The sequence below is a fragment of the Tetrao urogallus genome (assembly GCF_951394365.1).
Source record: "Tetrao urogallus genome assembly, chromosome: 1".
NCBI classification, from domain to species: Eukaryota; Metazoa; Chordata; class Aves; order Galliformes; family Phasianidae; genus Tetrao; species Tetrao urogallus.
In genome coordinates this window covers 118953006-119066018 of record NC_136813.1, presented here as the reverse complement: position 1 = coordinate 119066018, position 113013 = coordinate 118953006, and the positions used below count along the sequence as shown (strand labels likewise).

Below are 113013 nucleotides of genomic sequence, written 5' to 3'. Positions count from 1 at the left end.
CAGCAGTGCGCTCTTGCAGCTCAGAAGGCCAATGGTATCCTGGGCTCCATCAGAAGAGGGGTGGCCAGCAGGGACAGGTGATTGTCCCTCTCTACTCTTCCCCCATGAGACTCCATCTGGAGTATTCTGTCCAGATCAGGGGATACAGGAAAGACATGGAGCTGTTGGAGAGGGTCCAGAGGAGAGCCACAAAGATTATCAGAGGGGTGGAGCACTTCACTTATTCCCTACAAAGACAGGCTTGAGGGAGCTGGGCTTGTTCAGTCTGCAGAAGAGAAGGCTGCAAGGAGATCTTATTGCACCCTTCCAGTATTTAAAAGGGGATTATAAAAAGGAGGGGAATCAATTTTTTACTTGGGAAGATAGTGATAGAACGAGGCAGATTGGTTTTAACCTCAAGAAAGGAAGGCATAGATTGGATATCAGGGAGAAGTTCTTCACAGAGAATGGTTAGGTGCTGGAACAAGAGAGGCTGCGGATGCTCCATCCTTGGAGGTGTTCAAGACACAGTTGGATGGGGCTGTGGGCAACCTGGTCTAGTACAAGATCTGGAGGTTGGTGGCTCTGCCTGTGACAGAGGGATTGGAACTTGATGATCCTTGGGGTCCCTTCCAATCCAAGCTGTTCTATGATTCTGCGATCTTCAAGTTGAGGCACAAGTTTCCCTTTGGTTCCATAAATGACTTAATTTCATCTCACAAATCACAAAATCACATGTTAGAATCACAAAGTTTAGAGTGAGGGCAGAGAAAGCATACAGTTGAAGTAGGGCTGCCAAAAATAGTAAGCATTCTAATATTTGCTTCTGAGGAGCCTGTGAAAGGAGGAATATAGTTCCAGGACCATATAGACCCAGGACCATAGTTCCACACAGGGCTAAGACTGAGAGAAAAATGCGTTACAAATGCTACATTTGTCATGTGGTTGGAAAGGAATTGCTGAAGAAAAGTGATGGCTGCAGAAAAAAAATATTTTCTCAGTAATACTTGTGAAAAGTAAGGTCCTTTGGACTATGGTTGGATTATGGTTGAGTACACCACTGAAATTGGAGTGGGGCTGGAAAGAGCCTGCCAAAGGAATGTCAGGACTGCAGAAGAATTCTCTCATAATATGGAGTCTGTGGAGTTAGGTTAGAGTTGAAAGTCACACCTCTACTGTGATATAGGCTGGTTTAGCAATAGGGGAGAGTATATTAATTCAAGGACCAATATATTAGTTTAACAAAAGGAATCCATGAGCCTTAGTTGTAAAACTTTCAATTTCAATTCTGCTTGGTGTGTGAACAACCTTGTTTTCTTTTCTCAATCTCTGTGAACAGTCTTATCTTCCTCAACAATTTTGCTTCACAAGAAGCTCTGGAGTCATAATAAACTACTTTTATCTTTTGCACCCAACAGGTGCAAAGGGATGTCTTCCTCAGATTTCACATAAACTGTTTTGGAAGTTGCCTGTTCTAGCCTAACAAGCAATGGAAATTTGCCAAATTGGGGGAAAACAGCTAAAGGTCAGCCATAAGCGATGACGCTGATGATGGAAAAATAAAGTAAGTGGGCATATGATCACCCAAGACACTACTGAGTGGGATATTAGCATATATAAATGAGTTCTTGGAAAAGAATGAATATGTATGCCAATATACTTTATATGTATGTCTCAACTGTTTAAATGTAGAACCTGAACTCTGTGCTTGTTTGTCAAGTTGCCTGATACATATCATGAGGAATAAAGGAATACCACTTTCTAACACCACACTAGAGTTAGAGTTTTTTTTCCTGGATTTTGGATGACAACTGTGACTGAAATAGGATTACCAAAACAAAAGCATCAGCTACAAATAAAATTTCTCTCAGGAAAAATAATTTTCTGGCACAAGTGAGGTCCTGTAAGAACCTACAGGTTATGGTAAATGATGACAATCAGAGAAAAGCACAAAAGCATATTACAGTGGTACTGAAAAGGGCCAGCCAATGAAGGAAGACTGAGGATCTTGAAAAAGAGGGTCTTAACCTATAAGATACTTAAAGTTTAAGAGAATATAGAGCGCTGCATGTGCAGTGGGAAAAGTAAGGCACTGAAAAAGGTAATGCAGTCTGTAATTAAAATCCATCTATTTGAGTCATGGATTGGAGTCTTTGGACTATGGGTCAGTTTGGATTCTGGTTAGGGCTGAGAGGCTACAGCTAGAGTGGGGTTGGGAAGGGGCTGCTAAAAACAAGTGAAAGCTGCAAAGACATTTTTTCTCTGAAGACTGTTGTCACTAGTGGAATGAATGTAATCACAGTATCATTGTCTCGCTCAATACAGATAACCTCTTGCTTTAGTCTTCTTCCTATTATCTTAAAATGTTTTGTACCTCTTGTCTCTTTTTCCCTCAGAATGTGCACTTTCCAATGACAATCTTTTCTCTGCTTGTCTAGGCATACTCTTGCCTCCAGAGCTCACACTCCCAACATACTTTTCAACTTCAAATTCCATTTATCCTCCTCTTAGCATATATGGCTTCCATACCCATTCCTCTTCTCTCTGTCAAAGTTTTAGTTTTCTCACTCTGACTGACTCTCCAATTCTAGGCCCCACAACTCTCACTTCACATACTTTCCCCAACCCTAGCTTATAGTAAAACTTCCAGCTCCAGCCTTCTTCCACTTGATTTGAAGTAGGGCACAACGTAATTTGTTACTTGTTTTTAGAAATAGCTGATATGAAAAAAGTAGAAATACCATATATTTTAGTAGCATATTTTAAAAATATAGTTGTTGAATTGCTGTATTATGTGATTAATTCTTGCATTACTGTAATAGCTTTTAGATGTTGCAAACAGTGTGGATGTAACATTATAGACTAGAAAGCATGCTGTAAGGTTCTTCTGTTTTAATAAGAGACCCTTGGCAAAAGAAACACAATAATGAAAGCAGAGACCTCCACACAAGGCCAAATTGTGTCACTCTGGGATTAGGTTGGGATGCAACAGGCAGGCATCAAGTACTCCTCACTATCCTCCTTACCTTCTGCACCCCAGTATACATCACTAAAGGGCAGGTTAACACCCCAGTAAACAAACAAACAAACAAATAAACAAACGGGTTGCCAAACTTATCTCTATCCAAGGATGAGCAGATGTCCAGAAATAATGGCTGAGTGCAGAGTGAACAAATGCCACTATTTTGGTGCGTCGATGAAAAAAGTTCATCTAGAGGACAAGCAAGGAAGATCACTGGATGAAGTACAAGACTGTTGGCTGGACTGTCATGATGCTAAAAGGACAATAGATGGTAGAAGATACCATGGAATAGAAGACCGGAAACCTCATGAATCACTGTCTGAGCATGTATATGTTAATTGTCTCATGTGTAATTCATGAATATGTACCATCTGTGGAAATATAATGAACTCTGATCATGTGATGAACATGTAATCTTTGAAGTGCTTATGTTGGAAATATCCCCAGCGCTTTCTGGTGCCACTGATAAAGAATACCTGACTTAGCAGTAACAAAACTTTGCTGTTAAGTTTCTACACGTCTATTTCTTTGATTCACACTCAACTCACAAACTAAACAGTATGGAAGTTCCAGTTTCCTTCGAATCGCAATCCTTTGGATTGCAAGACACAATACTTTCAGAGTTCATATGCTACTAGCTTCCATTCACTCAACACTAGATACTCTGAACTATCCACTCCCTCTTTGTTCCTAAGTGGCTTCAAATTCTAGTCCTATCCTTCTGACTTAATACATCTCCATATCTGTGCACATATTCTCTGGCTTTAGCCCTTTATCTCAGCCACATCCTTCTTCTGTCCTGCCCAAATGGCTCACTGTTTACCAACCCATTCAAGCAACTCCTGTGGAATCTCAGCGACATTTAAGTAGGAATGGATCTCTGTGAGTCATCTTTTAGGTATTTTTTTAGTGATAAAGAGGGTGGGAAAGAAATGAGCTCCAAGAAGCACCTTTTAAAATATCCTTTATTTGTGTACCATCCTATTAGAAAAACTTTTATATAAAGGCAAAAAAGGTATTGCATAGAAGAAACACTGGTGCAAACATCACCTGGTGGGAATGGTATGTTGTTTGTGTCTTTGTGTCTACTATCTACTGCACAACAGACGGCTGGCTAGTCTGCAGGCAAACATCTCCATGTTTCCCCACGTAGGCTACAGGATGAAGCTGTTCAACCCTATAAAAGTAAGTTACATCAGAATGTGTGCCCTATTCCATGCTGCTCCCAAAAAATATCAGCTAGGAAAATACCCTTTTCTTTCTTGTCTTCTCTATACTTGACCAACATACTGCCCAAAAAAGACCATGAGGAGCAATTCTGCTGTCTTCTGCTTGCACTTCTGTGTATGTTTGTAGTCCATGTATATTAATAGTAATGGAGACAGTGGGGAGGGACACAGGAGAGTTGTAAAAGGGTTGGCATAACTTGACCATAGTCCAAGAACTCAATGCACAGAATACACAACTAATCTGTTATCATTGATAAATTTATGCCATTGTTGGTAACATCTCACATGCTATGTGCAGAGAGTGTGCTCTTTTCAGTTCTCTCCACCTGCAATTCCTATACCTATAACTAAAAACCTTGGTACCACCAAGAGGGAACATAATTCACTGCTTCCACAGTTTTCAAGCAGTTTTCCCAATATGTCTCTGCTAAGCGCTGATGCAGCTTCCAAACATAAAGCACAGTGAGACAGCAGATACACTACAATCTGAAGAAATATTCAAAGAAACAGCATTTTCACACACTTGAACTCTGCTTTCAAGAAAACACGATGCAGAGAGGTATGTATCGATACAAATCAATATTTGTGTATACTAAATATATCTTTACTGAATTATCACTTTTTTAAATTTAAAAACATGCTAAAAATTTGCAGCTAAATAACTAAAATGATGTTTGGGGAAAACGCAGAGAAAGCCACCCATCAGCATAAGCAAGAAAAGTGCATATATACACGAGACCAAACAGTTACGAGACAGTGCTTTCCATGACAAACTTACTGATGCAGCCTCACAGTTTCCAAGCTGTTTCTGTTGCCTAGAAAATGGCATTACTTTTCTTCTCCTTTCAGGATGTCTGTCTTCTCCCACATCAGTGTGTCAGCTAGAGACACAAACCAGCCCTGCTCTCGACTACCTTACTGTAGAGTGGCTTCACAGAGATGAATACACAAAGCTTGTGTAACTACCTCAATTAATATTGTGTTTAGAATGATAAAAGTAATCTTCAGATTAAGATCTATTGTATTTACTATTAGATTGTGAAATGGAATGAAGCATTCTAAAAAAAGTTTAGATGGAAGGCAAAATAGTCAAATCTGCAACTATGCATTTCTTCTCTGTTTTACTGATGAACTTTAAATTTTTTTTTTTTTTACTTTCCTATTATTTTCACTATTTTTTTTTTATTTTTTTATTTTTTTTTGTATAAAAGCTGTATGTAGATTGAAATTTAAGTTGTAGCACGTACCACTGTGCAACCCAAGAGGACAGATGTGATGTGATGCATCTTATTCTTCTCAAACCCCAAAGAAAATTAAAAAAAGCAAAGCACCTCTGACCAAAGGGAGAATGTAATAGAGTCATTAGATGAAAATTGTTCTGTCTTTCTTGTAGAAATAGCAACACATTTTAGTAATTTTGTATACGGTATTTTGTATATGGTCTTACATGTAGCAGCAAGTATACTGGGCATCAGAGCCCCTTCTTTGATGAGCAACATCTCCAATGAGGCTCAGATGTTCTTGGTCCCAATTTTTGTTAGAAATGGAATTAAAACTGGATTCAGTTACTGTGCTTCCCTTCTACTCCTTCCCTGGATTTCAAAGGCAATGCAAATTAAATAGCTGAGCCCATACAGTGTTCTTCAGTAGGCAACAAGAGATTTATGAAACTTCAGACATCATGCTGATGTGGACAAGGGCCATTCTTTAAGATTAGTAACGGCCCTTATCACTGTAATACCCAAAATACAAATTCATCTCTCTTGTCCCATGCATTCACACTCTTTCCATCATACTGATCTCAAAGGAACATCAAAAAGTGAGAGAGTCCACACAAAATGCTATTGCTGTCTGATTTACAAATGCAAACAGAACCTACTAGGAAGATAAAACAGGGTACTCATACTTTCCAGATAGGAAGCGGCCCAATTGTTATTTCAGCTCATCATGAAAAGATTGGCTGAATTATACAACGAAACCAACGTATTTTCAGAGTTTAAAACATAAATATTCAGACTGGACATTAGGAGAAATGTATTTACCACAGGAGTAGTTTGACATGGCACGGCTCTGAATGGGATACCACAGAGGCATAAAATCTCCATCCTTAGCAGTTTCTGTTATTCAGTCTAATAACATCATAGTGAATTCCATCTCACATAGATCACAGCTCTCTTTTGAGAGTGACACTGGATGAGGTAACTTACAAAGATCCCCTCTAACTGCCAGTTAATATAAGCTGAATTAATATAAAGTAGAATTCCTTTCAGAGCTTAGTTAAGCCCTGACTGGAGCTAAAACACAACATGCTCTAATGGCCTTTTCTTCTTCCTTCACAAAACTGTAAAACTTAGGAGAGATTTCTTTTAAAAAAAAAAAAAAAAGTAAATGGAATTGTCTTGCAATAAAATGGCATTCAAACTAGAATTTTTGTTCAAATTTTGTAGTCAGAATATGGCTAAAAAATATGCATCGCATCTCAGTGAACTCTTGATCACATCACTGGGTAGATCTGGCAATCTCCCAGCATGAACCAGTTCTGTGCTGAAGGTGTGACAGTGCATAGTCTCTCTCAGTTTCTTTTGGAAATTGCCCCTTTTCTGAATCTGCTCTTCTTTAATCAAATTCATGTTCCTCTCTGTCCAGAGACATCTTTTCCAGCTCAGAGAGATAGCTGTCATCTCTTTGATGGAACCACTTCACTGAAAGGCATAGCATGACAAAATTGTAACAAAATTGCTACCCCTCTTTCTAATATCCCGCAGCACACCATGCTTTATGCAAATTTTTTGAAACAGACAATACAGTCTGTGAAACCTGCTGCCAAGTGACCAGCAGGCCAGACTGCAACCTTTCTCCTTTATGCCAGGGAGAATTACTCACTTAGCCATTACTTTTAGATTTCAAAGTAGCATAACATCAAAACAGTCTAACAAGGAGCACCAATTACAGTGTCACAGTCTGCTTTGGCTGGGTAAAGACACTGAAATTTAGCGTCACAGGAGTATTAAGTAGGAGGTAGGAGGAGTGTTTCTCAAGTAGTGAACTTGAGAAACATTTTCTTTATCTGTCCTCCCCAACTGTCAACTTTGAAAAACATATCCTCAGGAGACTGCACAGTGGTTTCTACACTGATGTACAATAAATGTGTAAAAACAGATATACTATATAGAACCTCTAAATCAGGCTACTAAATTCTAAGCTATATTTATCATAATATTAATAATCATCATTATCATAACAAAAAAGTTCAGGTACAAGAAGCTCCAATTCATAGGACTCCCAGTTAGACTAGCTTTTAGAAGACTTCCAGTGAATTGAACATGAGGGTTGAAAACATAATGGAAGACTTTGAAGAATTCTCCCTTAATGTTTAACTTATATAACTTTTGCACATTTAGCATGTATTGGTAGAGCAAAACGTGTTCTTAAATCAAGGGAATAGTCTTGGAAACAGATGTATGATTTTGTTTAGAAAATCCATGTGTTCGGGAGCTTTTCCCCCTCTCTTTGGCAAATAAATGGCAAATGTGAAACAGAGAAAAATATGAATCAAACAACAAGTTGTGATAATATCTGTACAAGTAACAACAAAGTAGATCAGACAGTGGGACGGATTCACTCAGCAGGGCTTGGCTTGATACTCTTTGCAGTCTCTCCTTTTGTTCATTTTTACGATCAAACAGAAGGGCTGATGTGATAATGTTTCAGAGGCTTTAGGCATCATATTTTTTGCCAGTCCTGTGAATCTGCTGGAAGAGTGTCATGGAGAAGGCCATGCCAAGAATCTGAAGGAAAGCAAACAATGAAGGCTTCAGTACAAGAAGATGGCCAAAACTACAGTGTGTTCATGGTCCAACTTTAGTTTTAAAAGACATTCTAAACTAGTCAGCTTTCTCAGTCATCAGCACTGTCAGTAAACTAGGATGCATATTATAAAGGCACACAGCAATGCCTGAAGATGTATCATCTGTTAAAGCAGTGATAAAAGCAAAAAGGTCTCTCAGGGGTCTTGGTCACATGTGCAAAAAAAAAAAAAAAAAAAATCAGAAAAACATAATTGTGTCACTTTTTTATCCAAAATCTTGTGCTTGATTAACCAAAAACCTGTGACTGAAAACATCAGGTTCTGGCAATCTGTACGAAGTACAGCAGTCATACAGGAGTGCCCAAACAATATTACACTATGTTGATACATCTGCATTTCCTTTTTTATGCACATATTAACTTCCTCAGTTCAATACCCATTATTTAATTCATTCTGGCAATTTCCAGAACTTGCTTCCAAATTTAAAAAAGTACAGTGCTCTAAGAGACAAGGTAACAAACGGATACTAAACCTGGTAACCCCAGGCTCTGAAGTAAAAATGCAGATAAGTGAAACCCCACTATAGTATGTCTTCTTTGAGGGTCAGCATGATGACTGACCTGCATTCTATACAAAGATAAAGCCTCAAATAAGCTCATAGAATAAATCTGACATCTTTGAAAACATGATCAAACTCAAAGCAGTTGAGGACCACTTTTCATGTAACAGAAACAAGGATGTTCAGAGCAAGTAAAATCTGTGTTGACACACATCATACCAGCATTACCTGCATTATAAGGATACACATCCCAGTTGAGCCAAGGACATGCTTATTCTCATCAAACCAAGTCATAACTCTCTCATAACATCCCTGTAAGATGTAAATCGAATTCTCAAGGTTACAAGGTATTTCTTTCATATGCATTCCCTCTATTTTGTTCCTTCCCACCCCTCTCTAAGACTTGACCTTACCGTTTTCCACACTAATTCAGTGGAATTCCGTCCACAGTCTTGAGAGTTTTCTGTACAGCATCGGTCTGGGACAATGTTTTCTCCCAGTACTGGGTACCAATCCGTAAAGTCATTTACACCACAGCACTTCATCTATGGCAAAAGATTAATAAATTACCTTAACTATATGCAATTTGTGAAAGGTATACCACAGCAAACTTTCAGCTAGAATCATAGTGTCATAGAATGATTTGGGTTGGAAGGGACCCTTAAAGGTCATCTATTTCCGCATTTCCTGTGAAGTGCAAGGATATCTTTCACTGCTTGAAGCCCTATCCAAACTGACTTCGAACACTTCTAATGGCAAGTCACCCACTACTATTCTGGACAACTTCCTCCAGAAATTCTAGTGAAGAATTTCTTCTTTATATCCAACCTAAATCTACTGGCCATCAGTTTAAAACCATTACCTCTTGTTCTATCACTACATATCCTGGTAGTACAGTAGAAAAGTTCTTCTCAGTCATTCAAACAAGCTGACTTTATACACTGGAAGGCTGTAATAAAGTCTCCTTGATGCCTTCTCTGTTCCAGGCTTAAAAAAACCCTAATTCACTCAACTTTTCTTTGTAGGACAGAAGTTTCAGCCTCTGATCATTTTTTGTGGCCCTCCTTTGGATCTGATGTAACATATCCCTGCATTTCTTGAACTGGAGATGCAGAACTCCAGGCTGAGGTCTCGCAAGAGCAGAGAGAGAGAGAATAATCGCTTTCAACTTCTTGGCCATGCTTCTTTTGAAGCATCCAGGATACAACTAGTTTTCTGGGCTGCAAGTGCACATTGCCATCTTATTTCCAATTTTTCATCCATCAGTATCCCAAAGTCCTTCTTGGGAGGGCTGCACTCCATCAATTCATTAAAGTCAGTGCTGATATCAGGGATTGTCTCAACCTAAGTGCAGGACCTTGGCCTCATTGAACTTAAAGAGGTTCACAAGGGCCCAATCATCAAGCCTGCCAAAGTCCCTCTGGATGAAATCCCTTTCCTTTGAAGTGTTAGTTGCACCCCTCAGCTTGGTGTCATCCACAAACTTGTTGAGGGTGCATTCAATCCCACTGCCTATGTCAGTGATGAAGATGTACAGTAGTATTGGTCCCAGCAGAGATCTTTGAGAGGCACCACTCATTACTGCTTTCCGTTTGGATGTGGAGCCATTGACTATGACTCTTTGAATGCAGCCATCTAGCCAATTCCTTAGCCATCTAACAGCCCATCTATCAGACCCATAGCTTCCAATTTAGTTGTAAGAGTATTGTAGGGGAGTGTATCAAAGGCCTTACAGAAATCCAAGTTGATGACATCAGTAGCCCTTCCTTGTCCACCGATGCAATAACTCCTTCAGAGAAGGCCACTAGCTGCATCAGGCACGATTTGCCCTTGGTGAAGCCATGCTGGCTGTCTCTAACCACCTCCTTGCTTTCTGTATGTTTCAGTATAGCTTCCAAGAATATCTGTTTCAGGATCTCTCCCATAATCATACCAGGCACTGAGGTGGGGCTGACTACTTCTTTACATCCTCTAAACAACTGTTTTTCAAGGGCTTTTTTTGTGCCTAGTGATAACTAAAAGCAAATACTTTATGACATTAAAAAAAACCAATCCTATATCCAAGGTATGTTAGCATTTTTGTCCCAGAGACAAATGCCCAAATGCCAAAATGTGGTAATTTGCATTTGCCTGCAAGTCCTGTTCTATATATGAAGGCTTTGCTACTTTTCCTCTGTTACAGACTATACTTTCACATGACAAACACAGTTCTCAGATAGAGGTAAGCAGCTTTCATATTACAAAGTATTTCTTGATTCTGAGTTTCAGAGTACTTTCCGGATATTTGAGTGCAAGACCCGAAACAAAAGCCTGTATTAGCCATCTTTTAAATTGAAAAGAGATTCTACAGTTAACAGACTGTGGCAACCTTTGTAGCCAAATTGCTATTTTCTTCTAATGAGAAAATGAGTTACCTCTGCTTGAATGATATTCCATGCATTTTTCAGCCCAACGTTATTTTCTGAATTGTACAGCTTCATACCTTCCTTCAAATCCTTCTTTGCGCTCTCACTGACCTGCATCATACAAATACTGAATGTGAGTGCACTGCTATTTGTAGGAAAAGACCAAATTCTGCAGACCTGAATATGGAATATATTTCTTTTGTCACATCACAAAATTAACACAGGCAGAAAAATCTCTCTTATCTCCAATACTATCATAAGTTCTCTTCAAGCACCTGTCAAGGCAAGGTCTGTCTCACAGATTAATTACTCCTGGATTAATTTTCATGAGAATTTAAACAGTTTCCCATCTAGTAAGAGTCTATCATACAGTTATCTGATCCAAACTAACCAAAGTAATCAGCATAAGCTGAGGTTATGTTAACTTTGTCACAGACAGATGTTGGCAATATATCACAGCAGCCTCTCATGACAGTAACCTAGTTTAATTTGCTAATATCCTAAAACCGGAGTCTCCATCTCCCAAACTTAGTTGTTCCTTGCACAAGTTCAGGCTATAATTAATGGCCAATATGAAATCAATTGAGAAAGGCCATTATCATTGTTGGGACATGCTTGCAGGATTTAAAGTTTTCGAAAGTGTTCTTGCTTCAAAGGAGGAAGTTGGAATGCTTAGCAAGAGGTTTCATATGTCCTATTTGTCATATAAATTTCTGTCCAAGCCTGAAATTTTGAATGTAAGTAGGAATATATCTTGGCTCTGACAGCCAAATCCAATGAAGGTTTGGAAAAAGGCTAGGAAGCAGTTTGCAGTTTTGCCAACTCAGCTTGCCAACTCAGGAGTGAGCTGGCAGAACAGAAAGAGTTAGCCTATGTATAGATCCAGGCACTGAGGACAACTATTTTGTAAGATCTATTTTATTCCTCTTTCACATTTTATTCAAAAACAGTTCACCCCAACTCCCTGAAAGTGGCATACATCATCATGACACCCTGAGAAGAGATATAATATGGAAAGAGATCTGTTTCAAAATAAATCTGGATATGCTCATAGCATAAGGCTCTGTCCTATGTTTATCAGATCTCTCCAATTCCCTCAGGATTTTTTCAATCTTACTGAGCTGCTAAGCCAGTCAGTGTTACCTGCTTCTCTTAATCATTACCACATAGCAGGATACAATGGGCTTTATGAGAAGCTACTTCTTCATCTACTCCCCAGACTCTTTCCTTGCTCCTCTAGTTCTGTAGAAGGGTTGGCCCTAAGAAGATAACCAAATCCAAACCTCCCAGAACACAGATCCATAAGATTATCAGCTTTTTGCAGACACATCAAATAACTATGTTGATAGGTATCTTAACTTTTAGGATAAGAATAAACAGAAGGCTTTGGACCATGGTTTTTATTTCAGGGAGAAACATGTTTTCTCCTACTTGCTCTCCTTATAATTTCCTCCCTTCCTTTTCCCCCAGAAGCAGCTTGCAGAAAACAGCTAAGATCTCTGCCAAACTGAAAAGCAGAGAAAACCTTCACACTTTCATCTAACAAAAGCTAATTGAACCTGTTTTACTTGCTAGTAAAGATAATTAATCTGTGTTGTCATACTTGCTTACCTTGTCCATATAAACAAAGAACAAAATTAGTAATATCAGCTCTGCCAGGAGAATTATCAGCAAAACGATGAAAAACTAGAACAAAGAAAAACACTGTGAATATACACTTGCAAAACAGACAGTTATGAATTGGAGATCATAGGCCTTGTCCACCAAGCCCTTCCTCTACTGCTGAAAATATGCAATTGAATTCAAACTGTTCAAGTATGTTAATTGTTAATACTATCTTGTCACTAAAGTTCCTGTAGGTCTTACCATCAATGAGGAAGCACGCTGTTTAGTAATCTCTATATTTTAGATTTTGCTCTACTATCAGTTTCCAAGTTTCAGCTGTACACACAGTCATACAATCTACAGAACACATGTCACCTGTTACTACAGAGATAAATGTGTTGTGCCACAGGAATGATTCCCTTGTAGGTAGGCTTTAACTAGATCTGACTCCCTGTTTGAACAGTCAAGTGACTCAGCATTTCTATTTCTAACTGTCTGTAGTTGAAATCTCTCTCTGCAGGGGGCAGCCCAAGTATGAGCTTCAACGGCTTCTAATTGCTCTTCATATCCAGAAGCAACCTTCTAGCTACTAGTGGTATGCCACATAGCCATGGCATCCCCATATACACAGTGGGAGAAACGGAGGGTGATGTGCTGTACTTGAAAAGTCAGAAACACACAATAATTTGTATCAAAGACTTCTGAGAGCCTTATAAGAATAAAAACACTCTTAAAAAGAAAAGTAGTTTCTGTTGGTGTTGTAGTTCATGCGAATGAGCAATATAGACCCCATTACTATTCTCAATTTCCTTTCCCAGCTGTACAACATACCAAAAAAAATCAACAAAACAAAACAGCAGAGAGTGAGCAAGCGCATATTCGTCCTCCAGTTTAATTTTCTGAAGTGGTATAAGGAATACTGCTCATCTGCTCCCCAACAGCATATAAGGGAGACATTTACACATGAAACATGATCTTTAGTAATACAGAACCTGTGTTTCACAAACTTCAATTGAATTGGAACTTGTCTTCTTTGGAAGCCCTTCTCTCACCTTCAGAGTGGTGAGGATCATGATGAAACCTCCTGGGTTTATGCAAGAAGAGAGATCCACGGTGTGCTTTCTAAGAGGGGTTTTCAAACTCTGTGCTTCCTTGCTGGACAAATGCTGCCAATTACCAGATTATTATTTTTTTATATCTTTTTAAATGGTAATGCCAGGCAGTGACCCTGACTTCAGGTCAGATGCTTTCCACCAATCTCTGACACAGGTCTTATCTAAAGACAAAGTAGAAAATAGCCATGAGCAATTATGACTGGAATCCAAAAGCAGTTGTGCTTAAGATTTTCCAGTCAGTCCTTCTAACAAACATTTTCAGAAGGGCTATGTATTTGACCCTACACTTCATTCAGAGGTAACTGAATAATGTACTTTGGTATCTAATACATAAGAATGCACAGTAACTAGGATGCATTTGCTAAAGCACCAGTGATCTTACTGTGACCAAACCTGTGGGATGTCATACTGCAATCCTACGGAAGACAGGCAGTTAAGGGAAATGCTAGTGATCCACAGGACTGCTTTGCACTGGTGAAAATATTTTTTAATAAAATAATCACAAAGCAACAGTGTTCATAAAAATAAGCATTGATGTCTTACACTCAAAAGTAGGCACTTATTCTCCTTGATAGCACCTAGGCAGCCCAGAAAGCCGGTCACCATGATGACTGTACCAAAGGCAATGACTAGGTTGGCAGCTGAAAGTGATGGAAAGCTAGGAGAAAATGTAGCGAAGTTTCCTTGTGATACTGACAGCCAGATGCCCACGCCCAGGAGCCCACAGCCACATAACTGCAAAGAGATAAAATAAAGGTTTAATCATTGATTACTTCCTCTGCTCTCTGAAAGGAAGGAATTTCTCAAGCAAATTCCCAGTTACTGTTTTGTAGTAACATTCTCACTGACTTGGTGCAGAAACAAAATTAAATTAAATGTCTTTACCTAAACCTAGGCATGCAATTTACACTGATAAATCTAGTTAAAAGCCACTTAAAGGACTCTAGTTTTGAAGACTCAGCAGATGAAGTAGGGCTACCAATTTATCTCCCAGCAACACAACCCAGCGCAACTTTTCTGTAGAAAGGACAAAAACATTATTTGAAAGAATTCCACAACACATATATTTTTGCAACCACCTACAATTTCTCAGAGTATCCAGCCTCATAGTTCCTCATTCTGGCCAAGCAAAGAAGTCATGGAGGTAATTAAAACATTATCATTTCAATAAATATTTGTCATAATGTCCCAGTAGTCTGGATAAGTTTTTTCATGAGTTCTCATAGCATCACGGTTGTTTGCCAGTATTCAATAACAATCAGATTTATAGATTCATTATCTACAGGATCAACTTCCACTACTCTCTGCCAGTGGCAGAACCCAGAGGAAATGCAAAGTTAATAAAGCACAAAATTAACTTTTTTTCTTTTCTTCTCATCACTCTTAACAATATTTGGTTAAAGAAATAAAGTTCTCTACCATAGTCATATGGCAGGTCTCTTGAAGAATGGCCAAGAGTGATGTATATACTACAGTGGGACTGAAAGCTGGCTATTTTTTAATATTTGTTTAAAATGGCTGATACAGAACTTCCCATCTGATCTGTGATCACTGTGCAGTGAAATCAGTAGACAGTTAGCTGTGTTTTCATTAAACCTGCGATATTCTAAAGAGGAGTATTATAGTTCTGCGCCAAATCTACTTTTCAGAGAAACACAGAATGGCTTAGGTTGGTAGGGACTTTAAAAACCAATGAGCTCCAGTGCCCCTGCTGTGGACAAGGTTGCACCCCCTAGATCAGAGTGCCCAGGGCCCCATCAAGCACAGCCATGAACTCTCCCAGAGATGAGGCATCTGTGACTCCTCTGGACCATGTCTTCCAGTACCTCACCACTCTCTAAGTAAATAAGTTCTTCCTAATGTCAATCTAAATCTATCTTCTTTTAGTTTAAACCTTTTAATGATAAAAATATTTCTCCTCACATATGATAGTATTCAAAGTTGTTTGTTGTGAATCCTTATGATTCTGGATTTTTCTTTGCTGACTCAATTTGTCTTCATTCTGGCTTAAGAGATAAGTGAGCTTCTCTTCCTCTTCCCATATGCCCTTGTTGTCTTCCTGCTCTATTAGCTTTCTCTTTTCTTGATCTACACCTAGTTTACCTCCTTCTGCAAGCTATGAACAACTTACACTGCCAATCCTACTCTACCTGAGTCATTCCAATTCTAGCAGCCTGATCCACCTGCTCGTTGCTTTGATGTTCTTTTGTGGCATAATACTTGAGTATGTGAGAATCTACATGATGTACTTACACATCCAGGTTCTCTCCTCTGGCAGCTATATCTTTCTACAGTGTAGTGGCTCAGATAGGCTTGCCTCTGCACTGTTGCCACTGCAACTCTGCCAGTTGCTCTGCTTCTGTTGTTGCAAGCACATGGCATTTGTCAGCATTCGTAAGTCAATACACAGGTACAGCATTGACCACTTTTCTCATTCAGTGATATCTAAAGCTAGCTGGGTAGCCTTCACTTCTGCAAATTAGCTCAATTCACCAACAGTTTCTATGACTTGTCTTGTGGGTTTCATAAAACAGCTTTCTACCTCAGATGATTTCCACAATGTGATGGGACTGAACAGTGAGCAGTCTGGGCCAGCATCTAGTTTGAGTACCCTTATGTACAGGCACACAAATAACTAACTAATCATAAGTACATAGTTGCTTTACTTATGGTAATTTTGTAGCAACTTTCAATATATACTTGCCTTACTAGTAGTAATTAGTAGTAACATATACTACAGAAATTCATGGAAACAAAATCTCAATTTTTTTTTATTATGAAATACTATGAACCCACTCTTGTGGTATTCACATACCTGTGGATCAGATAACTCCCACAGATTGTGACTGTCACACAGTAGCATCACTATTTGAGGAAACCACTGTCAACCTGGATCATATGTACACAGTGAAAGAAAACTTGTATGTAAATACTATATGTAAGGAATATGAACCCCATTGCCCATTAGACTCATCTGGGTATAATGCAGTGAGCCTACTCTGAAGGACTCAGCGCTCCATGCCAACACTGAATCAATGTAATATTTCCTGTATGCAATTTTTTCAATGCAAAACAAAAACAACAAAAAACACCAAATACAAACAACAACAAAAAAAATCCCACAACTGTTATTCAGACTTAATTACTTCAGATTACTATTATTTTCTTTAGGAAGAAGCACTCTGCCACAGAAGAAGTCACGAAACCTGGATTCTTATAGATTTATAATTCATTATTAGATTCCCAACTTTTTGATCTGTTGTGAACTAATATTTGTTGATGCTTGTCCTATTTAAGGACACTTAGAACAACTTGCTTATGCATGGATTCTCAAATATCTGATAAAGTTGGAGTTTATTCTGCAGGCTACTTCCAAGGAAAGCACAGTCTATGCCCACTACTGAGTCACAGATTCAGTTTTATGTCTGTCTTTGTAAAGTTCATTAAAATGGAAGTTAAGTTCAGCTGAAAATAAACCCACAAGACTGTTAATGGAATTTCATTTATTGCACTGTGTACTGTACTCTGTAGGCATTCAACAGAGATATACTTTGAGCTAGCCTCTATATACAATGCATGTTAGCCTCAAAGGTCACCCGCCTGCAAAAGTAAACACACTAAGTTAATTGCTTTCTTTTCTTATCCCAGATGCAATTTGTTTGGTTTACTGACACATGCATGACTCGAAAGTTTAACAGATGTAAGAAATGAAATTAAATATTTCAAGTAAGGCCTAGAAATAGCTTTAATTTCCCTATATCTAACTTTTTTTTTTTTTTTTTTTTTTTTTAATCACAAATCAAGTAACCAAACACCTACTAAAAGAGCATCTGTAAGTAAGAGGTAGTATGTACAGATGCTCTTTCATTAATTTCAGAGTATACACACCTGTAATACCTCTGGATCATCTGTTATTAAGCTACCTGATACACTCACCCTAAAGTCTTAATAGAACTAGTTAAATGGCAACTACTGAGAAGAAAACCAACAAATTATGGCAATAGGCAATGATTTATGAATGCCTATTTTAAACATATTTTTCCATACAAAAGATTATCATTATCTTTCTTGGTCTTTCATCTAACATTTTTACAACAACAAAAAAAAAAACCCTGAAAATCTAATGTGAGGCTTCCCATGACTGACTCTTTACATTGAAAAGCACAACTGCAATACTAGATTGCTTCAATTTGTACTACAGTGGACTGCCTAAAATACTCACTACCCTATAGCTATTTAGAATTACATTCAAGAGTTTTTTAGCACCTTAACCAGGAGACCTCGGGTCAAATTGCAAATCAGTTAGAATTTCCCTGTCCTATAATTTCAGTTTTTCCTAAGAAACTCAGAATTTTTATCATCCTGGGCTGCTTTTGTAGAAAAACACATACACCTTCAGAAAATGACTGGTACGCCCAGAGGTGGTATTTATTTTGGGTACAAAGAAAGTAGACAACAGCATTCTATATACGACACACACAAAAAAAAGATAATTCACATATACAGTGTCACGGAGTTATCTCTAGATCTGTGTCCATGACAGGAAAACAGCAGGCTGAAAAAAAAACAGTCCGAAAAAAAAAAGAAAAAGGAGGGGGCACATATCAAAACAGGCTGGTTCAGCTAGTTCCGTGACTAATGAAGCAGGGGGACCCAAGGACCCACGCCCCAGAAAAGGGGAAAAGGGAAAAGGGGAAGGGTAGGGAGATGGGTCTAAAAAAAAAACAGTGGCAACAATCTGAGGAAAGTTATTTACTAAATTATATATCAAAATGCAAGATAACACAATATACAATATAATTGGAATTGAGGCTAATAAATCAAATAAAATGAGAAAGAAACAGAGAGTGTCCAAAACTAAAGGCCCTATTCTAACACTGAATGCGAGATGGCTAGGGAACACACAATAACAGATGAGCAAGAAGGGGGAAAAAAAAGGGGCATCTCATGACTTGTGAACAGCTTTTATCTTTCCTGCTGAATGAAAAATGGAAATGAAACAGTGAGTCTCTTGGGAGTTGTAGTTCTCTACTGAGAACTAGATACCTGGAAATACTGACAATGGAACTGGAGCTTTAGCTCTTTAACTGCCAGTGCACTCCATGATGTTATGATGTGGAATACTGATAACAAAAGTCATAAAACCATGACATTCCACCCCTTATCTCACATCACTACATCATGCTTAACATATATATATATATACACAAACAAACAATAATTAACATGCATTAAACACACACACACACACAAGTACACACGCACATATATATACATGCATGGAATTACTGACTGCAGTCCCACAACATTAAATTCCCCTGTGGTACACACTGAATATCCACATTTTTCTGCATCACCCACCAATTGTACCCAGGCCCCTGAACAAACACAATTCCACAGAGAGGTTTGCCCTTTCCAGAAGCTGGGAGGACCCAAATTGCTCTTCCCGACATGCGCTTTACATGTACTACAGGAACCTTATTTTCCTCTACAGTATGTAGGGAACTGGATTGGGCAGGACATTCGCGACTGATAGATCCTCAAGTGTTGACCAACCAGGTGGCTTCTGTCAAATGCTTCTCTCTGTGCTTAAATGTTCTTAAATGGGTGCGTTGCTTTCAATGTAGCTTTTAACAACTCACCGTATCGTTCAATTTTACCAGAAGTTGGTGCATGATAGGGGATATGATAAACCCATTCAGTGTCATGATCTTAGGCCTGAGTTTTTACAGGAGAATTTTTGTGATGAGATTATCTGACTTAAATTTTTCTGGAGTGCCATGTCACCATAGGACACATCCTACTTCAGAATTCATGCTGATCCAGACCTCTGATTGAAACCCATCATATATTTCACCTCCACAAAACAACATAACTCAGGCAGATCGATATAAAGAATATTGTATGGCTCTAGTGGGATGAGATTTTGCGTAAAAAAAACTAGCATAAACTGCATTTGGATTCTCCTATCCATCTTTTCATTTTCCCGTCAATCTGGATAATTCATACATATTATCCATTATGGGGAGTAAAGTCATTATTGTACTTGAGTACTATGACTTAGACTAAATGCAGTCAAAATCCTATTATTTATCAAATACAAGACCTCTCACCTTTAAGATTGAATAATAACACCTCTGTACCCCACAGAGGTATCTTCTTTCTCTAATTCCAATATCCTTTTGAGGAAAAAACCCTACAAATTTAAAGCACTAGCGTAATTAATCAGGGAAAAGTTAAGAAACAGAAAACACAGAATACAAAAAAAAAAAAAAGTCCATCTTATCAGCCCACACATTTCACTATTTTGTGCATATTTTTGTGCTTTTTCTACTTGCATGGCACATATGAGCACAGAAACTCCTGAGTTAAAACATCTCTATTTTAAGTTACACTAGTTATATTATGTTAACTGTCAACTATCTCCTCAGTGTGATCTGAGAAAAAAACCAAGTATATTCTGTAGTAGTAACTAACATTCTCATGTTACACAGATTACCAGCTGGTATTCTTGTATGGTTTTCTATCTATCCTGCATTTAAAATGGATTTTAACATCATGCAAGCAACACAGCTCTTCTCTGAGGAGACAGATGTACAGGGAACAGAATGCTCAATAGTTTGAATGTCTGTAAACTGAGGATCAAATAAAAATAAAAAAAAATAAAAATAAAGAAGCAGAGAACAAAGTATGTTAAAAAAAACCCTCACAGTTCTGCACTCTAGACACAAAGTCTAGTTTTGTTTAACACTGAACAGCATACGGATTTCAATAGTGAAAGCTGGAGAGAGATCTCACCACTGTCCCCAGCTGAGGTAAAGCTGAGCTGTTTTTACTAAAATCATAGAATCACCAAGGTTGGCAAACACCTCCAAAATCATTCACCTACCACTAATATTTTCCCACTAAATATCTAAATGTTTCTTGAACGCTTCCAGGGATGGTGATTCAACTACCCACTGGGCAGCCCATTCCAGAACCCGACCACTCTTTTAGGGAAGTTTTTTTCTAATGTCCAAAATGAATCTCCCCTGGCATAACTTGAGGCCATTCTCTGTAGTCCTATCATTAATTAGGCTGGAGCAGGGCACAAGTCCCATTTTGGCACAACATCCTTTCAGGTAGTTGTAGACAGTGATAAGGTCTTCTCTGAACCTTCTTTTCTCCAGACTAAGCCATTCCAGTTTGCTCAGCTGCTCCTCATTAAGATTTGCACTTCAGACTTTTTACTAGTAACGACCGCATGGTCGTTCATCTGAGGAAGGAATGAAAGACGAAAATGACCTTCTAAAAGTCTGTATCAAACAACTGGAAAATAAAATTACAGCTCTGATGGGGCAAACTGACTCATGTTCAAATGGAATCTCCCTTCTAAAATTGAGAAATATATCATAAGATGGTGAAAAGGATTTCAATCAGCAGGATCTTTGGATCCCTGACGAATCCAAAAAAAAAAAAAAAAAAGGAAAATCAAGGAGACTAAAGTTCCACTAGAGGATCTGGAAACTTCAGATCCTCCAGAAATTTAACCTAAACCTTCCCTGTCTCAGTTTAAAACCATTCCCCCTTGTCCTATTACTGTCCACCCTCATAAAAAATAATTCCCCCTCCTCTTCATATGTAAAACTTCAAGTACTGGAAGGTTACAATGAGGTCTCCCTGCAGCCTTCTCTTTTCCAAGTTAAACAAGCCCAGTTCCTTCAACCTTTCTAAATAGGAGAGCTGCTCCAGAACTCTGATCATCTTAGTGGCCCTCCTCTGGACCCGCTTCAAGAACTCCAAAATCTTCCTGTACTGGAAGCCCCAGGCCTGGACACAGTACTCCAGATGGGGTTTCACAAGAGCTGAGTAGAAGGGGACAATCACCTCCCTCTCCCTGCTGGCCACCCCTTTTTTCATGCAGCTCAGAACACAGTTGGCCTTCCAGGCCGCAATTGCACACTGCTGGCTCATGTCCAGCTACTCGTCCACCAGGATCCCCAAGTCCTTCTCCACGGGGCTGCTCTCAAGGAGATCTTTTCCCAGTTTTTTCAGTGAAAAAGCTCCCCCTAGGGAATCCGAGACCCTGGAGGTTAGTGAGAGGATCTGGGGAATGGAAGACCTCCCTTCTGTCAGGGAAGAGGTGGTCCGAGAGCGCCTAGGCAACACCAATGTTCACAAATCCATGGGACCCGATGGGATGCATCCACAGGAGCTGAGGGAGCTGGCAGAGGTGATTGCTGAACTGCTTTCGGTCATCTTTGAGAGGTCTTGGAGGATGGGGGAGGTGCCTGAAGACTGGAGGATAGCCAATGTCACTCCAGTCTTCAAAAAGGGCAAGAAGGAAGATCCGGGCAATTATAGGCCAGTCAGCGTCACCTCTGTCCCTGGAAAGGTGATGGAACAGCCTGTGCTGGATGTCATCTCCAGACAACTGGAAGAAAAGGAGGTTATCAGGAGTAGTCAGCACGGGTTCACCAGGGGGAGGTTGTGCTTGACCAATCTGGTAGCCTTCTATGATGTTGTCTCTGGCTGGGTGGATGGAGGGAGAGCAGTGGATGTAGTCTACCTTGATTTCAGCAAGGCATTTGATACTGTCCCCCATGACATCCTTATAACAAAGCTGAGGAAGTGTGGGATAGATGAGTGGACAGTGAGGTGGGTTGAAAACTGGCTGACTGGCAGCGCGCAGAGTGTCGTCGCTGGAGACCTGTAACCAGCGGTGTTCCTCCTCAGGGGTCGGTGCTGGGTCTGGTCTTGTTCAACATCTTCATCAATGAACTTGATGAATCTTGACCTTGAGTGGCCACCCTCAGCAAGTTTGCTGATGATACGAAGTTGGGAGGATTGGCTGACACGCCTGAAGGCCGTGCTGCCATTCAGCGAGACCTGGACAGGCTGGAGAGCTGGGCAGAAAAAACCGGATGAGGTTTAACAAAAGCAAGTGTAGAGTCTTGCATCTGGGGAGGAATAATTCCATGCACCAGTACAGGTTGGGGGATGAGCTGCTGGAGGGGAGCTCTGCGGAGAGGGACCTGGGAATTCCTGGTGGACGACAGGTTGGCCATGAGCCAGCAGTGTGCCCTTGTGGCCAAGAGGGCCAATGGCATCCTGGGATGCATTAAAAAGAGCGTGGCCAGCAGGTCGAGGGAGGTGATCCTTCCCCTCTACTTTGCCTGATAAGGCCTCATCTGGAGTACTGTGTCCAGTTCTGGGCTCCCCAGTACAAAAAAGACAGGGATCTCTTGCAAAGAGTCCAGCGGAGGGCCACAAAGATGGTGAAGGGCCTGGAGCATCTCCCCTATGAGGAAAGGCTGAGTGAACTGGGTCTGTTCAGCCTCGACAAAAGAAGACTCAGAGGGGACCTGATCCAGGTCTATAAGTATCTAAGGTGTGGGGGGCAGAATGGCAAGGACGGACTCTTTTCAGTGGTGAGTGGAGACAAGACAAGGGGAAACGACCGGAAACTGCAGCATAGGAAGTTCGGCACAAATGTGCGCAAGAACTTCTTTACAGTGAGCGTGACGGAGCACTGGAACAGGCTGCCCAGGGAGGTGGTGGAGTCTCCTTCTCTGGAGATGTTCAAGACCTGCCTGGATGCCTACCTGTGCGACCTGGTGTAGGGAACCTGCTTTGGCAGGGGGGTTGGACTCGATGATCTCTGGAGGTCCCTTCCAACCCCTACAATTCTGTGATTCTGTGAAATACCCAGGATTGCCCCAACCCAAGTGCAGCACCCTGCACTTGGTCTTATTGATCCTTTTTAGGTTTTCATGGGCCTACTTCTTGTCCCTCTGCATGGCTTCCCTTCCTTCCAGTGCATTGACTGCACCGCTCAGCTTGGTGTCATTTGCAAACTTGCTGAGGGAGCACTCAATGCCATCATCTATGTTATTGATGAAGATACTGAAGAGCACTGGTCCCACGACTGACTCCTGCGCAACACCGCTTGTAATCGGCCTCCACCCTAACACAGAACCACTAATCACAAACCTTTGGCTGCATCCAGCCAGCCAATTTCTAATCTACTGAGCAGTCCATCCTTTAAATCCATACCTCTCCAATTTAGAGAGAAGGGACCATGTAAAAGACTTTGTGGAAGTCCAGGTAGATGACATCCATGGCCCTTCCCCTGTCCACTGAGGCTGCCACTCCATCACAGAAGGCCATTGGATTGGTCATGCAAGTTCTGCCCTTGTTGAGGCCATGCTGGTTGTCTCAGATCACCTTTTCATCTCATATGTGCCTTAACATGGTAATGAGGAGGATCTGCTCCATGATCTCCCTAGGCACAGAGGTGAGGCTCACTGGTCTGTAGTTTCCCAGGTCTTCCTTTCTCCCTTTCTTAAAAATAGGATTAATGTTTCCCTTTTTTTCAGTCACCGTGGATTTTACCAACAGCCATGATTTTTCAAATATGATGGAGAGTGGCTCAGCAACCACATCAGCCATCTTTCTCAGAAGCATGGGACGCATATCATCTGGCCCCATAGACTTATATATATTCAGTTTCAAGAAGAGGTCTTGGACTTGTTCCACTGTGGGACAGAATCCGCTCCTCTCACCCACACCTAGAAGTTCAGGGTCCTGCATGCACTGTCCTCAAATCTGAAAGAATGAGAGCAATTTCCGTTTACACAGTTTAAAATAGAAATACAAACCTTGCCAGAATTATTTGAAAGTACTGGCAGATGGATTATTCCTGAATATGCATCATGTAATATTTGGCAGCTATCACGACCACTGAACAACTGACTTCTAGTGCAATGACATTATTAATTACTAATTAATAATAATTAATTATTATTAATAATCAGCCTAAAGGAGACTGAAAGGAGGCCTCAGGGCAGCTTACAGCTTCCTCACGAAGGGATCACAGGGTCAGGTGCTAATCAGACATAGGGTTTGATTTCTGCATGGTCCTGTGTAGATTGAGGAGTTGACTAAATGATCCCTGTGAGTTCCTTCCAATTCAGGATATTTTATGATTCTATGATACTATCACTACGCTCCTTGATGAAGAGCCCCTCTTCATTTTTTTCTGTGTTCTCCATTTAGCTATCAGAAGGCCACTGTAAAGTCTTCCCAGAGCCTTCTTTTCTCAAGACTAAACAAATCCAGCTCTCTCAATCTGTCCTCATAGGAGAAGTGATCCAGTGCTCTGATCATCTTTGTGGCCAAAACTACCCTAGAATTATTTCAGTCTTGGAAACATCATGGTGCTGCTAACTCCCTGCCCCAGCAAAAATACTGCAAAGTTGACACTATTTAGTCTTAGCTCTAATAGTATCTTGTTTTGTTTTACTCTTGAAATACTTCAGAAACCCATCCTAGAAGAACTCTGATTCCAGATGTATGGGGAAAAAGCATTTTTGAACAACATAAAATAGTCCTAAAATAGAAACTCTGTACCAGAGCAACAATATATTTACAGGGAGGAGAAGCATTAACACAAACTTGGTATTAATTGCTGTTGTTATGGTGTAATGTAGGTATGTCTGCTTTCAAATCTCAGAAGAAAAAGTTATATAAAAAGGCCTTGAATGAATGTACATTAAGATGGCATATTAAGGATTTCTTTAGAAGCCTCTTTTCTTTATGCAGATGACAAATTTAATAACCACAAAGAAAAACAGCCTTTACCATGCTGAAACTCTTTTCTTGCTCATACAAAAAGATCATATAACATGACTGTGTTTCTTCCTGGGAAAAAAAAAATCTGTTAATGGTGACTGCTGGTTTTCATAAAAGCTCCAAAAAAACAACTACAATTTTCTTTCTAAAATCTTTTTTTCTTGAGAGTCTCTATTTTTGAATATTCCCGACTGATAAAGCTACACTACATGGAATCAGGGAATTTCTGAATTATTCATCTTGCAGACTACATACAAGACTGCACAATGCAATTCCTCACTATCCACCAACAGATGCCCAGCCAGATCCTGAGCTATGGCAGCTTCCCCTTGCCAGCTCCCCACAGTTTTATAGTTTTCCATACATTATATGGTATGGACCATTCCTTTGGCCAATTTAGCTTAGCCTGGTTCTGCCCCCTCCCAGTTTTCTTCACTGGTAGGACAGAACAAGAAGCTAGAAAGTCCTTGACTCTGTGCAGAACTGCTTGGCAACAGTGGAAAAATCAGTGTGTTTTTCTCCCATAGGCAAAATATAGCATCATACCAGACACTACATACTAGCTGAAACCAGGAGACCTGGTCATGTTACAAACATGCTCAAGGATGGGGATTGTGAATATATGTAAGCACAAAACTGGAATTTTACCCAACCTGAAAGTGGAAATTCTTTTCCCAATATCCTCTCACAATTTTCCTTGTTTCAACCTGTGACTGTGGCCTTCTATCACTGCACATCTCCAAGAAGAGCCTGACTACGTGCATCCTTCCATGTAGTAGCTGATTACAGCAGTGAGATCATCTACTCCTCTTACAATTAACAAACCCAATTATCTCAAATGCTCCTTGTATGTCATACATTCAACACTCCCAAATGATTCTGATGGATTTTTCTAGATCTTGTTTCAGGATGTCTATCATGCCTTTCTTCCAATGAGGAGCACAAAACCAAATAAAACAGTCCAGGTAAAATACCAAATAAAATCTGTATGTTTCTTGATGTACCATCTTTAAAAAAATAAAAAATAAAGAAGTTATTATATGACATTGGCCTTAGTATCAATCCCTAAGAAATGGAAGTGTTAAACTCACTTTCAGAACATTTGAACAGCTGATTACAACTCTTAAGCCTAATAATCCAACAGTTATTCGTATATATATTCATATACCGTGAATATATATTCGTATATATTCATATACCGTGAATATCTTTCGCTTATTTAAGCCATATCTCAACTGTTTGGTTACAAAGTAACTGTGCAAACTGTGATAAAGAACATGCTTAACTCCAAGCCACTCACTCCTCTCCACTCTTTGGAGTAAAAGGGTTGCCTCGCTGTGGTAATTTATCAGTCTCTTAGGCCCTGGGTAAATGCGTGTTGGCTTTCCCTAGCCATTTTCTTGCCTTTCATACACCTGGAAATAGCTCCTATGATGATTTCCTCAGGCTTACTAGCCAATAGGTTTCTGGGTATTCTTCCTTGCTTTCTGGGGGGAGAAGGATTGTGCTAAATGCCTCTCCAAATAATCAGAAACCCTCCCAGATTAGTATCAGTATGACCTCTCAAAGATAACAGCAGCTTTACCACGGCTTTTTCAGCCACCTCAGTGCTTTTGGAGATTTCGGTGGATCCAGGGGCTTGCATACATCCAGTTTTCTTTTTGGCTTCCAGTGTAATCTTGGTCTACTGAGCTCACTGAGGGCACTGTTGTGGACAACCTTGGCTCCTGGTCTTCCCCTCTTTTAGAGCAGCCCTGCCCTTGCAGTTCTCCAACAGAAGGGTGCACATTCATTTCACCAGAAACTTTCATCTTCTCTGTGCCTTGTCTTCTCTCTAGACTTTGTTCACCATGCTCTGATGAACCTAGGCTGAAGTTTTCATAGCTAGGCTGAAAAGCCTCTTAGCAAAGATGCACTTCCCCAGCTTCTGTCTGGCATCCTGAGCCATTCCAGTTGCCAACAGTTTACGGGCCACTTTGGCCCGGTTCTTCGACTAATGAGGCAGAGGGACCCATGGACCCATGCCACAGGAAAAGAAAAAAGGGAAAAGGGGAAAGAGTAGGGAGATGGGCCCAAAAACAAAACTGTGGCAACAATCTGAGGAGGAAAGTTAATTTACTAGATAAGATATCAGAATGCAAGATAACACAATATAATATAATATTATTGGAATTGAGAGAGAGTGTGTCCAAAAACTGAAAGTCTTACTCTAATGCTGAAGGCGAGACAGCTAGGGAGCATACACATTGCAGAGATGAGTAGAAAGGAGATGTCTCATGACTTGTTGACAGTTTTATCTTTCCCTCTGAATGGAAAATGGAAATGAAAAGTCCTCTGGGGGTATGTAGTTCTTCTCTTCTCAGAACTAGGTGCCTGGAAAAACCAGCAGTCCAAGAAACTGAAGCATTAATTCTTTAACTCCCAGTGCATCTACATGATGTTATGATGTGGAATACCAATAACAAAAATCATAAAACCACGACATCAGTGTTTTTCATTTCTGATGGGGAAGTGTGGTCATAAAAACCAAAGCTCGGCCTGAAACACTGGCTGTGCAATATGTTAACCAGTAGGTTGGGTGCCTTCCTACCCAAGCCTTTCTGCTCCACTGGCAGGAACAAGTAAAATAGCACATTGGTTCCAGAGCCTTGTAGTCACTCTTCGTTATGTTCTCCCTTAACAGTATCACTGGTGCATACATTGATGACCAGCTAGGGGATATTATCTTTTAGTGCCTGCACTCTGTCACAGATCATGTGAGGTAACAAATAAGGCCTATCTACCCTGTAGAAGGATAAAGACTCATAGACAGGTGCTGGGTATACTCTGTTGTCCAAAGCTTGGATTCTGTCCTCCTTCGGAGGCTTTGCCTGGTCTAAACCTTGCATTATGCCAGGACAGTTGCTCCAGGCAACATCATCAAATGTGTACCTTGTGAACAAGGTACATTTCTGCACAGTTCCAAGGAGTTTCATGCTGTCTTGAGCAGAGCTTTTTGCCCCGTTTGCATCCTCATCTGTGCGAACTGCCACTCATGCTCTCCCTTTGCTCTGACCACTTTAAAGCCACACAAAAAAGACAACATAATTGCTGCAATGAAATCCAACCTAAATGTCATGGTAGAGGCTATATAGCAATTATGTCAGGCACATGGCATTCTTCGACTCAACTTGTAAACTGTCTCCTGACGTCACATGAACTAGTCAGTCCACAATTTGAGCTAGATGTGTTACCTTCTTTGACCTGTAATGTTAGAATAACTTTGAATTAGGATGGTATCTCATCTTCATTATCAATCTATAGGCATATTTAGTTCCTTGAACACTTAACCTATCCTCAAAAGTTGTATGTAAGTATGGCTGTGGATATACACACATAGCTGTGGATGTTATTTATTTATTTGGATGTCATGGTTTTGTGATTTTTTGGTTTTCGGTATTCCACATCATAACATCATGAGGGGCACTGGGACTTTAACTGTCAATGCTCAAGTCCTGGGTACCTGCCCAGAAGAGAAGAAGAACTACATTCCCCAGGGGACTTGGCGGTCAGGGAGAGGAGGTTTGACTCCTGGCAAGGTCACCTGATGTGCTCTTTCTCGCCTGCCCTTTCTCGTGGGCGCTGCTCGGTCTCCCTGCTCGGTCTCCCTGCTGCTCACCTGGACTGCGCATCTCACCTCAGCGTTGTGGTGAGGCCTATCCACCCTTTCGGACATTCTCTCTCTCATTATATTTGATTTATTAGCTTCAATTCTGATTATATTGTATTATAATATATATAGTATATATATATAGTATATATATAGTATATATATTATCTTGCTTCCGATAATATACTTAGTAAATTAGTTTGTTTCTCCTCAGATCGGTGCCGCTGTTTTTAATTATTTTGGGGTTCCCTGTTTCTTTTTTTCCAGAGGCGTGGATCTGCAGATCCCTCTGCCCTGCTTGTCACAGAACCGGGCCGAACCAGACCGTAAACCGTTGACAGTAAGTATGGCTGTGGATATACACACATAGCTGTGGATGTTATTTACTTGGATTTTAGCAAGGTATTTGATACTGTTTCCCACAGACTTCTTCCTGGGGAAGCTGGTTGCTCATGGCTTGGACACAGAAATTGTTCAGGAGGTTAAAAACAGGCAGGATGGTTGGGCACTAAGCGTGATTGTAAATGGAGTTAAATTCAGATGGCAGACAATCACAAGTGGATTTCTGCTGAGTCAGTACTTTAGCCAGTTTTTTAAAATATCTTCATCACTGATATATACGGAGGGATTGAGTGTACCCTCAGTAAGTTTACAGACAATACCAAGTTGGGCGAGAGCACTGATCTGCCTGAATGTAGGAAGGCGGTGCAGAGGGATCTGAATAATCTGTATCAATGGGGTGCATTCAACTGTATGGCATTCAACAGGGGGAAATGGCAGATGCCACACTTGGGTCAAAACAACTCCATGCAGCAATACAGACTTGGGGAAAAGTGGATGGAAAACCGCTCAGACGATAAGGACCTGGGGGTGTTGGTCAACATCTAGTTGAACATGAGCCAGCAGTGTGTCCAGGTATCCAAGAAGGCCAATGGTATCCTGGTTTTTATCAGAAATAGTGTGGCCAGCAGGACTAGGGAAGTGATTGTCTCTCTGTACTTGGTACTCCTGGACTGCACTTATTGTACTGTTTGGTGCTCCTTGCTACAAGAAGGATACTGAGTTGCTCAGACCTGTGAAGAGAAGACCAACAAAACTGATGAAGAGATTAGAAAACAAGATTTATCAAGAGTGGCTGAGGAAACTGGGGCTGATTTGTCTGGAGTAATAGAGGCTGAGGAGAAACCTCCTCACTCACCACAACTACCTGAAAGGAGGTTGTGGAAAGGAAGGTGCTGGTCTCTTTTCCCAGGTGAGAAGTGATACAGCAAAGGCCACAAGTTGCACCAGAGGAGGTTTAGACTGGCTATTAGGAAGAATTTCTTCAAAGAAGGAATGGTTAGGCATTGGAATGGACAGCTTGGGGAAATGGTGGAATCCCCAGCCCTGGAGGTATTTAAGAGACGTGTGCGTATGGCACTTACGGACATGGATTAGTGGTGAACTTTATGATCTTTCCAACCTAAATAATTCTACCATGGTTCTAGACCTGGTAGACCATGCAGCAAAGTACAGTCAACATCAATTTACTCCTCATTCCTTTCCCCTTATTCTCATTCAAGAAGAAAATTCAATATACTTTTCAGTACACTAGTCATAGTTCAGACAAGCTAACTCTAGAACTAAGCACACGGGTGTTACCAATGTCCTATATTCTGAAGAGGCAGCTGAAAACCTACATGACCTAGGCGAACTGTCCTATCTTGTGAAAGGAATTAGTAACTCAGGCAAACACACCAGTCAGAAGTCTGTTGATTCTGAACCTGCTGCTGAAAAATGCTTAAGAAGAATAACTTGATGAACCTTTTTTTAATGTTGTGCTTCTCTCAGTCAAAAAAAATTTTGAGCTATTTCCCAAAGCCATTTTAGATTTCTCCATACTGTGCACATACTAAACTACTTGCCACTGGATTTACAACCAAGTTTAAAATGAACCACCAGAGAGTCTTCTGTAACCTCTGCAAAAAGGTACTAACTAAAAATAACCCCTAAGAATTCAGAATGAACAGCTGATACTATATAAAACACTGAAGGAATATGGAGGTCAGAAAATAAGCAAGGCTTGTGTGCATAAGTGAAATGTTATGGGATCATTTACTTATGCATCAGTTGCTTTGTGTTTAACAAGAATTGGAATTGTCCAAGTATATTTATGAGGAGGCTCATAGATTAACTTCTGCTAAATTAAGCCCTTCTTAGTGACAAGAAAGCTGTACATGGTGACTTTTTTGCCAGAGCAAAAAATTTCAAAGGCTATTTCCTCCATAAATTCCAGAGAAGTCTCTAAGGCATGATGGCTTCTTAGTTGATCATCTAACATTCCTTGTGAGAATAAAAATAAAAAAGAAAAATTTAGAAAGCTTAAATATTCCCTTGACAAAAGTGGCAATGACTCCCACTTATGGTGATGCAGTCATTCACTGACTTTGAGAAAGGCTAAAAGCCTTAAGGAATACTCTTTTTAGGAAAAGAATACTGTCCATAAAAAATACAGACTGTAAATCACTTTCCAAACAGATTTAGGTTAAGATTCCAGATTAAGTTAAGCCTTAGCTAACCTAATCCAGAGATCAGATGGGTTTTGTGCAGAGAGAAGCTGATTGAATTTCACTTTAGAAACACACTACATTCAAATCCATTACTCTAAAACCTATTTTGGAACTAGTCTTTTTCATCTTGTTCTCATTGCAATATATGCATGTACGTGAAAAAAAGCTGTCATGTGCATTTGAAATGTACAGACCCGGAGAACAAGTTATACAGAAGACAGAGACTTCAAAATATTTCATTCACATCTATAATTATTTATCATAAAGACTAAGACAGTGACCCACTGTTTCCTGTGTAGCAATGAATTAAGAGGTAGAACATTTAGCTGTGACTACAATGGGAAAATAACACAGTAAAAGAAGTCTGAACATAAACTGTTTTCTTAAACAGAAAGTATAAAATTCTGGCTTCAGTAAAATCAGTAGCATAACTTCTGCTGACTTCAGCAGGGTCACAGAAAGGAGAGGAGGCCAGCCTTCCTCATTAGCTTCATACTAAAATTTCCATGCTGCAAAAGCATACAACAAAGAACTCAAAAAATCAGTGATGAAAGAGATGATAATAAGGGCAGGGAACCTAGCTTGTAACTGACAGGTAAGAGCTAACAGCAGGTTTCAAAGAATCCTATTGTCCCACTTCTGAACACAAAGCTAGGTCACTGGCATAGTCAGCCCCAGATGACTCTGCTAGATTTGAAAAGCAGCCTGAAATTTAAATGACTGCCAATCTGCTGGACACAGACTGAGTTCAGAAACTGCTTGAGAAAAAGTTGCAGATTGGCCATTACAGATTTCAACTTCGAAGATTTCAACTTTGAACACAGGAGTAAAGCTTCACAAGTTGAAAATACTAGGACAGCTCACAGAAACAAAACATTACCCGAAGGTTTAGATATTCATTTCGTAGTACTAGCAGTGCAGCCAGCAGAAGCAAGTGTTTAGATCTCAGTTTCTCTGATTAGCTTATCAATTCCCAAAAAAATGAAAGTGAATATTGAAGTTCATTTGGTTACTTGAAAAGATTCAACTGAGTAACTGCCTTTCTGAGTTACTCTAATGCAAACATTTGTGACACTAGCAACATTTTTTTCTAACTTGGATCATTCTGCACATCTCAGGTGATGAAATACAGCCTAGTGAATTACTAAGAATGTATATGAAATTCCAGTCTCATTTTAACACATCCCAAGATCTTGGTCTTATTTCTACTTAGTGTATTTCTGACATATACCAAAAAGTTACATATTATCATATTTCTAGTCCAACAAGTTAAAGCTGCACAAAATAAAAACAGCTAAAAACAGGCATTTCAAATACATAGTCAAAAGAGTGAAGAACACAGACTTACAGTAACACATGTGCTTGGCACTTAGAATTTCAAGACTTCTGAAGTATGAAGCATTGCCAAATAGTAGCTCATGTGTTAAGTGCATTGTCAGATGGCTACACTCTGGATAATATTAAATAATATCAGTGTATTCTTGTTCTGCAACAAGAATGTGGAAAGAATGACCTTCATACTGTCTAGCTGACAATTAGAGAAGGGGAATAGCTCTTTCATTCCAAAAGGGTAGCTGAAAGGATAGAAATGCCTATCTGATCTGAATTTGTTCCTTTAAGGACTTGCAGTATAATTAAAAGTTACTGTAAGTAATGTAGAAACCTATTCTGTACAGACACAAGGACTTTTAAAGAGGGCCCCACTCATATCAATAAGATCAGGATTCCCAGTGACAACATCTTGGCGGGGATGTAAGTTAGCTGGTTTTGAAGGTGCAGCATACTTCTCTCTCTGTGTTTGTTTTACTATGTTTAGTGATGGGAAAGAAAATAACTCAGGAAGACTTCACTTAAGTGAAGCAATCCTCCTATTTTATTACGTTGCTTCCAAATGTAAGAGGTGATGGTGGTATAGCAGCAGAGGTTGAAATCTCCCATCAGCATTCTACTACACATCAGTATTAAAGACTTTGCAGGAAAAAAAAAGCAGAACAGCTTCATAAATGCAACATGGCTTTCCATGTTGCTATCCATGTTACAGGCTGATGCAAGCCTTTTTTTCTAAGATGAACTTCATTTCTTGAAATACTGAGCATTCAGAAGTTCTGTTGAAGTCATAAGAAACTGAAGGTAAACCAGCACCACGATAAATCAGGTCTGAAATGTTAGTAAATATATGACTGTATGGGAACTGCTGAGTCACAGTCTGAACCTCTGATCACCTGAAGTGAGCAATGAGTCAGCCAGAGGAGCACAGGTGAAGGCAATTCACCTGAGCTGCCTGGCTCCACCCCTCCTAGACCTATTTAAGAGCTGGCTACCACTGGGGAAGGATCTTTTTTGGAGATTGCCTCTGCTGCTGTTTTGTGAGTGAGCCCAGGATAGGGGTAAGCCTTCTGTTTTTTCCATTTTGTTATAGTCTGCTTTGCCTAACTCTCTTGTTTATTTTGTGATTGTAACGTCCTAATATTCTCTGATTATACAATAGCCAACAGAATACAGTGACTCTCAAGACCTAGATTCTGTCTTCAACATGAATGGCCTGTTGAAAGGCCTTCAAGGAGTGTTTTCATTGCCTGTGACTCCATTTCTCCATTAATAAAATGGACCTAAAGTACATTTACCTATCTTGAGAAATGCTTTTAAATCTTCTGATTAAAGATCATTACAAAAATCAGTTGTGCACACCTTCTGATTCTGTGTTTGCACAAGGATCTAACTAGGACTCAAAGGTTCTGTATGAGTACAATGACAGTAATAATCAGGAAGAAATTTAATCAGGATTGTCATTGCTAATTGAACATCAAAACCATGATGTAAAAGAAAACCCCAACAATCAGAAATCTGGAAGTTCCAGTGTGTCAGAGCATTAAAAATGAAATAACTCTTTACAGACTTAGTCAATCCTCCTCTTACAGTAGCAAAGTTCTTTTAGGTGGTCTGTCATCCTTTCCAAGACTGCTTTTCAAAGGAATTGGGCTGGCTCCTCTCCAGGTTTTTATACGTAAATCAATGTATCATGATAGAGGGGAAAAAAAAAAAAAAATAGAAAACCACATGTTCATTGCTAAATAACGTGGACTGGATTCGAAATTGTGTCCTGCTATACAGTGTTTTATATCTCAGTCAGACAAGCAGTTTCGTTTATCTTGTGTCTCAGATGTAAAAAAAAAAAAAAAAACAAACAAAAAAAAAAACCACCAAACATTGTAGTGGTATTCCTGCAGTATTGTTTTTCTTGAATATGACTTCATTACATTCTCACTACTACCATATCTCAATCGGATAGTTCTACTTATAAAAACATTCTGCAGATAGCATCTAAGCAAGGCGCGTACTGTAATGGACTACCTGCACATGCATAATCAGAGCAGATTAAAGGGGAACACGAGTAAGAAGCATATGAATACTTTTTAATATCTAAATACTACCAGAAGCTGCAATATAGCTCCTTACTACTGATCTGCATTTCTTTTACTAGATGATATCTAGTAAAAATCTGCTTTTGCTATATTCTAGTCTGCTTACCGATTAAAGGTAAACTATTTGGTGGAGTTTATACCAATTAGCTTTTAAGAGCCAGTTCAAGAATCATACAATCATATATATCATTATAATCATACAATCGTATAATCATTCAGAATTTTTTTCCTTAATGTCATCCTTTTTTTCTACCTTAGTGTCATTCCTCCTTTTATGAAAGGATTAATTGCTTACTCTTCCGGGAAGCTACCCTCTTTACAATACAAGTACATTTAGAAGGGTTTTCGATATCTGTATCTAGAGCCCACTTGATATTTTGACAACACGAGCTGTTTCTCATAAGTTTTGGTTAGGCTAGTCACGACACTAAGGATAAAATAACTTCACCCTCAAAGGAGGTATTGCAGTTTTTATAGTTTGAAGGCCTCAAGTATCCCACCCAGGTTAGCTGTCTGTGCTTAAAGTTAGTTTTGATATGATACAGTTCCATGGCTTTGAATGAAACTATCACAAAAAGACCTGGGTAAAAACAAAACAAACCTGCTAGAAGCTTCTACCCCTTCTATCTGCATTTAATAATTGCATTTGATAATTGCATTTAAGTTCCAGCTCTTGACCATTGCCCTTGCCTGAATTACACAGCAGTTTGTCTGGTGATATATCTCACAAATTTGAACCCCAACCTGACCTGTCTTTCTGGCTTGACCTTGGACCTACCTCATAATTACAGATGTGTTTGGTGGTCACTTGACTGCTGGCTGAATCTGACTATCATTACCAGGCCCTTTTCACTCTCCCTGTTCAGCATTGCCACACTATCCCCTGCCAATAACATCACTGCTCCAGAATACTTCACTGCCACGTTTAGCTTCCAGCTTACCTCCCATTGTGAAACAACTTATTCTTACTGTGCTCTGATGAGCTTAAGTCCCACAAGAGTCCAAAGAGAGAAAAAGGCTCCAAATAACTTACAGTAAGCTCTGGGAGCTTCAGTTCTATCCATTCCTGAAATTGGGAATAGATATTAAATGCACTTTAATGCTCTTTAATATCTTCATCAGTGACATCAACAGTGGAATCAAGTACAAGTTTGTAGATGGCACCAAGCTGTGTGGTGTGGTCAACGTATCTGAGGGGCGGATGCCATGAATAGAGACCTAGGCAGGCTAGTGAAACCTGGAGAACCTCATGAGGTTCAACAAATCCAAGCACAAGATCCTGCATCAAGGTTGAGGTGACCCATGCTACCAATACAAGCTGGGGGATGAAAGGATTGAGAGCAGCCTTGCTGAAAAAGGATGTGGGGATACTGGTGAATGATAGGGTCAACATGAGCCAGCAATGTGCCCTTACAGCCCAAATTGCCAACCACCTCCACTGCATCAAAAGAAGCATGGTCAGCAGGTTAAGGGATGTGATCCTACCCCACTGTTCTGTGCTGGTGAGACCTCACCTGCATTACTGCATCCAGATGTGGAGTCCTCAGTACAGGAGAGACACCTGTTAGAGCTCGTCCAGAAGAGGGCTACAAAATGATCCAAGGGATGGAACACCTCCCTTATGATGATAGGCTGAAAGAGCTGAGGCTGTTCAGCCTGGAGAAGGCTCTGAGGTACATCTGAGAGCAGCCTTTAAGTACCTAAAGGGGGGGACTATAAGAAGGAAGGGGACAGACTCCTTAGCAGGATCTGCTATGATGAGACACAGGGAAATACTTTCAAAGTAAAAGAGGGGAGATTTAGATTGGATGTAAGGCAGAAGTTTTTTACAGTATGAGTGGTAAGGCACTGAAACAGGTTGCCTAGATACGGTGGTGGATGCCTCATCCATGGAGACATTCAAGATCAGGCTGGACCAGGCTCTGAGCAACCTGATATACCTGTAGATGCCCTTGTTCATTGCAGGGAAGTTGGAGTCAATGACCTTCAAGGGTCTCTTGCATCTTAAACGATTCTATGAGTCTGTTATATTTTTGAAGGTTATAACCATTACTAGTAACTTTGTAGTCCTGTGTAGCTAGTAACATTCACGTCTGAATGAAGTGACAGCATAAGAACCTAAAACATTTAGAGAAACATATGAATAAGCCCTTTTTTTCTTTCCTAGTTAATAAAGAAAAGGTGACACAAAAATATCAAAAGAACTGAAAAGCAAAAAAGAAAAAGGTCACTGAGACTGTGTTGTCTGCTCTTCCGGAGAAGGAGAGGGATCCTTAGAAAAACTATATTAAGTATTATATTTCATTGTACTTCAGTAGTAAAAATGAGCCATGCTTTCTCAAAAAAAGTATTCAAATTATATTTATTGCCTCATGTTCTACAAAGATCCTTCTTAATTGGTGTAATTTTAAAATATATATAAAAGACTATTTTGTAACTACAAGAAGACATCACAAGTCAAGTGTACGATATCCATGAAACACTGCTTAGGTGGTAGAATTCTACCCCAAATATAAAATTTTTCCTACTTATAGAATAGCAGTGTTCTAATATGACAATACATTAGTTATCAGCAAATTCTTCCTGTGTTAGATTCTATGCCAATGAAGCTGCAATACTGCTACTTGTAAGAAGGTAATAGAAACAGGCTTAATCTAGATAGCTCCTAAGAAAAACTGCCAGTGCTAAGAAACCAAGAGCCTTAACCTTATTAATACTACTAACACAAGACTTAATATCATAAATGACTGAAATACAGTAAAATTATCCCATAGAAGGTGTGCAGTTCCAGGTAGGATCAGAAACTACCACGACGTGAAGTGATGCCATACATACATAGCAATATGAAGACAAGGGGTAAAGTGTCAATAGTAATTATTATTCCAAGTTCAGTACCAAAACTTCTAGGATGCTACTGCAGAATTGCAGTAAGATCAAAAGTCCTCATTACTCCAGCAGCTTGCCTTTGACAAGTGGATGAAACTAGATGCATTCAAAGGGAGCCCAAAAAAGCTAAGCACCCCTATGAAAGTTCTGTCAAGTGACTGCTTAGAGACAAAGATTAGATTATGTTACATAGCAACTGAAACTTTCTTTTCACTGATATTTGATCAGTGCATATGCCTTATCAAACAGAAGCTCAAATTGTTTCTGAATCTCTGCTGTTGATATCATCTTGCAACAGTGAATTCCACAGCAAAAGTGTGCACTGCCAGAGCAACATTTTGAAAACTTTTAGAGCTGCAAGTGCTTTGCATATTTACTTGCCACATGCTGTGAAATAAGATGAAGAGATTGACTTCTCTCTAAAGTTTCATTATTTGCACTCTGTTATAGTGTTATTAATTCAACTCATTTCACTTAATTACTTACCTAATCCCTGAGAAAAACAGTACCTGTCTTCTTACGCTCTTCATACTTGCTGCAGCTCTTTGAAGCAAAGAGCAAAGCAGACTTTCTCCTTCAGTGCCAAAAATATTTCCAAAATGAAGAAGTATCACTCCTTTGTCTAGGAAATATGATTTTAATCCCCTCAGTCCCAGTACAGATAAAGCTCAAGCACTAAGACAGGACAGCACAAAGATGAACACATCACATCACTGTGACACATTCTTAGTCCAACATATGCAATTAAAACTGTAAAGGCATGTGTCTCTCTGCAATTTACTACTCCAAAGGAGTCAAAGATAATACTTTTGTTTTAGGCATAGATAAATGATCACTGCCATTTTTTAAAGGCCAGTAGCTTAGAAAACAAAACTGAAAAGCCAGTCACTAGGCTAATCCATGTAAAAATGGTATCACAGACAGTACTCTGCTCTTTTCCTGCAGAAAAACCGTTTGGCTTCATTTGCTGACGTACTCTACTGCTGATTCTCACTGAAACTACAGAGAACTTTTTCAATAATTGGATAGTTTTTTACAAAGGTCATGTGATCACCTCACTGCTGAAACTATATATCAAAGAAGGCAGCCGCTGTGAGAGCACAGTACTGCATCTATTTTCACATAGCATGTAACTTAGTAGAATTCTGTTCTATATTAAGTGGATGACATAAACTAGAGCAAAGAACCATGGAAGCTGAGTCTCCCTCTCTCCCTGCCGCCTTTCCCTCTCCTGCCTCCCAACTTGTCCGCTGCACAGCACCCCGAGGTAAAATGCCAGCAGAAGCTATGCTTGTGAGCAGCTATGTGGAATAAGCATGTTCTCTCGTGTCTTTTTTTGTCTTTTTCTCCAATAAGGAGAGGTTACTCAGTTAATAACTGAAACTGAATGTGCATAAATTAAATTCCCCGAAACCTTGGAGAGGCTAAAGTAAGAAATAAGCCTCTGAAGCAATACGTACTTCAAAGTGCCATACTCAAGAAAACTAACCTCTGTAAGAATTGTAACTGTCTGAGCTACAAACTTTTAAAAAGACTAAAACATATCTTTCTCAATCCTAAACTGGCGTAAGACAGAGAAGAATAAAAAAATCTGAGAAATTATAGTGAAAAAAAGAATGCAAAGCTCTCCAAGGGAGCAATGTACATTCATTCAACTTCAAATGACAATTATGTTCTTTTTTCCAAGAAAATTTTTTTGCTTTCTTGATTATATATTTAAAAAATTAAGTCATTTCATTATAAAGTAGGTTTAAAATTAGAATACTGCCAAGAAGCTTAGACTTAACATTCAAATTAGTAATGAAACTGACAGATTGAAGGAGAAAACAGAAATGTATTGAAGTAAAGTTCAATAAAGACAAAAGGGAAGTGATTCACAGTCATTATTCTTTTCTGATGCTCAAAGACAAAATTGGGATTAAGTGGCTTGGCAGCTGTTCCACATGGATTGGTCAGACTAGGCAGCACAATGAATACTGACTCTGGATGTCAAGATGATAACCTCCCCGAAATGGAAAGTGGCACACAGCACAGCAATCTCAGCTGATGGCATACACATTGAGAGTTTATTACTTACTTTAACAAAAAAAACCAAAAAAAAAAACCAAAAAAAAACCTATTAGAGAAGATTGTTTGCTAAAGGCAAATGCATGGCTAGTGTTTTTTCACTCTCTTCATTCACCCAAAGGTAGACAACTGCTGGTTTTAATGTATTATTCACTAACATAAATTGGAGTTGCAGGCTGGCAGCTTTGCTTCCCAAATGCTGTGCCTGGAAACATCAGCCAATCCTTTTGACCTTAAAAATTCCTAGAAAGGAAATCAATGGCAGCAGCACAGATAAACTTACACTTAGTTACTGTAGGTGTTTATATTGCTTTTCTCTGGCCTTCCCCAGCTACTTCTAAATTAGTCATACTTACACTCTAGTTTTGATGTTTTAACTTTCTTAACCAAATGTAAGAAAGTCTAGGAGGTTTTTGGAATGCGTAGAGGACAACTTCCTGATACAGCTGGTCAGAGAACCCACGAGAGGAACTGCCCCACTAGACCTACTGTTCACAAACAGGGAAGGTTTGGTGGGAGATGTGGAGGTTGGAGGCTGTCTTGGACAGAGTGACCATGAAATGATAGACTTCTCGATTCATGGTGGAGCCTGGAGGGGGAATAGTAAAATTGCTACCTTGGACTTCAGGAGGGCGGACTTTGAATTGTTCAAGGGACTAATAGGGGGAGTCCCCTGGCATTCAGTCTTAGAGAGTAAAAGGGTCCAAGAGAGCTGGTTGCTCTTCAAGAAGGAAGTCTTAAGAGCGCAGGAGCAGGCAGTCCCCCTGAGCTGCAAAATGAGCCGTCGGGGAAGAAGACCGGCGTGGATGAATAGGGAGCTATTCTTGAGGCTCCAGGAGAAAAAGAGAATCTACCACCTGTGGAAAGAGGGACAGGCAACTCAGAATGAATACAAGGGAGTCGTTAGGATGTGTAGAGGTGAAATCAGAAAGGCAAAAGCCCAGCTTGAATTTAACCTAGCCGCAGGGGTGAAAAGGAATAAGAAACTCTTTTATAAATACATTAAGAGTAAGAGGAGGACAAAGGAGAATATCCACTCTTTGCTGGATGAGGCTGGGAATGTGACCACTGAGGATAAGGAAAAGGCAGAGGTTCTGAATGCCTTCTTTACGTCTGTCTTTAAAAGTCAGACCAGTTATCCTCAGGACACTCCTCTCTCTGACCTGGTAATCTCGGCTGGGGAGCACACTAACCCCCCTGTGATTCTGAAAGAAACAGAGACCTATTGCTCCAACTGGACTGTCACAAGCCGATGGGGCCAGATGAGATCCACCCGAGAGTGCTGAGGGAACTGGCGGAGGTGATAGCCGAGCCACTTTCCATCTGCGCTCCTTGTTGACTGGTGAGGTCTCAGAAGACTGAAGGCTTGCCAATGTGACTCCCATTTACAAGAAAGGTCGTAAGGAGGATCTGGGGAACTACAGGCCTGTTAGCCTGACCTCGGAGCCAGGGAAGGTTATGGAGCAGATTGTCTTGAGGGAGACCATGCGGCATGTGCGGGGGGACCGGGGAGGGGATCAGACCTAGCCAGCATGGGTTCGTGAAGGGCAGGTCCTGTTTGACCAACCTCATCTCCTTCTATGATCTAGTGACCCATCTGGTGGAGGAGGGAAAGGCTGTTGATGTGGTCTACCTAGACTTCAGCAAAGCCTTTGACACTGTCTCCCACAGCATTCTCCTGCAGAAGCTGGCAGCCCGTGGCTTGGATGGGTACACTCTTTGCTGGGTAAGGAGCTGGCTGGAGGGCTGGGCACAGAGAGTGGTGGTGAATGGAGTCAAATCCAGCTGGCGACCGGTCGTGAGTGGTGTTCCCCAGGGGTCAGTGCTGGGGCCTGTCCTCTTCAATATCTTTATTGATGACCTGGACGAGGGCATTGAGTGCACCCTCAGTAAATTCGCAGATGACACCAAATTGGCTGGAAGTGTGGATCTGCCTGGGGGCAGCAAGGCCATGCAGAGGGATCTGGACAGGCGGGAGAGCTGGGCTGAAGCCAATGGGATGAGTTTCAACAAGGCCAAATGCCGGGTCCTGCACTTCGGCTACAACAACCCCAGGAGACGCTACAGGCTTGGGGCGGTGTGGCTGGAGGACTGCGTAGAGGAAATGGACCTGGGGGTATTGATTGATGCTCGGCTGAATATGAGCCGACAGTGTGCCCAGGTGGCCAAGAAGGCCAATGGCATCCTGGCTTGCATCAGAAACAGTGTTGCAAGCAGGAGCAGAGAAGTGATTGTTCCCCTATATTCAGCACTAGTGAGGCCGCACCTCGAGTACTGTGTCCAGTTTTGGGCCCCTCACTGCAAGAAAGACATTGAGGCCCTGGAACATGTTCAAAGGAGGGCAACAAAGCTGGTGAGGGGTCTGGAACACAGGCCATATGAGGAGAGGCTGAAGGAGCTGGGAATGTTCAGCCTGGAGAAGAGGAAGCTCAGGGGAGACCCCATTGCTCTCTATAACTTCCTGAAGGGAGGTTGTAGTGAGCTGGGGGTCGGCCTCTTCTCTCGTGTCATTAGTGATAGGACCAGAGGGAATGGTTTCAAGCTACGGCAGGAGAGATTCAGGCTGGACATTAGGAAGTATTACTTTTCAGAAAGGGTGGTCAGGCACTGGAATGGACTGCCAAGGGAGGTGGTGGAGTCACCGAGCCTGGGGGTGTTCAAGGAAAGGCTGGATGTTGTGTTGAGGGACATGGTTTAGTGGGAGCTATTGGGAATAGGTGAACGGTTGGACTGGATGATCTTTTAGGTCTTTTCCAACCTTGGTGATTCTATGATTCTAAAAGCTGTGGCATTAAAAACTCATTTTTTAAAATTTCTATTTCCTAAGGTAACTCTTGTTCTTTAAATTAAGCTAACTGTATGTTAGTGATAAGTAACGCCAGTTAATGTAGCTTTACAATAAGAGATCAAATTTAGAAATGATAGATAACATACACAGCTGACAGGTCTATTCAGAACTTGGAAGTCTTACTAAGAAGTGAAAAAGAAAACCTCATGTATCCATTAGCCAATATAAACAGAATTAGCAAGCTAGTCTGATCTGGGCCAGAAAAATTAAATTCAGGACACACTTTCTATCGTAGAAGTGATAAAAATGGTGACAGTAGCAATCAAAGAACTGGTAAACAGTATGTGTTGAAAACCTCCAGAGAGAGATATCACATTCGGTGATCTGAGGGCAAGGAATTCCATCATTCCATAAAACAGAGAAAGGAACTGAAGATAATTAGTTAAAAATTAAGCCTGAATGCTGAGCACGCTTCAAAGTGGAGTTGGGAGGACAGGACAGGGAGTACAAAGCAGATTTCACTCTTTCTATGAACACCCTGAACGAGTCATTCTTCTTAACTTTGTCATGCAATTGTCTTTCCCTTCCCAAAGTTCATTTACAATGGACAGCACTGACATTTTGCCAGACTTGTGGCTGCTCTGTCACCTGTGAAAAACTACAGGCTGACTCTGAAATTTCATCTCCTCTTCTTTTGGAAGAAGGCCACCTGCATGACTGCCCCACTTAATGGTCACAATTGGGACCTGGCAGGAAGAGCTGGAAAACACCCTATTGAAGCACTTCTTCATCTGAAGCTTCCTGTTCAGTTTATAATGCCACCTAACAACCAGAGTCCACACTGCATCCCATGCCCACAGTTCATCCCCAAGTAGTACATACACAAGCTAAGAAAGTGCATGAGTCTCCTGAAGACCTTTTTTCTTACAGGAAGTAAGACAAATACAGAAATCTTCATCCACCTGAATAAGAAATCAAGCAAGGAAGTAGAAAACCAGCATGGCTGAGCAAGGATTTGCAGGTCAGACAAAGGGAAAAGAAAGAAAAATATAAGCAGTGGAAGCAAGCATGAGTGGCATGGGAAGAATATAAGGATGTTGTCTAGATGTGCGGAGATGGGACCAGAAAAGCCAAAGGTGAATACTGAACTGAATTCGGAAAGGGATGTGAAAAGTAACAAGAAGGGATTCTTTAGGTATATGGGTCAGAAGAGATACTCAAAAGAGAGTGTAACCCTTCTAATAAAGAGAAAAATGGCTTCATCAGACACAGAGGTACTCAGTGAGTTCTTTGTCTTGGTCTTCATTGGCAATAATATACCCATGTACCACATGTACCACATCCTCAATTACTATGCAGTGGTCAGGGGAACAAAATTCTCCCCAGTGTAAAATAAGAGAAAGTCCAAGACCACCTCATGAGACTGAATGTGTATAAGCCTATGGAGATGAATGACGTAAATCCCAGGGTCCTGAAGAAAAAAACTGATGTGGTGGTCATTTTGGTAATGCTTGGCAGCCACATCAATTCTGAATAGTCATGGCCTGAGAAGTCCCTCGTGACTAGATGAAGGGAAACATCAACCCACTTTTTAAGAAAGAGAGAAAAGAAGATGCAAGGAAATACAGGCCAATGAGCTTCAAGACTCTGCTTGGGAAGACCATGGACAGAAGCTCTTTGAAGCTACGTTCAGGCACATGTATGATGAGGAGGTAATCCAAGAAAGCCAGACAGCTTCACTAAGGACAGATCATACCTCACCAATCTGATGATCTTCTGCAATGGAGTGACAAAGGAAAAGCAACTAATGTCATCTACTTGTGCAAGGTTTCTGACATGGTCTCATACCATATTCTTATCTCTAAGTTGGAGAGATATGGATATTAAGGGCGGACTGTTCAGCAAATAAATAATTGGTTGCATGGCCACAGTCAGTGGACTGTGGTCAATGGTTCTATGTCCAGGTGGAGGCTGGTGATGAGTGGTGTCCTCCAGGGGTCCATCTTTAGACCACTACTCTTCAACATTTTTATTAACAACCCAGATGGTGGGACTGAGTCTACCCTCAGCAAGGGTGCTGATGACAGTAAGCCTAGTGGTGCAGCTGACACAAAAGAAGGGAGGGATGCCAGCCAGAGGGACCTGGACAGGCTTGAGAAGTGGACTTAATGAGGTTCAAGAAGGCCAATTGCAAAGCCCCTTTACTGCCATGTGTTGTATAGCAATAAAACTTAATGGAATAGTGGTGGAAAGATTCAAACTCCATATCCCCAACATTAATCTCTGTTGTAGAAGCCCAGCACAACAAAACAGGAGGCATTACTTCTGGAGTAGCCCTCATATGCTATACAGTTAGTGTATATAAGCAACAGAATTTACTGGTATATATACATTTTTTTATTAAAACATAAAAAAGAGTGAGCAACAATAACATAAAACTAGTGGGATATTTGATGCTGTTTTTGTGAAACTAATGCATCAATGTCTAGTTCAAAGAAAGTACTTGAAATTCTCAATGAGTTCTTGAGATGTTAATCAAATATTTTTTTCACTGTTCCTGTCCTTCACTCTTGAAAATAGTGGTTCACAAACGTACAGACTGCTAAAAAGCAACTACACAAATAAAGCATTACTGTGAAGACAGGTCTTTTAGAAGTTTGGTAAAGGGGCATGATCAAATTTTTGATTTGAATATCTATCTGATTGTAACCTTATGTACTCCATTTGAAAATTTGCAGAGAGCAGCCCTGCTGAGAAGGACATAGGAGTTCTAGTGGATGAAAAACTGAACATGAGCCAGCAGCGTGCTGCTTCTCCTCTTCCTTGTGTGAGAACTGTTGACATCTCTTATTTCTGTGTACTAGGCAATAACCTTATGAAAAGTCAGGCAATTTCATTCTGTTATGTAGACTGGTTGAGTACTATGAGGAGAAAGAGGAATGAAGTAGAAGCAGTATGCTTGTGGTATAATACCCAAGAAGAAAAATCGTAAAAGTTGAGTGCCAAAGATGAGTATGAAGCAGAAGAAATAGGGTAGTAGGAATACTGCAGGAGAGAAACAGAAGTTTTATATGATTTGAAAGAAAAAAGAAAGGAAAAATATATGAAGAGAATTGGGAACAGGCTGAGAACATAGAATAAGAACATACTTCCCTTTCGCTTTGTTTCATGGGTGTTGGTTCTCCAAGAAAAAATACAGATATCAGACTTTTGGCTTGCATTTGATGTGCTTTTGCATTACATTTTCTACCTGGAAATTTCAAAGAGCATATCAGTTTTAACCTTCAAAATCTCAAATCTGTTTGTGACTGTTTTTCAGATGCAGCTCTTTGCAGTCTATCCACTAACACAGAGTGCGACTCACCTACCCCTCCTGCTTTGCCTGTCCTTACTTGTATTCTTCAATCACAGTATCCCAGCTGTGTGAATCGTCCCATCAGATATGACTTAGATTATAGCTTTCCAATTGCACCATGATCTCACCTCCTCAGCTTATTTCCCATGCTGCATGCTTTAGTATAGAGGCTCTTCAGCTGGGCTATCAGCCACATTAATTTCCTGGAGGAGCCCTCTTAAAATCCTTCGGGACAAATCCAAGATTTTCCCCTGCTGCTTACCATGGCAGCAGTGTTTCTCTGTAATTCTGTGGTACAACCTCCTTCCCCATCAAATCTAGTTAAAAGCTCTGGTGATGAGCCTAGCCAGCTTGCTGCCAAGGATATTCTTGCCCCTCATGGTCAGCTCCATCTCATCCAACATCAACATTCCTGGTCTACTGAAAGTGCATCTTAGATCATAGGTTAGATCTCTAAGATCATCTATTCCAATTGCTCACCTCTCACCAATATTTCCATATATTTGTCTCCAAAACCTCCAAGATTGGACTCCATAACCTCCCTGGACAGCCCATTCCAGTACCTGACCACTCTTTCAGAGAAGAGGTTTATCCTAACATCCAGCCTGAATCTCCCATGGCACAGCTTGAGGCCATTCCCTCTGGTCCTATCACTGACCCTCACATTGCTGCAATCTCCTTTCAGGTAGTTGTAAGAGAGTGATAACGTCTCTATTGAACCTCATCCTCTCCAGACTGAACAATCCTAGTTTACTCATCTGTTCCTCATAAGACTTGTGCTCCAGACCCCTCGCCAGCTTCACTGCCCTTCTTTGAACACACTCCACGGCCTTAATGTCTTTCTTGTACTGAGTGGCCCAAAAAGGAACAGTCTCAAGGTATGTCCTCACAAGGGCTGAGTAAAGAGAGATGATCACTTCCCAGCTCCTGCAGGCAACATTATTTCTGGTACCAGCCAGGATACCATTGGCGTTCTTGGCCACCTGGACACACTCACATTCGGCTGAGTGTTGACAAATACCCCAGGTTCTGTTTCCTCTACACAGTCTTCCAGGCTTTCTGACCCAAGCCAGTAACACTGCATGAGATTACTGTTATCAAAGTGCAGGACATGGCATTTGGTCTTCATAGAATCACAGAATGGCTTGGGTTGAAAGAGACCCCAATGATCATCAAGCTCCAACTCCCTGTTACTGGCAGGGCTGCCAACCTCTATATCTAATACTAGACCAGGCTGCCCAGAGCCCCATCCAACCTGGCTTGAACACCTCCAGGGACAGAGCATCCACAACCACTCTGGGCAGCCTGTTCCAGCACCTCACTACTCTCTCTGTAAAGAACCTCCCCCTTACATCCAACCTAAACCTTCCCTCCTTCAACTTAAAACCATTTCCCCTTGTCCTGCCATTATCTAACCTCGTAAAGAGTTGATCCTCCCTTTAGGTACTGGAAGGCTGCAATGAGGTCACCCTGCAGCCTTCTCTTTTCCAGGCTGAACAACCCCAACTCCCTCAGCCTGTCTTCGGATGGGTGATGCTCCAGCCCTCTGATCATCTTTGTGGCCCTCCTCTAGACCCCCTCTAACAGCTCCCTGTCTTTCTTGTACTGGGGGCCCCAGCTCTGAACACAGTACTCCAGATGGGGCCTCACGAGGGCAGAGTAGAAGTTTTGTTGAACTTCATTCCATTGGCCTCAGTCCAGTGATCCAGCCCATCCAGATCCCCCATCCCTTCCTACCCTCAAGCAGATCCCTCCGAAGATTCCCCCAAACTTGGTGTCATCTGCAAATTTACTGAGAGTGCACTCAATGCCCTCATCCAGGTCACCAATAAAGATATTAAACAGGGCACAATCCAATACCAACCCATGGGGAACACCACTCATCACCAGTCACCAGCTGGATTTCGTGGTCATCATTCACCACCACTCTCTGGGCCTGGCCATCCAGCCAGTTCTTTGCTGGTCTACTGAAAGGGTGTACCAGCAAAGGGTGTACCCGTCCAAGCCATGAAGCTGCCAGTTGCTCCAGAAGAATACTGCAAGACACAGTTTCAGAGGCTTTGCTGAACTTCAGGTAGGCTACGTCAACAGCCTTTCCCTCATCTACCTGGGGAGTCACTCAATTGCAGAAGGAGATCATGTTGGTCAAGCTGGACCAGCCTTTCGTGCACCCATGCTGGCTGGGCCTCATCCCCCAGTTGTCTCGCACATGCCATGTGATATCACTCAAGATGTTCAGCTCCATAACCTTTCCTGGCACCAAGGCTGATGGGCCTGCAGTTCTCCAGATCCTTCTTGTAGATGGGAGTCATGCTGGCAAGCCTCCAATCCTCCAGGAACTCTCTAGTTGACCAGGTATCATGGTTTTATGATTTTTGTTATAGGTATTCCACATCATAACATTATGTAGTGCACTGGAGTTAGAGAGTTAATGCTCCAGTTCCATGGACTGTCGATATTTTCAAATACTTGGTTTCAGAAAAGAAGAATTACATACCCCAGAGGACCTTGCATGGTTCTGTTTCCATTTTCTGTTCAGAGGAAAAGATAAAACTGTTTGCAGATCATGAAGAGGGCTCTCTCTCTTTTCCCTTTCTGCTTGTCTTAGCAGACATTTCACCTTCAGCATTAGACTAAGGCCTTCAGTTTTAGGACACTCTCTCTCTCTCATTTATTTGATTTATTAGCCTCAATTTCAAAAACATTGCATTATATTGTGTTATTTTGCATTCCGATATCTTATTTAGTAAATAAACTTTCCTCCTCAGATTGTAGCCACCGTTTTGTTTTTGGGCCCATCTCCCTATCCTTTCCCCTTTTTCCTTTTTCCCTTTCCCGTGGCATGGGTCTGTGGGACCCCCTGCCACATTAGTCACAGAACTGTGCTGAACCAGCCCCTAAACCATTGACACCAGGAATGCTGATAGATGATGGAAAGCAGCTAGGCAATCACATCTGCCACTCTCTCAGCACCCTCAGGTGGATCTCATCTGGCCCCATGGACTTGTGGCAGTCCAGGTGAAGTAGTAGGTCACTGTTTCTGCCTGCATTGTGGGGGGTTTATTCTGCTCTCCATCCCAGACTGGGATACCCAGAAGGCATTGAGAATTTCATCCTTTTCCTTCTCCTCAATGGTCATGTTCCCCTCCACATCCAGTAAAGGATGGAGATTCTCCTTTAGCCCTCCTCTTACAATAAGATCATGGAGGCCAAAGTCTTGGCTACTGCTAGATTCATTGATTTGACAGTTTAAACATGCTGACTACTTTCATTTCAGCCACAGATTCTCTTTTGATTTGACAATCAAGGAAAGGAGGAGAGATTGCTGTGTTGTGACTGAGAAGAGCTACAAAATACTGATATTTCTCAGCTCTACAAGACTACAAGACTCCAGACTCTTTCGCCATTTTGTCAGTGGTTTTTCTCTTTCAGTTGCTGAGCTCTGTGTCTTTTTCAGTGAACCTGAAATCATAGAATGGCTTAGGTTGGAAGGGACCCTAAAGATGAGCTTCCAAACCTCTGCTGTGGTCAGGGTTGCCACTCAATAGATCAGGTTGCCCAGAGTCCTATCCAACTTGGCCTGCCTACAGGAACAGGGCCTCCAGAACTTCTCTGGCAACTTGTTCCATTGCCAATGGATAGTCTGTGCAATAGCACTGATGGTTATGTTCACTCCTCACTCCTGAGCTCATTTCTGTATTTCATCTCTTCCTTGATGGCTTGAGGTGTCATGGGCTCAACAATCTCTAAATGATTGCAAATCCTTGCAAATCCTGATCTTCCTGAGTCACTCCAGTTCTAGCAGTTTGATCTCCCTGCTAGTTGTTCTGATGTTCTTCGGCTGTCTTTGACTTAAGTTTGTATTCAAGTTCCAGCATGTACAGCAATAAATATCTTCTCATGAATATGGTTCACACATTTGCAGGGGAAAAAACTATGAGAGTTGCTCTGAAAGTAATGCCTCCTATTTTACTATGTTGGCCCATGACATCAGAGACAGATGGTGGTATGGCAGTAAAGATAAGTAAACTTTCCCACCAATGTTCAGTTACAATTCATTGTCATGTGACAGACAGCAGCAGAGGGGCAATCTGAAAAGATGGCATCTGACATGGAAGTGCATACAAAGCAAAGGTGTGGAATTGAATTCTCCATGTGGAAATAATGGCAGCGAATGACATTCACTGATGCTTGCTGAATGCTTATGGAGACCAGAGAATGGATGCTGTGAGGTGGTGGATGGTGAGTTTCAGCATTGGCAAGAGAGCCAGCAATTCACCTCTGCTGGCACAGACTTTTTATGAGCATGACATGCAGGCTCTTGTCCATCCAGGGCAAAAATGACAAGCTAATGGTGGTGAAAAATAGAGTGTTACTGTTCTCCAGGGTTCTCTTAAATATTTTTATCAGTGACCTGGATATACGAATTGACTGCACATTAAATCTGGAGACAATAATAAATAGGTAGAAATTGCTGCTTCCCTTGAGGATAGAGAGGCTCTATAGACAGATCTTGATAGATCAGAGTGCTGGGCAGTCATCAACTGTATGACATTTAACAAGAGCAAAAGTCAGAATCTGCACCTGAAACAGTACAGATGTACAGAGATGGTAGACAAGTGGATTGAATGCAGTCCTAAGAGAGAGATCTAGGGGTTTTGGTTGATGGCAAGGTTAAAGCTCTGGTGGCCAAGTAGGCCAACTGTATCCATCCTGTGATGCATCGGGCACAGTATTGCTAGCAGGTTGAAGGAAGTGAATGTCCTTGCTCTTCTCTGCATTAATGTGACCTCACCTTGAGCACTGTGTGCAGGTTAGGGCATATTTTAAGGTTTGTTCAGATTAGAGAAGACTGAGGGGTGACTTCATTTCTGTCTACAACTTTCTCATGACAGAGAATGGAGAGGGAGATGCTGATCTTTTCTCTCTGGGGATAGGTTAGAAGTGTATGCACAATGCTCACAGAACTTCTGGTTTACCTCCTAGGTTGTCCTGCATGGAGTCAGGAACTAGATTTGATGATACCCATGGTTCTTTTCCAAATCAAGACATTCTATGATTTTATAGTTCTAACAAGTACATACAACATATCAAGAGAATGTCACAGTTAACAGAATAAGCAATATTGACAGGGCTGATGTGAGATACAAAAGCTGCTTTCTTGTAAACTTTAAAAACCAACTGGATAAGTTCCATGCCTAGAAAGATAAAGTGCCAGTAGGCTTAGAAAGACAGATTTAGATTTTTTTTTTAATAACCTTATTCTTTCAATTTTACAATTCTGTTTGACTGGTAAATGTCACCAGAGAATGCAATTTAATATAGGCATAACTGTCACAAGACATGCTAGATTGCTCTATGGACTGTCTTCTATAAATAACTGACACGACCTTGCAAAATTAAGGCTGCATGTAGAAGTCTCAGCTATGCAACTAATAGCTTGTTGCAGTGAGCTTTCATTCCATATGGCACACAAGCTTTCTTCACAGCAGTAATTTTTCTTCTCCAAAAATCCTAAAACATCAAATGTTTTGATGTTGTATTCACAATAATCTCCAGTGTTAAAATGGTTGTAATTTTAGAACATGGCGCAATTCCACTGAACTTTTAAATTTAAACTACAGACTTCTTTGTATAGAGCATATAGTTCATATAATTAGGGAGCAAAAGCAATATGAATCTACCATTCAGGAGCTTTTTCAGAATTCTTGTCTTGAATTACCAATTTTCATTAACTTAAAACCTCTAGAGTTTGACCCCTAACAATTCTGTGATTCTGCACCAAGATGGGTGTGTATGCCAGATCTATCTACTTCCTTATAATCAATGGAAAAGATTTAGATTTAAATAAGTATAGGGATAAGGCATGTTCAAATGAAACAAAAAGCTTGTATGCCTGAAATCACTAGGAATAAACTTACTGATCACATTCAAAATCTCCCACCACAAACAGCCTCCAGGAATTACGCTATTAAGCAAAAATATTTATAGCTTGGTTTTGATGGGCTTTTTACCTTTTTGGGACTATAAAGTACAGGTCTCATGTCTTGCTGTGTTCCTAGCTTGAAGAAACTATCAGGAAGCTGACTGATATAACTTGATTATTGAAAATTATCTAAATCAAAATCATAACCCTGCAAACCCAAAATTAAATGGTTTATGACAGTTGTCACTACTTGTCTGTCATGCACCAGAGAGTGTGTCACACCATGCTACAACATCAGCTGAGAACAAGTATCTTTCTTGTCTAAGCTGTTGTCTAGATAAATGCTTGTACACTTATAGTACATATATATGTACTTATAGCTTGTACTCATAAGTACATGTTTCCATGACAACTCTTGTACATATTACTTATTCCTCTTATTGATACCTGGCAGGAAATCACACATGAAACTCCACTGGCAACACTCCTTTAGTCTTTCCTATCAGAAATATGACACAAGAAACATATTCTCAAGGACTTAGTCTACCTTAAGCCTTGCCACATAAATTTTACATTACAGCTAAGAAGTAATCTCCGTTCACTCAACACCTTCCCCTTCCACTATGGATTTGTTAACTATCATTACTTATTATTTTTCTCCACCTGCAGAAGATCCATAAGTATCTTAAGAAAAAAGGAAACAGAATGTTCTCACTTGCTTGTACATGACACTTCCTCAAACATGCAAACTATGCAATCAAAAAGCCCTCTGATAAAAAATACTTTTGTTAAAAATATAAAATTACTTCATCAATTCACTGTTGAGAATTATAAAAATCAAACTGTACTTACTTACTTCGCTCATTACAGAAGAGTATACGTTCTCCATTATACTAAGAAATTTGCCATTAGTAACCAATCTGCCAGTCCTGAGGACAGTTTGAGAATATGTAGGTATACCAAATATAACCGACCATACTTGCCCATTTCATTTCAAAAATGTTCAAAAGTTTCAAAGTTTCAAAGTTTCAAAAATGGCTAACAGGAGAAATATGGGGCTAAACAGTAAAGTTATCACAGAATACAAAACACAACCTTGTAAGATGTCTCACCATGACTGAATGTTTTATACTTTGAAGCAAATTAGGCAGCAGATACCTGGGGACAGGCATCTGAAAAACAGGCTAAAGCAGCATTTCCATTCAAAACAAAATGATGTTGCAAGATGGCTAATCAGACAGTTTTCTGAGGTTTTCCATCACTCCTTCCACAGTAACAATCTAACAACCTATACTATAAAAAATATGTTCTAATTACCTTGGTAAAAGTTGTAATTTAACTGTAATTGCTTGTTTGTTCTAAGAATTGCTAACATCTTAAATTACAGGCATAATGCAATTACTCTTCACTAATTTTAAAAGCAGTCTGAGCTCAATAATATCTCCAATTTGTAAGCAAAACAGCAGCACTATAAATCAAACCGATAAATCACTATTTGAGCCAAACATGAGCAAATTAGCAGTGAATAAATACAAAGATATTTGGATTTCTGTAAGTTGCAACTGTGGACTTTAGTATTCATTATGTTTCATGTCACTCACATGGGAGGATAGGATGACTGCTGAATGGCGGTAATTTTTTCATCTTGTTCCTCACTATTAGTAAATATCCACAGAACTTAAGATGACTTTCATGTTCCTCCATCTGAAGTAAAGACACAGGAAAGCCACTTCCTTGGTGTTACAGTTTTCACATAGGGCCTTACAGTGGAAATGGCACTAAAATCTCCCACCACTATACCACTGAAATATGACATAAGGGCAAGATGTTGAATGAGTGCGTAATAATTACTTGACAGCAGATTTGGTAAGATTAATCTCTCTGTATAGTGTAACAAAATACAACAGAATACATCTATAGTGCACTGCCAGGCTAATAGTACTCAAGAAACACATTGTATTTAGTAGTTACTAGCTCAGGAGACTTCAAATGTTTTTTATGGTTAACAATGTTATGCCTACAGTAACATACATCTGAGAAACACAGAAGGAAGTAAAAAAAAACCAAAAAACAAAACACAACATAGATTAATCCATATTAGAGTCATTCAAATTAGAGTGAGCGTGTAAAGCACACAAATGATCTGCTTATTTTTATTCTTGTGAGCGTGTAAAGCACACAAATGATCTGCTTATTTTTATTCTTGTCAGCTTCCAAAATGATATAATCATAGAATCGTTTGAGTTGGAAATGACCTTAAAGATCACTTTAGTTCCAGCTCCCCAACAATAGGCAGAAACAGCTTCCACTAGATCAGGCACATGCAACCAGGGGCCTAGGGACTATGTGTGGCCCCACTAAGCTCACAATGCATAACGCACCCATTGCTCAGCAACAGCCAAACCATCAGCATGCTATGAACTCTGTGTCGACTGAAAGCAGGATATGGGGAGGGCAGTGCTGTGCAATGCTGACTCAAGTGATGGCAGATAATTGAATGCGTTTTGATACACTGGCTAAACACAGGGCTCTGAACAGTGAAGAATACGCAGCCACACTTTTTCTTCCGATAAAGGAATTTGAAAATAGAATCATAGAATCATTAGAGTTGGAAAGGACCTTTAAAGGTTATCTAGTCCAACTCCCCTGCAATGAACAGGGACACACTAGCTAGATGCAGTTGCTAAGAGCCCCATCCAGCCTGATGTTGAATGTCTCCATGGATGGGGTATCCACCCCATCTCTAGGTAACCTGTGCCACAGCTTCACCACCCTCACTGTAAAATACTTTTTCCTTGTATCCAATCTAAATGTTCTCTCTTTAAGTTTGAAATCATTTCCCCTTATCCCATCACAACAGGCCTTGCAAAAGAGTCTGATCCCTTCCTTCTTACAGCCCACTTTAGATACTGGAAGACCGCTCTCAGGTCTACCTGGAGCTTTATTTTCACCCAGTTGACCAGCCCCAGACTGTTTTTGCGATGTTCCAACACTAGGATCATTTTTGTGGCCCTCCGCAGGGTTCACTGCAACAGGTTCATAGCTCTCTTATACAGAGGACTCAACCTCTCGACACAGCACTCCAAGTGAGGCCTTGCCAGCGCTGAGTAGAGGGGCAGGATCACCTCCTTTGACTTGCTGGACATACTGTTTTTGAAGCAGCCCAGGATACAGTTGGTTGTCTGGGCTGTGAGGGCACACTCCTAGCTTATGTCCACCTTGCTACCCACCAGCACCCCTCAAGCCCTTTTTAGCAGGGCTGTGCACAACTCTTTCATCCTTAGCTTGTACTGGTAGAAAGGGTTGCCTCAACCCAGGTGAAAGATCTTGTACTTGTTGAATCTCATGAGGTTTACCTAGGCCCACTGCCCAAGCCAGTCTAGGTCTCTCTGAATAGTATTCCATCCCCCAGGAGATGTCAACTGCACCCTACATCTTGGGGTTTCAAGACTGCAAAAAAAAAAAATCAGTTTACCTTTGGAAGACCATTTTCAGTTGATATAAATACATGACCCACAAATTTTCAAATGGAATGTACAGAGCTGCAATTATATATTCAACTAAAAAATCTGATAACGTCTCTTTACCGGACTTTCAAAATCCTTGTTGTAGCAGAGAAAAATATCATTTGCTTCACAATCACACCATATTTCATTAATTATATTGTATATTTTGCAAGGACTGCTCCAAAAGTAATGCCTCTTGTTCTGCTGGCCCATAACATCAAAGGTCTTGCCTTTGAAAGTTGTCAGAGGTCCCAGGATTGCAAAAGTCAAGAGTCATCAACTCCAAAAAAGTGTTTATTATGACTACCATTTAAATACCAGATTAAGAAGTTGCTGGTGATGCATTCTAATCAGGTAATGACTGAATTTTGAATGAATATCTTAATTTTCTGATTAGATCCACTGCTTCAGCTATAAAAACTTATTTGCCAGGCTTGAAATATGTGTGGTTCACCTAAGCATTCACTGACATCTCTATCTCCCAAATCTTTGTGTGCCTAACTACATAGGATCAATTCTGGGATCAAATCAACATTTAAAATTGAAGACAGACTTAGTCCTCTTTTAAAGGTTTTCATAAAAATGGAGAGCAACTGCTTACAAGTAGATTCACTGTCATCAACCAAGGTTTGCAGTGAGTGCAGAAAACCAAACACACACCAGTGAACTTGCTACTTGCCTTTAATTTCAATTTTTAGCTGGGTGTCAATTATTGCACTCAAACAAATTTCTTAACTGTAAGTCTTAATGGGGTAAGGGCCCCTTTGCATTTCTTTGTAGTGACTTGGGGGACTTACTGGGGCCTACTAACCTTTACTAACGTAATAAAATTGTCATAGAGAATTATGTCTATAGAATTACTGAATCCAAAAACTCTAATAGGAAGAAAATAATCAATCATCTAGAGGTCTTAAGGGAATTAAGGGTCAGTTGAGACCTTTATTCATACTTCTGGAGCTGTTTCATAAATCACTAACTTTATATTCCAGTTCACCACCTGTAAAATATATGGAGAAGTATTTCCTGTTTCTGCCTAATCCATTTCAAATTAAACTCTCGGCTGCTAGGAGCACCTTTCACTATTTCTTCATTCAGAATCTCATCAAACAAAACTGCTAGGATATTTCTCAGCAACTTTTCAACCAAATTAAGGAACAGTTAATGACCAAAACAAGCACCACAAATAGTATTTAATCTTTCAAACAAAAAACAACTCAGGGTCTGCCTAGAATAGGAATGATATTGTCATGTGTTTGTGGCAAGCTCTGATCTCCCAAGGTTTTTCATAAGTCTATATAATATTAAGCAGACATAATTCAGTAAGGCTGTTTTTCCTTTTCATGCTCTTGAGTTTGAAAGTTTCCTTTGCTAGACCTGCCCACAATCCCTCCTATAACACAGATAACCTTGAAGCAGCTAGCTAGAAAATACATTTCATCAATGACCAGCCATTAATCTGCACTCATAATGGAGCAAAAAGAGTCACTACTGAAACGAATGTCAATTCTGACAGTAATCTCATAAGAACAGAGTTGGGAGACACTACAGGGCAGCAACAATGAAGGAATAAGCCTTCCTCTCCCCAAAGCCACAATTAAGCAAGAAAGTATGCTGGAAGTTATTAAAGTGGTGCTTTAATTATGGATTCTAGAAGCAGTTTAGGAGTAAACTGAAACCAGCAACAAGTCTCTTTACAAGATACCGAGGTTCTTTCAATATCTAAGAAAAAAATCTACCTGCTGCCGACTCAAAAATCTGAAGTTATGTTAGTCAAACGGTGCATGCTAGCATAGTGCTATCTGATTTATAAAAGCAATGCCTCACATAAGTGAAAATGAAACCTTTTAGCTTTCTCTGAGAGAGACTGAGAAAGAAAGCAAGTAATCACAAGTTATTACAGAAACTTAATCATAGCCTAATTAGGACCTTTGCTTCCCCAGCAGTTACTCAGATTTTGAACCTGCATGGCAGGTATGACATTAGAACCAGTAAGGTTGGAAGAGGACAACACGCAGACAAGTACAGGCAGATCTGGGGCAGCAACAAAATCATATGACATCCATTCTGACAAAAAAAAAGGGGGGGGGGGGAAAGAGTAGAGGAGAAGAAATGGAGAAAGCTTTTAACCTCCTCATTTCTTTCATATTTTTTAATGATGTACATAGCACAGCTTTAAAAGACAGAAATTGTCTCGTTTATGTATTCTCACAAGTAGGAGACCAGATGGGACTAAAATAGTGTTGTTTTCTTCCTCCTATATTAATTCTATGTACTTCCTCTTTGAAGCTTGTTGAAAAACTCTTCAGAGATCTAGAATCAGGATCTAACTGGTGTTTTTATAGTTGTTGATTAATAGGCAAACAGAAACCATTCAGATCCAAACAGATTTTTTTTCTCCTTTCCATTGTTCTGGCTCTCCTACCCTTTACTCCTGCTATAGGTTCTCTTGCTCTGCTGAGTTTCCCAAGATAGATATTGAGATAGACAACAACTATGGAATTGTTATAAACATAGACACAAAAAAAGGTGGGACATCAGCAAAAAATATCAACCTCAGAAGTACAGGAGTTAAAGTCAACCTTGAAGAATAAAAAATCTTTTGCCACCTTTGGCATGCCACTTTTGAGACAGCAAGTACTTAATCTTTCCGAATGCAAGCTCTGCTTCAAAAAGGACAAATCATTTGGAATAAGCTGGGGATGGGCACACAGTGACTGCTGAGCTGCAGTAACACTGCTTCTTCCAGAAGCAAAAAAAAAAAACCCAAAAAACAAAACAACAACAACAAAAAACTAAACACTTCAGAAAAATACTGTGAAGCAGTGTAGCACCTACAACAATTTATAAACCAGTATACTGTACTAGAGAACACAATTGTACTTCCCTGCAGCCTGAATGCAGGAGTCATAACATTCACTTTTTTTTGTCAGCTTGTGCAAACTGCACCTTCAGGTTGAAAGGCTTACACTGACATAGCTGCAGGACAGGTTACTAAAAGTACTGAAAGAAGTGTTTGGTTTAAATGTATGGTTTAACATTTTTGGTTTGGTTTATACGTATCAATGGATACGATTATTTTGCTGCAGTCAGCACTTGTTATATGACACTCAGAATGCTATGTCCAGGTTTTGTCTTCCCAGTTCAAGAAAAATATTCAAAACTTGGAGATAATCTGGCAGAACATCATCAAGATCAGCAGTGTACAAAAGCTGCTGTACTGAATTTTTGTGTATATAGAAAAAAAATGAAAACAAACTGAATGAATTGAGAACTACTGGAATAGATTATCAAAAGAAATTATGGAATATCTGTTCCTTTAAATACTCAAGGCTCAGGTTGATCAGGCCATGAGTAATACAATTTAACTTCTACTTGCCTTCCACTTAGCAAAAGGCTGGACAAGATGATCTACAGGGATCCCTACCAACCTAGACTTTTTCTGTGATTCCATAATCTAAATGTATACTGTGATCTAAACATTTGCTAAATACTACTTATGCAGTAATCTTATTTTTACATTAATTTTTTTCTGATTTGAATGTAAAAAAAAAATATTAATTTCTCTGCAAGTTATTAAGTATTATTAATTACTTCTGCAAGTATTAGATATCATGTTGGTTTATTTATTTATTGTTTATACTTTTTAATTATCTGCTTTGGAGTCATACAAGAACATACAGACACACAGACTCTAGCTGTCTCTGTCCAAGTTAATTTGGAAATGAAGTGCAGGGAACACCACTGTAAAAAAAAAACAAAGCTCAAAGTATGTGACTGGCAGAATTTTTGAGCTCATGGGCAACGTCATGCATACACAGAGGAACACAGAGGCCACCGCAAGCCTACTGGAATTTGGAGTGTGCTACTTGCAAGTCCTTGCCCCCAATAGCTCAGTCTGCTAGTCTGAGATCTTGGCCCTCTAAAGGTGGAGCATCCATGGAGATATTTAGTTCTAGTGGCTCAGTTTGCCATGTGTATCAAGAGGATAAAAAGCACTGCTCATATTTACAGACTGTCAAATGGATAAATACATTAACTGGTCCCAAGGGACTAAGTCTTATAGAAACAGATGTAACATCAATTCCCTAAAACAGTGAAAATTGATTTGACAGGGCAATTGGAATGGTAAGGAAGAATAATTACGACAATACAGTTTATTAGTTAAATTAGAAAAAATATCTTCACAACCAAAAGACACTAAAAGAAAAGCCCCTCTTTGCAAACATGACAAGAGCTAGAATAACTGGAATGGGTGCTGAGGGAATATGCAGGAGAGTAAGATTCCTATTCAGCTGATTAGTTTAGATGTTTACATTTCTGAATTACAATTCATTGACAGAACATCTACATCTCTTACCTGCTTAAGAACATAACTGATTGGAAGTTTTCAAAGACAATAAAGAAGAAGAAATGAGTCTTGTGAATAACTCAAGCTATCTAGCAGTCACACAGTTGCTAACAGATTATAAGCATTCAGCTTATATGTAAGAAAAGTGTGGGAACAAATTAATCAAGAACCCTAACAGAAGAATATAGCTCTGATTCAGAAGTAATCCTCCTGGTAACTGAAATTTACTAGCAGAATTACTAGAAATCCATATAAGTCAGGCCATCTAAAAAAAATCAGAGTACATGCTACAGGGTCAGACACAAAAAATCAATGAATCCTATGTGGTCAGTTGCAGAGATCATTACAAAACTGTTCATTTTATTATACGGATTTTATTTAGTTCTCTGAGCTAGCAAATTAAGTGAACACAGAATGTCAACTCTTTCATTTTTGCACCATTTCAGACTCAGTGATTGTACTTTATAGTATACAGAGATGATCATACATAACAGAATTACTCTGAGTAACCAGTTCCACACTTTATCCTTATACATGAAGAGTAAGCTACTTGGTTAAAGTTAACATGTTTTGCACTGTATGTGCAAAATAGTAGAAACCTGCTAGCAACTAATACATCTCTGTTTATGATCAGTAATTAAACTAATGAATCCTTTCAGCTTACAGTCATCTGCTCATAATCTTCTTTGGAAGCTCATGATTTTCTGGTTTCAGTCCACTTAATTGTACTGAACTTAAATAAATAAATAAATAAACAAATTAAAAAAAGAAACACTTATTTTAGTAAAAAAAAAACCAACACCTGTGAGTCACAAATCCTTACAGTGTTTGGAATTAATAGTTCTGTAACTAACAAGACACACACCAATTTGTGCTGATTTAAAATCCTTGCAACAACTCTCAACACATCATACATTTCCCAGTCATGTACGGTTGATTCAAGATGCTGCTCTTAAGAATCAACAGTTATGTAGTCATTTTCTACAATTTTAACCTACAGCAGTTGAAATTGTACCTGAATGCACTTAGGAACTATGGAGAAATCTACAAAAAAATAAATAAAATTCAGATTCAGTTCCTGTCTTCTTATGACTTGTCAGTATAATATTTGAAGAAAGACACACAGACACACATGCTTGAAAATACACTGAAGTACTATTTCAGGTGCACTGATTAGAGAAACAGCACAAGGGTTTACATTAAGGAGAATCAGAAAATAAGCCAAAGAAAGGAGTAGCAAATTCAGCTTGCAATGAGAACCTAGTAGGCTGAACAAGAACCCACAGATGCACAATTTCTTCCCCAATAAAACAGAAATAACATTTTTTTTTTGCAAACACTACTGCCTCTAAAAAATCATTTCTCATTTACTGAACTTAATAACAAACCTAGCAAACACAAAGAGTAAAATAAATTGCACATTAGATATAGTGTGCTTAAGCTTGCATCCCCTCCAAGGCAGAATAGAGACACTGTCTTACCGTGATACTAAATGTTTACAGGAAGGTTCAGACTGGTTACTAATACCATTGGACCTGGCTATGACTTCATCCAGGGCAACCATAAACATCACCTGGATGTATTGTAATGCTCTGAGAAATCTAGCATTACCTGCTCTACCTAAGCAGTGATAAACCTGTTGACCATGGTGCCCAGTTTTGACAGATACCAGAGAAGATGAATGACACATGACTTTCAAAATACAAACTGGCAGCAAGGCCAAGAATATTCAATATCCATAGTATACTGGATGACAGGAGTAATTCAGTGAGGTTTGGACATTAATGTGAACTTTTGCTCAGCTCAGGAAAAGCAGCAGGAAAGAAGAATGATCATCGCAGTCCAATTTCCAAACACTTGGAAGTTCAGGTATCTGCTGAATATATATTCAGCAGTCCTAAGCAGGAAGGTACTGAGCTGAAGGTACCAAGTAGACTTAGAGCTAATTTGTTTCAGAAAGCTGTGAAATTGCTTTGGGTTTAATGTCCATGATCATTTCTGTAAATGGACATTAACATTATTAAGTTTGATGTTACCACCCCAATAAGTTCATTAAATACATTCAGTAACACACTTCCAGCTGTATTAGATCCCTCTACTTTATTTGGAAGGTGTCATTTATTTGTTTTTGCAAGATACTTAAAAAAGAACCCTAGATACCCATTACAATTCCATCTTTAATTCAAAGCTTCAGTGAGTTGCTGAAAGTTTAGGTAACCTTACTAGAGATGTGAGAGGAATACAGGAGCTACAAAGTATACTGTACCAAATTGTATGTGACAACTTGGCTGCCTCCAGGAAATGCCCTAATTTTATACACGGTGAAACAAACTGAACTTTACTTTCCAAATTTGGACTGCATCACATCTTTTCTACCCAGGTTCCATTCTGCACCAGCAACATTTAAATAGACAGCCTCTTGGACATTTTGATAATGGAGTTACAAGCTCATCCTACTCTACATGCACAAGGAAGATTATACCTCTTCGGATCAGCATTTGCAGACTTACTTTCAAGGAAGACAGCAAGAAGACATACAAGGAATGTGCTAACAAAGGCCAAGTCAAGCAACTTACTGGTATGATCTAGAGGACTCTATGGGTCTGGAGGAAAGTAAGGACAATTGCAGCTATTTTGCTTATTCATTATTATAATCATAGCCTTATAAAAGTTGGTATTATAGTTATTTTTTAAAATTGCAGGAATTAAGACACAGAGGGTTGAACATACTTTCATAAGGTCAGAGAGACAGTGGATATATAGAATAGAACCTGAGTCATATTCTTAAAGAAATAAGTCTACTCTGGGAGTTGGAGGACTGGGGACATATTTTCCAGTTTGAAAGTGTTATTCTACTTTTCACTTTCAATCAATATAAGCTTCTTAATACATAAATTAGGAAACTACGTACAGCAGACTACTCTATATCAGATGCACAAAACAAACCTGCATTTTAAGTTATGAATCAACTGACCATTTACTCAAAATAGCAAGCAGAAGTGGCCTGCTCAACCTACAGCTAGAGGAAGAACGCTCCAGGACTGAAGGGAAAAAAAAATAATAGAAACAAACTCAAAAAACTCAAACCACCAACTGATTAAAATACGATGTTAGTAAAGAGCAGTAACTGAGACAAACACTGTGAAAAGTGACATATCAGATGTCCCCCCTATCGAGTTAATCAGCTTAGACTCACTTCCCTAAAAACAGTTATGGGGCCCCTGCCGTGAAGATAAAAATGTCTAGCTCAGCTCTGAAGTAAGCCTCAGTATTTTAAAATAAACCTAGCCTCAGGCCTCAAATAACATTTAACTGTTATGCTATAATGATATTTATTTTTAATGGAGTTTATTCACAACATATTCATTAGGACATGATACTGTTTGAACTACATATTACTTTTCCTTCTCCTTCTAGACAAATCACTGACATACAAAACATTTTTTTGCTAAGTGTAATCCAACACTGATGTGTACATTTGCATAGACAACCTGAAGAGTGGTATAGCACTCGGAAACTAAAACTAAACTGTGGAATCTTTTCTCAGCTTCTCAAATTCATATGAAAAACGGAGTTCTTCTGCTAATGTGACTGAAAACAGTCTTTAGAAAATTAGGACCACTTCTTTTCCAGACTTCATTATATTGCTTTGAATAACTTTTATTATTATTATTTATTTTTAGTACCCTTACTTTCATGGGATTGTACTGCAATTGTTATTCTGTTGCTGTCTTATGACATAACAGTCAAAATATAACAGAAATAAATATGTCTATTATGTCAAGGGACAAGCATCTCAGGGTCATTCTCTGCCTGTCTCTCCTTGTCATTATTCCCTATGTCAATAAATGGAGTTATCAGATAATGCAGCCAGGGGCAAGAGACTAGACACGAGAATTTGAACGTGCTTCCCGTTGTAAGATGTCAGTAATTTGCAATTTTTCTCATTTCGGGGACAAACCATCTGCCCCTCTTAAACCTCAGAGATTAACTTTCAATTATGCAGAGGGACAAAGCCTGCTCACAAGATTTAACTGACCAACAGGCTCAAATAAGCGTTTAAGCTTTGGTGTGCTATTTCATATATTCCTGTTAAGGGTAAATAAACATTTAAGTATGGATTACCATAAATAAACCATTCTAAAATCTCTGCCTGGTCTACAGTACCACTGTCTCTGATAGCAGTCTCGCCCAAACAGATACAGACATGCTCCCTTTCTTTTAGTGTGATCTGAGACTTAATAAAATGTGACTTGCATGGCTGCAGTACTACTGTCTTTATGTACAATGATAATCACACAACATTGTTTTTCATCTGTAAGAAAAAATATGAATCACTCCTGCTGTAATAATAAATTAGACAAATAACTAATGCAGAAAAATCTCATCAGGAGCAATAGTTTTTATCTGTAACACAGTATCAATGGAAAATTTGCTGTATTAAAATTTTGCTGATACTTCAAGGTCAGCTACTCTACAGCCCACATTTTTCTGTACTTTACATTCTAGCAAAAAGAAAATCTTAGCAATCTGCTATAAATTTACTCCAAAACTGAGTATCAAATAACTGAATTTGGAAATTTGACTCCATTTAACTTAGATATGTGAACTTATCCTCATAATTATATTACTAATAATAAACTAGTACTGTTCCTATGAGACATTTTTGAAATAGCTTAAATATAAACAACTAATAAGACACATTAATGACCTGACTGCATTTAGCTTTACAGCTCCTTGAAATACAGAAGATCAGAAATTGTATCATCTTAACAGATACATAGTTCCCAAAATAAGACACATTTTATATTAAAATTAAAGCAATGTTAAGTGTATTATAAATGCCTCTCTGTATGTGCATTCATTAACCTTAACTGATAAATTAAACTTCTGAAGTCTGTTTTCTTGCAAAGTTCTCTGCTGAAGTTTCAATAATTTCTTCCTGACAGTTCAAATTTTACTTTTTAATTCTCATTTTGAAATTCTCATGTCATGAATAAAATTTATTTAAAAAAATTTTGTTTATAAAATTTCCATTTTATACACAACATGATTATGTGATACAGTCTGTGAAAACAGTTTCTATAAACCTTTCCTCTGATTAAAAAAAAAAGAAGTGAAACCTATCCTACAAATACATGTAACCTAAACTTTTTAATTTAATGAATACCTTTCTTGACAACTAAGTTGCTACCTGTAAAGGCAAACATCAATACTGGATTTCTTCTGCAGAGCTACACAGAGAGCTCCTCAATCTCCATATATTTGCTCATAAACATTCTGAAGGCAAACTAAGTCAGCAAATGTTTGCACTTGCCCCATCCCTTTGCAAAACATATTACACACTTACGATAAATTCAGTGTAAATCATCATCCCAGCCACATTTAAATACTATAAGCTTCCTTAACCCTCAGCTCAGACTTCCCTAATCTCTGAAAGAAAGCAATGCCAGATGGTCATGAACAACTGCTAAGAGGACCACAGAGAAACACCTGTAGCTCTTAGTAGTATGGTGGAGAAACACCTTCTGTTTCAACTTACTGCTCAGCCACACTTAGATCAAATTGCTGTGTGGAACTCGCATGCAATCCTTCAACATTAGCTCATACATCTGCTTTTAACTTTCAAAAAATGTATTTTTTGTCATGAATCTAATTCAACAAAACTTACGTCCTGTTGGGCAGAAACAATACTCCAACTCTTTACCATATTTGTTTCAGCAACAATATGCTTGCTACACGGAGACAAGAACAATCCACTAAACAATGTACTCCTCCATCACCTCCATGCATATACTTGTCAATACAGATAAGTCTGAAGAAAAATATGTACACACATATATATGTATGTATGTGTATATGATATGTGTACATATGCTCATATATGTGTGTGTTATATACAAGGGCTGCTCTGAAAGTAAAGCCTCCTATTTTATTACCTTGGCCCATGACATCAGAGGCAGGTGACGGTGGTATGGCAGTAAAGATTGAACCTTCCTGCCAGTGATCCATTACATTCTGTTGCCATGTGACAGATGGTAGGAGAGTAGCAGTCTGACAAAATGCCATCTGACATGGAAGTGCATATGAAGCAAAGCTGTAAGGCAAGAAACAATCCAGGCAACCATGCACAGCTGTCACACTACAAAATGAAGAGCTCATCCATGAGAATCTGTGGATTACAATCAGGGATACATGTATGGAGCTCCAGTGCACTGAAAACAATGGTTGCAACACTGGAAAATCACAAAGTTTGTGCCACGTGGATCTCGTGAATGCTCACAGGAACAGAAAGAACACTGTATACAAATCTGTCAGGATCTATTGAACTAATACGAAGCTGAAGGTGACAGTTTCCTGAACTGTATCATCATCATTGATGAGACAAGGTGTCACCACTATGAGAGAGTCCACAGTGGCCACATGGGAATTCCCTATTCAAGAAAAAGATCAAGAAGCAACCTCTAGTAGGTAAAATGATGAGAATCATCTCTTGTGATAAGAAAGGGGCGAGCCTTCTGGATTTCCAGGAACCAATACAAACCATCAACTCTGAAAGCTACATCACAATGCTGACTAAGCTAAAGGCTCAGAGTTCCAGGTCAGAGAAGATAACTTTTCTCTTGCAACACAATAACATCAGGCCCCATACCCATCTGAAGACTGCTAGTTTTCTCTTAACTGTCCTACCACACCCACTGTACAGTCCAGATTTGCTGACTGCTCTTCTGACTTTCACCTATTCAGGCTGATGAAACATGGATGGTGTGAGCAACACCACCATCGTAGCAGCTGTGAAACAGTGACAGTGGTTCACCTCTGCTGGTGCAGATCTTTAAAAGCAAGGCATCCAAACTCTTGCCCATGGCTGACAAAAATACACAGCTAACGGTGGTGACTAGTTAAAAAATAGCATTTTGTGGCTGAGATTTTGTTCTGTCCAATAGTGTTATTGTGCTACTTGTATCTGCTGTGGTTTCAATGCAAACAGGAGGCACTACTTTTAGAATGACCTATGTACAAGAAAGCAGAATGTCTGCCTCCAAAATTTCCTCATGAAACCAGCACTGGAATTTCAACTCACAAAAGAACTAATAAGAATTAAGAAGCATTTCAAGAAACTGCTGCAGTATCTTGTAAAAGTTGCTTTACAAAATATTAATTTACTTTCTACTTCATATCAGAAACTCACTCCTCATCATTATAACCAGGAACTATTTCATTTTCTCTAGAGCACTTTACTAACTTTTTTCAATTTCTGTTGTAGTTTCCACGGAAATAAATTGGAGGCATTACTTTCAGAGTGACCTACATCTATTTATCATAGAATCACATAATCATAGAATGGCCTGGGTTGAAAATGACCATAACGATCATCTAGTTTCAACCCCCATGCTGTGTACAGGGTCACCAACCACTTGACCAGGCTGCCCAGAGCCACATCCAGCCTGGCCTTGAATGCCTCCAGGGACGGGGCATCCACAACCTCCTTGGGCAACCTGTTCAGTCTGCCACCACACTGTGTGAAAAACTTCCCCATAATATCTAACCTAAACCCCCCCTGTCTCAGTTTAAAATAATTTCCCCTTGTCCTATCACTATCCACCCTCAGAAACAGCCATTCCCCTCCTAGTTTATAAGCTCCCTTCAAGTCTGGAAGGCCGCAATGAGGTCTCCCCAGAGCCTTCTCTTTTCCAAGCTAAACAAGCCCAGTTCCTTCAACCTTTCTAAATAGGAGAGCTGCTCCAGAACTCTGATCATCTTAGTGGCCCTCCTCTGGACCCGCTCTAAGAGCTCCACGTCTTTCCTGTACTGGGGCCCCCAGGCCTGGACGCAATACTGCAGATGGGGCTTCACAAGAGCTGAGTAGAAGGGGACAATCACCTCCCTCTCCCTGCTGGCCACTCCTTTTTTCATGCAGCCCAGAACACAGTTGGCCTTCCAGGCTGCAAGTGCACACTGCAGGCTCATGTCCAGCTACTCATCCACTAGGACCCCCCAAGTTCTTCTCTGCAGGGCTGCTCTGAAGGAGATCTTCCCCCAGCTTGTATTTATACAAGCACCAAGTCATATCGTGCCCAACCCAAGTGCAGCACCCTGCACTTGGACTTACTGAACCTCTTTATGTTCACTTCTCTAGCCTGTCCTGGTCCCTCTGGATGGCTTCCCTTCCCTTAGTGTATCAAACACACCGCTCAGCTTGGTGTCATCTGCAAACTTGCTGAGGGAGCACTCGATGCCATCATCTATGTCATTGATAAAGATGTTGAAGAGCACTGGTCCCAAGACTGACTCCTGTGCAACACCGCTTGTGATCGGCCTATCTTCATACACACGGACAACAGCCCTGTATTCCTCCCAGGATACACAACCCTGCTTTCACTTTCTGTACATTTCCCTTTTTTCTCTCAGTTTAAGCTGCAGGTCTTTGCACAGTCACAACAGTCGCTTGCCTCCCCTGCTCGACTTCTTCTGCTGGGGATGGAGAGCCGTTGTGCTCTCAAAAGGGTTTCCTTAAAGAGCTGCCCGCTTTGTTCTGTACACACACCCTTAAGGACAGTTTCCCAGGGGATCCCACTCAGCAATTCCTTGAGCAGTTGGAATTTTCCTCTCCTAAAGCACAGGGTCCTAGCTTTGCTTTTTGCCAGGTCCACATTCTTCAAGATCATAAACTCCATCAAGGCATGGTCACTACAGCCCAGGCTGCCTCCAATCTTAACCTCTCTAATGCTCTCCTCTGCAATATATATATATTTTATATATGTATATGCATACATAATTAATCTTCAAATATGTGTGATCTGGCTGACAGGCAGAAGGAATAGTACAGTTCACTGGCACATGTGGGAGAGACTAAATCTTCTCCATGACAATAAGCAAATAATGGAAAAAACATCCTTCTTTGGGCCAACGCTAAGAACTGTTCAAGGTAACGGGGTTCACAGTTCTTGGACACCAGAGGTAAACACTGTTCCCCATTTTTCAGTAGATGTATTAAAGAACTACTGTAGCACTGTAGTAGAACAATACTTCCCAGCAGCCACCCATTTTGCTACTATAAATCTAGAACAAAGTGGCTTTCTGGAAAGTACACAGGTCCTTCAGATTGCCCATTAACTACTTCATTTGCCACATAGCTGCTAGAGTGGCATCTGTTTAAAGACACTTTAGAACTGCTTTCAATCTCTGTTTACAGTTGCCTAAAAAAAGGGTTTTTTAATAAAAGAAATCACTTTGCATTACAAAAGATGATTGTAACTGCTCAAGAGCAGACACAATTTCATGGTTCTGGACTTCTCTTTCTTAATAAAAATTCTGAAGGATGCAACGCTCAAATTGCAGTGGGATACTACAGTCCTAGACACAGCTCAGTCAGCAATGCTGGAAAACATGTTCTGTACTTAACAGCTCAGTGTGCTGACGACCAGGACTAATGAGACCAGGCAAACCTGGGAACGAGGAAAAAGGGTTGAGAAGAAAGACAGGACTGAAAAAGCAGGGAGTGCTTCAGTACAGAGTAGAAGTAGGAGACAGTGGCAGAGCTGCCTGGGAAGCCCAGAGCTGGGCTAGCAGGAGAGTTTAAGGCAGGAGTGAGTGACACCGAAATTTTCATAGTCAGCAATGAACACATACACACAGCCAAACACCCACAGCCATAATATAACAAACAAAGGTTCCAGATACAAAGCCAGAGGTGGCAAACTACAGTACAGTACACTTGTCTATAGCATGCTTCATTCTAGCTCACATTTCCATGAGTAAAATGAGATGGTCTATTTACTTGAATGGCTTAAGACACAGGATAATAACATAGTCTGATTACGAAAAATAAGAATCTAGAAGATTTCAGTCCTCTCGAATGATGCACAAGATGTCAAGTTTGGCTGGCAAAACTGAATTCAAGTCAGGTAAAGAGAAGAAAGAAGGAATTTAATACAGCTAAGGTGAACAACATAAACCAGGCTGGTTGATCAAGTTTCTGTTGTAACCAACATCGAAAAGTACTTGACATCTTGCACGTTAGCATTTTTCTGTAATTGTGATTCTACGGAACCGTATTTATTCTGTATGGCATAGCTCATAAAAAAAAACATTTTTGGAATATCAGAGATGTGACAGTGTTTAATAACAGAAAGAAAAGTAATATAATACTCATAAGAAAACACATGTATTTTAGTAAGTGAGGGTGAAGAGATAACTAATGACTGATCACAGAGAACACAAATAATGATATCAGAAGAGCTGCTCCAAAAATAATGGCAACAAGCATCACATGAAAAAAATGCTTCCAAGGCATCAAAGTAATATAACCTTCAGGTTGAATAAAAATGATTAACTCCAGGAACAGTTAAGGCAACTTCCTAGTAGTGTTCATATACAAAAGATCAAAAAAAAAAACAACATACAAACTTTGATGGAATCTTCTTCACTCCTTTCTTTCTATTTCTTTCTATTTAAGTAAGATTCACACAATTTCAGTGGTTGAAACATTTCAATCTATTACTGTTAAAAGATCACTGTTGCTAGAGTGGTTCAGTGCTAGACCAAATCTCCCATTAATGCTTTCTCCTAAAAGTTATTTCAGTAAGTGGGTCAGATGAACAGAGAAGCCGCTAGTAAGACTCCAAATTTGAACACCGATGACTCCAGACCACCTAAACTGTACTGTTAATGGCCCTTCTTTTAAAATAAACCTAGAAAAGATGTCTTCGTTTATTTATGAGATATACTGTATATTTCCGGACCACAAACATTAATGATGTGGTTCATACATTCAAACACTGTAGTCATCAGGAAAACAGTGACCTTAAATGAAGCAAACTATTTCATTTTCAGCTGTATTCATGCACCGAGTATTACAATTAGTCTGTATGTTCCTCAGCAATACTGTTCACTCAAGGATGCCAAGCTACCAATTGATTTGAACATCTCCTCCCTTCCTTGTATCTCACATAATTTTGTTCAAAGTAGACATTATGCTTTTAGTTTGCTTGTTGAGGCATTGTTACAACTCCTCTTGCCTCTTGGCTGATGGAGGAAAATCAATTTTGATCCTTCAGAAGTAAATGCAGACCTCCAATTTCATATATCAGTGTGGACAACTGTCGTTGAAACTGAACCCAGACTACTTCATCATTCCAGTTATTTCACATTTATGCTGATACTGTAAGAGGTTAGGACATACGCAATTCATTGTTTTTAATTGGAGAAATGGAACAGAATTTCCTTCAAACAAAAAGGCAGCTTGTGAATGAAGTTTACAATAAATAAATGACATTTATGTCAACAGCGAGAATGCACTTCAAAATTATATTTAACTACAGCTTAATAAATTATGAAACCTGCCATCACAGGATTTTAACCCTACAGTAATTCTTCTCTTCCTGAAGAATAACAGCTTTGCCATTTCTTAAATAACACAGTTCAAAACATGTAAGAATATTGAGTTTCAAGATTTATTAATTGAATCTCAGCAACCAGATGATAATAAATATACTAAAAATGTATATTTTCTCATTGGTTTAATGAGGGTTTAATACTGAATGTATTCCATGCAAGTATGAGAGACAGGGCAAGGAGGGGAGGAGGAGACAGCTGGGGGGAGGGGAAGAACTTACTGTAGTGCTTCAAAGATGCACTATAAATGTAATGCAGCAGTACAGACAACACTAACAAATGAAGGCAACTGAAAATGCAATACTCACCCAAAATATCAAATTGAAAAGGAACATCATATATTTCAAACAACACAGGCAGCCTCTTGTCATGTCGCACTTCTTAAATTCTAAAAGGAAAACAAAGGATAGATCCAGGTAAAAGACCACATATTTGCTGCCTTTGGGTGCACTGTATTTGTCACTTTTTATGCCAGTCCCAGTCCCAGAACCAGTCCCAGTTTCGATGCCAGTGTGGTTCTGTGTGCGTGATCCAGCTGTACCATAGAAAGCTCCAGCAGTAAAACCTCGACCAAATTGCCTTCCTGAGGTAGAAGGTTTAGCAAAATCTGAGTCTTTGCTATCCAAAGATGGACTCCGGTGAATTGAAGAATCCTCGCTACTTGACTTCTCCATGATTTCTCTTTCCATAGATGTCAGATTCAATGTACAGCATCTCTCAGTGTTAAATGCAATGCAATACAAGCTTTCTGTATTTCGCTTCTCTTTTTCTTCATACATAAATCAGATAATTACTGCAGAATTTATTCACTGCATTGTTGCTGTTTATCTATTTTTTATAGCAATGCAGGCTGTACTCTATCCATAGCATGGATTTATTCATTAATATCCTATCCATGCACAGACTCATGATTTATCTTGATAAATCAGATACGCAGAACTTCAGTTTTTATTCAAGAGCCACAGGCTCGTCTCTCTGCCCTTATTCTACAGCCCTCTAATCTACAGGCAGCAGATGGTCCTTGCATCCATTTCCAAAAAGCTTCCGCAGTACACCTAGGAGAACACTCTGCAGCCTGACCACTTTTCCTGCTCTAACCTTCCCTCTCTGAGTCTGTCTGTTTCACACGCTGTCTTTTTTTCCCACCCGTTTACAGTATCTCATTCAGTAATCAGCTATCAGAGTGCACTCTGTGTTTCACTGCTGTTGATGTGAAATCAGCAGCAACTGCAACCACTGGGCATTTCCCACAGAAATCCCTGACCTAATAGCAAATAATAAATCCACCCTCTTTCTTGCTCCTCCCCTCTGCTTTCCATCTGACCAGTTAGAAGAAGCCTTCTCCCACAGGGCACGCCTCCATGACACAGTATCTTTAATAGGATTAGAATTACTCTTGACTATACAAGTGCACAACAGAAAATCTCTTTAAATGTCAAGTACTGTTTAGCTGTTTATGAGCTAGAACTGTGAGGTAACAGTACTTGTACAGTGCAATCAAATCATGTTAAAATATATATTAGACAGCCAAGATCTAGCCTCCCACTATGCACAAAATGAACACTGACTACACAAACAGAATTTTCTTCGGGCTTAAATGTCATGCGACAAGATACTGGAACAGACTAGCAGCCAGCATACACTGAATAGACACATATCTCACTTATGCATGCACACAGTGACACCGTCACCTCTGAAATAATTAACCACAAGAAAAGCTGAGCTGCTGTCTCTTACAGGATGATCAGTGAATTCTTAAAACTTGAAATTTAACAATATCTGAACCTCCACCTATTTACAGGCTGCTTAACCAGTAATTCAGAGATTATTTTTATGTATGCTGATGTATCATCCTATGCTGTAAGTAGATTATGAACTAGAAACATTGACACAAATGTCACATTTCTTTTCCAGATAGTAGCACAACATGCCTGGTAGGACCTTGAAATAGAGGAAGCAGGAGTGTGCATGTGTGTTGGTGCCTATGCTTGAGGGGGGGCAGGGAAAGGGGCAATAATTCTGGTCACACTTGGTGCTTTCAAATTCATCATTTTGTCAAGACTTTAAGCACACCACAAGGATGTTGCAAAGGGAGAAAACATTTAAACTGTAAATTATTGTTCTCTTTTTTCAGAGAAAGGATAATAAGAGACCACTACAAAAGAAATACAACAACGAGAAAAAAAAAAAAAAAAGCCGAATTAGAGCTGATCCTGTGAAATTTCCATACTCTTAGATATCTATGCCCAACAGCTCCTTAAAATTCTGTTATTTCTACATTGAAACATTGGAATCAACTTCCTAAAGCAATGTACCTTTATTGATAGGCTCTTCCTGTGAAAATATCCTTATTTTCCTGTGAAAATAACCACGAAGTGCTTCATGCCATGAAATACTTAGCATTTGTGAATGTAAAATTCTTTCTCTGTGTTTGAATAACATTTTAGGAGGCAGGCCCAACCCTTTATTAAGCATGCTTATTCACTCTGTTTTTTAGAAGTCATTTCAGAATTACCATATTACCATATGTATCAAGTTTCTCCATCATAATTGCAACTATATGATAAAGACTAAGTAGTCCACATGAAACACTGCAGCACAAAAGTTTGTGCACATAACACAAGGAGAAAAAAATCCAAAGATGTGAAAGCTTGGTATGCCGTGACCAGGAATCTGCCTGAGACACTGGAATTTGCAGGATAAGTAGCATTTAAAGCACAAAGCAAATACCTAAGTATCGTTTTAGAAGAATGAAAACACTCTTTGAAAATTTACTTGAAATTTCACTGATTGTGAAGTTATGCCATTTCAATCCTATGCTGCAGCTAGTTACTTTCAGAATTTACCAAAATAAGCTCTCAGCAAAAAATGAGACTGCACAGGTTGTCTACAGTCTAGTATATTTTTTTCTGTTTACTCTTTAGTTTGCTGTAAGATTTACACTGACAAACTAGAAAGAAAGGAGTTGGATATTCAGAAAAAAATGATGTTGTGTATTTGTGAAAAATACTGCATTATAAATATCTGCATCAATTACTAACAGCTACATTACAATAACAAATTATACACACCTCAAGATTAAAAAGGGATTATTTTATAATGTACAAAAAATCTCCATAAATCCAATCGGAGTCTGTAAATGGTAGAAACATTTATATTGCTGGTTAAGAAAAAAAGCTCACCCAAGACTTTTCCAATTTTTTATTAGTAGACCATCCTGATTTTTTCACAAAATTATAGAATCACCAAGATTGGAAAAGACAGTCAAGTCCAAATGTCCACCTATCACCAATATTTCCCATTAAACCATGACCCTCATATCTCAACATTTCTTAACGCCTCCACTACCTCCTGCAAAGCACATTTCAGCACCTTCTTCTCCAGAAGAAATCTTTCCTAATGTCCAAACTGAATCTCCACTGGCGCAACATGAGGCCATTCCCTCTATTCTCACTATTACTTATGCTGGAGAAGAGGTCAACACCCACCTCGCCAGAGCCTTCTTTCAGGTAGTTGTAAGAGAGTGAGGCTCTATTGAGCCTCATCTTCTCCAGACTGAACAGTCCCAGTTTACTCATCTGCTCCTCATAAGGCTTGTGCTCTAGAACCCTCACTAGCTACACTGCCCTTTTCTGAACACACTCCAGGGCCTTTCTTGTACTTTCTAGTCTTTCTTGTACTGAGCAGCTCAAAAATGAACACTGCACTAAAGTGAACAGTGTACTCAAGCCCTGCCCTCACCAGGGCTGCATGAAGAGAGATGATCACTTCCCAGCTCCTGCAGGCAACATTATTTCTGGTACCAGCCATTGGTACCATTGGTGTTCTTGGCCACCTGGACACACTCACATTCAGCTGAGTGTTGACAAATACCCCAGGGTCTGTTTCCTCTACACAGTCTTCCAGGCTTTCTGACCCAAGCCAGTAACACTGCATGAGACTACTGTTATCAAAGTGCAAGACATGGCATTTGATCTTGTTGAACTTCATTCCATTGGCCTCAGTCCAGTGATCCAGCCCATCCAGATCCCCCATCCCTTCCTACCCTCAAGCAGATCCCTCCGAAGATTCCCCCAAACTTGGTGTCATCTGCAAATTTACTGAGAGTGCACTCAATGCCCTCATCCAGGTCACCAATAAAGATATTAAACAGGGCACAATCCAATACCAACCCATGGGGAACACCACTCATCACCAGTCACCAGCTGGATTTCGTGGTCATCATTCACCACCACTCTCTGGGCCTGGCCATCCAGCCAGTTCTTTGCTGGTCTACTGAAAGGGTGTACCAGCAAAGGGTGTACCCGTCCAAGCCATGAAACTGCCAGTTGCTCCAGAAGAATACTGCAAGACACAGTTTCAGAGGCTTTGCTGAACTTCAGGTAGGCTACGTCAACAGCCTTTCCCTCATCTACCTGGGGAGTCACTTAATTGCAGAAGGAGATCATGTTGGTCAAGCTGGACCACCCTTTCGTGCACCCATGCTGGCTGGGCCTCATCCCCCAGTTGTCTCGCACATGCCATGTGATATCACTCAAGATGATCTGCTGTATAATCTTTTGGCACCAAGGTCAGGCTGATGGGCCTGCAGATCCCCAGATCCTCCTTACAATCATTCTTGTAGAGGGGAGTCATGCTGGCAAGCCTCTAATCTCTCTAATCTCTAATCCTCTGGAACCTCTCTGGTTGACCAGGAACGGTAATAGACAGTGGAAAGCAGATTGGCAGTTACTTCTGCCAGCTCCCTCAGCACCCTCAAAGGGCCCCATCCAGCCCCATGGACTTCTGACAGTTCAGGTTTCTAACTGTTCCTACCTGAATCATGGAGGGGTTATTCTGCTCCCCCTCCAAGACTTCCAGGGCAGGGGGATTACCTCTTTGACCATTACTTGTAAAGCACCTACCACTAAGAGCTGTCCATGACTGGCCGACACCACAGTTTATAAACTAGAACAATCAAAGAAATAAATGTAGCCAATATCCAACTTCAAAATTGAAGTCTGATGAACTAGCACTAGGGCATAATGAACAAGATTAGCCTCCCCTTCTGCTGTGTAAAAAATAAACATGACTCTCTCTTATGATTATGTTGTTACAACCAAGGAGACCTTGCAAGCTTCAGTAACCTTTTGTCACTGTAGCTTTACAGATCAGATGCTACCTCCTCCAGCTGTAAACACTAAGTGTTTGTGTAGCTCAGTTAATATATCATTTAATTGTATTTAATTTTTTAAAGTATATTAATTAGCCAGCCACTTTAAAGATAGGAGGGGGAGTATTGTGACTAAATATGACCTGTACCTTTACAGAACGACTCAATAGAATTTTTAACTGTATTAAGAAATTGGACCTGAGACCATAAATAAGAAAATAAATAAATTTCACTCCATAGCAGAGGTACTACTGAAGATCTGTAGGTTACAAAAAAACAAAAAGGAGTAAAAGTTTAATCAGTCCAGTTGTGGATACACAAACAGATCTGATTAATTTTAATGTATGATTTCTTTTTCTGTGCAGAATCCTCTTCCAAACTGAATGACGTCTTTTCACCTGCCCTATAATTCAATGCCAAGTTCATATACAATGATACAAAAAAGACCAATAAATTGTCTTGATTATTTCAAACAAGCAACCAAACAACACTTAGCCTAGTTCAGTGCCTCCTTCAGAGTGCCTATCACTATTTTGTAATACAGTTTTTAGCTTCATTTTCAGCTAGGACCTTGTGCAGATCAGCTTGCACCGAGGACTCTTCACAGAAAAGGTAAAATTGCAGCAAAACACCGTAAAAAAAGAGCTGCTGGGAAAGTAATTGAGCTCCTGAGGTGCTACAGCACTGACACAGTGTGGGCGGAGCTGGAGTGACAGCAGCCAAACCCCTCTGCATGTATAAAGCCAGCCCACAAGGAGCACAGCAACCCAGAAGTGCAGTGAACAGGATGGGCAAATGTGGCACGGTATGTCAGAAGAGCATGGAATGGGCAGAGTAAACTAGAGATTTGAGTGGAGGTGCTGAGTATCCCTCCTCACATGGGAGACTGGCTCACAATCATCTGCTTCCCTGGCACAACAAATCTGGCTGTAGTTTTTCTGGCAAGCAAAAAGCTCTTGCCAAAAACAATGTGGCAACTCAGACAGAGTGCCTGCCCAAGAAGTTGGCTCTTCAGGTAGCTGCAGGGAGTGCCTGAGCCGGTTGGTACCAGTGAAGGACAACAGGGATTCCACCTACGTGAGGTCTGAAAAGGCAGATGATCTGCTCAGCATGGTGGCACAGTTCAAGGAGGAGCTAGAGAGGTTAAGGAGCACTGGGGAGTGTGAGCAGCTGATGGAATAACTCCATGCCATACCTACATGAAAGGCATCGGGGCGATATCCCCAAACATTGGTGGACACCATGCCCTGCCACCATCACGCAGAGGGAGGGGAGGAAAGAAAACAGGTCTCAGCTTGACATCGCAGGCAAATCCTATCCTTGAGGGAGAGATGAGTAAAGATGCAGTGGAAGGTTCACCCAGCAGACTGTCCACAGCAAAGACAGTCAGCTCCACACCTCAACACTGCCTCTACCAAAAAGGAAAAAAGGGTAATTTCTGTAAGTGATTCTCTTCTGAGAGGAACAGAGGGCCTCATACTTTGGCCAGATCCTACCCTTACACAAATGTGCTGCATCCCCAAGGTCTGGGTCAGAGTCTTCCTACTCTGGTTCACCTCTCTGATTATTATCCTTTACTGATAGTTCAGGTTGGAAGGAATGAGAGAAGCCTGAGAGCTATCAAAAGAGACTTCAGAGGACTGAGCAGAATTACAGATGGTGTTTTTCTCTATCCTTTCAGGAGCAGCAAGGGATACTGAGAGAACCAGGAAAACCCATCTCATGAATACATGGCTAAAAGGCTGGTGCAATCACAGGAATTCTGGTTTTGTTTTTTTTTTACCATGGGGTGCTTTACTTGGTGCCTGGTCTGCTGGCTGCAGATGGGTCTCACCTGTCTCAAAGGAAGAAACAGATCCCAGCCCACGAGCTGACAGGGCTCACTGAGAGGACTTACAACTAGGTATGGAGGAAGTAGGGAATAAATTCCAGACAAAGCCTACCATGTGAAGTGCCCCACCACCTGCAGTTCACAAACAGAGGAGGACTTGTGGAAGATATGGAAGTTGGGAGCCGTCTAGGGCAGAGCAAACATGTACTGCTAGAGCTTTCTACTCTTGCTGAAATCAGGAGACTCACTCAGACTTCCAGAAGGCAGACAAACTATTCAGGATGCTGGCAGGGAGGGTCCCTTGGGAGTCTGTTTTATAGGGCAAAGGAGTGAAGGCTGGATGCTCCCCAAAAAGAAGTCTTAGATGCACAGGAGCAGGCTACCCCCCTGCTCAGGGTTGGTACTGGGGCTTGTCTTGTTCAGTATCTTTACTGATGACCTGGACAAGGGCCTTGAGTGCACTCTCATTAAGTTTGCAGATGACACCAAGTTTGGAGGAAGCGTGGAGGTGTCTGGGGGTAGAAGGGCCCTTGGAAGGATCTGGATAGACTGAATCACTGATCTGAGGCCAATGGGATGAAGTTCCACAAGACCAAGTGCCAGGTCCTGCACTTTGGTCACAACAATCCTAGGCAACGCTACAGGTATGGGGCAGTGGCTGGAAGACTGTGGGAGAAACAGACACATGTGGGAATGTGTTGGCCAACACTTGGCTGAACATGAGCCAGCAGTGTGCCCAGGTAGCTAAGAAGGCCAGTGGCATCCTGGTTGGTACTAGAAATAGTGTTGCAAGCAGAAGCAGATTGCAACACTCAGCTCTAAAGAGGCCAAACCTTGAGTACTGTGTTCAGTTTTGGCCCCTCTCTGCAAAAAAAACACAGAGGTCCTGGAGTATGTGCAGAGAAGGACAACGAAGCTGGTGAGGGGAGTACAAGCCTTATCAGAAGCAGCTGAGGGAACTAGAATCGTTTAGTCTAGAGAAGGTGAGGCTCAGGGGGAGACCTTATCTTACCTTACTCTCTACAACTACCTGAAGGAGGTATATGAATCCCTCTTTGCTTTCTGGCTCAAAGCTTGCTTTCTGAGGTATTTCTTCTGATAAGACTCTAGGAGATGAGAGATGAGTGTTGCTGCGTGGACAATTTTACATTTGAAAGCATTTCTTTTGGAGCTGTTTACCTTCGGAAGATAGTGCTCAGGACTGTTTGCTGGCAGAAGATTTAGCTTGCGACCAAGTCCATAAAACTCCTGTTTGCTATGGGAGACTGGGGGATGATGTATCCTGTAAAGGCAAGATACAAGTTGCTGCCTCCCTGCTCCCTCTTATCTGCTGGCAAGGCCATGAAGATAGGAACAAAGGAGTTTCCGCTGAGATCCGAAATCCAGAATCTGCCACTCCAAGGAGAGCTGACTCAACCACTTTGGATTTGAGCTGTCACTCCAAAGAGACTTGACTCAACCACTTTGAAACCACTGAAAAGGGGTCATCATTGCCGTGGTAATAGTGGCCCTCAACAGAACAAGATCTACCACTACTGAAGATCAAAGACTGAATTACGAACCATGCTGGATCCATGGTGGTGACTATGTCCCTCTTGCTGCCTACAAAGACTCCTTGTTTCTTCTTTCCTATCTTTTCTATTGCCCTCCTTCCCTTCCCCATTACCCTAATTCATAATAGTGTCCGTCCTCCCCTTCCCCATCTCCCTAATTAATATCTGTAATAAACTGGTCGGACCAACATTTGAACTGTTTTTTCTTAATCTCATGCTGGGTATATAGATATTAAAAGAACCTCCTCTCCCTCCTATAAATTGGAGTGAGACAGGAGGTTGTGGTGAGGTTGGTGTCTGCCTCTTCTCCTACATATCTAGAAATAGGACAGGAAGGAATGGCCTCAAGTTATGTCGGGGAGATTCAGATTGGATATTAAGAAAATTTTATTCTCCAGAAGAGTGATCAGGCCCTGGAAGGGGCTTGCCCAGAGAGGCAGTTGAGTTGCCATACCTAAATGTTCCACAGACATTTAGATGTTGTACTAAGGGAGATGGTTTAGTGGGAAATATTGCTGATAAGTGGACAGTTACTCTGTGGTCTTTTGGAAGTCTTTTCCAACCTTGGTGTTTCTATGATTCTGTCGTTTACACAGATGTCTCAATTTTGTCCCTACCTAACATATATGTTATATATTACTGGCTTTCTCAAATACCTCCAAGTCTGAAAGTGATCTCCAAGTCTGAAAGACTGCATCAAAGCTGTAGGTGGAGGGGGATAAAGGAAGGAGGGTTCAATGAATTCTTCATTATGAATTGTTCCTTAATGAACACAGACATCAAAATGTCTGTCAAAGAACTGCCTTCATACATTTACAACTACCGTCATATTTAAGATCCAGATTTGTTTATATTAAAGATATATTTGTTTATATTTAAGATCCAGATTTAACATAAAAAACAAAAACTTACAATTCAAAGAATCCAAAGCAGATTTCAACAGTCTTGCATTCTCAGTGGGGAAACAAATGAACAAACAAAACACTGATGGTTAGTATGTTGCTACATAAATGCTGCGAAGTCCTGTCAACCAGATTCCCTCTCAGACTTCACAGGCTGGATACTAGCAGCAATTACACACATTCTGTAAACTGCATATTGAAAGTAACCAGGAATCTTTCAGAATTAAAAACCAGATTATAGATTATTGACATACATTTCCAAATGCTGAGCAATGTGAAACCACTGACTTTCAGAAGAGGAAAGACAGGCTTAGGGGCAGAATGCCTAGTAAAGATTAGCTCAATAGGTGCTACATGCTATTTTGAAATAAAACCTTCAGCCCATAAAATGTTATTTCTAGGGCTGCAGGCAGACACTAGTTCATGATCAGATGTTCTGCCTAATACCTAAATACTTTCCAGAAGGTTAATCAGCATCTTCCAATAGCTAAAAGAAGTTATAGAAGATGATGATAGGGATGCTCACAAGGATGCAAGGTGACAAGATTAGCAACAGAAATAATTGGCTTCTAGGGAAAATTTGGTTTAGATGTAAGGAAAAAATGACATGCAGTGGGAGACCAATTAAACACTGGAAAAAATAATGTGGAGAGATGATGGAACTTTCCTCACTGGAAACATTCAACATTCCATGTGACCTGTCCCTGGAAAACCTAAACTAAGACTCTTGTTTCAACAGAAGGTTGGACAATATAGTCTCCAGTTTGTTTTTCCAATACAGACTTTTCTATTACTCTAACATTTTGCTCTGATATTCAACTATTGAGTCAGTTTCTGTGTGATTATCACAGCTTAACTTCTCCCCAGAATGCAAAAGACTTAGACTGAACTGCACGGTGCAGAGGTCTTTAAGTACAGAGTAGCAGTCACTTACTTAGAAGGTAAATACAATCACAGGCATTGAAAAATTGGCAAACTGTAATTGCTAACACTCTGATGAGGAGAAATATATCACCAGTAGCTAGATTTTTCAAATTAGTAACAACTTTATCCTATTAAGCATCTGAAAAGCATAAAACCTTTCTTATTTGAGTGAATTAATCTGGTAATTATCTTTTCTAACATGGTGACTACTATCTTGTTGAAATCCACATTTAACAGAATAAATGACACAACAAACTCCAGCCTTTTCCATCATCATGTTCTGTATCTTTTCTATCCTATTCTTATCTTCTGTATCTTATCTATCCTTTTCTATCCTATTTAGGGCATGAATCCCATACATGGGTGTGTTTCTTAGAATGCAAGACCTTTCCCAAACACAACAATGTAACTTATCCACAAAAACAGGGATTAGTAATTATTTAAAGACTTCATTAAAAGAAATCTATTTGACCATAGAGATGTAACAGACAGACAGATGAAACGCTGTTTTAATCTCCTCAAAAATAGGTTTCCAAAAGATTCCAAACTAAAGTCATTTATGTAGGAGAAGAAACCATGATCCTTGACCACAGAGATGCTAAAATTTAGTTTGATGCTGACACTATGTCATGACAGTGGAAATCTATTTAATAACTTTTATTTGAGAAGTTGATACAATTTTAGGTATGCTTGTTTTCTTAACTGGGTATTACCAGCATAAACTAATACTAGTTTTTGCAGACAGACTTGTAAGTTGGTTAGATATACCATCTGCTTCAAATCTCTCCTGTAGCCGTAGTTTTCTGTCATACTGTTCTATTCTTATAAGCATTTTTCTTTCTTTTCCTTATAGTTTCAGCAAGGAAGAAAAGAGTCTGTGAAACTGCACAAAAACAACCAGTGGAGAAAAGGGGAGGGAGAATAAAGAAGGATATGGGAGAACAGGGGAAAAAGAACCTTTTAAAGCAACAGTGGTACATGTGTGCATCAGATCCTCTTCTAATGGCAAATGGTAGCATATGGAAAAATCTCCACTGCTGTGCTTTGTGTTTTCTGTGCTATATTACATGGGGCATAAAATATTAAGAAAACAGACATGAAATTGTTCCTTGGACACTAATAATGGAAAGAGAGACTGTAAGAAAATTGTTGAAGGAATTTAAATGTTTTATTTCCCAACTTCCACACTACTAAATAAAATTAACCTTATCATTAAACTAAGCAATCCTACTCACATACTTTCAGAGTGGTGTACGTTCTTCTCATTGTTAAACATTTTCATTACCTGACATGATTTACCTTTTCAAGGACAATACATTTTTTTTTTCTCCTAATAAGCAATCATGTTCTATGCTAATCTAGCATTGCCTGCTGTAACCTGGAGAAAAAATAACTCAGTGCAGTCCAAAATAAAAACACATACCAAAGAGAGATTTAATAAAAAATAGCAGTTCTGCTAACAGAATTATGTCTCCCTGAAAGTTTTAGAATTTTCATTTCAGTATGCCAGCGTGCCATTTTAGCACACACCTAAGCAAGTTAAAAAATTTTAAAAACAGGATGTCTTTCATGTTGCTGTCATCACGGCAAAAATGGACTGTGCTCACATTCACTCTTAGGTCTCCATAAACATTCAGCAAGCATTGACAAAAGTCAGTGGATACAATTTTTTATGCATGGATGAATTCAATTCCACAACTTTGCTTCATACACACTTCCATGTCAGACACCATTTTGTCATACTGCTTGTATGGGAACTGCTGAGTCACAGCTTGAACCTCTGATCACCTGAGGCGAGCCATGAGTCAGCCAGAGGAGCACAGGTGAAGGCAATTCACCTGAGCTGCTGGAAGGGGTGGAGCCTGGCTGCACCTCTCCTAGACCCATTTAAGAGCTGGCTACCAGTACTAGCGTACAGGTAAACCTTCCATATATTCTCGTTATTATCATACTTCGTCTAACTCTCTTGTTTATTTTGTGATTATAACATCTTAATATCCATTGATTATACACTGCTCTTCTGCTGCCATGTCATACAGCAACAAAACTGTAGGAACTGGTAGGAAGATTCAGCCTCTGACGTGGTAGGCCAACATAATACAATACAAGGCATTACTTTTGGAGTAGCCCTTGTAGTTTATTTCTGGTGGCCTCTCTGCTTCTGCAATTCCCAGGCACACAAACAAAACAAGAACATAAATAAAAGCACAGAATTTCTGCATTACGTATAATTGAAGTTTGGTGTAAGCAGCATGGTGTTAGCAACAGTTTCTAGTCAGTCACTCTTCCTTCCCCAAAACCACGCAACTTACTTTTAATCTGCATTTTTGTGGAAATAAGATTTATGCAATAAGAACTTCTATCATGATCTTTCAGTAACTTTTAGATGCCTCAAAATCTGCAATCAGATCTGGAATGGGAGATGGCAGGATGCAGTGGATGTCCTGGAAATCTAACACAACACTCAGTAGGATGCGTTTGACATATTGATAGCAGCAAGACAGAATAGTCCAGAAAGCTCTCCCAGAGTCAAGCATGTGCATGACTCCAGACTAGTATTCTGTGTGCTGTATTAATAGCATTCACAGCTGAATTAGAGATAAATAGGGGATGTCAAGTCAGCTGGAGGGCTTGGAGTCTGGTGGAATGAAAGGAAAGACTATGAGGTCAACCAAAACCGTAAGTACAAAAGAAAACTGGGACTTATTCACTAAGATTTAGCAGAATTTTAAAACATGCAAGACAGAATTGCAGCTAGGCAGTCACACTTTGAACTCTCGAGTACACATCACAAAATTAGCAGGGATATTCACAAATAATGTAATGGCAGTTTGATATCTTTACAGATGAATCACAGCCATGTGTAAAAGACTCACTGAGCGCAGGGTATTCTAGAAGGGAACTTATCATCATCATAAAGGTGTCATGACTTGATTGGATGGCAGAATCTCCACATATTAACCTGAATACCATTTTTATTTCTACACCAATTAGGATGAATACTTTCTCCCTCCCCCCCCCCTGCCAAAAATGAACTTGATGCTTATAGCCAGGTATCACAGAATCAAATGGCTGAGCTTGGGAGGGACATCTGGAAGTAGGAAGGTCCTAAGCTTGTGGTCAAGCAGGCACACACAGAGCACATTGCTCAGGCGCAGGTGGCTTTTGAAGACCTCCAAGAAGGAGACTGCACAACTTCTCTGTGCAATCTGTGTCAATACTCGGTCACCTGCAAAGTACAGTGCTTCCTGATGTTCAGACAGAACCTCTTGTGTTCCAGTTTCCTAGAATCATAGAATGGCCTGGGTTGAAAAGGACCATAATGATCTTGTAGTTTCAACCTCCCCCACTATGTGCAGTGTCGCCAACCATCAGACCAGGCTGCCCAGAGCCACATCCAGCCTGGCCTTGAATGCCTCCAGGGACGGGGCATCCACAACCTCCTTGGGCAACCTGTTCAGTCTGCCACCACACTGTGTGAAAAACTTCCCCATAATATCTAACCTAAACCCCCCCTGTCTCAGTTTAAAATAATTTCCCCTTGTCCTATCACTATCCACCCTCAGAAACAGCCATTCCCCTCCTAGTTTATAAGCTCCCTTCAAGTCTGGAAGGCCGCAATGAGGTCTCCCCGGAGCCTTCTCTTTTCCAAGCTAAACAAGCCCAGTTCCTTCAACCTTTCTGAATAGGAGAGCTGCTCCAGAACTCTGATCATCTTAGTGGCCCTCCTCTGGACCCGCTCTAAGAGCTCCACGTCTTTCACAATTCACGTTCTTTCACAAGAAGTGAAACCTATCCTACAAATACATGTAACCTAAACTTTTTAATTTAATGAATACCTTTCTTGACAACTAAGTTGCTACCTGTAAAGGCAAACATCAATACTGGATTTCTTCTGCAGAGCTACACAGAGAGCTCCTCAATCTCCATATATTTGCTCATAAACATTCTGAAGGCAAACTAAGTCAGCAAATGTTTGCACTTGCCCCATCCCTTTGCAAAACATATTACACACTTAAGATAAATTCAGTGTAAATCATCATCCCAGCCACATTTAAATACTATAAGCTTCCTTAACCCTCAGCTCAGACTTCCCTAATCTCTGAAAGAAAGCAATGCCAGATGGTCATGAACAACTGCTAAGAGGACCACAGAGAAACACCTGTAGCTCTTAGTAGTATGGTGGAGAAACACCTTCTGTTTCAACTTACTGCTCAGCCACACTTAGATCAAATTGCTGTGTGGAACTCGCATGCAATCCTTCAACATTAGCTCATACATCTGCTTTTAACTTTCAAAAAATGTATTTTTTGTCATGAATCTAATTCAACAAAACTTACGTCCTGTTGGGCAGAAACAATACTCCAACTCTTTACCATATTTGTTTCAGCAACAATATGCTTGCTACATGGAGACAAGAACAATCCACTAAACAATGTACTCCTCCATCACCTCCATGCATATACTTGTCAATACAGATAAGTCTGAAGAAAAATATGTACACACATATATATGTATGTATGTGTATATGATATGTGTACATATGCTCATATATGTGTGTGTTATATACAAGGGCTGCTCTGAAAGTAAAGCCTCCTATTTTATTACCTTGGCCCATGACATCAGAGGCAGGTGACGGTGGTATGGCAGTAAAGATTGAACCTTCCTGCCAGTGATCCATTACATTCTGTTGCCATGTGACAGATGGTAGGAGAGTAGCAGTCTGACAAAATGCCATCTGACATGGAAGTGCATATGAAGCAAAGCTGTAAGGCAAGAAACAATCCAGGCAACCATGCACAGCTGTCACACTACAAAATGAAGAGCTCATCCATGAGAATCTGTGGATTACAATCAGGGATACATGTATGGAGCTCCAGTGCACTGAAAACAATGGTTGCAACACTGGAAAATCACAAAGTTTGTGCCACGTGGATCTCGTGAACGCTCACAGGAACAGAAAGAACACTGTATACAAATCTGTCAGGATCTATTGAACTAATACGAAGCTGAAGGTGACAGTTTCCTGAACTGTATCATCATCATTGATGAGACAAGGTGTCACCACTATGAGAGAGTCCACAGTGGCCACATGGGAATTCCCTATTCAAGAAAAAGATCAAGAAGCAACCTCTAGTAGGTAAAATGATGAGAATCATCTCTTGTGATAAGAAAGGGGCGAGCCTTCTGGATTTCCAGGAACCAATACAAACCATCAACTCTGAAAGCTACATCACAATGCTGACTAAGCTAAAGGCTCAGAGTTCCAGGTCAGAGAAGATAACTTTTCTCTTGCAACACAATAACATCAGGCCCCATACCCATCTGAAGACTGCTAGTTTTCTCTTAACTGTCCTACCACACCCACTGTACAGTCCAGATTTGCTGACTGCTCTTCTGACTTTCACCTATTCAGGCTGATGAAACATGGATGGTGTGAGCAACACCACCATCGTAGCAGCTGTGAAACAGTGACAGTGGTTCACCTCTGCTGGTGCAGATCTTTAAAAGCAAGGCATCCAAACTCTTGCCCATGGCTGACAAAAATACACAGCTAACGGTGGTGACTAGTTAAAAAATAGCATTTTGTGGCTGAGATTTTGTTCTGTCCAATAGTGTTATTGTGCTACTTGTATCTGCTGTGGTTTCAATGCAAACAGGAGGCACTACTTTTAGAATGACCTATGTACAAGAAAGCAGAATGTCTGCCTCCAAAATTTCCTCATGAAACCAGCACTGGAATTTCAACTCACAAAAGAACTAATAAGAATTAAGAAGCATTTCAAGAAACTGCTGCAGTATCTTGTAAAAGTTGCTTTACAAAATATTAATTTACTTTCTACTTCATATCAGAAACTCACTCCTCATCATTATAACCAGGAACTATTTCATTTTCTCTAGAGCACTTTACTAACTTTTTTCAATTTCTGTTGTAGTTTCCACGGAAATAAATTGGAGGCATTACTTTCAGAGTGACCTACATCTATTTATCATAGAATCACATAATCATAGAATGGCCTGGGTAGAAAATGACCATAACGATCATCTAGTTTCAACCCCCATGCTGTGTACAGGGTCACCAACCACTTGACCAGGCTGCCCAGAGCCACATCCAGCCTGGCCTTGAATGCCTTCAGGGATGGGGCATCCACAACCTCCTTGGGCAACCTGTTCAGTCTGCCACCACACTGTGTGAAAAACTTCCCCATAATATCTAACCTAAACCCCCCCTGTCTCAGTTTAAAATAATTTCCCCTTGTCCTATCACTATCCACCCTCAGAAACAGCCATTCCCCTCCTAGTTTATAAGCTCCCTTCAAGTCTGGAAGGCCGCAATGAGGTCTCCCCGGAGCCTTCTCTTTTCCAAGCTAAACAAGCCCAGTTCCTTCAACCTTTCTGAATAGGAGAGCTGCTCCAGAACTCTGATCATCTTAGTGGCCCTCCCTCTGTACCCGCTCTAAGAACTCCAGCCTGGCCCCAGTGCAGTTTCTGCCCATTGCCTCTTGTCCTGGCACTGGGCACCACAGAAAAGAGCCTGGCTCTGCCTATTGTGCTCTCTCCCTGCAGGTATTTATAGAAAAGATTTGCGCACTGAGTCTCCTCTTCTTCGGGTTCAACGGTTTCGTCTCCCTCAGCCTCTTATAGCAGAGATTCTCCAGCCCCTTGGTCATCTTGGTGGCCCTCCACTGAACTATTTCAGCAACATCTACGCCCATGATGGGAAGAATCACCTTTTGACCTGTTGGCAATCCTTTCCTCAGAGCAGCCAAGAATACCATGAGCCTTCCTAGCAGCAAGAGCAAATTGCTGACTGGAATCATAATCTGGAGCATAAGCTAAAAGATATGACGAGCTTTATTGGAGAGCCAGAGCTCTGAAGCTGATACAACATGTTTTACTAATATTAGAGGGGAGTTTAATTGAAATTATCAACTGAACAACAATCAAGATGAAGGCAATAATCAAAGCAGAATTGCTAGAAGAAGATGAGGCAGAAAATAATTTTAAAGACTGTTCTCATATAACCACTGATAAAGGATAAAAGGATTCCAAAATACGCCAACATATAAAATGCTGGAGAGGAGCTCTGCGGAGAGGGACCTGGGCGTCCTGGTGGATGACAGGTTGGCCATGAGCCAGCAGTGTGCCCTTGTGGCCAAGAGGGCCAATGGCATCCTGGGATGCATTAAAAAGAACGTGGCCAGCAGGTCGAGGGAGGTGATCCTCCCCCTCTACTCTGCCTGATAAGGCCTCATCTGGAGTATTGCGTCCAGTTCTGGGCTCCCCAGTACGAAAAAGACAGGGATCTCTTGGAAAGAGTCCAGCGGAGGGCCACAAAGATGGTGAAGGGCCTGGAGCATCTCCCCTATGAGGAAAGGCTGAGTGAACTGGATCTGTTCAGCCTCGACAAAAGAAGACTCAGAGGGGACCTGATCCAGGTCTATAAGTATCTAAGGTGTGGGGGGAAGAATGAATGGAGACAGGACAAGGGGAAATGGCTGGAAACTGCAGCACAGGAAGTTCCGCACAAATGTGCGCAAGAACTTCTTTACAGTGAGGGTGACGGAGCACTGGAACAGGCTGCCCAGGGAGGTGGTGGAGTCTCCTTGTCTGGAGATGTTCAAGACCTGCCTGGATGCCTACCTGTGCAACCTGGTGTAGGGAACCTGCTTTGGCAGGGGGGTTGAACTCGATGATCTCTGGAGGTCCCTTCCAACCCCTACAATTCTATGATTCTTTGATTCTGTTTCATGCACAGCTTTTGCAGTTCTCACAATGCTCAGATAGGCCAATCCCATCAACATCCAGATTTGATTTTTGTTTGCATTTGTTTGCTATTGTGTTTTTTGTTTTTAACCACAACAGTCATTTTCTACAATTGGCAGAAACACATTAAGAAATCTATGCAACATAGCCCACTCTAACATCACTGAAGATCTGAGAAAAATGTCCCAACATCATCCAGAAAATAAGATAAATGCTAGTATTAAAGTGAAGACAAAAATACTAATGATAGTTAAAGCCTTTAAGTTTATGAAGAAAAATAAAGTAACATTAATATCCACCCAAGTATCCATGTAAACTTATTTCTCTGCTTCAATCAGCCAACAAGAGTCTAAGACAGAATTACAGGATTCTAACTGGTATCTAGTATTCACGCAGTACATTTACATAAGCATCTCACCATGGGCTTATTTATCCAGCGCTCTTTAAAAATTTTATTAATGATTTGGATAGTGGGATTGAGTGCATTCTCAGCAAGTTTGCTGATGACACTGAGTGGTGCAGTTGATACAACAGAAGGAAGGGATACACCCAAAAGGACCTAGAAACGCTTGAGGAGTGGACCCAAATGAACTTAAGCAACCAGGCCAAGGGCAAGTTGTTGCAATTGGAGTGGAATAATTACAGACATGAGTACATACTGGGAGAAGAATTCCTTGAGAGCAGCCTCACAAAGAAGGACTAGAGGTTCTGGTGGACAAAAAGCAGGACGTGAGCCAGCAGTGTGCACTTGTGGCCCAGAAAGCCAACTGTATCATCTTGGGCTGCATCAAAAGAGGGGTGGCCAGCAGGGTGAATGAGGTGATTTTTCCCCTCTATTCTGCCCTTGTGAAGCACCATCAAGACCAACCGTTCTGGAGCCCCCAACACAAGAAAGATGTGGATCTGCTGAAGTTTGTTAACTTCAACAGATCCACATCCATTTCAAGTGGAAAAGGGCCACAAAGTTGATCAGAGGCTGGAGCATCTCCCTTATGAAGACAGGCTGAGGGACATGAGTTTGTTCAGCCTAGAAAGCTCTGGGGAGACCTCACTGTGGCCTTTCAGTATTTAAAGGTAGATCATAAAGAAGGCAGAGACTGATTTTTTACATGGTCTGATAATTATATTACCAGGGGGAATGGTTTTAAACTAAAAGATGGGAGACAGGTTAGATGTTAGGAAGAAATTCTTCACTTAGGGAAAGGCAAGGCACTGGAACAATTGCCGAGAAAAGCTGTGGATGCTCCATCCCTAGAAGTCTGCAATGGAAAGTTAAATGGGACCTTGAGTAGCTTGATCTAGTGGTTGGCAACACCTTTCAGTCACACAGACACTTCATTTTAGCATAAAGATAAGAGTCATGTAATTATGGCACTAAAATGAACCCAAACTATGAAAAGTCTGTAGTGGAGCTGAGAAAAAGAGATTTAACTTGTTTTTCACATACTGCTTAATCACTTTAACATTAAAACAAATTTAAAGTCACACTTTTGCAAGAAGAAACAAGTTAGTAATAGTGTTTGGACTCGTAGAATAATTCAGGTTGGAAAAGACCTCCAGAGATCACTTACTCCATCCCCATTCTCAGAGCAGGACTAAATTCAAAGCTATATCACATTATTTAACATCCTGTTCAGCTGAATTTGGAAAACTTCTGAGGCTGGTGATCCCCCAGCTTCTTACTGTAACCTCTTCCCACAGAAGCACTCTCAGGGAAGAATTTATTCTTTGCCTCCATTCATATTTAACAACCTACTGTGAGCACCCTCTTGTCATTACTGTGCAGGACTGAGAAGACTCTGTCTCTACACACTACCCTACACACAGTAAATTAGCCTATTTTTCAGGAAAGAAAACCAGCTACCTAGAATTTATAAACATCATGTACTCCAGACCCTTAAAAATGTCCAGTGGTTCTTCTCTGAATTTGCTTGTTAGCATCTTAGACATGACACTGGACAGAATGTTTCAGATGTAGCCTCAAGTACTGAGCAACAGGAAACAGAAATTATCCCTTCCCTTGACCTACTGTCTACATATTTGTAATCAAAGTGCAGTACGCATTTGGTCTTTATTGCTGCAAAGATTTTTATCCAGATCATCAAGTGCATCCTAGCAAACTTTATTTCTTTTTCACTCCTTCTCCACATGGCTTATTTGTCCTCTTGTGAACAAGAATCTTATAAAGTTCAGTGAGGAGAACTGCAAAGTGCTGCAGATGGACAACACCAAGCACCCCAAGTACAAGCTGGGAGCCCACCAGCTGGAAAACACCTTGGAAGAAGAGTATCTAGGAGCCCTGGTGGACATCAAGTTGAGCATGACCCAGGAATGTCCCCTTACAATATACATGACTAACAGCATCTTGAGCTGCAATAGGCAAAATATCTCCACCATGTCAAGGTAGGTGATGCTTCAGCACTGGTGAAGCCACTCCTGGAAGACTGTGTTCATCTGCACTGTTGAGCACCAGGTCCGGTAATGCTTCTCCTCCAGTTGGTTTGTCTAATATGTGGACCAGATAGTTATCCTCCAATGCACTCCAGGAGTCTCCTGGATTACTTGTAGCCTACTGTGTTGCTTTCCTAATAGATGTCTGGGCAACTGAAATCCCGCATTAGGATGAGAGCCTGCAAGCATGACACTTCTTATAGCTGAACCAAGATGGCTTTGTCAACATGCTACCCATGATCAGGCTGCAGTAGACCTTGACCACCAAATTTTCTTTACCGCGTTGGTCCTTGATTTTTACCCACAAGCTCTCAACCTGATCATGGCAGTTTCTCTGAGGCATCTCTTTGCAATCTATTTCTTAACATCGAGGGCTGCTCCCCTATCCATCCTGCCCTGCCTACCTCTTTTGAAAAGTCTGTAGCCCCTAATCGTCATGCTCCAGTTGTGTAATCCATTTTATCACATTTCAGTGATAGCAATTAGGTCACAGTTTTCTAGTAGTGTCCAGAAGTCCTTTGGGACAAATTTGAGGTTTTTTGGGGCTGCTTCCTAAAGTGACAGTGTTTTCTGGCTCTTCTCTGTCACAGATTGTGTCCATCCTCTTCCCTCACTGAATCAAGTTTAATGCTCTACTGATCAGTCCAGTCAGCTTGCTTACCAAATAGAATGGCTTGAAAAAAAAAGAAGAAAAAAAATCCTTTATCTGCAAATATCTAAGAGCTGTTCTGAGCCAAAGGCCCATTTGCTGCACAAACTATAAGTATGAACAAGTTCCCTCAATCACAAGAGGTCATCTGCTTGGAATAGTTGTTTGGTGAGTCAGTCAGAACTGGTCTTTCTGTTGTCTCCACACTCCTTCAGCAGCTGACTCTCAGATCCTCTGGTGACTCCAATATCAGACCCAGACTTCACAGGCTTCCTACCCAGGCTGATCACTACTCTGCAACAGCCTGGGAGAGAAGCTACATTAAAGAGTTCCCTTAGCACTAATTTTGGTTAGTGGGGCTCCCTCACTCTCGTCACTCCTCTGTTCATTAGTGTTCGCAAGCCTCCAACCATATAGCCTAACAGAAACCTCTGAAATTTCATGTGAATGTGGAGATCAAGAGTGCACTGTTCGTTAACACTGAACTTATTTCTCTTAAAGAATCAATCAAATCAAGGGAGGCTGGGGCAGGGAGCTTGTTATGATGAACACACTGCAAATTCATTAAATTAGCATAAGTCTTTTGAGAAACCTTAATTTTAAAATTAAGAATTTCCTCTTAAGCATTCATATTCCCCCAACAATGAAATTACAGTGCACGTGTATACAAATATTAGACCACATATGACTTACAGTATACATAACTTACAATATTTTTATGTATGTTGCCAGAGACACTATACAAATAAATATATGGTCCCAGAGAAACATCTCCCAGTGATTCGTTTCTTGTGAAATATCTTTCAAAAATACTTACTCTTCAATGAAATCATGCATTATCAACACACTGCCCCACACCTTCAGAAACAGAACATCTGGAGACTTGCTACTGTCTCCTTCCCTGTACACTAAACACACACACACAAAAAAATGAGGGCTGCTCCAAAAGCAATGCCTCTTGCTTTGTTATGTTGGCATAACGTCAGAGGCAGATGTTGGTGATATGGCAGAAGAGGTTGAACTTTCCCACCAACATTCCATTACATTTTGTTGCCATGCAACAGGTGGCAACAGAGGGGAAGTCTGAAAAAGTAGCATCTGACATGGAAGTGAATATGAAGCAAAAGTGTGTAATTGAATTCTCCATCCAGAAAAAAATGGTACTCGCTGATATTCATTGATACTTGCTGAACACTTACAGACACCAAAGAGCGGATGTTGTCACAATGAGGTAGTGTGTGTTATATTTCAGCAATGGTCAGTGATGTGAATGAAAACGTGACTGACTGAAATGTTCCAGATTGCCATTAAGATTTTTATGAGTACAACATGCCTCTTGTTCACTGTTAGTGAAAATTCAAAGCTAATGCTGGTGACTATGTAGAAAAATAGTGTTTTGTAGCTGACAATCTGTTCTATCAAATAATGTTACTGCTCTTTAGAAATCTGTTGTAGTTTTTGTGAAAATAAATAGGAAGCATTACTTTCAGAAAGACTGTATGAGAACTGCTGAGTCATGGCCTGAACCTCTGACTGATCACCGGAGGCGAGCAGTGAGTCAGCCAGAGGAGCACAGGTGAAGGCAATTCACCTGTCCTGCTGGAAGGGTGGAGCCTGGCTGCACCTCTCCTAGACCCATTTAAGAGCTGGCTACCAGTGGGAAAGGATCTCTTCTGGAGATCTGCTCTGCTGGTTTTGTAAGTGAGCCCAGGATATGGGTAAGCTTTCTATCTATTCTCTTTTTGTTATCGTAATCTGCTTTGCCTAACTCTCTTGTTTATTTCATAATTATAACATCTTAATATTCATTGATTATATAGAGACATATTGTTTTTGGTGTCTCCACACACACTTTTTTCTTTGCTGTATCATGGAAAAAAAAGGCAAAGAAACTTTCTACAAGTTAAGAGCAACATGACAGAGGGTTGGGTTTGCTCTCCACAAGACAAGGACTAATGCAAAGGACGATCACAACAATAGGGTTCAGAGACAAATGCTAAGAATTGTATAGCAGGGTAACAGTAAGAGACAAGACTGAAAGGCACATCCATGAACAAGTTGCATGGAATATGGATTGTGGTTAAAGGATCAAAATTTCTCTAATTACTAAAATGTTCTAAAAATTTTACTTTTACTGAGTGGTGAGAGATCTATAAGGATCACTGTGTCCAACTCTTAGCTCCACATAGAACCACCCAATCAAAAACCAAACCCTATGTTTAGAGCATTGCCCAAATGCTTCTGGAGTTCCACAAGCCTTCATGCTGTGACCACAGCCCTGGGGAGCCTCTTCAGCATCTGACCACTCTCAACCAAGAATCTCTTCCTAATATCCAATGCAAACCTCCCCAACGTAGTTTTACGATGTTCCCTCAGTTCCTATTGTGGTACCAAAGAGATGGGCGTCTGCCCTTCTGCTTCTCTCCTGAGGAAGCTGTAGTCCACCATGAGGCCTCACTTCAGTCTCCTCTTCTCTAGGCTGAACAAACCAACTGACCTTGGCCACTCCTCATATGTCTTGCCCTCTAGACCCTTAACCATCTTCATATCCTCCTCTGGACACACTCTCATAGTTCTATCTCCTCATTTTCTGCTGGTCATAACTGCATATGCTGCTTGAGGTGAGGCTGCACAGTACAGCACAGAGAAGCACAAACCCTTTGCTCAACCAGCTGGCAGTACTGTGCCTGGTGTGCTCCAGGATACTCTTGGCCCTTGTGGCTACCAAAACATACTGCTGACTCATACTTGCCATCAACCAGAATCTACAGATCCTTCCAGATGTTTGTCCCCCAGTATGTACATATATTTAGTTTGCACCACTCTAGGTGCAGAATCTGGCACTTGCTTTTGTTAAACTTCATGCAGTTATTAACTGCCCAGCCCTCTAAATTGTCATGATCCCTCTGCAAAGCCACTCTGCCATCAAGGGAGTCAGCACCTCCTGATATTTTTTCTTGCTGTCTGCAAAGTTATTTAGTATACCTTCAAATGCTATATCCAAGTCATTAATGAAAACAATAAAGAGAACTGGCCCTAAAATGGAGACCTGGGGAAACCTACTACTGCTGGCTCACAGCCTGATATAACACCATTTCCAATAACAACTTGAGCCTGACCTGTCAGCCAACTGTTCACTTATATTTTGCCTACCTGTATGCTGTACTTTTGTTTTTTTCTTCTGGAAAAAAAAAAAAAAAGGAACAGTGTGGAAAGCTTTGCTGAAATTCAAGATTACATCAACTGCCTTCCCTTGATAAATTACTTGGGTAACCTTGTCATAAAAAGAAAGTCAGTCTGTTAAACAGAACTTTCTCCAACTTGTGTTGGCTGAGACCAATGATCACACTGTCTTTCAGGTGTTCTTTGCAATCCCAGAATAATCTCCACAAATTTGCCAGTCATTTAAATGAGACTGTCTAGCCTGTTATTAGAAGAGTCTTCTTTATTGCCCTTCTTGAAAAATTAATTAGGAGAGATCTTGTGATGACATAGGCCAGTTCTTTGAGAACCCTTAGATGAATCACAACAGTCTCCATAGATATACTTGCAGGCAACTGACCAGCAAATCCCCCCCATGCTCAGGACTGGCTAGGAGTTTGCTACCACAGTCAAATCTCCAAATCAGCCCATTACTAGGAAAAGATAAAGATGGCATTTCAAAGGCTTTTTAAGAAGAAAAAGAAAGCTTTCAAGCAAGGAGTACCTTTATATCATGCCTGTGGAGAACAAGGCTTCTTTGTACTGGTCTGCATGTAGGTATTCAGTCAACACAATCATCTCATGGTTAAACACTGGAGTTTCTTACTGCACGGGTTAGCAGTTTAAAGTAATCAATTGCAAATTCAAACTCCTGATTCTCACTTTTATCTTCTCACTTTTCCTGCAGCATTCCACACTTCTCAGGTCACGAGTATGAGGGATGCTCCGAAAATAAGCCATCTCTTTTATTATGTTGTCCCACCACATCAGAGGTAGATGTTGTGGTATGGCAGTAGGAGTTGAACGTTCCTACCAATATCCTGCTACACTCTGTTGCTGAGACAGACAGCAGCAGATGGGAAGTCCAGAAAAAATGGTGTTTGATATGGAAATGCATATGAAGCAAAGGTGCGTCACTGAATTCCTCCATGAAGAAAAAATTGAAGAAAGAACCTACTGACACTTATTGATGCTTGCTTAACGTTTATGAAGAACTTAAGAATGTTATCACAGAGAGGTGACAGGTGGTCTGTTTCAGCAACGATGACAGTAACATGAAAACAAACCTTGTTCCAGATGGCCATACAAAGCCATCACATCACGAAATGAAAAGCATCTCAATCAACTAAGACATGCAAATTGGTGGTGACCAATAGTAGTGAAAAAAATAGTGATTTGTAGCTGTGAATTTGCTCTATCAAATAGTGTTACTGCACTACTGGCACCTGTTGTAGTTTCAACGAGAATAAATAGGAGGCATTTCTTTCAGAGCAACCTGTATACCCATTCAGTAAGTCATTTCAAGAAAATGCAATGACTGGAAACTATTCTGATGAAATAAAATATCATGAATCTGATCAGAGTAGCTCCATAAGGCACTAGCATGATAATGAAAACATGCGCAGAGGAAAGGGAGGGCAAGGCTCAATCCCAGCAATCACAATTTAAGTTTAACTTCAAATACTCTGCAACAATGGTCTAAATGTTTCTGTTCTTGATTCACTTGGTGGATAATCTTGTGCAGAAGGATACATCTCATTTTACAAGTAAGCAAAAGGATACCAATTGTTAAAAACTTGAACAGAAAGCTTCTAGAAGGAGCAGGAAACTGAATTCAGGTTTGCCATGATTAAAGAGGTGCCTTTTCCAACAACTGGAACCTGTTACTTGAAGCCTTCTTTGCAGAGCTGATATCCTAGGAGACAAAGGAGGTGATATTTTCAAGTCATTAAATTGACAGGCTGATAAGAAAAGAAAAAGCAACTTTCCCCAGTCAGAGGCAGCTGTCCTGGAACAGAACAAGTAAAAAGTTCAGAATTCCAGAAAATTGTGTTTAGGATCCTGAAATGAAGAGTAACTTATCTTAATTAAACCCTGAATTTTTTGGTTTTTATTTTTTTGTTTGTTTGTTTGTTTTCTGATGGGGAAGAAAACAGAAGTCAAACAGTGAACTGATAATCAGCAAAATATATCCTTAGCAGTTTTAAATTTTAGCTGCTTGAATGTTTTGAGAAGCACCTTTTGCCAAAATCAGAAGAAACACATGCTGAATAAATTCCTACCAAGGTCACAGAGCAGAATTAGAAGTTTATGAATCATATTCTATATCAAGCATATAACACATACTTTCTTCTATGCTTTACAAAGTATATGCTTGGGCTTTTATTTATGTCTATAACTAATGACAGGTAGACAGGTTCTATCCTTTAGAGTAAATAAAAAGAAAAGTACAATAAAGCTATCTCATAATCAATGGAGTCTCTGAACTTCCATATGTAAAATAGTGCACAAATGAGTACTCCTCATGTCATAAAAGTTTGAGGCATTTCAATATCATCACTATAAGGTCAGTGCAAGCTGTTTTTAGAGCAAAGTTTGAATAGCACACACTAATTAAACAATGAGAAGCAAAAGACTGAATAGGTGTTCCTTGGCTGCAAAAAGCAGCGCAAGCCCCTTCAAGACAATATAAAGTAACATCTCAAGGGAACAGCTGGGTGTGATCTCATTGAAAAGTGGCATCATCATGAATTCACATGAGGCAAATTAACTAAAGTCATGCAAGTTACCATAAACCTATTAATCACCTAACTTTCACAGAATTAGACACAGAAAAGCAGAATTCAAGAATTCATATAGTATGCCTTTCTCTCCAGAAGGAGTATCAAAAGATAAAGTCAGTTGCTCAGCAAGAATCTGTATGTCATGCCAGATGCTGCATGCTATACTCACAGCTGGGAAACAGATGAGATGCTATGTAACTACTACCAAGGAAACCAGCAGAAGAAATACACTAATCTCACAACTCTGTGAGAACTATTTTGTGTCTTCCAGACCTCACAAAAATTTCAGAAAAATCTAATTACTGTCCAGGACTGTATTCTCCACACAAATAGCTTGCACAATATGAGTTCATAAAAACCCTCAAGGCTGGAGATTCTGCACCTTCTTCATTCAATCAGTTCCATGACTGTCCTTTCATTGGTGTTAAGAACACAAAACCTCCTCTGCTTCTCACTTTTTGTCAGTGCTTAATTTCTGAAACATCAGCAATGCTCTCTCAGTTTACTCATTAGTATGTAAAATTATTATGGCTTATTCTCATTATTGATTTTATTATGTTTGCTAATAATAACATGTTATGTGAAAATAATGTTGTGTTTGTACATAGTCTGTAGCCTCTCTCTTCCTTACAGTCAGGAGCGAATCACAAACAAGCACCTTCTCTGCACCAAGACAAAATGTTCACAACTACATGCTGCCTGGGCTTTTTCTGACCCCACTATCTGTACTGACACCACCAACAGGGATTAAGCAGTGAGTCTGCTTTTCTGTAGCAAAAACCTCTATCCACTAAAGCCTGAACAGGAACTCATTTCTCCCAGCCCCTCAAAAAACTACCAGTTGGCAGCAGCTTTCAGACCAATGATTAGGATATGCAGAGACCATTGCAGATCACTACACACAGGTAATCCACCCTTCCACAGTTTCTTCCTTAAACACGGTAGGTGGTTGGATTTACGGTTAAAATTGAAAGTTTTCTTATATCCTCAGTGCTCATCAGCCTTCTCAGAACAAGGCTTTTATTAGATAAAGAGACAAGCATTCTGTGATGGAAAGACCACCCATCAGGTATTCATTCCCTCTCACAGCTGCTCTTGTACAGAAGTCCCTGAGGTTTATTTCATGATGACAAGTTGTGGATTTTCTCATTTTTTTCGGAAGACAGATTGAAGTTCTATATATATATATACGCTTTTACCTATAGCTTCTCACAAAATGTGATAACAAAAACTTCCCGAACCATTTCTAACATACAGCAATGAAAATTAAGCTACAAACCCCTACACTGATTACAAGGATAGGATCTCATGGCTACTGTAACTGAAACAGATCAAAGCTGCTTTTATTTTATGGCCTTCATTTCAAAAAAATTTTTTGTAAATATGCAAATATCTTATATAATTAATATATTTAAACAAACACATACATGCTATAAATGTTCATATTGTAAGAATTATATATATGACTGGATTAGTACTCAAACAATACAGCTCAGAGTAAAAGGACATGAATATTTATTTATTTATTTGTTTGTTTGTTTTCTTGGAAAAGTCTTTTTCTTGTAATTACAATAAAGTGCACACCTATTTGAGCACTAAAAGAGAACAACCAGGAGAAAAACAGTACTAAGCCTTTAGTGGGGTGAACTTGGAAGAATAATCCTGGCATGTTCAGAATAAGCAACATCAGTTCCATTTCCTCTGATAAAAGTTCAGAGATGTTATCATTACTAAAGCATTTGAAACAGGAGAGAGGGAAGGGAATCACAGCAGGATTGAGAAGGAATGTGTATTGCCTCTGATGAATGGCACAGTGCCCAGGCAGCTGCTCTCTGAATGCCGAAAAGTAGGACCTCCATTGCTCCAGCTGGATCCCTCCTGAAGTTTTGAATTACAAATGAATACCTCACTTTATGGGATTCTGCTGCAACATGGCAGTGCAGGGACTGCTTGATCCATGTGTCTTTTTCATTCTGAAACTGAAACCCTGCTGGGAAACTAGCCTCTCCAACAGTCTGGCACAGCAACTAAAAATGCATTTCAGTATTTTTACACCAGATCTTGCAAGAATTAACAGCATCCCATATCTCTGTTTATTTTGTAGCAAAAGCAACATCAATATGATAATTGACTTTACATAACGATCATTCAAAAATGAAAAATTAAAAAGCTAATGTGCGCAAAGCAACTGAAAGAAAATGAATTATCTAAAGTAGGGTGAACAACTTGGAGGGTGATTGCTCCATTTTAAATACAAGCTATGCCATTTCCAAAGAATAAAAAAATAAGTAAAAGAATGCTTTAAAAAAGTCAAAAATACCTGCAAGTATATGGCATATTTGTCATATAAAATTAAATTATTAAAAATTTCAAATTATGACAATTTCTAAGATCTAAGAAAATATATAATAGTAAAATGTTTTTAATTAGATAAACATGTAAACTATTCTAGTTTTGCTGTTAAACAAAGTATAGAATTGAAGCAACGGATATCAGCTTTAACAGCAGCAATGTTTTCAAGAGGGTACTGCTTTCATTCCAGTCTAAGCAACTAGTTCAGCTCCTTCATCATTTCATACAAAGTGACATTAAAAAAAAAAAGAATTGTTTTCATTTCTACAAAAAACAAGAGAAAAATCTATGAAGAAACTTGACGCTTTTTCCCTACTTATAGGTCACTACTGCAATAGTCAAGCTTCATATAGTTCTTCCACTTGTTTAAAAAAGTAGCTTAAAAGAGGTCATCCAGACTGTATTTTCAGGCTGTTCTTCATAGCAGACATAGCTTGTTTTTTGTTGCTGTTTCCTTACGACTTTTTCATAGCTTCATAATGTTTTTTTTTTTTTTTTTTGTCTAGACTGTCAGATAAAGCAAAGTGCAATATCTTTGCTGGTAAACCTAACCTAACCAGTTTTCAAGAGTGAGGAGGACAGAATTGACCTCTTCTGTGCCTACAGCCTGTTAGTGCTTTCCTGAACTTTTCCTTCTCTACAGGTCTCACAAACAACGTGCCTAAGAGAAAACAGTCTGGATTCCTTCAGCACAAATCTGTGACCCTGCAGAGGTCCTATAGATGCAATGAAGGAAGCTGATTTACAGAAACAATGCAGAAAACCAGTCTTGGGTTCTAAGTTGAAGGTGTGGGTGAGTACTCGCACCAAAGCACTAACCATCAGGCACACCACACGTGATACTATGCATACATGCAAGGCCTAATGCCTCAGTATTTCAGAGTGCCACTCTATCAAGATTTTTTTGATGACTTTTTCCCCCTTCAAGAAAGAAGACATTTACACTGAGTACAAGTAATGACAGCAGGTTTCACAGTCTGTCAGTTCAGATCAGACTACTCCCCACAGCTTTATACTGCCAATGTGAAAAGTCAACAGCAACAGAGATCTCACCAAATATCAACAGTTGCAAAGATTTTTTCTATAATGTGATGGCATGTTAATAAAAAGAGGTAAAAAAACAAGACAATTTTTCATTAATACGGTCAGTTTCAATGTGTTATGATATATCATTTGGCAGCATTTCAACTTTTTGTGCAGGGTTTTGTCTTTTTTTCTCTCTTCTAAATATAGTAGCATTATTTTATTTCAAACAACAGTCTTAACATTCAGTCAATCATTTTCTTAAATGGCACTGCATTGTCAGCATTCTATAATTATTTTAACGTATGAATGTGGTATTTTATTCTGAAGAATAAAAGCCTTAAATTTATGCAATGTTACAATACCTTTGGCATAAACCATATGCTTCTAGATATTCTGTATGATAATGCAGCTTGTACCAAACCTTATCACTCTCTGTAACTACCTGAAAGGAAGCTGTGGTAAGATCGGCCTCTTCTCTCTGCTAACAGCAATAAGACAAGAGAGAATGGCTTCAAGTTGTGTCAAGTGAGGTTCAGATTGTATATTAAGAACTTCTTCTCAGAAGGTGTGGCAATGGATTGGAACAGCTGCCCAGGAGGGTGGTGGAGTCAGTGTCCCTGTAGGTGAAAAAAGGATAGATGTAGTACTTAGGGAAATGGTTTAGTGGACACTACTGATGGTAGGTGACAGCTTGACTAGATTATCTTAGAGGTTTTTTCCAACCTTAATGATTCTGTCACTTTCTTCATTTACTATACATGTGACTAAGCACTAGCACAGGTTGCGTAGAGAGGCTGTGAATTCTCCTTCTTGGAGCTGAAGAAAATTTTGAATTCAATCAAGATGACAACTTGCTTATACCCTTAGGTTTTTTTTTCCTACTTAAGCTGAACTTTTTTCTTCCTTCCTCTTCCCCCAAAATACATCAGATTGTAACAGTTGTTGACACCAAGCTTTATGGATGAAAACTTTAGGAATAAAATCTTTGTGAGATCAAGCATCAAACCTTAATGGAACTAATGGCACATGAATTAAACAACAAAAAAAGCTAGTGCTGCAATAATGCTGTTTTATGAATAAAAACTAGAAATAAAATATATACTGAATGCAAGCAAAAATTAAGTGACACTATATACTTTTAAAATGAGGTAGGAATTATATACTTCAACAGATGTTCCTTTACCCAAATGGCACTAATCTATCACCATTCCCCAGGCTGGTTATTTTTAAGAGGTATACTAACATTCAAAATAAAGAAGACACGAAAGTTCCTGAGGGTGACAGGAAATCCAGCAGAGAAAGGAATTTTAGATGGTCACTTACAGATATTTTCCTGTGAGAAAAGAATGGTAAGAACGTAGCTTGAACATTAACAAATCCACAAGCCTGGTGTAGCCAGCAGGTTTGGAGTGCAGTGGGGCTGGAAATTCAAACTTTAGCTTGTAATCAGAAAAATCCTGCTTCTCCTACTTCAGAAATTTGAGCCAGCAGCTAGAAACATGTAATATAATACAGACCTCTCGTAAAAAGTAACTCAGCTAAAGGGATTTTATTCTTATGTGAAGTCTATTACTGTTCAGTGGGAGGGGGGAAGGAAGCCAATGACAATGGCCTTATTATTCTGCAAGGACTTATTTATAAGTGAATGACATGGACAAAATCTGCCTTTCCTTGCTTTTCTTTCCTTCGAAGTGGTGCTGCAGATGGAGTGTGCAATTCTACTGATATCAGTAAGATTAATTATCTCGTAGATAGAAGTCACAAATAGTAAAAGTTAAAATTTAAAGGCCGATAATAATGGTTAGGCTAACATAAGCTTTAGGAGACTAACAATGAACAGGTCTTATCTTTGAGAGTCATGCTGACTTGGGTGGTCATATATTAACTAAAGAAGAATGAAATGAGACAGAGAGGGGCTAACTGACAGAAGAACTGCTTGTCCTTGCAGAACCAACTATAAAAAGCAGCCAACTTGGTCAGAAAATCAAAAAGGGTCATCTGACAGTTAAGAGGAGGAACACAAAGAATGATGAAGAACAGGGGTCTTGGGACCACTGATGACCACCAGAGGGCTGTTTTGCACACACTCAAGTGAAATTAACATACATTCACTGAGTTCCCAGAAAAGTAACAAATAACTTGTGTTGCATACGTATATTCTAAATGTATAAACAATGTATCCAACTTCAGGCTAGTGCACTTGGCTTGGTCCAGGATATCCATCAGTAGTGTTATGAAAAAAGAATGCCTGCTTTCTAGCACTACATGGGAGTTGTTATTTCCCCAATTTGGATGACACTACCATTAGTATTTTAACAGAGTAGAAGCCAACAACATAGAAAATAAGCAAGAACACAGAATTCTAAAGAATTCAAAACACATATTCAAATTGTTTATGAAGCAATTGTTTAGAATGCTTTCGCAACAGTCTAACGTTTAAATTATAACTAGTTACTAATGCCATATACAAAGGCACAGATTCTGCAGATGAATCATTTCATATCCTGCAAATAACTAAGAATTCAATTGCTCAGTTTAAGAATGAGAAATACATAAAAGTCTAGTGCACCTACTACCATGGTGCATAGTAAAGACATTATTTTCTTTTATTCTCTTAAGATGCCTACTGGGAACATCATAATGTATAGCTGATTTTCCGGACTACCACTGGTTCTTCAAAGAACACTGCCAGACACAGCACATTATAAGCTGCTATGAACTTCCGTCAATGACTTGCACATGTTTAAGTCAAAAAAAGGTTTTATTATTTATAAATGATTAAGCTGAAGGAACATATTTGTAAATTATTAGGCAGTATTTATTTGGCAGGAGAAGGTAGACAGGATTTGATAAAACCTGTAGAAAGATAAGTCTATACAAAAACCGTTGTTCACAGAACAAACCACATAAGTGTTCCACAACCCCAGAACAAGCTCAGTCTGTTTCCAACACCTTTTTTCAGACCAGTGCTTGCAGAGTTTAAACACATTGCTTAAAGTACATTTAAGTAATCACAACTACTAGGTTAAAAAATATAAATAAACAAAAAATAAAAATGCAATTTCAGCACTGCTTGATGAGAATATTAACCATACCAGATAGAGCTTTCAACTACTGGTATTCAACATGAAGTGGAGAGAAGCTGAGCATTCTGTCCTGAGTGGAACACATAAAATCATGAGGCCAAAAGTCACAGGCAGCTTAAGAAAGCAAATCTCTTCTGATTAGTAAAAATAAGAAACAGAAAGATCCATCCAAGACTATCACAATACCATTGCATTCCTCTTAACTCAAAATGTGCTGATTCACAGTCTAAGAGACACGATCTGCAATCCTCAAAGCTTCTTAAAATCTCATAAAAATTTCAACCAAGGGTGTCTTCAACTTAGAAAATCAAAGATGAGCACCAAAGGTATTTATTTCTGCCTTCATATCAGCAAACATTCTTCAGTATAGAGCAGCCTAACTGAAGTACTAAAACACAGGGTGTTTTAGTCTTCATCACTGGGGAATTTCAAGAGCCTCAAAGTGGAGAAACATTCTCAGGTTTTGTGTAATGGAGCCATACATTCATCACTTTCTGCCTAGGTCACACAGCAAGACCCTGCTTTCACTCTGATCAACCAAAGTAAGTGAGAACTTAGTGAAACTGCATTTGCAACTACCACCACTTCATCTTTTTCAGCATGCCACACTCAGGATTACTACTAGATATGAGAAGTCAGTATGCACCAGCTCTGCTAGCAAACAACTCACTCTGAGGGGACCTTCCTTAAAGACAATATATCTATGGATTTTACAACCAATGACCACTAGCTGTTACCACTAAAGTAACTAAACCTATAGAATGGGTAACACCACACTGCATTCACTTAATTAAAATCTCTTCAGAAAAATGGACAATAGTTGTGCTTCTTGCAGAGCATCTCTGTAGAAACCCCAAAGGTTCAAATCTCTCTACATACAATCTACTATTAACTTTTAATCTACATCTTCATAAGTATATGGGTAGACAATGGATGTTTGTCTCCTTGCATGTTCAAAACAAAAAGCAGAAGTACCTTAGCTACTTTTTCAAAGTAAAAGAGGGGAGATTTAGACTGGATATAAGGAAAATGTTTTTTTTACAATAAAGGTTACAATAAGGTTGCCCAGAGATGTGGTGGATGCCCCATGCCTATTCAGGGTGAGGCTGGACCAGGCTCTGAGGAATATTATCTAGCTATGGATGTCCCTGTTCATTGCACTAGATCACCTTTAAAGGTCCACTACAACTCAAGTAATTCTATGATAGACAAAATTATGGTATCCTAAAGAGAAGAGCAGTAGCAAGATACAATGTAGAAGATTATTTTAGTGACGCTGAGGAGTTTTTGAGTAACTGCTGTATTCTGCTCATAGCAGAGAAGCAGCAATCATTCAGAGATTAAGTCCTCATAGATAAAACTGAACAGTCATTTGCAGAGAAATTTCTTTTCTGCTTATTCTGAACAGGATCTTTTTTTTCAAAACAATGCTCTAGTCACATCATCTCAAACATTCACCACCCATCCCTTGGCTGGTTTTGTGTTCACTGTCAGCATGATATACTACCACAGCAGATAAATACCAATGTCAAGCATTACACTCTGGCAAATCTTCAGCTTTGCAACCCCTGTCCTCAGGAAAGCATCCTAAAACCATGCACTGTACAAAAAAACTAAAACTGCAAAAGGACCCACATTCTCTGTTCTCAGCAAAGGATTTGATGAAATAGCTGCATTAGAAGAGAGAAAAATATCCAGAATTCACCAAGAGTTGTGCAAAAACCCTTGCCGCTTCCTGACAGAGAAGAACAGAAAGTCCAGTGAGCAGTATTTTACTTTAAACTGTCTTTGATGGCATAAAGTAAGGCCATGCTTGCACAACAGAATTAACAATATGCATCCATTGCTCAAATGAGTCAACAAACAATGACAGGTAACATTGAACACATCTGCAATGGTCACGCATATGAAAAGTGCAGCTCTGCATCAGAGATAACATGTTGTCCATGACTTTTTATTAATCCACGCTCACACCATTTCTTTTGGTACACAGATACACGCATATAGGGTACACATCAACATGCCTCCTGTTTATCATGACTGAAAAGCCTATTCTGTGTTCCAGCAGTTTATAAATTAAATATACAGGCGCTGTCCTAGGGTTTGTGATTTATGTTGCAAATACTTTCTCTGCACAAGTATAATACACTAATCAAAAAAGTAAGACCAGCGTTAAGGAGATCCAAAGGGAAGAATATATGAATTACATGGCACTGAGACTGCCAAAAGGAATAAATATACTGTCATCTATTGTTAAATTGAATACTGATAAGACAAAATACAGTACAAAGGAGTTCAAAAAGCAGATCATACCAACAATGTTAAAAAACTTTCTCACAAGTATGCATTTCTCACTATTCAATGCTTCTCAATGTTAAGTGTGCCTCTTACCAAGGAATACAGCTTTTCAACACTGTAATATATATTTTAGATACAGATTGCCTAGCAATAGTACATATGCAAGGCACACAGCTGACATTCCCCTTGAAACTGAAGAGTCTGTGATGTTAATAGGAAATTGAGACAATGATGAAATTCCAACAGCTGCAGCAGACTAGAGGGTGGGGAAAAAAAATAATAAATAAATACATTAAAAAAAAAAGAAAGGGAAAAAGGAACAGAGAGTGGGGATACTAGAGGTCTAGAGCAAAGCTAGCAGCTGGATCAGCACAAGACAAGAGATATCTTTGGAGATCCCAAACCATTTTTATCCCTACTATATATTTCCAGTTATATGAAAGAAAGTAGGACTGCATAAATTACCTAGAATTGTTCTTATCAACTCAGTCAGGTTATCATTCATCACAGGACAAATCTTCTTTGTCTAAACACTTAAACTCACTACAGAAAACTATTTTACATTACAAAAAACAAGCAAAATGACTAGAAATACCATCACACATCAATCACTAATCCCATCCTATACAAAGAAGTTTTATAGCAATCCAATACTTGAGAACTCTTGAATAAGAGTCATAAAAAGAGAAATAAGGAGAAAAAGGAATTATTTCAAGTTTTGTAGAGAATTAATTGGTACCCAAAGGCTGGAGTCTACTTACTGACTTTTACTGCAGATGGTGACTGGTCATTTGGTAAAAAGCTCTTCACACTCATGAAGAAGCACAGGTAAGGAAACCTCAGTAAGACCTTTTTTCAGTTACTTCCAGTGATACAAGTTTGTCCTGGCTTTATGATTTTTGTTATCAGTATTCCACACCATTACATCACACAGAGTACTGGGATTTAAAAAGTTAATGCTCCAGCTCCATGGACCACCGGTGGATCCACATATACCTCTCTCATAAGAGAACTACATACCGCAGAAGTCTGTTCACTGTTCTGTTTCCATTTTCCATTCAGAGGGAAAGATAAAAACTGCAGGTCATGAGACATCCCTTTTTCCCCTTTCTGCTCATCTCTGTAGCGTGTGTGCTCCCTAGCCATTTTGTCTTCAGCATTAGAATAAGACTCGGGTTCTGTACACTCTCTCATTCATTTGATTTATTGGCTTCAATTAGTTATATTGTATTATATTTTGTTATTTTGCATTCCAATATCTTATTCAGTAAATTAGCTTTCTTCCCAAGATTGTTGCCACTGTTTTGGTTTTAGACCCATCTCCTTATCCTTTCCCTTTTTCCCCCTTCCCTTTGGTATGGGCCCATGGGTCCCCCAACCCCATTCGTCACAGAATCAGGCTGGTTGTAATGATATTATTAAATTTGCCATTGTCTGTTGATGAGTGACCCTATAGCTTGAAAACAGGAAGTAGATAAGGATGATACACTGAACAGTCTTTATTGGGCAGATAAGGGAGTTCCCTCAAGTCTTCATATTAAGCAGATAAGGGAAAGTTCTGCCAGTTGTGAAAGCAAGTACTGTGTCATCAAGGCAAAGAGGCGGAATCTAATGTTAATTGTTTTGGGGAAAGTACTGAATATGTATGGTCTGCATGGGAAAACCCCTCTATATGCAACACATGTAACATTAATGTGTATAAGCTGAAGATCTTTTGTGCAAAGATGTGCAATTTGATTTGGAAGGATCCCCTCATGCTTCTGGCACCAAGAATGTCTGCTTTCTAATACCCCTGAGTCTTAGTTTTCTGATCAACGAATTCAAGGAAATACCAGGACCGTGGAAGGAGTCAACCTCTCAAAGGCTTTTATCTACATACACATATATGCATGCATGCACCGAGGCACAAAGGCAAGGAAGATCCCAACAGTATTCAGGAAACAGTCACCCCAGGATGCCTCAACCAGCTCTATGGCCCAAGCGTGACACTCATCAGACAAGGCAAGTGGGAAAGCTCTCAGAGTCACCTTACCAAATATGGCAGGGGCCTACTGCCCAGGAGTATGGGACATATTATGAAATGCAGAGGAAGACCATACAAAAAGCATCAGAAAGAAATCCAAATACATGCACTGCACAGCATGCACTGAGTATTAGGAGTTCATGAAATTCCTGTAGCTCTGACAGGGACATCACAAAATCAAAGACAAATGACAAGTTTCTCTTTTTGCCCTGTCCTGTCAAAACAGAAGCCGTAAAATAGCTCTTACCTCAAAAAGGAGACAACTCTAATGCTCACATCATTTGCAAATTCCAAGTTGTTTCTAGTATGCCAGTTTGACACTGTATTTAAATACAGAGGAAGCTACCATCAAAGTGAGGGGCAGGAAACTAGGAAGATTTGAAAGACAGAAGAGTCAATACATGGTTACTACCATAAAATTAAGTGTGCTAAAACAAGCGTGCTAGTGCCAAGGAATGACCACAGTTCTTTAGATGCACCAGTACAAACATGCAGCATTACTACCACCTGGCAATTTTACAGCTGTACTGTAATTTTTGGAATTACAGATATTTTGTTAAATTATACTAGCAAGGTTGTAGAGTTTCTATGGAATCATGAAAAATAAGCCTGAAGAATGTTTAACAGCTTTACAACAAAATGAGTGGCAGAGAGGAACTAAGCTTTAATGAATCCCTTTCCCTCATATTTTCTGTCTCCAGTTCCCTTACTTCATACTACCACGAATCTTCCTTACATCACATTGCTGGTGCAGCTGAGTTTCTAATGTATAGGAATGAGCAAACTAAGTAAACAAGATATACAATAGAAACAAACACCTTTAAAAGCATCCTTCACATGGTTTTCCCCCATATCTTATTGACATGTTATGTTTATTATATGAGCTCTACACTGCACAAAAAAGAGCAAAGAAAGTAAGCTTACCAAAGGTGATTTTTAAACACATTACTGGTAATTATTTTGTGATTTTACACTAACTGTCTATTTAATTAATTCTCCCCTGCATGCCTGTAGGTAAAGAAAAAAATGCAGCTACTGAAATATCAATGTAAACACACCACCCCAGCAGTGATATTTGTTCTTTGTTCTGAAAGGGCCATTATTTGAGGAATTATGTTTGATGTTTTTTTGTTTTAATCATCACTTCTTTGTAATCATATTTTCAGACCATGCTCTCTCATCTTATGTTTTTTATGCTACATGAACAGACACAATATCCCTTTGTGTTGCTCAACATCTTGGATACTTGCATGCTCCTGATCAAACAGTAAGTTGTAGGGAAAGAGAGCTGATCTTAACTCACTAGAATGAGTTCAACATAACATGAAGATGTACATTATGATTTTCCAACCACCAACCCCCCCGCCCCCCAACCTCAGTCTATGGATATCAAAAATAATGCTCTAAATGAGACACTTGCTCATAAAAAACAGTTTTATTTGGTGCCTTTTCATTTTTCCTTATTTTGTGGGACAGCTTTTGTTCTCCTTAATGAAGACTATACACTAACGTGTTATTAGATAACAGGAAATAAAACCAAGATGCACTGTGGGAATGGTATGTCTCTGCTGAATGTTAAAGGTGAATTCACTTGACCAGACAGACACACAGAAATTATTACCAATTTAAGCAATGCAGATGCAGCAGCTGCTGCACTTGACAGCAATTAGACTGGGCTGAGGACCACAGGAAGGAAAATGATAGAGCAGAGAAAAAACACAGGGCAAACTGAAACAGTCCCTTACAAATCCGCAGCTTCCAAAATTACAAATTTTGGAAGAGGGGAAAATAAAGAGGAAGTCTTAGAAGAATTCTCACAAGCCAGCATCTTACCAGTATGAACAAAAGCTGTTAAACGCAATGATGTAATTATATGAAACAAAGGCATAAAATGTCGAACTTAATACTTTTTACTCTTTTGTATTTATTGTCTTTTTTCTGTATACTTGCCACACCAAGTTATAATAGAAAATATCATCCACATAAATTGGCTGTATGAGAGTAAATTTCATTTTGTCAAGTTCAATTTATCTTACAACAAGTTGATGGGAATATTGAAGTAGAGACAGATAAAACTACTGGACCAATACTAAGAAGTGGCTTAAAGCACCCAGAACAGAACTTCCCATTTCCCTAAAAATATCCATTTGCACTGGGTCACTGATGCCTTATATTGCCAAGAGATTCCTCCCCAGCCCAGACTCCTTGACAAAACCTTCAGAAACTGCTGATTATTCTGTCTATTCCTTCACTCGAAGCTCCTGGAGTCTTCTGATGTAGGAGGTGCTTTCAAGACACCCAACTGAAAGTGAATTGAACACCATTTGAAAGATGATCAGAAATACACTCTAGCACATGAGTATGAATCAGAATCAAAAAATGAATCCCACTCCTGTTCGGCAGCAGGATAGAAATGCACAGCTGTTACTACATCTCACTTCAGGGAGACATCAGAAACTTGACCCTCATAACCACCACAGGCACACTATGAAATCTGGCAATCAGCCAGGTCCTAGGTGGTCAGGACCACTGTGCACAGAATGCATCTGAAGGCATACTCACTTCTGGCATTCCTGAGAATTGGATTAAATAAGAAGACTACCGCAACACTTCATCTCAGCCCCTCTGTCTTCCTACCTCAAATGGTATTACTGATGTAGTGATAAAACAGTAAATGATACTACTCTGTAGTAAGACAGAGATAAAGCCACCTGATAAAACACATTCCAGTGTACACTGCTTCACTGATACCAGTAACGTGGAATTGTTGAACATATGATGATGCAGACAAAAAAAAGTAGTACTCTACATTTAGTAAAAAGAATCATCCAGATATCTGCTGGGTAAGCAACATGGCCAGGGATGCGTAGTCCAAACGGTTCCCACAATGTGTTGAAGATAATTTTCTCAAGCATGTGGTGCAGGAGCCAACAAGGCAGGGGTTGCTTCTGGGCCTTGTTCTTACAAACAAGGATGAAGTTGTTAGGGATATGAAGGTTGGGGGCAGCTTGGGATGTAGAAATCATAAAATGGTGAAGTTCAAGACCTTGAATGGAAAAAGTAAGGCAAAAAAAAACAGGATTGCTACCCCAGACTTCCAGAGAGCCAACTTCAACTTCTGCTGGGACCTATTTGGATATATCACATGGGCTAGAGTGCTAAAAGATAAGGGGACCCATGAGAGCAAGGCAACATTTAAACTGCACTTCCAAGCTCATGATCAGTGCATCCCTAAGAGTAGGATATCAGGGAAGGGAGGCAGGAGACCTGCATGGATGAGCAAGGAGCTCATGGATAAGATCAAAGGGAAAAAAGTCTATGAAATGTGGAAAAAGGGCCTGTCCTCCTGGGAGGAGTATAGGAGTGTTGTCAGGGCCTGCAGGGTAGCGACGGGAAAGGCTAAAGCTCAACTGGTGCTGAAGCTAGTAAAGAAAATCAAGGATATTAAGAAGGGTTTTTTTTAAGTATGTTAACAGTAGGAGGAAGAGTAGAGACAATGTGGGTGCCCTGCTGAACAACAGGGATGTCCTGGTAACAGGGGATGCTAAGAAGGTGGAGATGCTGAGCACCTTCTTTGCTTCAGTCTTCACTTAAAAGACTCCGCCTTGGGACTCCTGGATGGAAGAGAGAAAGCCTCAGAAATGGAGAGCTTCCCTCTAGGTGAGGAGTGGGTGGTCCAGGAGTGTCTACATGGGATCAACATGAACAAATACATGGGCCCTGATGCGATGCATTCATGTGGGCTGAGGGAACTAGCAGATATGATTGCCAAACTGCTCTCTATCATCTTTGACAGGTCTTGGAGAACAGGTTAGTTGCCAGAAGACAGGAGGATAGTCAATGTCATTCTGGTCTTCAAGAAGGAAGATTCGAGAAACTATAGGCCAGTTAGTCTCACCTCTGCACCCAGAAAGGCGGTGGAACAGCTTGTTCTAGATGCCATCTTTTAAGCAATTAGAAGAAAACAAAGTCATCAGGAATAGTCAGCATGGATTAACCAAGGGAA

The 113013-nt window shown here is 40.0% G+C and overlaps 1 protein-coding gene across 1 annotated transcript; it reads right to left on the bottom strand.

Moving 5' to 3' along the window:
• Nucleotides 1–7946: 7946 nt before the first annotated feature.
• TSPAN9 (tetraspanin 9) lies at nucleotides 7947–72007 on the bottom strand (the record flags this gene model as incomplete). The annotated part of the gene is made up of 7 exons (XM_079532531.1): nucleotides 7947–8018; nucleotides 8826–8909; nucleotides 9011–9142; nucleotides 11012–11113; nucleotides 12614–12688; nucleotides 14266–14457; nucleotides 71537–72007. 7 exons carry the CDS (start codon nucleotides 72005–72007, stop codon nucleotides 7947–7949), a joined length of 1128 nt encoding a protein of 375 aa, XP_079388657.1.
• Between the last annotated feature and the right edge of the window lie 41006 nt (nucleotides 72008–113013).